At 39.1% G+C, this 144,179-nt stretch overlaps 10 protein-coding genes, 2 non-coding genes and 2 pseudogenes across 12 annotated transcripts; 9 read left to right on the top strand and 5 right to left on the bottom strand.

The window, feature by feature from the left end:
* Positions 1 to 3,727: 3,727 nt before the first annotated feature.
* LOC109554023 (olfactory receptor 10G9-like) lies at positions 3,728 to 4,690 on the bottom strand. The gene has a single exon (XM_019954333.2). The coding sequence runs from the start codon at positions 4,688 to 4,690 to the stop codon at positions 3,728 to 3,730; it is 963 nt and encodes a 320-aa protein (XP_019809892.2).
* A 13,946-nt stretch (positions 4,691 to 18,636) lies between these two features.
* Positions 18,637 to 19,605, top strand: OR10G6 (olfactory receptor family 10 subfamily G member 6). Its single transcript, XM_019954675.2, has one exon. The coding sequence runs from the start codon at positions 18,670 to 18,672 to the stop codon at positions 19,603 to 19,605; it is 936 nt and encodes a 311-aa protein (XP_019810234.2). The 5' UTR covers positions 18,637 to 18,669.
* A 14,319-nt stretch (positions 19,606 to 33,924) lies between these two features.
* Positions 33,925 to 34,893, top strand: OR10S1 (olfactory receptor family 10 subfamily S member 1). Its single transcript, XM_019954332.2, has one exon. The coding sequence runs from the start codon at positions 33,925 to 33,927 to the stop codon at positions 34,891 to 34,893; it is 969 nt and encodes a 322-aa protein (XP_019809891.2).
* An 11,903-nt stretch (positions 34,894 to 46,796) lies between these two features.
* LOC109554263 (olfactory receptor 8B3-like) lies at positions 46,797 to 47,729 on the bottom strand. The gene has a single exon (XM_019954580.2). It carries the CDS (start codon positions 47,727 to 47,729, stop codon positions 46,797 to 46,799), a length of 933 nt encoding a protein of 310 aa, XP_019810139.2.
* A 3,132-nt stretch (positions 47,730 to 50,861) lies between these two features.
* Positions 50,862 to 50,993, bottom strand: LOC139180807 (small nucleolar RNA SNORA71). Its single transcript, XR_011565058.1, has one exon. It is a non-coding gene; the product is annotated as a small nucleolar RNA SNORA71 (small nucleolar RNA).
* A 1,214-nt stretch (positions 50,994 to 52,207) lies between these two features.
* On the bottom strand, positions 52,208 to 53,152 carry LOC109554245 (olfactory receptor 8B3-like; annotated as a pseudogene).
* Positions 53,153 to 61,914: 8,762 nt separating this feature from the next.
* Positions 61,915 to 62,828, top strand: LOC109554021 (olfactory receptor 6T1-like; annotated as a pseudogene).
* A 7,368-nt stretch (positions 62,829 to 70,196) lies between these two features.
* OR4D5 (olfactory receptor family 4 subfamily D member 5) lies at positions 70,197 to 71,141 on the bottom strand. Its single transcript, XM_019954626.2, has one exon. The coding sequence runs from the start codon at positions 71,139 to 71,141 to the stop codon at positions 70,197 to 70,199; it is 945 nt and encodes a 314-aa protein (XP_019810185.2).
* Positions 71,142 to 74,163: 3,022 nt separating this feature from the next.
* LOC139180794 (U6 spliceosomal RNA) lies at positions 74,164 to 74,270 on the top strand. The gene has a single exon (XR_011565048.1). It is a non-coding gene; the product is annotated as a U6 spliceosomal RNA (small nuclear RNA).
* Positions 74,271 to 83,704: 9,434 nt separating this feature from the next.
* LOC109554292 (olfactory receptor 8D4) lies at positions 83,705 to 84,640 on the top strand. Its single transcript, XM_019954639.2, has one exon. The coding sequence runs from the start codon at positions 83,705 to 83,707 to the stop codon at positions 84,638 to 84,640; it is 936 nt and encodes a 311-aa protein (XP_019810198.2).
* A 10,123-nt stretch (positions 84,641 to 94,763) lies between these two features.
* LOC139180573 (olfactory receptor 6M1-like) lies at positions 94,764 to 95,711 on the top strand. The gene has a single exon (XM_070782438.1). It carries the CDS (start codon positions 94,764 to 94,766, stop codon positions 95,709 to 95,711), a length of 948 nt encoding a protein of 315 aa, XP_070638539.1.
* Positions 95,712 to 96,231: 520 nt separating this feature from the next.
* On the top strand, positions 96,232 to 107,697 carry LOC109554020 (olfactory receptor 6M1-like). Its single transcript, XM_070782437.1, is given in 3 exon segments — positions 96,232 to 96,303; positions 106,722 to 107,317; positions 107,319 to 107,697. Coding segments are annotated over 3 exon segments (1,047 nt in total).
* Positions 107,698 to 117,358: 9,661 nt separating this feature from the next.
* On the top strand, positions 117,359 to 118,306 carry LOC109554019 (olfactory receptor 6M1-like). Its single transcript, XM_019954329.2, has one exon. It carries the CDS (start codon positions 117,359 to 117,361, stop codon positions 118,304 to 118,306), a length of 948 nt encoding a protein of 315 aa, XP_019809888.2.
* Positions 118,307 to 135,507: 17,201 nt separating this feature from the next.
* Positions 135,508 to 136,455, top strand: LOC109554018 (olfactory receptor 6M1-like). Its single transcript, XM_019954328.2, has one exon. It carries the CDS (start codon positions 135,508 to 135,510, stop codon positions 136,453 to 136,455), a length of 948 nt encoding a protein of 315 aa, XP_019809887.2.
* The last annotated feature ends 7,724 nt before the right edge of the window (positions 136,456 to 144,179 follow it).

Genomic DNA, 144,179 nt, shown 5'->3' with positions numbered 1-144,179 from the left:
AAAGTGGAGAGTGAAAAAGTTGGCTTAAAGCTCAACATTCAGAAAACAAAGATCATGGCATCCGGTCCCATCACTTCATGGCAAATAGATGGGGAAACAGTGGAAACAGTGTCAGACTTTATTTTTCTGGGCTCCAAAATCACTGCAGATGGTGACTGCAGCCATGAAATTAAAAGATGCTTACTCCTTGGAAGGAAAGTTATGACCAACCTAGATAGCATATTCAAAAACAGAAACATTACTTTGCCAACAAAGGTTCGTCTAGTCAAGGCTATGGTTTTTCCTGTGGTCATGTATGGATGTGAGAGTTGGACTGTGAAGAAGGCTGAGTGCTGAAGAATTGATGCTTTTGAACTGTGGTGTTGGAGAAGACTCTTGAGAGTCCCTTGGACTGCAAGGAGATCCAACCAGTCCATTCTGAAGGAGATCAGCCCTGGGATTTCTTTGGAAGGAATGATGCTAAAGCTGAAACTCCAGTACTTTGGCCACCTGATGCGAAGAGTTGACTCATTGGAAAAGACTCTGATGCTGGGAGGGATTATGGGCAGGAGGAGAAGGGGACGACAGAGGATGAGATGGCTGGATGGCATCACTGACTCAATGGACGTGAGTCTGAGTGAACTCCGGGAGATGGTGATGGACAGGGAGGTCTAGTGCGGGGAGCGAGCTCCGCCCATGGCAAAGGTCATGAGGAAGGAGGCTTGGCATACGCAAAGGCGGGATCAAACCTCAGGAGTCTCCCTGGAAATTCTCGAGCATTTACCCCCAAAACCAGAGTCTGCCTACTTTCTGCTTTGTGCTTTCACCTACACCTCTGACTTTACGGGGGGCTGTCCCCCACTACCTCTCTGAAAAAAGAGTTAGCTTACAGCTCCAGTTAATAATTCCTGGATGTGACAGTGTTTCAACCTACAAACTCCTTTGGAAATCCTCTAGCCTGCCTGAATAGGTTTTTCCGGCCACATGTGATTGCTCAGAGCCTCCCAACTGTGAGAGGCATGAGATGTTCTAAACTGTCTAAACACAGATTCTTTTGAGTAGTTAAAAGATTGATTAGAAATTGTATTGGTGAAGGGTTTTTCACTTATTGGGCCAATGTTTGCTGCTAAGTCTCCATACTCCTTACCTACTGTGTCCTTGGCAGTGTATTGATTGATATAATGGGTGTATAGAAATGTAAGTAGTAGCCTCAATGTTTGTAACCTTGGACCCTTGAGTTAATTCTTTTCTTGATTGAGCCCACCTCACCTTTGCCCTATAGGAATGCAGCTTTGTCCAATGCTCTTTTGGAGGCTGGTGCCTGACTTTGGAATAATCACATTTAGAGAAAGATAAGTTTCTTAAAATGTTAACAGGCCTCCTGGCCAGAAGATGATGTAATTCACCTGAACTTTTGCATATGATAAGTTTGAAAGCCTGGCTTCGATTAGGACCAGGAACTGCTGTCCTTGCATGATTCCACCCCTTCCCCCATTATCCTCTATGCACAACTTAAGGTATAAAAACTACTTTGGAAAATAAAGTGCGGGCCTTGTTCACAGAAACTTCGTCTCCCCATGTCACTCTCTCTCCCAAATTCTGGCTGAGTCTCCATCTGGAGCGCGGAACCCGCCATGCTTACTAATTATGCCTGGGCCTCTAAGAGCCCACCAGGGAGGCCTCAGTGTCTCCTCTCCTTCGGGAGAATGGAAGGATGCCTGCGGCCTATGTAAGTGGTACAAACTTCTTGTCTTGAAGTTTTATTGGTCTCCTGCATAAACCAAGCTACTCAGCCTCTTTTCTCCACTGAATTTTCCTACTGAGCTATCCTCATTCTATTACTCTTTATATCTTTGATAAAATATTTAAATAAATAGGTCGCTGACGCCGTCCCCGCTTCGAATACCCTGGATCAGCCGGGGCTAGTCCCCGGCAGTCTAGCATGCTGCGATTCATGGGGTCGAAAAGAGTCGGACACGACTGAATGACTGATCTGATCTGATCTATAATGGTTAACTTATAAAATGTCCAGTATATCCCAAGCTCAAAAATGTTTATGCTTTTGTCTCTCAATTGTTCTGGAATAATTTAAGACCATATAACATTAGTGTTTCATGGATTTTATTATGGTTGAATTATGTGAAAACTAGTAAATATGGGAATATTTATCAAAATTTATCAAATTTATCAAAATAATTAGAAAAATTACATTGTAATCAGTAATGGTGTTAATCATGACAGTAATTTATTATCAGTGATTTAAGGAAAGTTATATTCATGCATTTTTCAAATATTATGTTAGTGGCTAAGGAATCATTGAAATAACTCAGAAATGATTCTGAAAATCATGCTATCTGGCTGGTAGTCCCAGGTTTGAATTTTAAAACTTTAAGAATTTATTGTGAATCAGTATCACTCAAAGCACTTTTACTTCTACTAACTCATTTAATCCTCCTGAAAGTATTGTGAGACAAGATCTTTCACAGATGAGAAACAGAGATACAGAGCATAAAATTATTTCTAAACTTATTTGAGCCAATACATGCTTTTGTCTGCATGCAGTTATAGCACTTCATGCATTACACATGGAAGTCCACTTGTATGGGCTGTGTAGCTATTCATTGAGTTTTTTAGGCTATTTTTTCTTTACCAGGCCTCATTTTTCTAACTTGTAAAAGAAATATGTTGAAATTCCATGCTACCAAGTGACTTAATTGCACTTTAATTTTTCTGCTTTCTAAGTAGGAAGCACCCTTGGCTCCCTGCAATGTAAGGTGTCCTTGTCCTAGAGAAGGTTGAGGTTTGATTAATCTGAATTTCCAAGACTCTAAAATATTGAGAGTAGGAGCTCTCTGAGCAACATGACCATCACCAACATCCATAGTAATGACCCAGCATAGAATGATTGTGCTGAATATGGGCACCTGGTCCATTAAAACAGGAAATCAAGGTCAGATTATGTGATGGAGACTGGAGATGTCTGACGGTAGCTTCCTCCGGATCACACTAACCAAACCTGAGAAACTCCAGGGCTCTTTGAAGGTGGTGATGGTTCCCAGTCTCTAAAACGAGCCTGTCAGAGCCACAGGTTGTCCTGGCAGACATACCTAGAGAGACAGCAAACTGCTCAGAAGTGTGGGACTCTCAATGTGGGAGCACTGACCAGGGTCAAATGTGCTGGGAAGAGGACTAGTTACTTTGGGACCTTCACGTACAACTCACACATATATATACAGACACACACACAGCCACAAAAAGAATTGAGGAAACAGGTACACAACTGCACCCATGAGGAAGTCACCTCCGATAATTCGTGCTATCCTTGAACTGTGTCCCCAAAATTCTATATCCCCAATTCGTTGCATAAGACATAAACAAAAAAGTATATTGTCAATGTAAGTATATATAAATAATTCATTCCTCTGCATCCAAGATCCAGGCTAAATATTTCCTTCTTAAAAAGGTAAAAATGATGTCATAATCAATTACAAGTCAACAAAACTAGGGGAAAAGTAAAAAAGAAACATGTTGCAGATAAATGAGTGAATGGCACGTTCACAGTAAATTTAAAAATTGCAATTTTTAAATTCCTTTTAAAAATCTGTGAAACAAATATTTCCAAGTATTTTGTTTATAGTTTAATATTGAGAACTATTGACAAAGTACATTTCACATTGAAAAAATTACATTACTATATTATACTATACTATATTTCTATGCTATATGATACTATTTAATACTATATTTTTTAATGAGCAAGTCTACATTGCAGAGACCATTTGCTCTGTGAATACATTACTTTGTCTTTAAGCTTGAGCAGAGCTTTCTTCACGTCCTTGTTCCTCAGGGTGTAGACCACAGGGTTCAGAAGGGGCGTCATCACAGTGTAGAAAACAGCCACAATCCTGTCCACAACCTCCTTGGAGCCTGGTCTCAGGTAAATGAAAACAAGGGGAACATAGAAACAAAGGACCACAATGCAGTGGGAGGCACAGGTCTGGAAGGCTCTCCATCTCCCCTCTGAGGTGCGGATCTTCAGGATGGAATGGACGATGGATACGTAGGACAGCACTATCAGGAGAAAACAGCCCAAGGCCACCACCCCAATGTTGACAAAGATCACCATCTCCACGGTGGATGTGTCTGCACAGGCCAGTTTGAGGACAGATGGTGCATCACAGATGTAATGCTGGATCTGGTTGGGTCCACAGAAGGGCAAACGGAATGTCGGTGTGGTCTGGGCAGCAGAGTGCAGAGAGCCACTGAGCCACGTGGTTGTGGCCAGGATGGCACAAGTCCTCCCACTCATCATGCTGGCATACCTGAGTGGGTAACTGATGGCCAGGAAGCGGTCATAGGACATGACGGTGTACAGGAAGCACTCGGTGCTGCCCAGGAAGTCAAAGGAGTAAAACTGGGCCACACAGCTATGAAAAGAGATAGGACTGCCTTCTGGGGACACCAGGGTCATCAGCATTTTGGGCACAGTGACCGTAGAGTACCACATGTCAATGAAGGACAGGTTGCTCAGGAAGTAGTACATGGGGGTGTGCAAGTGGGGATTCACTATAATCACCAGCAGGATGAGGAAGTTCCCCACCACGGTGAGGACATAGATCACCAGGAAGATTCCAAAGAGGAATGTGTCCAGCTCTGGTGCGTGGGGAAGGCCCGTGAGAATGAACGTTGTCACTAGGCTCATGTTCGTCATTTCTCCAGGCTTTTGGTTTCTCTCTCTCTCTCTCTGTATGGGAATATCAAGAGCACCCAGCATTTAGTCGAGAATTGACAACTCATTCTTTATATGAAATCTGCATCATACATCATACATAATTCTAGAGTTATATTCCACTTTGCTTATCATAAGTCTCCTTTGTAAAAGGAGAGAGAACATTTTCATCTTCTATCTCACTCTCAATGACATAGAGTCATACACAGATACATGCAAAAAAATTGGTAGAAATTCATTGTAAATTTCTCTTGGTGTATCATAAATATCACTAATGTAGCACCATAAAACAATGCGAGTTTTCTATTTGGTATTCTCCATAGGTCATGTCAGCTTGGTCCTCTGCTCCAGGCTTCACAATGTTGAAACCAAAGTTTCAGATTGTTCTCTAATCTCACCTGAAGCTCAGGATCACCTGTCTCAGTGAAGATGTCAGTACAAAATAAGATAATAAATACAAGGTATTTAGTAAAGTGCCTATGTTAGTAGGTACTCAATAAATGATAGCATACTATATGAAGCTGCTGCCTTATTTTTTTAATGTATAGATATAGATATATGGAGAGAGAGACAGACAGAGAGGTGAGTAGAGAGGAAAAGTAAATTCTCATTGTGCTATAGCGACTTCTCAATTTCACAGCTACAACTTTGAGGAAGATTTCACCATGGTACTCATGTCTCACTAACACCACTATCTGCTTTTATAGGAAATAGTCTCAGAGCAGGTTAAGAGTCTAAACTGCATATAGAATCCCTGCTGCTGCTGCTGCTGCTGCTGCTGCTAAGTTGCATCAGTCGTGTCCGACTCTGTGCGACCCCATAGACAGCAGCCCAACAGGCGCCACTGTCCCTGGGATTCTCCAGGCAAGAACACTGGAGTGGGTTGCCATTTCCTTCTCCAATGCATGCAAGTGAAAAGTGAAAGTGAAATCATTCAGTCGTGTCCGACTCTTAGCAACCCCATGGACTGCAGCCTACCAGGCTCCTCCATCCATGGGATTCTCCAGGCAAGAGTACTGGAGTGGGGTGCCATTGCCGTCTCCCTACCGCCTCCCATATGATCTAGGAAACAGCAACCCTCATAACACTGCTGGCCACATGCTTGTCTTATTTTAAATAGTCTTTCACGAGGCTCTAAGAACATAAACTTCACACGTTCTCCCAACTGCAATCCACTGGGTAGGGACTGGCTTCTAGTATATTGACACATATTGCTATCTTAAATATATAAGTATTTTATAGTATTGGCTTTGTTAGAGATGATATTCCTGCCCCCCACCTTCTACTCCTCATATTCATAAATCCAGGTGATGCCCTCATAAGGGAAGACAATTCCATCAAGTATCAGATTCTTACATAAAACCTACTACTTGTGACAAGAAATACAGAACCATTGTAAGAGAAAAGGACCTATGTTAGCATAACATCAAGAAACATTGGAATTGTGTACTATGGAAAGTAAGGCAGAAATGATGGTTTTAATTTAATCCAAAATATTGTCAAGGTCAAGACTGATAGTATATTTCAAGTGAAGACTCATCAACATGAAAGAAAGGAGGTTCTCTGCTCTTAGCAAAACCCATACACAACAGATCCTATCTCCACACAATGTGCCTTAAGCTACATTAAAGCTGTATTTCAAATGAAAGAGTAAATAACAGAGACACTTACCCTAACAACCTATGTGGATATCAAAATTCAAAACACAGAACAGATGTATCTCAAAAATTTCTACAGCACCAATGGGGTCCCATCATAAGGAAAAATCACATTTAGATTAAAGTATGAAAATTTTCTTCAGGTGAATTGCAAGGTAGCCTGAGACCTAAGGCAGAAGTATCAATGAAAGTTATCAGTGTTTGACTTGTCTTTTATGCCATAGCAACTTAGTAACTAATCATAGGTCCTTATTACTAACTGTATATACAGATATGCATATGTTGTGTGTATATATATATGTGTGTGTGTGTGTGTGAAATTTGTATATATACATACATACAAACAGAGAGAAAGAATAAATTAGAAACAGAGACAGAGTAAAAGACAGGCAGACAGGACTTGATAGCCACATTGAGAAGGAAATCTAACAATATCTTATCTCTGAATGGAAGCTTAAGAAGGAAAGCAAGTGGAAATGAGAGAAAGCTACGTTTGTAAGAACTCACCTGCACTATGTGATTCGTTACAATATAAAACTCATTTGTGTTTACCCTCAAGCCTGCCAAAATATTTAACTTTCTACATGCTACATCAAGGTACTTGTTTGCAAGTTAATACTCAAGGAGCTGGCATACCTGTGATTGCCTGTGGAGAAAGAGCGGTTCATTTCTGTTATAGGACCCAACTAGTTAAAGGGCAAAGAATGGAAACTAACATAGCTAGACAGGCAGGAGCTTAATTTGATTTACTTTCACAAGGAATTGGATTACCCTTGGGTTTCCTGAATGATCAGAAAAACAACAAAAAGAATCTAATTAAAAGTTTTTAAAAATCACACGTGTATCTCCCTGTATGTTTGTTATTTGAACACTCCTGAGAAGAGTTCATGTCTTTCTGGAGCTAGCAGTTTTACCCAAGGGGAAAGAAGGACTGTTACCCTATTCCCTCATCAATGATGCAGATAAACTCACAATGGTTTATTTTCAACTTAAAATTGCCCAGAACCGACAATTATCATCTCTTATTTCCGCGCTCCATCTCATATCTCACTCTTTCTTTCAGCATATTTTAAGGTGATTTAAATTTAGTTGTCTAAATTCCCAAACTGTTTTACAGCTGTTTTTAGATATCTGTGGTAGTCATTACTTCATTTGTTTAGGTAAAGACATTTTAAAGAAAATAAGCAAACAAGCCAACCATGAAAAATAATGCTCTAAACTAAATTGATTGCATTTTAAAATACAAATTTTGCGTCTCATTCTCTTTGATCATATGTTAGAAAGTTAAAGAGCTTTATAATCATACTATATTATAGAAAACAAAACAATTGGGAACTTAAACCAATTTTCTAAATACCACTTCAATTAATGAGATAATTACTGCTATAATTCTTAATTATTATAAAATAATGGCATCTTTATACCATATCTAAAATAAAACTAATCCCAGATGAAGTAAAGATTTAAATAAAGGGGGAAAACTCAAAAGCACTAACTAAGATAATACACAAATAAAACTTGAGAATCTAGAGGAAACCTTCATACTGACTTTTTAAAAATATTTTAATGTACTTATTTATTTATTTTTGGCTATGCCAAATCACATGTGGGATCTTAGTTCCCCAACCAGGGTTCAAACTCTGGTCCCCTGCAATGCAAGTCCAAGGTCTTAACCCACTCAACCCCCAGGGAAGTCCGCATGGTGATTTTTGATATCTGGTATTGTGAATCTATTAATTTTAACTTCTCTGGATTATCTTGGCCATTTTGGAATCTCTCTCCACTTGAATATACACTATAGGGTCCACATGTCTATAGAATAAAGTGCTGAGATTATATTTAGAACTGCATTGAATCTATTAACAATTTGAGAAGAATGTGTGTGCTCAGTGGCTCAACTGTGCCCAACTCTTTGCAACCCCATGGACTGTAGCCCATCAGGCTCCTCTGTCCATTGGATTTTCCAGGCAAGAATACTGGAGTGGGTTGCCATTTCCTCCTCCATGAGATCTTCCCCACCCAGGGATCAAACCCCAGGGATGGAGACATCTCTGGTGTCTCCTGCATTGGCAGGCAGATTCTTTAACACTGAGCCGTATGGGGAGCCCTTGAGGAGAAACAATTTTTAAAATCTTGTCTTTCAAGCTGTGAAAGTAAAAGTGTTAGTCACTCAGTCGTGTCCAACTCTTTGTGACACTATGGACCCACCAGGCTCCTCTATCCATAGGATTCTCCAGGCAAGAATACTGGAGTGGGTTGCCATTCCTATCTCTGGGGGATCTTCCTGACCCAGGGATCAAACCTGGGTCTCCTGCATTGCAGGTAGATTCTTTACCGTCTGAGCCACCAGCAAACACCAAGCCGTGAGCGTTTTATAATCCATCATTTCTTCAGCAACTTTTACATATCTCTCAAAAATGTTTTGCAGTTTCTATTATTGTGATCTTACACATCTTTGCTTACTTTTAGATCCAGATCAAGTTTTCTCAACCTCAGCACTATGGACATTGTGAGCAAAACAAGGCTTATGGGGAGCTATCTGGTGCATTCGGAGATATTTAGCAGCATCCATGACCACCAGACACAAACACAAGTACCAGAGACAATCAACAATTTCTACAGACATTTTCAAATCACAGTTGAGAGCTACTGATTTAAATATTTAATAAAGTTTGCTTTTTTAATTAAATTATTTTAATTGTAGGCTAATTACAATATTGTAGTGGTTTTTGCCATACATTGGCATGAATCAGCCAAGGGTATACATGTGTCCCCCGCATCCTAACCCCCCCCACCTCCCTCCCCATTCCATCCTTCTTGGTCATCCCAGTGCACCTGCTTTGAGTGCCCTGTTTCATGCATCAAACTTGGACTGATCATCTACTTCACATATGGTAATATACACATTTCAATATTTTGAACCTAATCATACATAAACAAATGGACACAAATCAAAAGTGCAGAAGCTGTTTATACATGAAGTTGCAGAGCATAGATTCTCTTTGATATATTAATATATGTTGTGTGAACATACTACAATTTATTTTTAATTCAACCATAGAAAGGCATTTGAATAGTTTCCAATTTTGCTTATTTAAAACAGTGCTAAACTATTAGAATATACATTCTGTGTGTATGTATATATGAAATTTTCTTTGGCAAAACTATATATAATGTATCGTGGTGGTAGTATAGTCACTAAGTCATGTCGGACTCTCACAATCCCATGGGCTGTAGTTCACCAGGTTCCTCTGTCCATGGGATTTCCCAGGTAAAAACACTGGAGTGGATTGCCATTGCCTTCTCCAGGGATCTTCCTATCCCAGGGAAGATCTCCTGCTTGGTAGGTGGTTTCCTGCATTGCAGGTAGATTCTTTACTGCTGATCCACCAGAGAAGCCCCCATGATGTATTACATATAATATTATATATTATATGTTATATACTGTAGGTTATATATAATATCTCTTCCTTTCAGATACACATTTGGAAATGTATAAACATATACACGTATTTCTTTTTTTATTTAAATTTATTTATTTTAAATGGAGGCAAACATATACACGTATTTCTATCAGATATATACCTAGGAGTGGAATGCTGAGTCACAGGGAATTTTTATCATCATTTTAGTAGATTCTGCCACAGAGTTTTACCAGTTTATCCTCCCAGTGTCAGTGCATGGAATTTCCAGTTGTTTCACATACGACCATCATTTGGCGTCATCAGTCTTTTTCACTTTGGTCCTGTTAATGATTGTGAAGTGATATTTTATTGTGGTATAATTTTTCTCTTTCTGATGAAAACTGAAGCTGAATATCTTTTAATTGTTTGACTTTTGGATGATATTGTGAAATTTCATTACTATCTCTCATTCTTAAATTTATTTCTTTTATTACAAAGTCTCATTACGAGAGTGAAAGACAAGTTGCAGGGTAGGAAATAGTATTTGTAATACAGATAATTGACAAAGAACTTAAATTCAAAATAAATTATGCCTGCAAATCAATAAAAATGGAAAGCCACCTCTCAAATTTGAAAACTGAGCAAGGAACATGGATCTGCAATTCACAGTTGATAACCCAAATGGCCTTAAAAATGATTAAATCATTACTAGTTAATGAAGAGACAAATACACTCTACTATACTAAAAATGGATAATTAAAAAGCACCTACTGTATAGCACAGGGAACTCTTCTCAATACTCTGTAATGCCCTGTAGCATAGAATCCTCTTAAGAGAGCATACTTGATCAGGAGTCAGGAAGGACTCCTTCCATCTCTGTGTGTTTTAATTTCATCATCTGTCAATTGAAGCTAATGCTGCCATATCCAGTTATCCTATAGAGGTACTAGGGTTGGAATTTGAATGAACTTTAAAGCCAAAGATGCTATGAATACATGGATGTCACGTACTAATTATTGTAAAAATGCCCTTTGAATTTAACTCAGATTGAAATAGAGGTGGCAAAAGTACATAGAAGAACTAAACAAAAAAGATCTTCATGACCCAGATAACCGCAATGGTTCGACCACTCACCCAGAGCCAGACATCCTGGAATGTAAAGTCAAGTGGGCCGTGGGAAACATCACTATGAACAAAGTTAGTGGAGGTGATGGAATTCCAGTTGAGCTATTTATAAATCTTAAAAGATGATGCTGTGAAAGTGATGCACTCAATATGCCAGCAAATTTGGAAAACTCAGCAGTGGCCATAGGACTGCAAAAGGTCAGTTCTCATTCCAATCCCAAAGAAAAGCAATGTCAATGAATGTTCAAACTACCATCCAATTGCACTCATCTCACATGCTAGCAAAGTAATGCTCAAAATTCTCCAAGCCAGGCTTCAACTGTATGTGAACTGTGAATTTCCAGATGCTCAAGCTGGATTTAGAAAAGGCAGAAGAACCAGAGATCAAATTGCCAACATCTGCTGGATCATCAAAAAAGCAAGAGAGTACCAGAAAAAAATCTACTTCTGCTTTATTGACTACACTAAAGCTTTTTACTATGTGGGTCACAACAAACTGTGGAAAATTCTTCAAGAAATGGGAATACCAAACCACCTTACCTATCTCCTGAAAAATCTGTATGCAGGTCGGGAAGCAACAGTTAGAACTGGACATGGAACAACAGACTGGTTCCAAATAGGAAAAGGAGTACGTCAAGGCTGTATATTGTCACCCTGCTTATTTAACTTATATGCAGAGTACATCATGAGAAACGCTGGGCTGGAAGAAGCACAAGCTGGAATCAAGATTGCCAGGAGAAATATCAATAACTTCAGATATGCAGATGACACCATCCTTATGGCAGAAAGTGAAGAGGAACTAAAGAGCCTCTTGATGAAAGTGAAAGAGGAGAGTGAAAAAGTTGGCTTAAAACTCAACATTCAGAAAACTAAGATCATGGCATCTGGTCCCATCACTTCATGGCAAACAGATGGGGAAATAATGGAAACAGGGAAAGACTTTATTTTGGGGGGATCCAAAATCACTGCAGATGGTGACTGCAGCCATGAAATTAAAAGACGCTTGCTCCTTGGAAGAAGAGCTATGACCAACCTAGACAGCATATTAAAAAGCAGAGACATGTTGATATATGGCAAAACCAATACAATATTGTAAAGCTAAAAAATAAAATAAAATAGAATTAAAAAATAATAATAAATAAACTTTCAAAAAAAAAAAAAAGCAGAGACATTACTTTTCAACAAAGGTCCATTTAGTCAAAGCTATGGTTTTCCCAGTAGTCATGTATGGATGTGAGAGTTGGACTACAAAGAAAGCTGAGTGTCAAAGAATTGATGCTTTTGAACTGTGGTGTTGGAAAAGACTCTTGAGAGTCCCTTGCACTGCAAGGAGATCCAACCAGTCCATCCTAAGGGAAATCGGTCCTAAATATTCACTGAAAGGACTGATGCTGAAGCTGAAACTCCAATACTCTGGCCACCTGATGCAAAGAACTAGAACAGACCCTGATGCTGGGAAAGATTGAAGGTGGGAGAAGAAGGGGATGAAAAGGGATGAGATGATTGGATGGCATCACTGACTCAATGGACGTGAGTTTGAGTAAGCTCCAGGAGCTGGTGATGGACAGGCAAGCCTGGCGTGCTGCAGTCCATGGGGTCACAAAAAGTAGGACATGACTGAGAGACTGAACTGAACTGAACTGAGGACACTACACTACTACAGGCAACACTATTTCAGGCAGCACTGTCTAGATCATCTAGTATGCAAAGAAGAGACTAAGCGAGATGGAATTTGAAAAACTTGGCAGTCCCTTAAAAACCAAACATATTTAGAGCTTGGACAGCCCTTTAGAGAAGTGACCTAGAGCACACCCCCATTTTACCCTTGAAAAAAAGCAACTTCTGTAGAGAACATGGACTTTTCCAAATACAAAAGGACATACTGCTTACTTAGTGGGTAAAAATCCCACATAAGGCTATGTAAATGCATTATATGGAATCCTCTAATTATGATAACAGAGGAATTTGTAGTTCTGAAATAACACTGGGCAATGAATAGATCAATAAATAATTGTTAAATATCTTTTTTAGTATGCTTTATTTACTTTAAATCATTGTTGGTATGCATTTTTTAAATAAGTCATTTTATTATTAATTTCTCCTTCAAGTTTTATTGAGATATGATTGCATATAGGACTGGGTAAGTTTAAAGTGTACAGCACTGGCAGATGGAGTTGGATCCTAAGGTGGCTGACTGGGTTTCTAGGGGGCAGGAACTGTGTAAGCCAGGGGGTTGGCAAGGCTGGGTCCCTTGTATTCTGTTGAACAGAACCAAGTCCTAGGGCAGCTTGGGGGCTCAGAGGGGTCTACTGAGGACTTGCAGGTGGTGGACCTGCATCCCCGTGAAACTGGATGGTTGGCCAGAAGTGGTATCAACTGGCTGATGAGATGGGTCAAGTCCCAGCCACTAATAAAATAGAGGAAGGACTACAAAAGGACACTCGCCAGCATCAGTGTCCTCAGGGTAGAGTGAGCTCCCCCAAATGGCTGCCACCAGCAAGTCCTCGGTAGCTGGGTGAGTCCCACTTGCCTCCCACCTCTCCGGGAGGCTCTCCAAGATCAGCATTTGGACCTGACCCAGGTTCCGTTCAAGTTTTTGCTTCTGCCCTGAGTCTTGGAGCATGTGAGATTTTGTGTATGCCCTTTAAGAGTGGACTCTCCATTTCCTACATCGCTCTAGCTCTCCGGAAAGCAAGTCCCATTGGCCTTCAAAGCCAGATGTTCTGGCAGCTCATCTTCCTGGTGCCAAGACCCCTGGTCTGCAGAGCTTGATGTGGAGCTTGAAGTTGTAGCTTCTTGGGGAGAACTTTTGCCATTTTGATTATGCTCCTTTTTATGTGTTGCTTATCTGGGGGTATGGGTCTACACCCCTCCTACACATTTCATTATGGTTCCTTTTTTACATCTTTAGTTGTAGAAAATCTCTTCTTCTAGTTGTCAGGTCACTCTGATCAATAATAGCTCTGTAGATAGAGGTAATTTTGGTATGCCAATGGGAGGAGATAAGCTCTGGGTCTTCCTATTCCACCATCTTGGCCACTCACCTTTTTTTACACTTTTTTGTTTTTTTTAATTTTGTATTGGAGTATAGTTGATTTACAATATTGTATTCATTTCAAGTATACAGCAAAGTGAATCAGTTTACATATATCCACATGCTCTTAGGAGGATTCTATGCTACAGGAACAGTACAAGCAAGTAAGTAAACTTCCTGAGTAGCCATAGTTCACGTTTCACTGCTAACAAAGACACTGAAGCTTATTTCTGGGCAAGTTAATAGCCTCTGGAGGGTGAAGCAGAAGTGACATCAGCCCCCTTCCTCCACCCCATGGGGACTATAGGAAGGAACAGCCTACTTGCCAGAAAGGGAGACCCCAGAGGAGTCTCCTAGGGAGATTGCTGCCAATGTCTTCAAAAAAGCTATAAAGAAGATCGTGAGCCAAGAAAGGTGCACCAAAAGAGCTCAGTGACAAAGCCAAGAAAGGGCATGTCATAGGAGGGGACCAGGGAACCTGCTGAGCTCAGAAAGGAGCCTCTACAAAGAACAGCAAAGAGCGTGAAAAAGCTGCGGCAAGCAATACACAGTATCCTCGGGGCAGAGTCACATCCAGGTAGTGGCCATCAGCAGAGAAGACTCGGAGATGGAGATGAGGGCTAGTAACAGAACTCGCTGGGAGACTTGCATTTATTAGAAGTATGTTAGAGACTTTGGAAACAGTGCAGACACCTGAGATCTCTTCCCAGCATTAGGCTTTACGAGGGAGGGAGGGGCCTCATACTCTGCTCATTGAAGGTCAACTTACCTCTCAGTTTTGGACCCTGGTAAGCTTCAAGATCTATTTCAAGCCTAGTCCAGTTCATACAGAGTACAAATGGCCAGATAAAGCTAGTATATGGGTACTCATGTCCTTTTCCCCAAGACTGCTTGTAGAAACTGCTTCCTTTCCCATTACACGGATGAATATATCATATGCTGATAATATAATGTGGTACTGACTAAAGTGTATACACCACAGGACTGGAGCAGTTTTAGCTATAAATAGGAAAACCATCAATAGGGTATTCTCTCTTTCCAGGGGGAAAACGATGATTATTGTGCAGTGAAAGTGAAAGCCACTCGGTCATGTCCGACTCTTTGCGACCCTATGAACTCTATAGTCCATGGAATTCTCCAGGCCAGAATACTGGAGTGGGTAACCTTTCCCTTCTCCAGGGGATCTTCCCAACCCAGGGATCAAACCCAGGTCTCCCACATTGCAGGAGGATTCTTTACCAGCTAAGCCATAAGGGAAGCCTAAGCACACACGCATGCGTGTACATTATGGGGAATCTGGGGTTGGGAGGAGGATCTGAGCTATGGTAAGCAAGAGCTGGTAGAGATGGTGTGTGTTTGATTCATGCAGAGACTAGTAGGATGTTTCACTATTCTTTCATGTGGCATACACTATTGTGCAGAGAGAACAATAAATTATAATAATGAATGAGGAGTGAGATGCCAAGGCAACCGGGAGACAAGAGAAAAATTTATAGTACAGAAGAGAACTAAAGCTAGGAGGAAAATTGATTTTCTGTATGTAGGAACAAAACAAAACTTACAGTGTGAACCCTTACTGATATAGAAAAGATAGCTATTTCTTTTTTTTTTTTTTTAATTTTTTTTTTTATTCTTCCAATTTTATTTTATTTTTAAACTTTACATAATTGTATTAGTTTTGCCAAATATCAAAATGAATCTGCCACAGGTATACATGTGTTCCCCATCCCGAACCCTCCTCCCTCCTCCCTCCCCATACCATCCCTCTGGGCCGTCCCAGTGCACCAGCCCCAAGCATCCAGCATCATGCATCGAACCTGGACTGGCAACTCGTTTCCTACATGATATTTTATATTTAGGTAAGAATCAGCACAAACGCCTCCTTTCTCTCTCTCTCTCTCTCTCTCTCTCTCTCTCTCTCTCTCTCTCTCTGTCCCTCTCTCTCTGTCTCTCTCTCTCTCCCTCCCCTTCTCTCTCTCTCTTACAAATGAGAAGCCAACACTAGGCATATTAAGAAATTTGCTCAAAACAATATAGTAAGTAGTGACAGTCTCAGTATTGGAATTCTTATGATTTGGGGTCCTAGATTATAAGACATAAGTGATTGTTATCCTAGATTAAGGGTCTAGATAATAGGGAATCCAGACAAGACAGAGGGGAATCCTTCTATTCAATAAAACATAAAAATCTTTCTGTGCAAGATATGCTATAAATTTGGGATCAAAAGAAAAATGAGACAAAGTCCCCGTAGGAATTCACAGCCTGATGGGGTAGATCAGGCACACAGAGGGCAAATTGCAACTTGCTTAGTAAACCTATGATAGAAATGTGAATGAAGTACTGTGGTGGCTACAAAGAATGAAAGGCCTTTTGGGGAAAAAGGAGGCAAGCCTTTACTTAGTACATCACACATGAATGAGATCTTGAAAGATTAGTAGAAATTTTTCAAGCATCAGTGGAACAGGGCCAGTACATATTAAAGGGACTAATGTATAGGGAAGGGGGGGGGTGTGGAATGTTTGACTACAGCACAGATTTGTGGGATGGAGCACAAAGAGAGGAGGCTAAGGAAGTATGTGGATATCAGGTTACGAGTGTCTCTGTTCCCATAGGGCATGCCAGTGTGTTTGAATTTTCGCCTGAGCACCATGATGCCAGTAAAGGTTGGTAATCAAGGAAATGCCCAGGAAACCTCTAAGAATTTCCTCTGAAGTTGCTTCAAAATAGATTCTGTAGCTACATGTGGAGAGATTATTTAGTTTCTATGTGATTTGAAAGAAAGTGAAAGTCATTTAGTCGTGTTCTACTCTTTGTGACCCCGTGGGCTGTAGACTACCAGGCTCCTTTGTCCATGGAACTCTCCAGGCAAGAATACTGGAGTGGGTTGCCATTTCCTTCCTTCCCCAGAGGATCTACCCAACCCAGGGATCAAACCCGGGTCTCCTGAATTGTGGGCAGATTCTTTGCTGTCTGAGTCTATGTTGTTTAGACTCTTACTTAAGGTACACACCTGTCTTGGTTTGACCTGGACTCTCTTAGGTTTAACAAGGAAAATCTCATGACCCGAGAAATTGCTCAGTCCCCAAAACACCTATCTTCACTGATGAGTCGTCTCTGTGGCACTGATGAAGACTGAAAGGAATAAAGGTTATGGATACACAGTGATTCGTGGTGTAGAAGAAGATGAAGAGGTCAGCCACAGCTGCCATCTTGGTCCTTTTGCCTGCTAGCTGTCCAGCTGGAAGCCAAATTTCATTCCACACTTTTCAAAGCCTTCTGAGTGATTCTGGGTGACTCCTGAATTCTCAAAAAGGTAACACACTATTTTGGATACTTGCTTCCAGTGGGTAAAAAGACTATTAGAGCTAATATCAGTGGGGAAAAGGGACACTTAAGAAGGATATATCTCCCATAACCCCTCGGTGTCTGAAAGAGCTCTAGCACCCTCTTAGCCACCTTCCTGATTTCTTCCTTTCACTGTGGTTGATGCCTGTCACCAGTAGTCCTGGGAGAAAAGCCTCTTTGTGATGATGCTGCAAATTCTGAGAACTCAAATCTACTATTTGACAACTCACTGGAAGTTACAGGTTCACTTCAGACCTGAGGCACAGATACAATGCCTGAATTTTTCTAATACAGAACCCTGACACATAATAGCTAAAGTCATTGAGGGTTAGTGTGAATTATGTAAATTTATTTAATCCTTACAAACGCCCCATAAAGTAGACACTACAGTTGTTCCCATTTCTAGAAATAGGCAAAGACAGGTGAAATGGCTTTTCCAAGATCGTTGTTCAGTCGTTCAGTCATGTCTGACTCTGTGTGACCCCATGCACTGTAGCTCACCAGGTTCCTCTATCCATAGGATTTCCAAGATTTCCAATGAGTCAAAGTGGAAGAGCTAGGATGTTTAAACAACGTCTGACTTCAGCATCCATGGTCTTAAGATACAGTATACAGTATATTACTGAATGGGCATATGAACAGACAGATGCATGCTGGATGGGTGGATGGATAGATGGATGGAAAGATGGATGGCACGCAGGCAGAAGCAGAGAGAATAGATTACAACAGGTATCCTGTTGTAATTTTGGATTTTGTGTTGCTTCACTAACCTGAATGATTTTAAAGGGCTTGTGTATGTTTGAAATAGAATTTATAAAAATAGATATTCCGCCCATAATTTCAAAGATTCTGAATATTTTATGTTTGATGTATAAACCAGAGAGTGCATTTTTAAAAATACACACATTTTTTATTTGGCAAACTTACATTAAGAAATATAATTCCAACTCTCAGTAAATAAATAAGCTGTAACCTAACTCTCTAGTATGCAGATCAGAGATCAAACTGAAGGAAAACAATAGAACAGTCATTTCTTCTTAGGCTGGTTTAGGCATTATATAATTGTTCTTCTTTCTGACATGACTATCTCTGTGTATGGTCTTTCCTTCACTCTCCGGAACTATATACACATAATCTGTTACACGGGTTTTAACCCTGGAGAGAAAAGCTGCTCTTTTCTGCTTGAATCTGCTCTGAGATTCAAGCAGAATCTCAGAATCAGGGGTTGAAGAGAAAGAACGATTATGAACAAGAGCTAGAGAAGACCTCTCTTTTGAAGATCCTTTTCGGTCCATATTTGGCAGTGACATAGAATATATATCCCGTGCCTACAGAATTTACAGCATCGCTTTTTCCCTTCTGCTGCTTCTTTTGGCAGATGTGAACAGCAAGAAGATGCAACGTGGAAATCACACTTCCGTGTCTCACTTCATCTTAGTGGGGCTGCACCACCCACCACAGCTGGGGACACCGCTCTTCCTAACCTTCCTTGTCATCTACACCCTCACCGTCTCTGGGAATGGGCTTATCATCCTCACGGTCTTGGTGGACACCCAGCTCCACCGCCCCATGTACTGGTTCCTATGTCACCTCTCCCTCTTGGACATGACCATTTCCTCTGCCATTGTCCCCAAGATGTTAGCTGGCTTTCTCTTGGACAGTAGGATTATCTCCTTTGGAGGCTGTGTCATCCAGCTTTTTTCATTCCATTTCCTGGGCTGCACTGAATGCTTCCTGTACACACTTATGGCTTATGATCGCTTCCTAGCCATTTGTAAGCCTTTACATTACGCCACCATCATGACCCGCAGTGTCTGTAACTATCTAGCCTTTGGCACCTGGCTGGGAGGCACCCTCCACTCACTTTTCCAAACAAGCTTCATATTCCGGCTGCCTTTCTGTGGTCCAAACCAGGTAGACTACTTCTTCTGTGACATTCCTGCCATGCTGCGTCTAGCCTGTGCTGACACCACCATCAACGAGCTGATCACCCTTGTGGACATTGGATTCCTGGCCCTCACCTGTTTTGTGCTTATCCTCACTTCCTATGGCTACATAGTGGCTGCTATCCTGCGAATCCGGTCCGCCGACGGGCGCCGCAACGCCTTCGCCACCTGTGCCGCCCACCTCACAGTCGTCATTGTCTACTATGTGCCCTGCACCTTCATTTACCTGCGCCCTGGCTCTCAGGAACCCCTGGATGGAGTGGTAGCTGTCTTCTACACAGCCATCACTCCCTTGCTTAATCCTATCATCTACACACTCCGCAACAAAGAAATGAAGGCAGCCTTACAAAGGCTGGGAGGTCGCAAGGTCGTGAAGCCTCACTGACTCCATGCATCACAGACATACGGGAAATGCTAAAATTTAGGGTATCAGATGAGACACCAGATAATTGGGGAGCTTTAAGATAGAAAGAGAATGAAGAATTCATACAAAGAGTTGATGACTTCTAGATATGGAGTGGGAACCTTGGAAAGTTCTACATTGTAACCTATTTTTGAACATGATTTTTCATGTTTCCTCCTTGAATAACAATGGAAATCAATTAAAACACTCAACAAGGATGATAACAGGCAGAAAACAATCTAAGATAAGTAAACTGTCCACATAAAAACTCTCACTGTGGCATCCATCTACATGTGTGTTACTGCTTCTAATCCCTGAGTTGATACCCACATAGCTTTTTACAGGTTACAAGTAACCTGCATGCAAACCATATAATTTGACCTTGACAACAATTATATGAGGTAAGCATTATTATTCCCATGTAACTGTGGGAAAACTGAAGTTCAAGGAAGTAAGTGGCTTTCCCATATTCACTCTCTGCCTTTTACTTTGATAAACAATGGTCTGTGAACTCTAACTTGAGAGGGCACTTCCACTGCAAAGTAAGGGAGCCATGAAATGTGCACTGCATCACGACCTGAGCTTGCACAGAACTCTACTTTGGTAAAATTGACATGGGTATATCAAGGATAAATTTCCTTATGACTAGATCTCCCTGTTGACTTCTTGGATATTAATTAAACAGACCATATGAGATGGTAGAAGAATGCATGCTACCATATCCTGGCATTTTCCACAACAATTGAGTATGAGTGAGGAGACACAAATGGGATGGCGCACATATACGTATTTGCAAGGAGATGAGGTCTGCTCTATTAGTCCTTTTTTGTGATAATGTTGCCAGGGTCCAAGGAGGGCCCCTCAATCCCAGAGTGCTCAAGATGTTTTGTTTTGATGTCTGAATTTTTGCTTTTGAATATACATGAGTAAGTATAGCCCATGAAATATGATGATATTCTATTCCAAAATCAACTCTACTTGTTAAATAGCTGGCAAAAGGAAGGAGAACTGATTTATGTGTACCAGATATTTTCTGAGCCTAGATGTGTGTGTTCAGTGATTTTTCTTGCTGTCTGCTCTAACAGCAGAGATGTAAGTTTGAATATCAAAATATGCATGAATAGGTAATTCCATTCAAATCAAGAAAAACATATTCAGTGTAACTCCAAAATTATAACATTGTTGTCTATTCTAAATGCATCTATGATCTTACAAGAAGAAAATACATTTATACATGAGCATGTAGATAAACTATCAATATATGACTAGAAAGGGCTTCCCAGGTGACACCAATGGTAAAGACTATGCTTGCCAATGCAGTAGATGCAAGAGGCACGGGTTCAATCCCTGGATCTGGAAGATCCCTGGAAAAGGAAATGGCAACCCACTCCAGTATTTTTGCCTGAGAAATCCCATGGACAAAGGAGACTGGCGGACTACAGTCCATGGGGTTAGAGCAGGACACGACAGAGCACTCATGCCATTCCATGACTAGAAACTGAAATTTAAAATGAGTTTATAATTCAGCATACAATAAGTACTGCAGTAGTTCAGGAAAAGGAGTTAGAGAAAGATAACTGGATCTGGAATTTATAAAGCTGGCACCCTGGAAAGTATAGGATGATCCACAGTTTGCAGGTCTTGTAAAATCTACTCAGAAAAAAAAAAAGAGTAAATAGATAGAATTTTTCATGTGATAGGAACAATATAAACCCTAAAGATAATCCTAAGAGAAACCCTTGCTGCTGCTGCTGCTGCTGCTGCTGCTGCTGCGTCGCTTCAGTCGTGTCCAAATCTGTGCGACCCCATAGACGGTAGCCCACCAGACTCCCCCGTCTCTGGGATTCTCCAGGCAAGAACACTGGAGTGGGTTGCCATTTCCTTCTCCAATGCATGAAAGTGAAAGTGAAAGTGAAGTCGCTCAGTCGTGTCCGACTCTTAGCGGCCCCATGGACTTCAGCCCACCATGCTCCTCCCCCCCATATGACTTTCCAGGCATAGTACTGGAGTGGGGTGCCATTGCCTTCTCCAGAGAAACCCCTAGAGACGTTTAATTAGCTATCTTGGGTGGAGTTGCCCTGGGGATGGGAAAAAGCAGTTAGTTACAAATTCTGTTTGACAAACATAAAACACCTCAGTGCTACAGGCACCTCAGCATCCCACCGCACAAACAGCAGCAGAACTCAGTTAATAAGCCTCCTGGGTCAGAACAGAGACCTGAAAGTTGGATTAAAGTAAACCTGGCATCTCTTTTCTCATCAAGACCAATGACACATCATGCAAAAATGAAGGGTTACATAAAAAATTTAATTTCTTGTTTAACTGGTAATCGAAAAACATAAAATATATCTCATCACTTTAAATTAAGAAACCTACCTCATAAAAACAGCAAGCAACAAATTTTACTTTATCCTATGTTTGTGTGTGTGTGTGTGTGTGTGTATTTTTCGACCCTGTGGACTGTAGCCCACCAGGCTCCTCTATGCATTGGATTCTCCAGACAAGAATACTGGAGTGGGTTGCCATCACCTCCTCCAGAGGATCTTTCCAAACCAGGGACTTTATCCTCTATTCACAGTTAAACAACTGCAGAGCCAATAAGTGAACTTAAGTCTGAGTCCAAAACTTGAAAGCCTCCTTTAGAAAGAACTATGTAGGTTAGTATATACTTTTTTTTTTTAATTTTATTTTATTTTTAAACTTTACATCATTGTATTAGTTTTGCCAAATATCAAAATGAATCCGCCACAGGTATACATGTGTTCCCCATCCTGAACCCTCCTCCCTCCTCCCTCCCCATACCGTCCCTCTGGGTCGTCGCAGTGCACTAGCCCCAAGCATCCAGTATGGATGGCGAACCTGGACTGGCAACTCGTTTCTTACATGTTATTTTACATGTTTCAATGTCATTCTCCCAAATCTTCCCACCCTCTCCCTCTCCCACAGAGTCCATAAGACTGTTCTATACATCAGTGTCTCTTTTGCTGTCTCGTATACAGGGTTATTGTTACCATCTTTCTAAATTCCATATATATGCGTTAGTATACTGTATTTATGTTTTTCCTTCTGGCTTACTTCACTCTGTATAATAGGCTCCAGTTTCATCCACCTCATTAGAACTGATTCAAATGTATTCTTTTTAATGGCTGAGTAATACTCCATTGTGTATATGTACCACTGCTTTCTTATCCATTCATCTGCTGATGGACATCTAGGTTGCTTCCATGTCCTGGCTATTATTAACAGTGCTGCGATGAACATTGGGGTACATGTGTCTCTTTCCCTTCTGGTTTCCTCAGTGTGTATGCCCAGCAGTGGGATTGCTGGGTCATATGGCAGTTCTATTTCCAGTTTTTTAAGGAATCTACACACTGTTCTCCATAGTGGCTGGACTAGTTTGCATTCCCACCAACAGTGTAAGAGGGTTCCCTTTTCTCCACACCCTCTCCAGCATTTATTATTTGTAGACTTTTGGATCGCAGCCATTCTGACTGGCGTGAAATGGTACCTCATAGTGGTTTTGATTTGCATTTCTCTGATAATGAGTGATGTTGAGCATCTTTTCATGTGTTTGTTAGCCATCTGTATGTCTTCTGTGGAGAAATGGCTATTTAGTTCTTTGGCCCATTTTTTCATTGGGTCGTTTATTTTTCTGGAGTTGAGCTGTAGGAGTTGCTTGTATATTTTTGAGATTAGTTGTTTGTCAGTTGCTTCATTTGCTATTATTTTCTCCCATTCTGAAGGCTGTCTTTTCACCTTGCTAATAGTTTCCTTTGATGTGCAGAAGCTTTTAATTTTAATTAGGTCCCATTTGTTTATTTTTGATTTTATTTCCAATATTCTGGGAGGTGGGTCATAGACTACCTTTTATGCAACTTCAACTCTTAAGAGGAAATTTCGTTTTCAAGTTCATTTTGAGGTTCTCTAGCCTTAAAAGTGAGAAAAAAAATACAGCAGAAGAGAAAAAGTGGCTAATCTGAATGTTCAACCAGTGTTGAAAACAGTAATTAAGAACAAGGTCCTGTTTCAGTTCAGCTCAGCTCGGTCACTCAGTCGTGTCTAACTCTTTGTGACCCCATGAATCGCAGCATGCCAGGCCTCCCTGTCCATCACCAACTCCCGGAGTTCACTCAGACTCACGTCCATTGAATCGGTGATGCCATCCAGCCATCTCATCTTCTGTCGTCCCCTTCTCCTCCTGCCCTCAATCCCTCCCAGCATCAGGGTCTTTTCCAATGAGTCAACTCTTCGTATGAGGTGGCCAAAGTATTTGAATAAAGTGTGTTTAATATTACTTTGGGGAAGTCACTTTTTTTTTTTACCAAGTTGGTGTTTAAAAATGGATGAAAATACATTTGACTTTTTTTTTTAAGGCCTTTTATTTTTTATTAATTTTTTTTTAACTTTACAATATTGTATTGGTTTTGCCATATATCAACATGAATCCGCCACAAGTATACACGAGTTCCCCATCCTGAACCCTCCTCCCTCCTCCCTCCCCATACCATCCCTCTGACTTTTTTTTTTTAATTTTAAAAAATGTGACCAGAGTCTAGTTTCAGAACTTTGTATGGGCTATGGTAGGAGTGCGCCCTCTAGTGACGTCAGCCATGACTTGCAAGTGAATAAGCACCTAAGTCTTACATCTTACTTGAGGAATTTCCAATTTTTCTCTAAAAGTGAGAAAACAATTGACCTATCTGATTTTAACCTTAAAAAAAAAAAACTGCCCTTCAAACGCTTATACCACCAAGTTCAGTTTATCTTTTTAAAATTAATTTATTTATTTTAATTAGAGGGTAATTACTTTATAGTATTGTGGTGGTTTTTGCCATACATTGACATGAATCAGCCATGGGTGTACATGTGTCCCACCATTCTGAATTCCCCTCCCACCTCCCTCCCCATCCCATCCCTCTGGGTCATCCCAGAGCACCAGCTTTGGGTGCTCTACTTCATGCATCAAATTTGCATTGGTCATCTATTTTAACATGGTAATATACTATTGGTAATGCTATTCTCTCATATCACCCCACCACTTTTAAAGAAGTTTTATTTACAGGAATTGGTGCAGTATTACTATTACTATAATTGTCAGTTAGCTCAAGTTAGTGGACAGCATTGTTTCAGTCTTCTATATTCTCCTGATTTATTTTTACATTTTTGATTAATAACTGACAAGGAAGTGTTAAATTTTTCAAATATAATTGTGGCCTAATGAAAATGGGATTTATGCTTTTGACTGAAAAAAATCTTTACTTCACCTTCTTTATATAAGATATTTTAGCGGAATACGGAATTCTAGGTTGATAGTAGGTTTTTTTCTTTTTTTTTTTTTTTTAGGTTTTTTTCTTTCATTGCTTTAGAGATGCTCCCTCTTCTGGCTGGCTTGACAGGTTTCTAAGGTTTCATGTCATTCCTATCTTTGTTCCTTCAGCATAATGAGTCTTCTTTGTGTCTGTCTTCCTTTTAATTTTCTCTTTTTCAGTAAATTCAGTAGTTTGTGTGGGGAGTGTGCCTTCGTGCTGCTTTATTTATGCTTATGTTACTTGTTGCTCATTGTGTTTCTCTTATCTGTGGGTCTATTGTTTTCATAAAATTTGGAAAATTTCAGGTATTATTTATTTTATTTTACTTCTACTTAACCTCTCTCCTCTTCTTCGACTCCAATTACATACAAATTAGATTGCTTGATACTATCCTACAGTTGACTGAGGCCCTGTTCTAACATTTAAAATTCACGAATTTTTCTCTTCTACAATATCTAAGCTACTGTTCATCTTACTCTGTGTCTTTTTACTTCAGTTGTTATACATTTCACCTCTCAGATTTTCATTTGGTTCTTTTTACGACTAGGTATGCAACAGCTTTTATTCTTGATCTCATAAGCCCTCATACTAAGGCACTAACCTTTGAGGATTTTAACCCATACTCTATGTATTATGGGTTTCTGAATTACAGAAACTGTCTGCAGGCATTAAGTTCAGGCACTCTCAGGACTTACTTCATTTGTTCCCCCTATTCCAGGAATCATAGTCCTATACTGCCTTTTGTCCAATGTCTAAAAAGAATTAATGTATAGATTTTTGTCTATTTTTCTAGACTTTTACAGTTGGAAGGCATTTCCTGCAGCAGTTAATTTTGTATTAACAGAGCAGACAGATGGTCTTGATTTTTGAATTGTTGGTTTCATACTCAAAATGGTTGCTGAACTATCTTATTTGCCATAATGAAAGAAAACCTAAGTGTTTTCTTTGATTTTCTTTTTAAATCTCATATCTGGAATAAAAAAGAAAAAATGGCAAGAAATATTTATAAATCTCTTTTTGCTCAGTCTTATTTTATTAAAAGGAACAATAATTATGAAATATGAAGCACAAGGAAAGAACTATCTCACTCAACTTGTGAATATTGGTTCACTCAGATACAGTGCTGTGATACGCAATGATAAATTGAAATTAAGCAAAATATTTTGCTTATCAGATTAAACAAGTCAAAGCAATATTCCATTGAAACTAAATTTAACTACTGCCTGTCCTATAACCTAAATACCATATTTTATTCTTCAGACTTTTCTTTCATTCACCTAAAGTGATAACTATTAGCCAACTGGTTCTATAATGTATAAGACTAAGAACCTGTAATGTATCTTTAGCCCCTAATGATGTAATTCATACAGCCTATAGTAATTTTCCCTTTTTCACAATAAATAATGAATTTGTCATATATTTATTTATTATTGCATTTGCATTATAAACACACAAAAATGTATTTAAACTGACCATTTCCTTTTTATTATTCAATGAATGCATGGAGTATTTATATTTCTGCAAAAAAACATAGTTCTAATTTTAGAAAGAAGCTTCTTGAAATTTTTCAAAGCAACTGCTGATTTTTAGAATCCAGATACTCTTGTTTGTTCCTAAATTAAAAACAAAGTTTATTTCTTTGGCACAATCTTTTCTCTTTTTCCTATTTGATCATGTTGACAAGGATACTTATAAAATGCTAAGTAGTAAAGGATACGGAGAAGGCAATGGCACCCCACTCCAGTACTCTTGCCTGGAAAATCCCATGGACAGAGGAGCCTGGTAGGCTGCAGTCCATGGGGTCGCTGAGGGTCAGACACAAGTGAGCAACGTCACTTTCACTTTTCACTTTCATGCATTGGAGAAGGAAATGGCAACACACTCCAGTGTTCTTGCCTGGAGAATCCCAGGGACGGCGGAGTCTGGTTGGGCTGCCGTGTCTGGGGTCACACAGAGTCGGACACAACTGAAGCTACTTAGCAGCAGCAGCAGCAGCAGTAAAGGATAAAAGAGATGTTCTTTATTTTACCTGACTTTGAGGGGAATATAAGTAAATTGTCACCATAAATGTGATTGTCCCTAAAATAATTATACCCATTATTTTGTTTTAAATTATTAATATACTAATAATATTCTTTTCATAATGACTATTGAGGTTTGTTTCCTAAATTTATTGGGTAATATTTTCTTCTCCTATAAATTTCTTAATGTGGTGAACTACAAAGGATTGTTTCCTGATACTAAAATATCCTTATGCTCTATGCAAATATTACTTTATTTGACATGTATTTGCTTCTATGTGATTATTTGCACTTATATTCATAAATGATATTAGTCTATAAGTTTATTTTGTTTGCTGTTTTTATTTGAAATTGATATCAAGGTTATGTTCATGTTATAAATAGATACATAATTTTTAAATCTAGTCTCTGTTATATTTTATAAAGTCAACTCTAAGATATCCTAAGCAAATCTAAGACACTACCAGATTTCAAATATGAAGATAAAACCATCAAGGACTTCAACCAAATGATTAAGTAATTTAAAAAGCAAAATAATTAACTAAGACATCAGACATTTAAAAAGCAAAATGCACAGCAAAGAATCTATGGCACAACATGTTTTTAAAAACTCAGTAAGAGAAAGTATAAACCAATGATTTCATATGCAGCACAACTGTCCCTTCAAAGATCAAGGCAATGAAAAAACACCATTCAACATATTAAGTACTTAAGGAATTCTGCATTCATCAACCCTTCCTAAGGAATCTACTAATGAAAGAACATCAACCAATCAAAAGATAATTGAGAAAACTTCAGCAAAAATACAGATGGTCAATATTTTAAATTATATAAATGTACACATAAGAATGAAGCAAAGGAGGAATGAAGGTGGAAGACTCAGGCACAAAGGTTATGTATTGTGATAAAGTTGAAATAATACAACTGAAATATGAGAGAAAAATGAAAGGAAAGCGAGAAATTAAAAAGCTTATTGTTGTACAGGCAATAGACGTACTTTAAAAGATACTGAAAATAACTAATAAGCCTGACAATAAAGAATAAAATAATAAAACAGAAAGCTAAACTAGATTTTTAACATCAGTATAAGAAATAAAACTGTAGAGAAATGAACTCATAAATGTCAATTCAAAAATCACTAAGTAAAACATTTGCAAACAGAATCCAATACCACATAAAAGAAAATAATACACCATAACCAAGTGGGATGTATTGGAAGAGGATGATGTTTTAATGTTAGCTAATCAATTAATATCATACTCCATATTAATAAGTGTGGGGGAAAGGTCATATGACTATATTAACAGATATTTAACAAAGTCTTTGACAAAATTCAACACCCATTATGATAAAAATACTCAAGAAAATTGACATGAGAAATACTTAACATGATAATATATAATAATATTTTATATGTATAATAAGAAATTCAGGCAGTTTCTTATTTAATTGGACAACACTAGAGGCATTTCCAATTAAAACAAGATCAAAGTAATGATACACATGCTCTTTTCTCATATTTGATGCTATATTAGAAGTGTTACGCTTCCCCTAGTGGTTCAGATGGTAAAGAATCTGCCTACAATTAGCTAATACAATTAAGCAAGAGAAATAAATTACAGAATATTAGGGCAATAAGAATGGGTAAAGAATAACTAGAACTATCTCCATATGCAAGATTGAGATTAACATGTACACACTACTATATAGGAAATAAATAATTAATAAGGACCTACTGTATAACACAGAAAACTTTTCTCAATACTCTGTAATGATCTTTATGAGAAAAGACTCTTTAAAAGAATGGATATATGTATACGTATAACTAATTCACTTTACTGTACAGTAGAAATTAGCACAACATTTTAAATCAACTGTACTCCAATAAATTTTTAAATATAAATAAAAACTGCATAAACAATAAAAAATAAGTATCTCCATATGCAAATAATAGATAGAACATCTGGAAAATCCCAGAGAATCAATAATAAAACTAACTCAATTTAAAAGACCAGTAATAAAAAGGAATTTAATATGCAAAAATCAAAGTCTTCATAAACACAAGCCATACAAAATTAGGTCCATATCTCTTCCACCACAGAAAAGAATAAACTGCAAACAGATTTGGAATCTAAATGTAAAGTGTGAAAGCTTATAAATAATAGAAGAAAACATGGGCGAATTATTCTTCAACCATGACATAAGGTAATAATTTTGTATTATGACTCAAAATCCAAAAGCAATTAAAGAAAAAAATCTAATATGGAACTGACAAATTTAGGTAATGAGAAGTAGGTTTCTCACTCTTGGAGAAAGAAACAACAAATAAAGAGAGCAAAAGTGGTGTTGGATTGGAATTTGGAAGTATCATTATAAATAAATAGCTTTTAAAATTATGATGATAAAATGATACAGAATAAGTATAGATGCATATGTTTGGATAGGTTAGTACTCATACATATATTTTTCTATTTGTTGAGGGTCCCTAGGAGTAAAGACATCTCAGTAGCAAGGAGTGCACTTAGAAATCAGATTTGGTTTCTAAATTTTAATGCAATTCTCCAATAGAAAGACTCTTTAGAGAAGTTGTGGCATCTAGGTTTGGAGAAGGGAAAATACAAGAGCAGCCTGGAACATCCTGTTGTGTCGGGAAACAAGGACATGTATGAAAAAGGTGAAGCATATCAATAAGATACTGGTGACAAACTGAAGGAGCCCCAAATGGTCAAAATAGAACAACTTGAATAACAAAATATATATTACACTGCATTATGTTTAATCACAGAATAAAATACATATTCATGAATCTCTGCTGATATAAATAATTGAATAAATAAACAGGAAGAAGAAACTGTTCTTCCATACAGAAGAATTCCTATTATTAATAATAATGTACAGAATTGATGGCATTATTTTTTAATCACCATTTGACAAACAACAAGGTAAGAATGTTCCCTGACAAAATGGATGATTCTAAAATTCTTGAGTGAAAATTTGAGGAGATACAAAATATAAGCATAGTCTCAAAGTATCTCTCCCACAAGACATTTACCATAACCAATAAGACATATTGACATCACATACACCTGAAATGATATATACCTGGAAAAGGATACAAGATCACTTCTATGGTATTATGCCAAAACTGCATAATCTCAATCTACTCAAGAAAAGACATCATACATATCTACCCTGGATCAGCCGGGGCTGGTCCCCGGCAATATGATAAGTTTGCAGGAAGAAAGCCTGGCTTACTGCACATATCCAAATTGAAATATGTTATATAAAATAATTAATTGGTACTCATCAAAAGGGTAAAAGTCATTAATTACAAGGAAAGAATGAGGGACTGTCACAGATTAAAGGAGACTAAGATCCTCTGCTGGGTTCTGGAAAAGAAAAGTGATATTGGAGAAGCACTGGTGAAATTTGAATGTGGTCTATATTTGAGTTTATGGTATGGTACTAATGCTAATTCCCTGATTCTTATAATTTTACAGTGTCAATTTTAGGAGAATTTAACTCAATATATGTCATCTTCTCTATTTTTTAATGTTCTATAAATTTAACATTTCAAAACAAAAACATTTTAAAAATTAGAAGGAATTTAAATACTTTATTATACTATCCTTCAGCAAACAGTATTTGTCCATTTATTTAAATCACGTTTGGCATCACTTGGCAAACTTTCTTCCTTTTGATTTACTTCTTCCTTTTTTAATAACTCATTTTTGTACACCATAAAATTCACCTGTTTAAGTATACAGTTCAAAAATTGTTAGTAAATTTACAAACTTGTGCAATGTAACAACAATCCAATTTTAGAACATTTCCTTCACTTCAGAAAGATTCCTCATGACAGTCTGTATTCATTCCCTGGTCTCACTCCAGTCTCATGTATCCACTAACTTTTCTCTTTTTACAGATTTGTCTTAACAGAATGTTTCCTAAAAAGCATACAACATGTGACCTTTTGTGTCTGGCTTCTTGCACTTAGCATCATGTTTTTGAGTACTATCCATTTTATAATCTGCATTAGCATTTTGTTTCTCTGTATTGCTGAGTGGTATTTCAGTGTACAGATATACTTAAAAAAAAAAATCTATTCACCAGTTGATGACCAACAAACGTGATTGTTTCCAGGCATTGACTGTTATGATTAATTCCATTATAAACATTTATGTTTATATGCACATGTTTTCACTTCTCTTGTGTATCCCTATAAATGGAAATTCTGGATCATATAGTATAACTCTTGTTTAAGAAACTTCCATGCTGTTTCCCCAAGTGGACTCTACCATTTTGCATTCTGAATGCCAGTGTGTAGAGGTTTCAGTTTCTCCACAACCAATAACACTTGTTACTGTTTGTCTACTTTAAAAATCATATCCATTCCAGTGAGTGAGAAGAGGACAAATCTAAACCTAATTGGTTGAAATATCAGGCATACATATATACAGTTGATGTAAAGGACATTACAATACATCAATCTGCCCAACACTGGAGTGAGCTCTCTTGTGAAATAGGGAATACTCCATTGCTGAATTTGTTCAAGCAGAATCTATGCAATTTTTCATCAGGAGCATTATAGGAAAACTGAATTAATGAATATGAATAAATTTAAGGTCATGTGCTATGTGTCCTACTCTATTCTAAGTAAATGAATAACTGTCACAAATAATAATATCCCCATTTAAAATTTGATGAATGGAGGAACCAAGAAATTTAGCACAATTATTGTTCTCTTTCAGCTAGTAAGTGATTGACCAGAGACTTAAGTTTGTCATCATCATTGTTGTTTAGTCACTCAGTTGTGTCTGACTCTTTTGTGACCCCATGGACTATAGCCCGACAGGCTCCTCTGTCCACGGGATTCTCCAGGGAAGAATACTGGAGTGAGTAGCCATTTCCTTCTCCAGGGGATCTTCCCGACCCAGAGATTGAACCTGAATCTTCTGCATTAACAGATGGATTCTTTACCACTGAGTCACCTGGGAAGCCCTTAAATGCTGTTCAGTTACTAAGTTGTGTCTGACTTTTGCAATCCCATGGACTGTAGCCCACGAGGCTCCTGTGTCCATAGGATTTCCCAGGCAAGAATACTGGAGTGAGTTGCCATTTCCTTCTAAACTTAAGCTTACAAGCATCCAAATAAACTTGGCTCCTTGCTATTTCTACTTCTCTACACCAAAAACATTAATCAGAAACTAGATAAGGAGCTGTGTAACACAGGGAGTTCAGCCCAGTGCTAACAACCTAGAGGGGCAGAATGAGGGGTAGGGGGAAGGAGGCTCAAGAAGGAGGGATTGTATATAATGCTCATGGCTGATTCACGTTGTCATACAGCAGAAACTAAACCCAACATTGTAAAGCAATTATACTCCAATTAAAAATAAATTTTTAAAAAAGAAACTAAATAAGGCATAAGATATTTTCTCTATGTTTCTCTTTGAAAGACATGACATATGCCCATGGAACACTAAGTCCAAAGAAGGCTAAGTTTGAACATTTATTCCTCTAGAAGCCCTTTATAAATATTCTATTTCACATAACTTTATTCATCCATGAAACATACTGTATTTAGGATAATTATTAATAATATATAAGCATGTACTTTGGTCTAATTATTATTAATAATTATCCTGAATACTACATATTTCATGAATGAATAAAGTAGTATGAGATAAAATATTATTTATAAAGGGCAACTAGAGGAATTAATGTTCAAAATTAGCCATAGAGAGTAGATTAGTGAAAGCAGAGACGAAAAGAATTCCATTTACTTTCTAAGATGGAATGCTGTGATGAGATCAGGGGGAGATTATGGCAAATTGTGAAAAGGTAGACAGCAACCCTAGATAAGAGACGTTTCTTCCTGGGACTGCAGGAGATAAAGATTTTGTGCTTATAATGGAATTAGCTTGCAGATAGTTTTGCATATTGAAAAGAGAGTCAATTTATGCCTTAGACAGAGAGGAACAGTAAAGAGGAGAGAGAAATTAAACATGGTGTTTTAAGAAAACTGACAAAGTGGAATACAGAACATTTGATATATTAGAGAATTGAGAGTTAAGACATAAAACACCTTTGTGTAAATTTAGGTATGAAATATGCAGAGGAAGTCTTAGGTAAAACCTATAGAACTGAAGATACAGCAGAAATAAGCAGTTTAAAGAAAATTTTCATATAATTTAACATCTAATTAGGTTTAAGAGTTAACAGATTGAAAGAATTAAAGAAAACTTAAATTTCATTTTAGGCTTAAAAACAAAGGAACAGGAAAACATTTCCCAAAAGGCTGAAATAAAGGTTTACAGGAAGAGAATGAAATGAAACTGAACAATCTGTTGTGGTAACTATTAACTCAATTCTCTAAGGCTTCATCTTCCTACACTTGAGAGTTGACTGTGAGTGGCTAAAGAACTCCCTCTGGATGAAGAATGCATGGGACTGCTGTGTTCCTGGCTGATGTAATAGCTCCCAGACTCTGGACAAGTCTCCCGGAAGATGAGATGTGACTCCCTGATGACTCAAAGCAATAAGAACCTGGTCATCCACATATGCAGTACAGCAGAGTAAATCAGGGGAGCAGAGGAACCACAGTTTCCAACTCTGCAAAAAAAAAATATATATATATATATGTATATATATATATATATATATATATATATATATATATATATATATAGGCTCCATGAGAGTAAGATTTATAATCTGTATTTTTCTTGCCATTTTTAGGGAGTGTACTTTTCCCAAATAATCCTTATAGTTCTTTGTGTGCCTCAAAAAGATAGTGTTTCCCATATTAAAAGACTCATTTTGAAAGGGCAGCAAGAAAACACCAGAACAGGCCAAAAGAGTTAACTGAACATGTATATCCATGACATGAACCAACTGGCTAATGACACTTCAGGGAAGGCAAATGGCTACTTATTCTGTCTGCTGATGTCAGTCCTCTCCTGCCTGAGAAGATGATCAGGGAGACAGAAGACCCCAACCAGACCGTGGTGGACTTCTTCTTCTTGGAGGGTCTGATGTACACAGCTGAACATCCTAGCCTCTTCTTTCTGCTCTTCCTCCTCATCTATAGCATCACCGTGACTGGGAATCTCCTCATTCTCATCACCGTGGGCTCTGACCCTCACCTCTGCTCCCCCATGTACCACTTCCTGGCGCACCTCTCCTTCCTAGATGCATGTCTGTCTACAGTGACAGTGCCCAAGGTCATGGCAGGCCTCCTCACTCCGGATGGAAAGGTGATCTCCTTTGAGGGCTGTGCTATCCAGCTTTACTGCTTCCACTTCCTGGCCAGCACCGAGTGCTTCCTGTACACGGTCATGGCCTACGACCGCTACCTGGCTATCTGCCGACCCCTGCACTACTCGGTGGCCATGAACAGGCGGATGTGCGCAGGGCTGGCTGGGATCACTTGGACCATGGGTGTGGTGCACTCCGCACTCCATACCTGCCTCACCTTCCGCTTGCTCTACTGTGGGCCTCGTCACATCGCCTACTTCTTCTGTGATATCCCGCCAGTGCTGAAGCTGGCCTGTGCAGACACCACCGTCAATGAGCTTGTCATGCTTGCCAACATTGGCATTGTGGCTGCAGGTTGCCTCATACTCATCGTCATCTCCTACGTCTTCATCACCGCAGCGGTGTTGCGCATCCGCACAGCGGAAGGCAGGAAGCGCACCTTCTCCACTTGCACCTCCCACCTCACGGTGGTGCTCCTGTACTACATGCCCCCGGTCTGCATCTACCTGCAGCCTCGCTCCAGTGGGGCAGGCGTTGGGGCCCCTGCCGTCTTCTACACCATAGTCACTCCCATGCTCAACCCTTTCATTTACACCCTGCGGAACACAGAGGTGAAGCAGGCTCTGCGAAGACTTCTGGGCCAAGGCTCCAGAGACTCTCCAGCAGGCAGCCTGCTCCGCTAACCTACACTGCGATTCTCTTCATTTGCCCGCCAAGAAAGCCTCTATTTCCGTGTCAAAATGTAAAGGAGCATCATTCAGGTGGAAATGAGAAAAACTGAGTTTCAGCTCAGCCAAGACCTTTTTTCCCCTCACTTCAGCCAACTGACTGGTGTCAATGTCTGTCACAAACTTTTCATCTTTAAAACCAAAGGGCTGGGAGATTTCCCTGGCAATCCAGCGGTTAAGACTCCACTTCCACTGAAAGGGATGCAGGTTCAGTCCCTGGTCGGGGAACGAAGATCTTGCCATGCCTCCTGGCATGCAGAAAACTAAAGGGCTGGATCGGGTGATCCCAGAAAATCTCTACCACCTAGGTTTTATGGCTCAGAGGTATGTGAAATGCTATTCACAGCCTCATTTATTTTAGCAAGTATATCTTTTTTTAACTATGAAATAATTGTGTTAAATATAACATTTTAAAATGCTGGTTACAAAAGTATAGTATAGACAATGTTTGTCTATGTATCTCCAGTTTAAAAGAAGAAGCGACAGTTTTTAGGATGATAAAATACAACTATTAGGAGAAAAACAACTTGCCCAAGGTCGCTTAGAAAGTGTCATTGTCTTTTTTTTCCCACTCCAGGTGGTTTATAACTAGTGATAGAAAGACATGGACCTTGACATCAGGTGGAACTACCAGTACTCGAATCCTGATTCCACTTGTCATTTGATATAAAATCTTGTGCATATTTTATAATAACTTGCTGTTTCAGTGTGTTCTTCTAATATAGTAAGATTAAAATTAACTACTTGGTAGAATTTTATGCAGGCTAAATAATATATTTATGTTAAGTGCTCGCTGAAAAATGGATATTCCCATTTCTTTCAAAGCAAAATGAAGAAGTCAAGAGTGCTTATTATACAAGCTAAGGTTTAAACTAAACAAAAAAATGCAACTTAACAAAATTTATGGGGTGCAGCAAAAACAAAAATCAAAATGAAATATTCAGCATTAAATGCATATGTTATTAATAGGAAAAGAAAAATATCTTACTAAGCTTCCAATTTAAGAAACTAGAGAAAGAAAAGTAATTGAAACCTAAAGGAAGCGCAAGAAAATAAACAGCAAAAGCTAGATCAGAAATGAATGAAGTTATAAGTAGTAGAGAAAAAAAATTTTAATCAAAAGTTTATTCTTTGCAAAAATCAATAAAATTGATAACTTTTTAGCCAGGATAACCAAAGGAAGACAGAAATAACCAATATCAAAAATTAAAGGGATATTGTCACTACTAATGATACATATATTAAAAGAAGATTATATATAACTCTTTCCCCACATATTTGATAATGTAAATGAAATGGACTACTTCATATAAAGACACAAAGTACCAAAACTCATGTAGGACAAATGGATAACCTGAAGAGTTCAATATATCTTTTTAAAATTGAATTCATAATTAATAACCCTTCCAAAAAAATCATACCTAGGTGGTCTAATTATTAATTCTATCAAAACAGTTAAGGAATAAATAGTATCAATTATCTTCAGTCTCTTACAGAAAAGTGGAAGCAGAGGAACTACTTCTTAAATAATCCAATGAGATCAGAATTATCCTAATTACTAAAGTCAGATACAGACATCAAAAAAAAGGAAAACCACAGACCAAATAACTCATGAATATAAGCATGAAAACTTCTGAACAAAATATAGGAAATCAAATCCAACATATATAAAAACATGTATATACCATGATCAAGTAGGATTTATTCCAGATATGCAAGACTAGTTCAACATGCAAAAATCAGTGTAACAGGATACAGAAGGAAAATCATATAAAATCATGTATCAAGTGACTAAAAAGGCATTTAACAACATTGAAAACTGATTCACCAAAAAAAAATTGATTCATGATTAAAACTCAGCAAACTAGGAATTAAGAGAGCCTACCTCTCTATATTTGATAAAGAACTTGATAAAGAACAGACACAGGAAAACTAAAAATAAAATGTCATAATTACTGGCGAAATAATGAGCTTTCCTGCTAATATCTGGTGGATCCATGACTGTATTTGTCAAACCCATAGTGATTTACAGTACAGAGTGAAACGATGTGTGCAAATATACAAACTAATTTAGGAAACTGGAGATTCTAGGAAGGAATGCACAACATCACAAACAACCTCTGTTACAGATATACACAGCAGCTCCACGGAAGGGGACAGTGACAAAAGATGCTGACCTAAGTAAAACAAATGTAAGCCGAAGGTTTAAAGCAAAAATTAAAGTTTCGTGAGCACTGTACTCTGGTTGACAAGGTGATTTCCCACAAGGGTCGAAGTTAACAATTCTGAAACCACTATAGAGGCATACTGAGATGGAACAAATCGGTAAACCAGTGGCTGATGGTGAGTCAGATGTCCCACCATGAGAATGGCAGAATAAACAAGCTAGGGGAGAAAGGATGTGGTAATGGATTATAGATGGAGTCATCAGTATGAAGTCATGTTTAACTTATTATAGCTAAAAATGATTACATATAAACATATTTACAGACAGGTATATACACATACATTTCCTTGTTCTCTCAGTTTAGAGGGCCTAAAAGCAAGAAGTACACCTAGTGCTCAGGTATGAAGTTTCTAGTAATGTTCTCCAATAATAGAAACCAGGAAAGGAACTGGAGAAAGAAAGGTATAAGAAGAGACAGGAGCATCTTTGCTAGAAAGCAAAGAATCACTGAAGTACACACATACACACACACACACACACAAAGATGGGGTATGACAGAGAAACAGGAGCCAGTTGAAAGGGTTCTCAGTGGTCAAAACTGGAATAACTTCCACCAATATATTAAATGAAGTGGTAATGGATTATTATTTAAAATATAAAATAGCCATGAGTCCATAGTGATATAAATATAATTGAATGACTAAATAAGAGAAAGAAAAACAGACAAATCCCTTTTGCAGAAGCGTAATGAAAATAGAAAAAAAGAAATAATAAAGATAAGAGCAAAAATATAAGTGAACAATATAAGAAAAAATAAATGAAAAATAAGTGAAAGGAACTCATCAGGCTCCTCTGTCCATGAAATTCTCCAGGAAAGAATACTGGAGTGGGTTGCCATTCCCTTCTCCAGGAAATCTTCCCAACCCAGGGATTGAACCTAGGTCTCCCACATTACAGGCAGATTCTTTACCATCTGAGCCACCAGGGAACCTCAATCAAAACTATACTGCAATATAAAAGAAAACAGCATACATATAGACAAAATTATATGCTACAACCAAGTAAGGTTTATTTCAGGGATTCAAAGATGTTCATATTTGAAAAAAATCAATAAATGTACTGTATCGTATGAATAGGCTAAAGAAGAAAAAATATATGATCATATCAGTTGAGACAAGAAATATCTAAAACCAACAGTAACTTATAATTTTTTTAAAAATTATCAAAAACTAGCAATAGAGGAAAATTTCCTCAACTTGAAAAATAATGTCTACAAAAACACTCCTGTGAACATTATACTTGATGGTGAAAGACTGAAAGCTTTCCCATTTTGACTGGGAATAAGACAAGGATATCCATTTATCACTTTTATTCATTATACAGAAAGCATTGTTTTTATGCATTCTACATAAAGCATTGCTCAAAGGAATAAAGCAAGAAAAGAAAATGGATTACATACAGGTCAGAAACAAAGAAATGATACTGTCCTTAATTTCAGGTACCATAATTTTCTGCAAAAGAAAATCCCAATGCATCTATTTTAAAACTCTTAGATTTTCCAAAGAAAACACTGATTTAAAATATATGTGTGTGTATATATATATATATATATATATATATATATATCCCTGTGTTTATTGCACTACTGTTTACAATTCTCAATATATGAAAATAACCTAAGTGTCCACTGACAGATGACTGGGTGAAGAAGATATGTATATACACATACATTCAATGGAATATTATTCAGTTATAAAAAACAAAATCTTGCCATCATGACAACATGGATAGATCTAGAAGGTATTATGCTAAGTGAAATAAGTCACACAGAGAAGAACAAATACTGTATGATCTCATTTATATGGGGAATCTAAAAAACAGGACAAATTAACAAAAAAACAAGAAACAGAGAGGTGGTTGCCAGAAGGGAAAAGAGTGGGAGGGTTGATGAAAATAGGTGAAGTGGATTAAGAGATACAAGCTTCCAGTTACAAAATAAATGTCATGCACATATGGGCTTCCAAGATGGCTCAGTGGTAAAGAATCTGCCTGTAGTAGAGCCTGAAGTCAGGCAGGTTGATTCCTCCAGTTCCATTCTTTCTCAAGATTGCTTTGGCTATTCGAGGTTTTTTGTATTTCCATACAAATTGTGAAATTATTTGTTCTAGCATACCAGAATATTGGAAATAAAAGCAAAAATAAACAAATGGGACCTAATTAAATTTAAAAGCTTCTGCACAACAAAGGAAACTATAAGCAAGGTGAAAAGACAGCCTTCAGAATGGGAGAAAATTATAGCAAATGAAGCAACGGACAAACAACTAATCTCAAAAATATACAAGCAACTCCTACACCTCAATTCCAGAAAAATAAATGACCCAATCAAAATGGACCAAAGAACTAAATAGACATTTCTCCAAAGAAGACATACAGATGGCTAACACATGAAAAGGTGCTCAACATCACTCATTATCAGAGAAATGCAAATCAAAACCACAATGAGGTACCATTTCACGCCAGTCAGAATGGCTGCAATCCAAAAGTCTACAAATAATAAATGCTGGAGAGGGTGTGAAGAAAAGGGAACCCTCTTACACTGTTGGTGGGAATGCAAACTAGTACAGCCACTATGGACAACAGTGTGGAGATTCCTTAAAAAACTGGAAATAGAACTGCCTTATGATCCAGCAATCCCACTGCTGGGCATACACACTGAGGAAACCAGAAGGGAAAGAGACACGTGTACCCCAATGTTCATCACAGCACTGTTTATAATAGCCAGGACATGGAAGCAACCTAGATGTCCATCTGCAGATGAATGGATAAGAAAGCAGTGGTACATATACACAACGGAGTATTACTCAGCCATTAAAAAGAATACATTTGAATCAGTTCTAATGAGGTGGATGAAACTGGAGCCTATTCTACAGAGTGAAGTAAGCCAGAAAGAAAAACACCAATACAGTATATTAACGCATATGTATGGTATTTAGAAAGATGGTAACGATAACCCTGTATATGAGACAGCAAAAGAGACACAGATGTATAGAACAGTCTTTTGGACTCTGTGGGAGAGGGAGGGCGGGGATGATTTGGGAGAATGGCATTGAAATATGTATAATATCATATATGAAACGAGTCGCCAGTCCAGGTTCAATGCACGATACTGGTTGCTTGGGGCTGGTGCACTGGGACAACCCAGAGGGATGGTATGGGGAGGGAGGAGGGAGGAGGGTTCAGGATGGGGAACACATGTATACCTATGGCAGACTCATTTCGGTATTTGGCAAAACCAGTACAATATTGTAAAGTTTAAAAACAAAATAAAATTTTAAAAAAATAAAAAATAAAAAAAAGAAACCTGTGGTACATATACACAATGGAGTATTACTCAGCCATTAAAAAGAATATATTTGAATCAGTTCTAATGAGGTGGATGAAACTGGAGCCTATTATACAGAGTGAAGTAAACCAGAAAGAAAAACACCAATACAGTACACTGACACATATATATGGAATTTAGAAAGATGGTAACAGTAACCCTGTATACGAGACAGCAAAAGAGACACTGATGTATGAAACAGTCTTGTGGACTCTGTGGGAGAGGGAGAGGGTGGGATGATTTGGGAGAATGGCATTTAAACATGTATAATATCATATATGAAACAAGTCGCCAGTCCAGGTTCGATGCATGATACTGGATGCTTGGGGCTGGTGCACTGGGACGACCCAGAGGGATGGTACGGGGAGGGAGGAGGAAGGAGGGTTCAGGATGGGGAACACGTGTATACCTGTGGTGGATTCATGTTGATGTATGGCAAAACCAATACAATATTGTAAAGTTAAAAAATTAAATTAAATTAAAAAAAAAAAAAAGAATCTGCCTGCCAATGCAGGAGATGCAGCTTCGATCCCTGGGTGGGGAATATCCCCTGGAGGGGAATATCCCCTGGAGGTGGGCATGGCAACCCACTCCAGTATTCTTGCCTGGGGAATCCCATGGACAGAGGAGCCTACTGAGCTACAGTCCATAGGATCGCAAAGAGTTGAACATGACTGAAGCAACTTAGCACGCATGGATGCAGGGAAGTATAAAATTTGTTCACGTACTCTAAATTAGGCAATAAACTGTGAAAGAAACGTGAAGATATTTTACATTTTTCTTAATTTAGAATTTTGCCTTTGTCTGTGTTCAGATGCCTTTTACTCACTAAAATCATTGTTCATGTGTCACTGATTTTTGAAAGTATATAGTAAATTCTGTATATTTTTTTAACTTTACATATTTAGAATCAAAAAAAAACACCCAAGTCCTAGTCTCAGCTCTACCACTTATAAATTGCAAGTTGGAACAAGCATGAACATCTCTGAGCCTCAGTTTCATCATCCCTGAGATGGGAACTAGGATCCCCTTCCCTAACTCCCTCACTGTCCTTCCCTGAGGAACACACAGCCTGACAGATGCAAAGGTGCAGAGAAAACTGCAACACGACCTCTAAGAACAATTGTGACACCCTGCAAGTTCTCTCTATTAATGTGTGAAGTGGGTCTACTGAACTTCATGGCATAGGGAGTCTTCAAACAACCCAGGTGATTCCACCAGCCTCCCACTCACTGAGCAAGAGGGTGTCTCTGCTTCAGAACACAAGACTTCTCCACTGAGTGAGCTTTAATGTTTAAAGGTGCTTATTTGGTACACCAGACCCAGCATGTAAAGCAACAACTTCAGCTGGTGCCAGGCTGACTACACAGGGAAATGTCCCAGAGCTTGAGAGAAAAACCAATTGTGCCAGCTTTGGGGAAACGCTGTGTCTGTCCTCAATATGTACGTCAATTTACCAGAATCAAATTTCAGTAAGAATTTTGAATACAAACAACTGATTTCACATTCAACCCATGGGTAGCCTGCAACTCCACTACATTTTAAAGAGAAAAACAGCCTCGATGACTTTCTCTCACTTGTGACATACAGCTCATTGTACATATCACCAACAATGGATATTAAACGCATGTTTTGTTCGTTGTAGTCACATAATCAAATGGGTGAATGAATCAACAGCCATTTCCTCTTGCTAGATGCAACAAGTAGTTCCTACTCAGCCTTGCCCCTCAGGCACTGGAGTAAAGAACCACTTACCTGAACGAGCTTGCAAAGATTAAAAGTGGGTGTGTATCATGAACTGATGTTAGGCAGTGATCTCATAAAATACAAGACTTAAAGACATTGTGTGTGTTGGGGGCAAGGCCGTATAAGGAGAAGTATATAATGGGGTTCAGTAAAGTTGGGGATTCAGGAATTATCAGAACCACTTTTACTTCTCGTTTCTTTAGCCCTTAATCACAGTGCACCCTCGTCATACTCATTCCAAACCTGATCCTAACAACAGTAGCCCACTTAGAGAAAGTTCACATTAAACACATTCATGATGTCGTCAGGGAACATTCTGGTCCCTAACTAGGAAGACCACTTTTGTTAAGCCTACAATATCAAAGCTTTTGGACTGACCTAAAAACAGCTCCATCCTAGTACACAGGCACAGAAGAATCCCATGACTTACCTGTTTGATTCTCAGCTGTGCCAACTTCAATAGAATCATACTTTCCCTCATAACCCCTTTTATCCCATTTCAAAATTCTATGCTATGTATATAGAATAACTGACTTGTTTCCTCACATGTATTCCTCCTTGTTAAAAGAAGTCCACATAGCTATATAGTACTTAAAGGCACTAACTAAAAGACTAAATTGCCTCTATTAAAACTTAGCCACCCTTAACTTTTACAATCAGTAGGTATATCTGTTTTTCTGATTAATCATTTACAAAATAATCTAAAGGAATGAGACAATTTTTTATTGAAGTATAATTACTGTAAAATGTCACGTTAAGTTTCTGCTATACAGTGAAGTGAATCAGCTATATGTATACATATTAATATATCTCCTCCTTCTTGAGCATCCCTGCCACCCCACCCCATCCCCCCCCACCCCTATCCCACCACTCTAAGTCATCACAGAGCCCCAAGCTGAGCTCCCTGTGCCACACAGCAGCCTTCCACTAGCTATCTGTTTTACACATGGGGTATATATGTCAGTGCTACTCTCCAAGTTTGTCCCACCCTCCCCATCCCCCACTGTGTCCACATGTTCACTCTACATTTGGATCTCTATTCCTGCCTAGCAAATAGGTTTCTCTGTACCATTTTTCTAGATTCTACATATATGTGTTAATATATGATAGTTGTTTTTCTTTTCTGACTTACTTTACTCTGTATGACAGACTCTAGGTCCATCGACATCTCTACAAATGACCCAATTTCATTTTTATGGCTGAGTAATATTCCATTGTATATATGTACCACATCTTCTTTATCCATTCCTCTGTCAATGAACATTTAGGTTGCTTTCATGTCCTGGCTATTGTAAATAGTGCTTCTGTGATCATTGAGGTGCTTAGATATGCAGTCATGTCCAACTCTGAGACCCATGGACTATAGCCTACCAGGCTCCTCTGTCCATGGGATTTCCCCAGCAAGAACACTGGAGTGGGCTTCCATTTCCTTCTCTAGAGCATCTTCCCAATCCAGGGATCAAATCAGTGTCTCTTGCATCTCTTGCATTGACATGTGACATTTACCACTAGTGCCACCTGGGAAGTTCAAACATTAGGGTACATGCATCTTTTTTAATTATTGAAACCTAATTTTAAAGATTTTTTTCTGAGAATGAAACGGGTTTCATTTGTATTTTGAGTCTCATCAAATGAAAGATCAACCATCAGTTTTAACCCACTCTTTGAGTCACCTCAAATGCTAGTAAAATATATAACATATTGAATACAATCTGCAATGTCTGCAAAGGCTCCCAAATAGCAAGATACTGTTTGCCTATTGAGACATATTTTCCCTTCAATATGGAAAGTAATTTTATCAGAACAGTTACTACAAGAAAAGCAAAATGAAAAAAAAAATCCAACCAAGATCAATTATTTCACATACATAGAACTAGTTAAGTGAAAATCAAACATACTAATATTGGATCAGGGGATGGGATATGAATGGTCAGTAAAACTATGTCAAGAATTTAGCAACATTGAACACCTAAAAACAAGCCAACAATCCAGCTATACTAAATTTCAAAATATCTAAATATTGTATGGAGACTGGAAAACAGTAAAGTAGTAAATGTTACTACAGTTATTTTAGGACATGTTTAAATTGTCTCAACACATCATATTTTTGAGTGGTTTTCTTTTTCCTAGTACCTTAAAAGAAAAAGACATCTTGTTCAAAATTTAGTTTATTCCCCAAATATTTCCTTCAAATAGTCATTGCTCTCACAGCTGAAATTTGAGGCTTTTGTACTTTAAAATCCACATAAGAGTAGCATGTGGAAGCCAAGAAACAGGAATGTGTGTTCAACATTTTATAAGTACTAAATAAGCTAAAGGGTTTCCAGAGAAATCCTGTGACCTCCATAATATTTCTAGAGCCTTCTAGAAAGAAGAAGAAAATCATAGAAAGAGCTTTCTTTTCTCATAATTTTATTTTCTATTCTTTCTTTCTAACTTGAGTTTTGATTACAAATCACTATGTTATCTCCTTAAGATACTGTCCTCTCTCTACCTGATTCCCAACAGATGTGGCCATAGCCATTGGTCTTCATCCTCCAAATTACTATTAATGTGTGGCCATTGTGTATTATAAGTTTTAATAAAAGCTTTATGGAGGAGAAGGAAATGGCAGCCCACTCCAATATTCTTGCCTGGAAAATCCCGTGGACAGAGGATCCTAACAGGCTACAGTCTATGGGGTCGCAAAAGAGTCAGACGCAACTTAGCGACAAAACAATAGCAAGTGATAGCTAGTACTCAATCCTGTTTAGCCAAGACTAGCTTCTGTCTCCAACCCTTAAATTAAAATTCTTTGCAGTGCCAACTTTCCTTCTTTACCTCTAAAAGCCTTTGATTTTACTCCTGAGCTGGGACACTGTTTGGGCTGCTACCAAAATCTATTTGCCCCAAATTGCAATTTTTTTATTCAAAATTAACTATTTTCGCTTTTTTTTTCTTTTTTAAAGCTTTATGGACAATGGAGGATAATTTAAGTACAGATAAGGAAACAAATTCAGGATGAAGTGTGACTTCTAAATCTCATTTTCCATTCCCTACTGAAGGACCTCTTATTTATTGGCCTTGTGTGAGGTACCTCTTATTTATTGGCCTTCTTTATTAGACCATGGACTAATGACACATTCCTAAGAAATGCTTTACTTATTTCTTAGGAATGCCTGTTCTCTGAATTATAAGATCCTGAAAATATTTTTTTTTTTTTTTGCAGAAAAAGTCAGTTTTCAAAACAAATGTTTTCTCATATCTTATGTTTGCTATGCTATGCTTAGTCTCTCAGTCATGTCCGACTCTTTGTGACCCCATGGACTGTAGCCTGCCAGGCTTCTCTGTTCATGGGGGTTCTCTAGGCAAGAATACTGGAGTGGGTTGCCATGCCCTTCTCCAGGGAATCTTCCCAACCCAGGGATCGAACCCAGGTCTCCTGCATTGCAGGTGGATTCTTTACTGTCTAAGCCACCTGGGAAGCCTTACCTTATGTTTACTAAAATACAAATAAAATGAAGTACACAGAATGTATACTAGAAAGAGTAGTACATTTGAAATCAAAAGGCTAATAGTTTATCCCAGATTTTTTCATAAAGAAATTGTGTGACTTTAAGTAAATCATTACACTTCTGAGTTTCAGTATTCAGTATTGTATTCATGAAATAAATACATATTGAAAATCTGATGTGCTACTTTGAATATAGAAAATAAATATGAAATACTGGAGATAAACATGAAAGTAGCTTAATGACTAGTGTTTACAGCTTCAAAGTGGAGTATCTTTGATAGTCTTTATGGAATCTCCTATAAGGGTGAAACAATGGCATTTGGAGAAATCACATGCCTGACCACTGTAAGGAGAAAGAAAAAGGTAGGACAGATTGTCTGATTCATGCTTCCAGTGGCATAAGTGTCATTTAAGAAAGTGTTACTTTATTGAACATTCAAAATCAATGACTTTAAAGACTTTAAAGTCACACTGCTGCTGCTGCTGCTGTGTCGCTTCAGTCGTGTCCGACTCTGTGCGACCCCATAGACTGCAGCCCACCAAGCTCCCCCGTCCCGGGGATTTTCCAGGCAAGAACAGTGGAGTGGGTTGCCATTTCCTTCTCTAATAAAGTCACACTAGTGTTACTTTATTGATCATTAGCAGAAACATTCATCTTTTTCCAAGTGAAAAAAAAGTCCATAATAACAATAAGGAAAATAAATAGAAGGGAATTCTCTGGTGGTCCAGTGGTTAGGACTCTGCACTTCCACTGCGGGGGGCAAGGGTTCAATCCCTGGTTGGGGAACTAAGACCCCAAAAGCCATGCTGGGTGGCAAAAAATATATATATATTAGTTTATTTATGTCATTTTTAAATGGGAAACATGAAGAAAAGGAAAGGATATTGCTAAAGTAGTAATAAAAGAAAGATGATCTACTCTAAGAAACTGGAAACAACTTGACGGAAGACTAAATTTTCTTCCCTATGATGAGAAATAAATATGGTAAGAAGGTTGCCACTACAAATATTGTGAATAAACACACAAAATCTCTCCCATCCTATGACCTGGACACAGAAACTGATTCTAATCAATACTTTCTTCTCCTCAGGGTTTTTCTCAGAGCACTTTTAACATCTTTGTTCCTCAGACTGTAAATTAAGGGGTTCATCATGGGAACCACATTGGTATAAAAGACAGAAGAGATTTTTCCCTCATCCAAAGATCCAGTAGAAGATGATTTGAGATACACAAATGCCCCAGATCCAAAGAACAGAGAAACAGCAATGATGTGGGAACTGCAGGTGCCGAAGGCTCTGGACCTGCCCTCCGTGGACTTGATGTGGAGGATGCTGGACAGGATGAGACCATAAGAGACAAAGATGGTGAGACTGGGCACAATGATGTTGATGCACGCCATGATGAAAACTACCAGCTCAGTGACATAGGTACTTGTGCAGGAGAGCTGAAGCAGAGGGTGGATGTCACAGAAATAATGGTTGATGGTGTTTGCATCACAGAAGGTCAGTCTCAGCATGCATCCAGTGTGAGCCATGGCACCAGAAAATGCCATCAAGTAGGAACCAAGCATAAGGCTGAAACACACTTTAGGGGACATGGCAGTATTATATAATAATGGCTTACAGATGGCCACATAGCGGTCATAGGACATTGATGTCAGCACATAGCATTCAGAAACAACAAAAAAACAGAAGAAGTAGAACTGAGTCATGCACCCCATGTAAGAGATAATATTCTCCTTCGATAAGAAATCTATCAGCATTTTGGGTGTAAATACTGAAGAGTAACAGAGGTCTGTGAAGGACAAGTTAAGGAGGAAAAAGTACATGGGGGTGTGTAGATGTGAATGTATCCCAATTAAGATTATCAGGCTCAAATTTCCTATCACAGTGACCATATACATTAATAGAAACAGGAAAAACAAGGGAACTTGGAGATCCAGTTGATCTGTTAACCCCACCAGGATGAATGCAGTCACGAAAGACCCATTCCCAGGAGCCATTCCTCCCTAAGAAAATCTGTGGACACAGGAGAGAATATTTACCTTGGGGAACAGCTCAGTCCTTCTGACAATATCTCATCCTACAAGAGAATGTACATACTGAGCATGTCTGACACTAGGCCAACCTGGGCCCATAGAATCTGCCTTTACCATGGGCTTTCCCTTTCTAGAGTCTTGATAAGCTAAATAAAACAAAGATCATAACAAACAGCCTACAGAGAGAAGGCAATGCTGCCATACAGATACATGCCTGCTGGAAAAACGAAGAGATAAGAGAGAGGGATCAAGTTAGAAAGTCCTTCTCTAACTTCACCTTTTCTTCATTCACTTGAGCCTTCTCCTCATCAGCAAAATTGTAGGCAGAGACCCCAGCTACATGGTGCTGGCTTCTGGTGCAGATTGGATCTGGTGTGAGTTGGAACCAAGAAGATTGTCTCTAACCAAAGACTAAGGGACCGAATGCTAGAGGAGGTTTAGTTATTGCCCAAGTAGAAGAGTGAGAGTCTGTCCATAGAAAAGGAGCTTACTGACTGAGATACTTCTGCACCTCCTAACCTCTGAACACTCTCTGATCCCCTTCGATATAGTCTCCTAAGAGTTTCACTTGAATCTCATGACTGCACAATATGGTGGGGAGAGGGGGAGACAGGAAAGTGGCAGGTCTGATGTCAACCGAATTCAGAAACTCACCCTTATGTGGCCAGAAACCTTAGAGCTCTCCCTTGGTGTTTGTCCTTGAAAGGCAGTGGAGGCTCTGGTTCATTTGATTCTAAAATGAAAAGTCTGAGCAGCCCAGACTTAATTTCAGATTATGCCCTGGAAATCTTTCTGAACTACAAATATTAATTTCTAATTATGACTTTGAGTCTTCTCACTCAGTAAGGAAAATTTCACAGCGTTGTTATCAGGTTTGCCACTTGATAATAAACAGAAGACTGACTGTGAGTTTAATGATGTAGCACACTTGGTTATAAACAGGGTGGAAGCTTGATCAGTCTCTCCCCAGTGAATAGATTCTATATGTAAAAAAGAAGTAAGGGATTTACATTTACAATGTTCTCTATCTAGGTCCTTAGAGACTCAATATTTTAATCCAGTTTACACATCACTCCAGGGATTGTACATCCCCCAAGGAAGAGGCAAAAGTAAGCTCCCATCTTCTTCATCACTTTAGAAAAATCTATTGTACAGGTTCTTTCTCTGTGTCTTCCCAGATCCTAAGAGGAAATTTTCCAGAGTCTACCTAGGGGTTTCTTCACATCTTTACTTGAAATTTTACAAAGCCTCTAGTAATTCACTTCACTTATTGTCTCTCATGGATTATCTCAAAAAGAAAATGCTAAATGCCTTTCTCCCTACTAAATTTTTTACATTTTAAACACCTACTGGAAATATCTACCTAAGGTTCCAGCTGGGTCCTTAAATATATTATTTAATTAACTGAGTCATCAATCATTTCTCATAGTAGAAAAGAGTGGGGGCTATAGAGTTAGAGGGTATGAGTTTGAGGCCTACCCCCATGCTTACTAACTTGGACACAGTGATTAACTCTCCATACCTCAGGATCTAGTCAAGGCTATGGTTTTTCCTGTGGTCATGTATGGATGTGAGAGTTGGACTGTGAAGAAGGCTGAGCGCCAAAGAATTGATGCTTTTGAACTGTGGTGTTGGAGAAGACTCTTGAGAGTCCCTTGGACTGCAAGGAGATCCAACTAGTCCATTCTGAAGGAGATCAGCCCTGGGATTTATTTGGAGGGAATGATGCTGAAGCTGAAACTCCAGTACTTTGGCCACCTGATGCGAAGAGTTGACTCATTGGAAAAGACTCTGATGCTGGGAGGGATTGGGGGCAGGAGGAGAAGGGGACGACAGAGGATGAGATGGTGGACGTGAGTCTGAGTGAACTCCGGGAGTTGGTGATGGACAGGGAAGCCTGGTGTGCTGCAATTCATGGGGTAGCAAAGAGTCGGACATGACTGAGTGACTGAACTGAACTGAAAATATTGATGATAATAATAGCATCTCCTTCATTGGGTTATCTTGATGATTAAATGAAAAAAATACCAAAAAATGGTTAGAACAGTACCTGGCATGTAGTATACAGTCAAATAATGCCAGCTGTCTTCATATATGTTCTCCAAACTTTCTGTAAATCCTCCATCATACCACTCACCATTTTTCTCTCTAATTCCTGTGTCTCCTTATAAATTATAAATGAGGACTAACATCTCTTCTGTCTTATTTACCACTTCTCTTGTACTGCTGTGAATAGTGCAGGGACTTTCCTTGTGGCTCAGCTGGTAAAGAATCCTCCTGCAATGTGGGAGACCTGGGTTCGATCCCTGGGTTGGGAAGATCCCCTGGAGAAGGGAATGGCTACCCACTCCGGTATTCTGGCCTGGAAAATTCCATGGACTGTGTAGTCCATGGGGGTGACAAAGAGTTGGACACGACTGAGTGACTTTAACTCACACAGTAGGCACTGCATAAATAACTCTGTAAGTTACATTGTTCTCTGGTGAAAGCCTTCCGAGTGTTTCTCACGTTTCTCACATGCTCAGCATTAGGGTCAACAGCCACACTGACTTCCATCCTTTTCCCCTAGCCACCACACAAGTTCAGGTACTTTTGAGGTTTTTATTGAACTAAATGCTGAAATGTAATGATTCCAGTAACAATTCTAGCTTTTCTCACATACTCCCTCTTATTTGGCCATATACACAACTGGAGGATAAGTTCTGGAAGCACACAACTCTCCCTTCCTTCTTTTTTTTTTTTTTAATTTTTTTTTTCAAAAGGCAGGTCATCAGCCCTCTGCTGATGGCAGGCCTGGTGACTCTGTCAGCCACACCAACAAGCATGTCAGTCACAGGCTGTCTTGAATAATACATTACAGGTTGTCCTCCACTCCTGTTAAGTCCACAGAGCAGAAGCCACGGTTTACAGCCCTTCCTCCCCACCCCATGCTCTTTCGCACTACATGAACTTATTCCAGTGTGAAGACCAAGAATAAATGTGTTGACTGGTTTCTGCCAAGAGGCCCCTGAACTTCAAAGACAAAGTGAACCCCTGCAAGTCCAGGGACCAGACGAGGTCTAAGCTCTGAAGGGAATGGCAGGAGAAAAAAACTAGTGTGTGAAAGCTCCAGGGTTTGGAAGGGATGGCTGGGTTCTTCAAACACGGGGACAGGTCTTTCAGAGACTCCTCTCCCTGCAGTATCGATGACCAGGGCACGGGCAGCCCACAATCACTTTCGATGCAGGAGTCCCTTCCTCCTTTAAAAGTTTCAGTGACCTTCAGTTACCCCAGGACACCTGAATCATTGTAATAAAACTATATGGCAGCATTGTAGTAAAAATATAAGTAACTATGAATACTGGGCATATACCCTTTGAAAATCTAACTGAAAGAGACACATGTACCCCAATGTTCATGACAGCACTTTTTACAGTAGCTAGGACGTGGAAGTAACCTAGATGTCCATCGACAGATGAATGGATACAGAAATAGTTGTACGTTTATATACAATAGAATATTACTCAGCTATAAAAAAAAGAATGCATTTGAGTCAGTCTTAATGAAGTGGATGAACCTAGAGCCTGTTATACAGAGTGAAGTAAGTTAGAAAGAGAAAGACAAATATTGTGCATTAACACATCATACGGAATCTAGAAAGATGGTACTGACGAACCTCTTTTCAGGGCAGCAGTGGAGATGCAGACATGAGAACAGCCTTGTTGACACAGTAGGGGAAGGAGAGGGTGGGACAAATTGAGAGAAACATGGAAATATACACATTACCGTATGCAGAATAGATATATTTTACATAAAATAAAACATTACCTTTTTCATTCCTGACTGCTATAAATGGTTATCTGAGTTTTTTTGTCCTTGAACTGAGATCGAAAAACAATCTCCCTTTACCATGTTTTCTTAAGACTAAATTGAGAAGATAGAGACAATAGTGAGAAGTATTTTCCTCATCTTCTTTTCTGAGAAACAAAGGAATCTACCAGACAAAATCCTCTCCAGCAATTTCAATAGAGGTTTATTAAATAAATTAGTAACTTACTGAATCTGAAGTCCACAAAGTCCAAATGTCCTTGACAAAGCTTCACAGGAGTTCTGGACATACCTTAGTCAAAAATCTCAAAATCTTAGTGTTTCTGGATTCATCACCATTCACTTTTTTCTATTTAAAACCTTATAATCTCTGAAAATAAGCTGGAGCATGACAGAATGAATTATAGGGTTGGACTTTTTGTCCAACCCAGTACTTTCCTACTTTCTATGAAAGGATGAATGGCTGATTCTCCTCTTCTTTATACTATCTTTTCTTATAAAGTGGTTTTCATAAAAAACTTTGCTTCTCTTTTTATTTAAATCACCTGCTTTTTTATTTTAATTCTTTTCTCCATATCATCATACATTGTGTGCCCTTACTAAAATTTGACATCAACAGCTAACACAATTTCTATTCAGAACACCCTTTTCCTAATAGTCTTACTCAGTGCAACATGGACATCTTTGTTCCTCAGACTGTAGATGAAAGGATTCACCATTGGCCCCACAATGGTGTAAAAAACAGTGGACACTTTATCTTCATCCAGAGACCCAGCAGGAAAAGGCTTGAGATACATGAATGTTGCTGATCCAAAGAAAAGAGAAACTGCAATTATGTGGGAGCTGCAGGTACTGAAGGCTTTGGACCTGCCCTCTGCAGAATGGATGCGAAGGATGTTCAAGAGGATCAAGGTGTAAGAAACGAAGATGGTGACACTGGGCACTATGACATTGACACCCACCACGATGAAAATCTCCAACTCATTGATGGAGGTGCTTGTGCAGGAGAGCTGGAGGAGAGGAGGAATGTCACACATGTAGTGATTGATGATGTTTCCATCACAGAAGGAGAGTCGCAGCATGCACCCAGTGTGGGCCATGGCACCCACAAGCCCCATCGCATATACACCCACTGTCAGCATGAGGCAGACCTGATGGGACATGGAGACCTTGTAGAGCAGGGGCTTACAGATGGCCACGTATCGGTCATAGGCCATTGATGTCAAAATAAAGCACTCATCAATAACAAAGAAGGAGAAGAAGCAGAGCTGAGTCATGCACTCTGCATAAGAGATGATGTTCTGGCTTACGAAACTCATCAGCATTTTAGGGGTAATGACAGAGGAGTTGCAGAGATCAATGAAGGAAAGGTTGAAGAGAAAGTAGTACATGGGAGTGTGCAGGTGAGGGTTCAGACCAATAAGAATAATCAAGCCAACGTTCCCCACCACAGTGACCACATAAACTGCTAAGAAAATGAAAAAGAGAGGCAGCTGGAGTCCTGGCTGCTGTGTTAAACCCAGCAGGATAAACTCAGTCACTGAAGATTCATTCCCTGGGGCCATTCTTCCCTAGGACATACCTGTGGGAACAGGACAGAGGGTAACATTAAAATGAGTACCCCACTCTCTCCACCCAATCCCACTCTAATGAGGCTGAGACCAAGAATGTGAGAAGGAACCCCAGCCCAACCCTCTGTATCTTTTTTTTTTCTTCTTCTTTACAAAAAGGCTGAGGGAATTTTTAAAGATGTGTATTAAAAACACTAACGGGCAAGTTCTACAGGGTAAGATTCAGTGACCTTAGCCTCATGACAACAGCATCTCTGCTCTACTTCTGCTCTGACAGTTTACCAGACCCAATGATCAGTGGTCATCTCAGCAGAGGGAAAGCTGTCATTTCAGGGAGTCCTTGGCTTCCACAGATGAGGTTTGGAAGATGAGTAACTGGACAGATAAGATTCAACACTCACCCTTCTGCACAGAGACTTCAGTGTTGGGACTTGCTAACTCTGCTTCCTTATTCTCAAGTGGTTCTGATGAATTTTAGAGATGAACAGCCCAGAACAGAGATTCTTCTTCTTTGCTGTTGTTTTTGTTTTGAGTGCGTTTCGGACTGAGAGAGTCAGAGCACAGACCTCAGTACACCAGGCTCTAAGGTGACATGAGTTACAGGTCACGATTTCTGATGGTGGCTCTGCCAGAGTGTCCTCTCCAGTCTAGGGGGTGGAAATAGCATCTGCTGGTGCCCAGGGAGCCACCTGCTAATATGACCCAGGGGTTATTGTGAATTGGGAAATCCTAGGGACCTGATTAAGAAGTCTTAGGTTTTCATTGTGTTTTCCCCAGAGATATGATTTGTAAGAAAGAAAAATTACCCACTCTGCATTTAAGAGGAGTTCACTAGAATAACAGTGTGTATTGGAAGTAACCCATTTTGCATACATTTTGGTTTGTTGCCAAATGGACCACATCCTCAAATGGAAAAGCAGTGACTTTTCCTGCATCCACAGCTCTTAAGAAACACTAGTCACTTATTTGTTTATTTGCTGTGTCTTCTCACAACACAAACACATATATTCACATGCATTTGAACCTAAGTTCCATAAGGGCAAAGATTTTGTCTGTTTTGTTCAGTACTGTTTTTGTAGCAACTTAGAGTAAAACCACACATATACAGTAGGTATTATATAAATACTCATTTAATAAAAATGAATGAATGAGAACCCCTTTTCCTCATTTCCCTGGGGACCAAAACTGGATACCACAACAGAAGTACTGCCCCATGGGCAAAGGCTTATATAGTATCAGTGATTTTCCTCGTAGGCCTGAGTGTGGGACTGGACAAACACCAGTGAGGTAGTGAAGGTCATGGGTAAAGTCTTAATGGCCATCTATAAGCCTTGTAGATCAAAGTTACTAAACTCAGAGAAAACACAAGTTTCTGTCCTCCCTGAAGGTCACACAGACGACTTCCACGGCTCTTACAGAGGCCCCAGTGCCTCTTCTCAGAAGTCTGCAGCATAGACTCAGATCAGAAGGCAGTTTTGGATCAACACAGGAAGCTTCCAAATGCTCAAATCAAGGTCAGCTCATTAGGGAGATCATTAGGAACCATTCAAAATCATTTCTTTTTTGACACAGGTTTGAAATAATCAAAATGCCAACTTAGAAAGTAATAATATGGGCACTGGCAGGAACAGACTAGAGTAAGGAAGACTGGAGGCAGGTCAGGAATAGGAACCTATTACAACTGTAAATCAGTTCAGTTCAGTTGCTCAGTCGTGTCCGAATCTTTTTGACCCCATGAATCAGCACACCAGGCCTCCCTGTCCATCACCAACTCCCAGAGTTTACTCAAACTCATGTCCATTGAGTCGGTGATGACATCCAACCATCTCATCCTCTGTCATCCCCTTTTCCTCCTGCCTTCAATCTTTCCCAACATCAGGGTCTTTTCAAATGAGTCAGCTCTTCAGAAAAAGTGGCCAAAATATTGGAGTTTCAGCTTCAACATCAATCCTTCCAATGAACACCCAGGACTGATTGCCTTTAGGATGGACTGGTTGGATCTCCTTGCAGTCCAAGGGACTCTCAAGAGTCTTCTACAACACCACAGTTCAAAAGCATCAATTCTTCGGTGCTCAGCTTTCTTTATAGTCCAACTCTCACATCCATACATGACTACTGGAAAAACCATAGCCTTTGACTATATTGACCTTTGTTGGCAAAGTAATGTCTCTGCTTTTTAATATGCTGTCTAGGTTGATCATAACTTTCCTTCCAAGGAGTAGGCATCTTTTTATTTCATGGCTGTAGTCACCATCTGCAGTGACATTGGAGCCCAAGAAAATAAAATCTGTCAGTGTTTCCACTGTTTCTCCATGTATTTGCCATGATGTGATGGGACCAGATGCCATGATCTTAGTTTTCTGAATGTTGAGTTTTAACCCAACTTTTTCACTCTCCTCTTTCACTTTCATCAAGAGGCTCTTTAGTTCTTCTTCACATTCTGCAATAAGGGTGGTGTCATCTGTGTATCTGAGGTTATTGATATTTCTCCCTGCAATCTTGATTCCAGCTTGTACTTCATCCAGCCCAGCGTTTCTTGTGATGTACTCTGCATATACATTAAATAAGCACAGTGACAATATACAGCCTTGACTTACTCTTTTTCCTATTTGGAACCAGTCTGTTGTTCCATGTCCAGTTCTAACTGTTGTTTCCTGACCTGTATACAGATTTCTCAAGAGGCAGGTCAGGTGGTCTGGTATTCCCATCTCTTTCAGATGGACTAACATGTCCATGCAATTCTCTGGGCCAGAATACTGGAGTGGGTAGCCTTTTCCTTCTCCAGGGGATCTTCCCAACCCAGGGATAGAACTCAGGTCTCCCGCATTGCAGGCAGATTCTTTACCAGCTGAGCCACCAGGGGACATCCAAGAAAAAGTGTACAATTGGGCAAATGCCTAACTAAAGCTAAAGCACTTTGTTGGATGGCATCATCGACTCAATGGACATGAGTTTGAGCAAACTCTGGGAGATAGTTCAACACAGGGAAGCCTGGTGTGCTGCAGTCCATGGGGTGGTAAAGAGTCTGACATGACTTAGTGGCTGAACAACAAAGGCTAAAAGTAAGAAGAAAGGTCAGAACATGAGAAGGTTTGAGGATTGTTTCCATAGAGATTAAAGCCATGGGGTTAAGTAAACTAAATAAGAGAAAGTAAAGAGAAAAAGGGCAGAGGGTAGAAGAATACTTGGGAAATTCCCCAAATTGTGAGTATTATACTTAGGATAATCTCTTAAACCCAATCATCACTAAAATGAGTCCCAATCATTTTTCTCAGACCCTTCACAATTACTAGGGGACCAAAAATTCCTCAAGCCAAAGTTGAACTCTATCCCACAAGGTAGACATTCCTTGACCTCAGCAATGATAAAGAACTTGGAACTTTATTAAAATGTGTTTTCTATGGAAAGTTAAAAAATCTTATTTAGGCAATACAGTAGACAGAAATACTTCCTCTAATTTTATAGTATATCAAATCACATTGCAAGAAGTATTATATGCCAGGGTTCTGCACTAGAGTTGAAAAATCATTCTTTCATCTTTGCCACTGTAAATATAAGCAAACATGGAATTAATATAGAGCAATTCTGAGCTTATACTTACACAGCAAAATTCTCATTCCCTTTCTTTCTTCTCTCTCCATAACCATCAGGTTAGCCTAATTCAGGTGTAACTCTCAAATGGTCACCCTCTCACTGAGATATATTCCAAGGAAAGATTCATCAAGACTTCTAACAAAGATGATAGAAGACCAAAAAATTCCAAAAAATAGTAGCCTAGATGTTTGGATAAACTATAGTGTTACTACAAGCAGAAGAAAAATTCAGAAAATAGTGGAAATATTCATAAAAATTATACATTCAGTTTTATTCATTCTTGACTCCTTTTTAAGTATCTCAACCCCAATATGTTCTAACTTGTCAAAGTCAGTGGTAATAAAAAATTTATACTATACCATAAAGATGCATAAAACATAAAGATGTATTTTAACTAAATGGATTTTTAATTGGCAGGATTATGTGACACTAAGCTAACAAGCTACAATCACCCAGAAATATTAACTAATATATTTTCAAAATTAAATGTATAACTGAGGTTATATTATAATTTTAAGCAAAATAAAGCAAGTTATCAGATACTAATTTTATACAGATGACTGCTGCTAGTTTTTTTTAAATATCACAGCTATGTCATTGATATTGATTCAGTCAAAATACTGACTGTTTCTACCATTGCCACAAGGCTTCTTCATGTTCCCTTCAACACCCACTTTTTCCCTCCTCAGTTGCTCAGTCGTGTCCGACTCTTTGCAACCCCATGGACTGCAGCACACCAGGCCTCCCTGTCCATCACCAACTCCCAAAGTTTACTCAAACTCATGCCCACTGAGTCAGTGATGCCATCCAACCATCACACCCATTTTTCCTTTCAAAGCCACACCCACTTTCTTTCTATCCTATTCTTCTCTAAACCTTTGGCAACCATGACCAACCAGGTTCTCCATTTCTATAAATTTATCATTTCAAGATTTATGTTATATTATTTAATAGAAGCATACACAGTATAACATTATATCTTCTATTTAAAAATTTGTTTCACGTGCTTGTAATTGCTCAGTGAAGAATTTCTACAATGGCTGCTTTGAAATCTTTGTCAAATAATTCTAACATCTCTGTAATGTAACATGTATTTCTTGTCCTTTTTGCACTGAATTTGAGATCTTCTTTATTCTTCATATAAAAAGTGATTTTTTTTTGAAACCTGGGCACTTTGCAAATTATATTATGAGACTTTAGATTTTATTTAAACCTTTTGTTTAGCTACTTTTCTTTGATATTGCTCTGCCTGGAGGAACAAGTCCTCTCACTGCTGAGTGAGGGTTGTTATTTTGCTTCCCCTCATGGTCTCATCTGACAGGCAAGGGTGTGTGGATTAGTCACTCAGTCGTGTCCAACTTTTTGCAACCCCATGGACTGTAGCCTGCCAGACTCCACTGTCTGTGGGATTATCCATGCAAGAATGCTGGAGTGGGTTGTCATTCCCTTATTCAGGGTATATTCCCTACCCAAGGATTGAACCTGGGTCTCCTGAATTGCAGGCAAATGCTTTACCATCTAAGCCAACAGGCAATAGGGTGTCAGTCATTGCAAGCGGACAATGATAAGAGGCTTGATTCCCCTTAAGTCCTCCTCTGACATGACCTCATGGAGGACAAGGACTCCCTCATTACTGACGGGTATTGATGGAAGTTCAGGCTCCCTCAATGGCCTCCGCTCACACCATGTAGGGAGCTCTTGTCACCCAGCAAGAATCAAAGCCCTGACTACATAGCATTCTCTGATTCTACCACCAGAGAAAGTATTGGGGCAATCATCACACCCTGTGAGGGAGGCAGTCTATGGATTTTTATTTGAACTTTGCTGTCATGGAGGGGGAGCTACAGGTTTTCCCTGGGGTTGGTCTATGGTATGGTGGTTATTGTACTAAAATTTTCTATCTTACTTGGCTGCCCCTTTCCTGGTCCTTGGGCTAAAAAAAAGTAGACTTGTTTTTCCAGCTTTATTGGAGCATGCACAAGTGCATGTTCAGTCACTCAGTCATGTCTGACTCTTTGCAACCCCATGGCCTGTAGCCCACCAGGCTCCTCTGTCCATGGAATTCTCTAGGCAAGAATACTGGATTGGGTTGCCATTTCCTTCTCTGAGGGATCTTCCTGACTCAGGGACTGAACCCACATCTCTTAAATCTCCTGCACTGACAGATGGATTCTTTACCACTGAGCCAACTTTTGTTGTTGTTGTTGTTGATTTTTTTTTTTAACAAAGTCTTCCCTCTTTAGGTTAGGAAGAGGGATTATTTTTAACCTAAAGAGGGAAGTCTTGGTTAAAAAAAAAAAACTTATGACAGGACAGGGGCTCTGAACAGTCCAATCCAATGTGGCTCTCTGGCTGATTAAGAAAAATAAAATCTGGAGTTGAGCTGTAGGGGTTGCTTGTATATTTTTGAGATTAGTTGTTTGTCAGTTGCTTCATTTGCTATTATTTTCTCCCATTCTGAAGGCTGTCTTTTCACCTTGCTAATAGTTTCCTTTGATGTGCAGAAGCTTTTAAGGTTAATTAGGTCCCATTTGTTTATTTTTGTTTTTATTTCCAATATTCTGGGAGGTGGGTCATAGAGGATCCTGCTGTGATGTATGTTGGAGAGTGTTTTGCCTATGTTCTCCTCTAGGAGTTTTATAGTTTCTGGTCTTACGTTTAGATCTTTAATCCATTTTGAGTTTATTTTTGTGTATGGTGTTAGAAAGTGTTCTAGTTTCATTCTTTTACAAGTGGTTGACCAGATTTCCCAGCACCACTTGTTAAAAAGATTGTCTTTAATCCATTGTATATTCTTGCTTCCTTTGTCAAAGATAAGGTGTCAATATGTGCGTGGATTTATCTCTGGGCTTTCTATTTTGTTCCATTGATCAATATTTCTGTCTTTGTGCCAGTACCATACTGTCTTGATAACTGTGGCTTTGTAGTAGAGCCCGAAATCAGGTAGGTTGATTCCTCCAGTTCCATTCTTCTTTCTCAAGATCGCTTTGGCTATACGAGGTTTTTTGTATTTCCATACAAATTGTGAAATTATTTGTTCTAGCTCTGTGAAGAATACTGTTGGTAGCTTGATAGGGATTGCATTGAATCTATAGATTGCTTTGGGTAGTATACTCATTTTCACTATATTGATTCTTCTGATCCATGAACATGGTATATTTCTCCATCTATTAGTGTCCTCTTTGATTTCTTTCACCAGTGTTTTATAGTTTTCTATATATAGGTCTTTAGTTTCTTTAGGTAGATATATTCCTAAGTATTTTATTCTTTCCGTTGCAATGGTGAATGGAATTGTTTCCTTAATTTCTCTTTCTGTTTTCCCATTATTAGTGTATAGGAATGCAAGGGATTTCTGTGTGTTGATTTTATATCCTGCAACTTTACTATAGTCATTGATTAGTTCTAGTAATTTTCTGGTGGAGTCTTTAGGGTTTTCTATGTAGAGGATCATGTCATCTGCAAATAGTGAGAGTTTTACTTCTTCTTTTCCAATTTGGATTCCTTTTATTTCTTTTTCTACTCTGATTGCTGTGGCCAAAATTCCAGAAAAATAATGACCCAATCAAAAAATGGGCCAAAGAACTAAATAGACATTTCTCCAAAGAAGACATACAGATGGCTAACAAACACATGAAAAGATGCTCAACATCACTCATTATCAGAGAAATGCAAATCAAAACCACTATGAGGTACCATTTCACACCAGTCAGAATGGCTGTGATCCAAAAGTCTACAAGTAATAAATGCTGGAGAGGGTGTGGAGAAAAGGGAACCCCCTTGCACTGTTGGTGGGAATGCAAACTAGTCCAGCCACTATGGAGAACAGTGTGGAGATTCCTTAAAAAACTGGAAATAGAACTGCCTTATGATCCAGCAATCCCACTGCTGGGCATACACACTGAGGAAACCAGACGGGAAAGAGACACATGTACCCCAATGTTCATTGCAGCACTGTTTATAATAGCCAGGACATGGAAGCAACCTAGATGCCCATCTGCAGATGAATGGATAAGAAAGCTGTGGTACATATACACAATGGAGTATTACTCAGCCATTAAAAAGAATACATTTGAATCAGTTCTAATGAGGTGGATGAAACTGGAACCTATTCTACAGAGTGAGGTAAGCCAGAAAGAAAAACATCAATACAGTATACTAATGCATATATATGGAATTTAGAAAGATGGTAACAATAACCCTGTGTACGAGACAGCAAAAGAGACACTGATGTATAGAACAGTCTTATGGACTCTGTGGGAGAGGGAGAGGGTGGGAAGATTTGGGAGAATGGCATTGAAACATGTAAAATATCATGTATGAAACGAGTTACCAGTCCAGGTTCAATGCATGATACTGGATGCTTGGGGCTAGTGCACTGGGATGACCCAGAGGGATGGTATGGGGAGGGAGGAGGGAGGAGGGTTCAGGATGGGGAACACATGTATACCTGTGGCGGATTCATTTTGATATTTGGCAAAACTAATACAATATTGTAAAGTTTAAAAATAAAATAAAATTGTAGTTGAAAAAAATAAAAATAAATTTTTTAATTAAAAATAAAATCTGTAAAGACACTGAAAACCCAAACTTTTATTCTATTATTTTTATATTAAGCCAAGACACAGAAGGACTGCAAACACTAAAATAAGAGTTCTTAATACCAATAAGATTTTGTTCGAGGTGCATTTATTCTGTAAGGTGTTCTCTGACCCCTCTACTCTTCTGGATTCCCCTAAACCCACAGTACTCATGTTGTCCCTGGCCTCAGTGAAATAGGTCCAGTAGTATGTGTACTGGAGCCAGAGACTTGGCATGAAATCATGCCTCTGACTCTGAGTGATCATAAAAGAGCTCCTTAAACTTCAGTCATCCTTTCCTTATCTGCAAGATGAGCACAGCACTACCTGTCTTTAAGGGCAGATGAGAGAGGAGATACTGGCTGTAAATTTCCTAATAAGTAATTGGTGCTCAATATCATCTGTGTTATTACTGGTATTCTGGTTGCTATCACAATCTGTTTCTCTTTTTGTAAGTAACCCACAGGCAGAAATACAGATTAAGTGTCAGAATGTAAGAAATTGCTAAGCATGAGGTATTATCTCATTGATTGATTGAAGGATTGGTAGCTGTGGACCAGTTATGAATTTCTGTTCCATTTACCATGCAGATGACTGAAAATGAGCCCTAAAAACTGGAATCAGGTAACAGGGTTTGTCCCCCTGGGTTTCCCCAGAAACAATATTCTGCAGTTCCTGTTTTCCTAAGACCGCCGGTGGTCTACATTATAACTACCACAGGCAACCTACTCATCACTGGATTCAGCTGGATGGACCAATGCCTGCACACACAGGTGTCCTCCTTCCTGTGGAACCTGTCCTTCCTGGAGTTGCTGCTCATGTCTGTTGTGGTTTCCAAGATGCTTGTCATCCTCCCAGGGGACCGCTCCATCTCATTCGCCAGCTGCATCATCCAGTCCTACCTCTACTTCCTCCTAGGCACCACCGACTTCTTCCTCTCAGCTGTCACGTCTCTGGATCATTTCCTGGCAATCTGTAGACCCGTTCTGCTATGAGACCCTGATGAGTGGTCATGTCGGTTCCCAACTTGGCCTCCTGGCTAGCTGGGTTTCTCTGTGTCCGTTGCCACTCCGTCCTCACGGTCAGCCTACCACTCTGTGGCCCCAGAGGTATTGTCCACTTCTCTTGTGACGGTGAGCCCTTACTGAGGCTCTCTTGTGGAGACACTTGCCTACTGGGGCTGCTGGCCTTCGTGCTATCCACGTCAGTGTTGCTGGACTCGCTGACACTGCCCTCAGTTCCCTACACCTGCATTCTTTCCACTGTTCTCAGGGACCACTGCTGAGTGAAAGAAAGCGTTCTTCATTTGTGCTTCACACCTTACAGTGGTGATCATCTCTTACAGCAGCTCCATTTTTCTCGACATCTATCTGCCAGAGACTCAGTCCATGCTGTTCAACAAAGGGGTCTCGGTCCTGAACTATATCATCATGCCCCTCCTGAAACCGTTCATCTTCAGCCTCTGCAATGAGAAGGTGAAGTGAGCTCTGAGAGATGCCCTCAGGTGGAACTGACCCATGGCTGCGAGACACCATGAGGGTCATGTGTAAAAGGAAATATTCCTACTAGAGTGGGCAAATATTTGAAGTTCAGGTCACATAGGCAATACCTTGTACGTTTCTCAGATAATGAAATAGGTCTTCATAAATATGCAATGTGGAGATCAGCCTTCGCTTTCCTCCCTTGAATCTTCACACAGAGAAAACTGATCCATTTGGTCAAGTTTCAAACTTCTGGCGATGACATGTTTCTTTTGAGGTGCTTAAACATGTAGCCTCCATTCACAGAGGCTGCTCCTCTTTTTCTTCACACATGTGTGCTTAAGCACACCTATTACTGCTTCAAGATGGTAGGTCATAAAGCCAAACAGAAATGCTAAAATATGGAGATTCAGATTTGCAGCTTAGAGGGGAGTAAGAGACCCTCTGAGGCCTTGCATCTAGACTGGATATGACAAATAAGATTACCCAGGATCCCCGTATCAGAAAATCAAATTCTGGCTGTGATAACAAATGTTTATGAGCTGTTTGATTCTCTTGTGTTATACTCTTTATGTGACTAGCAGGTCCTAAAACAATCTCACATAGGAAAAATGCTGAGACCAAAAAACTATTTATTGTTGTTGTTCAGTCACTCAATTATGTCTGACTCTTTCCGATCCCATGGACCACAGCACACAAGGCTTCCCTGTCCTTCACCATATCCCAGAGCTTGCTCAAATTCATGTCCATCGAGTCAGTGATGCCATCCAACCATCTCATCCTCTGTCATCCCCTTTTCCTTCTGCCTTCAATCTTTCCCAGCATCAGGGTCTTTTCCAGTGAGTCAGCTCTTTGTATCAGGTGGCCAAAGGACTGGAGCTTCAGCTTCAGCATCAGTACTTCCAGTGAATATTCAGGGTTGACTTCCATTGGATTGACTGGTTTGATCTCCTTGCTGTCCAGGTGACTCTCAAGAAATATTTAGCTATTTCTAATTCCCAAGTCAAATTCTACCTAATAGACTCCAAATATGGGGATAACCATTTATTTAAGAAATATTATTAAATAATATGTTTTAGGCACTGAATTAGGTAGGGATAGGACTAAGGTGAGCCAAGGGAGATGTCTAGGGCACACATTTTAAAGACACACTTGCCCACATGACTGGGCAAGGTTAGGGTCAGGCTGTGCACAAAGCTGAGACTAAATGACTCGTCACTGCTGCACCAGAGCCACCTCTGCTGCTGCTCCCTGATCTAGGCTCTGCACGAAGCCTTGGGGGATACTGTAGAAAACAAGGAAGACATAGCTTCACTTTGGTAGAATTTATAGTATCATCGGGGTAGTTGACAAAAAAACATCTTAAATGCATAAGTCAATATGTAGTTGTAAGTTGTGAGGAATGCTTTTGAGGAAAGCGCTGAGTTTTGTAAGAGAGTAATAAGGACAAATAATTTGGATTAAAGATCAAGGAACACCACATCTCTGAAGAAGTGGTCTTTAAACTGAGGCCTGAGATTGAGAAGAGGTTAACCAGGAAAAATTAATAGAGGAGCGTTCAGAAAAAGTGAGCAGTATTTGCAAAGAAAGAAGTGGCTGAGAGAAACAAATGTTGTAAAGGAGTGGAACTGGGGAGGTGGGTTAAGGTCAATGCAGACAAGATCTTATCAATAAAATTTATACGCATCTTTCTTTCTTTTTAAAGGACATGTAAAGCCTTTGAAGAGTTTTAAACAAGGGACTGCTCACATCATATTTTAAAAGATCAATCTGCGTTGTAGGAACCATTGATTAGAGGTAGGCAAACGTGGATTTTCAAGAATTAACTAGGTAACGACAACAGATGGACTAGGTAAGACTTTAGATTTGACAATGGAGGTTGAGAGAAATGAACAGTACACATGTAATTTAGAAGAGAGTTGATAAATACTCTTCCTGCCCACAGATCTTGCAGTCTATAGTAGAACCAGGGTAGTAAAAGGAAACCACAGCAGTTATAAGCATTACAATGTGAAAGGCAAGGGTTCTATGGGAAAAAGAAGAGAAGTGCACTTAACGCAGAGGGAAAGGGACAGTGAACACTTCCTGAGGTGTTATCTCACCTTAGATCACAGAGAAGTACGCCAGGTTAAGAGGGGTGTTGGGTGGTCCCTATAACACTTCTGCAGGTACAGAGTCCCAGAGGTGCTCCAAGCATATTCAGGAAAATGAAAGATACACAACATTATAGACTTGGGGCAAAGAGAAGGAAGACCGGAGAATGGAAAGGTAAGTAGGAGCCAATCAATGCAGCTCTCTTCTTACTATTTTCAAGAAGTGCCATTGTTGGGGGCGGGGGGAGTTTAGAACCAGAAAGCAGATCAGTGTTCCTGTTGTCCCAACTTACTTGCCCAGTGCACTTGAACAAATGATTTTCTCATTTTCCTTATTTTCCTCATGTGTAAAATAAAAGAACTGAATCAGATGGTTTTTACTATTTGGAGGAATCATGCATCTGTTTGAGAATCTCTTTTTAAATCTATATACCCTCTTCACTCCAAATAATTTATACAGACATAAAATCTAGTATATAATTTCAGATTGTTTATGGAGCACTTAAGCCCATCTCTGGAACCATAAATTAGATAATTTTTAATATTTTTTCAGCTCTAGAAATCTATGACTCTGTATGACTCTGAAAGAACCTCAATTACATCTAGGTCTATTCAAACACACTTTTACTAACACATTATGATAGCAAGTATCATTGTTAGCATCATATTTTGGTAATAATATTGATAGATAAAAATACATGATAGATAAATAGAAAGAAATAGATGAGAGACAAATTGATGTCGTGTCTGACACTATGTATAAATACGTGTAAGTAGACACTGGGGGAAGACTCCTGCATATTACAGGAAAGACCAGAAATATTCTTGTCTCAGGCAACTCATCTGAAAAACCAGCAGGCACTCTGGACATGGTAGGCTCTTAAGTTGCATACGCTGAATGGCATAGACATTTAGTCTGTTTCAAGAACAACTCACTGTTCTAAGTTCCAAATACTATCACTACCCTTTGGGCAACTTCAGCCATAACAATCTATTATGGGAACAAGGGTTATTGAGGATTTTTGTAGGAACAGTAAGAGGAAGGTGTCAACATGTTGCTTATTGCTTTCCCAATTGTGCTATACTAATTATTTCAGCTAACCCTAGAAAATACATCCCCCAACACTCCCCTCCTAGAAGAAAGAAATGATAGACATACCACATCTGTCAAGTATCTTTAAAACACTAATTTTATTATTAATATTAAAATCTCTTTAGTTTTCTCAGCCCCCCAAATTTAAGTGCAAGTCATTGTGTGCTAAATCGCTTCAGGCATGTTCGACTCTTTGCATCCCTATGGACTGTAGCCCACCAGTCTCCTCTGGCCAACCAAGAATATTAGAGTGGGATGCCATGCCCTCCTACAGGGGATCTACCCAACCCAGGGATCAAACCCAGGTCATTTATGTCTCCTGTATTTGCAGGCGGGTTCCTTACCACTGGCACTGCCTGGGAAGCCAATGCAAGTACATTCCACCTGAACTCTTGGCATATGCCGATAGACATGCTAACACTGAGTAAGTCGTTTGCTTCCCATATTATCTCTGTACTCTTCCAGAACTTCCGCCATTCTACTCACAAAAAGAAGAACCCATCAGTAGTGCAAAGGGAAAATAGTCCATGAACAATAAGCTGAAGCATTTAGATTCCCTCCTTAAACCACGGTTTCATTAATATTTCTAATCCAAAGGCTTCCCAGCAAGACTCATAGATAGATACATAGAGAAAACACAGAAACAAAGAAGACACCTATTAGTTTTGATTCTTTTGATCTTTTATCAAGATAATAGTCATGAAACTTGAGTTTGGCAGAGTGAAAAGGATTTTCTGTTTTTCTTTAATGTCTCTTTGAGACACTGGGATCTAGGCCTGATTAGTTACCAGAACATAGAGTTTCACCTATGAAGGTTCTGGTCAGAAAGAGAAAGAGCAAAATATTGAAAGGAAACAAAAGAATACAAAGGTAGAGGAGGCAGAGGGTCAGAGGGGTGTCTCCATATTCCTTCATTGCATTGTCTCTGACAACAGACTAAGGGGAATGCCGAGGACAGAAGCCCTCTTCCTGCTCACGTTTAGGGCATTGAATGAGCTGGTCCCACAGGCTGTCCACAAACCAAGTTGGTATGTGGTCACATTAAAGTCAGCTGAGAGAACCAGGGTAGTAAGGCAAAGGATGGGCTGGCAATATAGCTTTTCAAGCACCCTCAATTTCCTTGTGATAATGGATGGACCCCAAGATCCCATATTCTGCCGAGGAGGGATTCAGTTGGGGTCTGAGCTGACAGCAAGTGAATGTGTCCTGGCTTCACAGTGGCTAGGGGTCACATGATTAAGCTCTAGTGGGATGAAAAAATTGGCCTAGGAATGGATGGAAAAAGAGCAACAGATTCAATGGGATCTATGACTCAAACCAGAGATTAGGTGAGACTAAGCTCCAATGGGAGCATCACCCAGCCTGACCAAACAGAGAAACCAAATGTCAGCCTGTTAGTCACAGACTTCAGCATTGGGGTAACAAGAACATTCAGACGTGGAGTTACTCCGGTGTCCAGTCACAAGCCCAGAAAGCAGTCCAGGTTCAGCCACTCTGTAGCAGAGGACAGCGTGTGCATGCGAGGCCTGTCTCGCTTCATCACCATGGGATCAAGTAAACTGCACACCTCCTTTGTGCACTTTGATGTCACTTTACAAAATGAAAGGGCTTCCCCGGTGGCTAAGTGGTAAAGAATCCAGCTGCCAACCAAGAGACACGGGTTGGATCCCTGGTCTGGGAAGCTCCCACAGTGGTGGAGTAGCTAAACCCATGCACCACAGCTACTGAACCCATGCTCTAGAGCCTGAGCACAGCAACTACTAAAGCCTGCGTGCCCTGCAGCCTGTGCTCCGCAATAAGAGAAGCCACTGCCATGAGAAGCCTGCGGGCTGCAACTAGAGAATAGCCCATGCAGCAGTGAAGAAGCAGCGCAGCCATAAATAAAGAAGTTTTTTTAAAGGGACAAAATTGGAAAGAAGGAAAGGCCACAATTCTAAAGGACTGAGTTATTTTCTGGGAAAAAAAAAGACCACTTCTTTTACGGAACTATTTGACTTTATACATAAAAGTAAGTGTACTAAACTTGCCTAAATTTTAGCTATTTTTCCCTACTCTTGGCTAGAGGACACTTTTAGGAAAATTACATTGATTGTTGAGAAGCTACAATCTATTTGCACATATAACTTGTATAATTAAAGTTTGCTACAAGTTCAGAATATAATAAAAAGACAGTTAGATTTTTGCTACTAAATTAAGGTGCATTGAAAGAGGACTCTGACTTAACATCTCCTGATTCTGAAATTCTCTTTCCATTGAAATACACACTCTATAAACCGTTTGTTTGCTCTATGTTGTCATGACTTGTCTTACAATATCCCAGCTTCCTCTTTTCTAATCCTTTGCCTTTCCTCTTTCAAGTCTGACCCATGATCTAGGCCCTGTTTGCCTATTACTGTGGAGGGAAACTACACTTACAGTAATTTACTTACTAATTTAATTTAATCAACTTACTTAGTAAGTTAATCTGTCAGTTAATTTAATTAATTTACTTACTAAGCAACGGATAATGACTTAATGCTAAGATCACAGACACATGTCATCCTCATCTCATCCCGCATCCATGGAGAGTATCACTGATGGATTAAATACATTCAAGAAGTTAAACAAGCATTGCTTTGCTTTGTTTTCAAATTGATTCTTAGATATGGAAGTGAGTTTAAAAATGCACAGGTCTTCTGACATAGATGAGAAGCCAATTGTTACCTTGGTGACAGAAAATGCAGGAACCTGGATCAAGGAGATAGGGTACTGGGGGGAAACAGAGATGATGAAGGAGAAGGCCATAATAATTTCTCCACACCTTCTTAATTTGAAGTAGAGCTAGTAGGGGTGCTTATGTATTATTTTATACCACTCTTTATTTAGTGACCAGAGGATAATCTCTCTTCCCACTTTATATCCCAATTTTGCATTCTTTCCTGGGTTTCAGATATTTTCGCTCAGTCGTGTCCGACTCTCTGTGACCCCATGGACTGTAGCCCACCAGGCTCCTCTGTCCATGGAATTCTCCAGGCAAGAATACTAGAGTGGTTGCCATTCATATGCTCTCATATCTGAGAGTCTTAGATATTATCAAGAACTTGGGCTCAAAAGTTAAATAAACAGAAACATTTCAGAAACGAGCTCTGGGGCTTTAAGTAAATTATTTTATGTCTCTAACCTGCAACTGATTCACTTTTGAAATGCAGAAGGTACCAATCTCATAAGAATGTTGAATGAATGAAAGTAAACGATAAAACTAAATCATTTGGAGCAATGCCCAGCACGCAGTAAGCTCTTAACAGATACTACTTAATGATGGAGATGACATGAGATGACAATGACTTTAAGAAACTGTGAGGAAGAAAGAACTTTGCCCAAGATGATTCCTTTTCTCTTCATCAACATTAAATTCAATCAGCCTCCTGAAATCATGATTTGACTTCTGACATTTATTTTAACCTACAGATCCCTGCTGTCTTCTGGAAGTTTAGAATCATTTTGAGCTCCTCAAATGTATTTTGTGTCCAAGAAGCAAAATCAGAAAAGAAAACACAGATGCACCACCTCCATGCATACTGCAGTTTGAACGTTCTCAGCAGGGCCAACATTGTAAAGGAAAGTGCCATCGGAGCTTAACATCATTTCTGAATAGCTCTGGAGGCTTTTTCTCTAGGGGAAACTTGGAAGAACTTCTCAATTCCACTTCCTTTTTTACTTCCAATAAAAATGTTTATTTATTTGTTTGTTTGTTTGGTTTTGGCTGTGCTGGGTCTTCGTTGCCACACAGGCTTTTCTCTAGTTGTGAAGAATGGGGGTTATTCTCTCTTTGCGGAGCATGAGCTTCTGTTTGCAGTGGCTTCTCTTGTTGGCACTCGGGCTTCCATAGTTATGGCACATGTGCTGAGTAGTTGTAGCTCCAAGGCTCTGGAGCACAGGCTCAATAATTGTGATACATGGGCTTAGTTGCTCCATAGCATGCGGGATCTTCACAGATCAGGGATCTAACCCATGTCTCCTACACTGGCAGGCAGATTCTTTACCACCAAGGAAGCTCTTGATTCCATTTTCTAGCTTTGTTAAAAGCTCAGGTCAGCAGAACTTAGCTGAGGTTAAAGCAGTAAAGAAGCAGCAGACGTACTCGTAGCTCTGGCTACTTTATGGGTCTTCGCGGGCAGGTTGCTACACTGAAGCATAGCTCAGATTCTTAGCTCCCTGCTTCTGCTCATCTGGACATCAGTGCTCCAGGGGACCCAGAAGGTCCTTTTGCCTCCTCCACAGCTTGTTCATGGCCATGATCACTTCTTTGTTTCTCAGGGTATAGATGGCAGGATTCAGCATGGGAGTGACCATTGTGTACAGCACAGAGACCACCTTGTCCATGGGGAATGTCCGAAATGGCCGTGCATAGATATAGAGACAAGGCACGAAGATTAAGGTGACCACAGCAATATGGGAGGCACAGGTAGACAGGGCTTTGCTACGGCCCTCCCGCGAGTGGCTTCGGAGCATGACTAGCAGTGCTGTGTAGGATCCCAAGAGCACCAGAAAACACATCAAGGTCACCAGACCATTGTTAGACACCATCAGAAGCTCTAAGACAAAGGTGTCTGTGCAGGCCAACTTGATCAGCTGAGGCACATCACAGTAAAAGTTGTCCAGCTTGTCAGGCCCACAAAATGGCAACTGGGCAGTCAGTCCAACCTGTGCAATGGAGTGGATGAAGCCCCCCACCCAGGAGGCCGCCACGAGGAGCCCACAGACTGTCCGATTCATGATAAGCATATAGCGCAGGGGCTGGGAAATGGCAACATAGCGGTCATATGCCATGACCGTCAGCAGGAAGATCTTGATGCCTCCGATGAAGTGGAAGAAGAAGAGCTGAGTCAGGCAGCCACCAAAGGAAATGACAGGCTTCCGCGAGAGCAAGTCAGCCAGCATCCTCGGTGCCGTGATGGACGAGTAGCAAAAGTCCAGGAAAGAAAGATTGCCTAAGAGAAAGTACATGGTTGTATGCAGGCGTGGGTCAGAGGTCACTACGGCCACAATCAGGAGATTACCAGTCACAGTCATAAGATACACAACTGAGAAGACAATAAAGAAGAAAAGCCGGAGCTCCCATACCTGAGAGAGCCCCAGGAGGACAAAACCTGCCACCTGGGAATGGTTCGCTGTGGTCATCTGCTTGGTGTGGCCTGGCAAGTGAGCCTGCTGAGGAAAACGGGCATGTTCACTGTGGGCTCCACAAGCTTCTCTGGGACAATATCTTCTGGCTTCCCTGGGGAATAGAGTTTTTGCCTGTCACTTAATACAAGAAGAAGATTGTAAGTGGTTCTACGGGACACCCAGCATTTGAACATCAAGTACTGGTATAATCAAACACCAAGACCATAAAACACAGCATAGCACTGGTATTTATAGTTCACGAGAATCACAAATCATCAGTCCTCAAAAATGACAAACTGGGACTAGAGACAATATTGCCAAACTGGGAGTGAATTTTTATTCTTTCAGTTACTAACTGTATAAACAATATCAATCTTCAGAAATTCTCTAAACCTCACTTCCCACATCTATGATATAAAGTAGCCATAATGTATGCAAAATATTCTATAGTTTATAATTATATGTGGCATTTATGTAGGAAACCCATGGCAGATATTTAGAGTTTCCATGGTGTGACAGATTGCTCATTTATATCCCCAAACAAAAAAAACGTACAAGTTCCCATCATATCCCTGGAAAAATACTCAGTTTCCTTTTGAGTTAGCTGTAACTTGGACATATATTTCCTGCTTTAGGATTTTCATCCTAGAAGGATGTTAAATTATGGGCAAGGGACCAAATAGAAAACACTGTTCCTCAGACTCACAGACTTAAGAGAACGAACTTAAGCTTACTAGAGGGGAAGGATGGGGGAAAGGAGAGTTAAGGAGCTTGTGATGGGCATGTACACACTGCTATGTTTAAATGTACACACAACGGTGTCTTGCTGTTTAGCACACGGAACTCTGCTCAGTGTTATGTGGCAACCTGGATGGGACGGCAGTTTGGGGGAGAACGGATACATGTACATGTCCAGCTGAGCCCCTTTGCTTTTCGCTTGAAACTATCACAACATTGTTAATTGACACACTCTATATACAAAATTTAAAGTTAAAAAAAAACCACTGTTCCTGCACAGTATAAAGATAATGACCTACTGTTTTTCTAACATCTGATTAGAAAACATGTGGAATAAAAGCTTTCTATCATATGTCTCTGGGAAACCCAGAGAAATGATAGTCCCCTGGGGAAACAAAAAGAAGGGTGAGTGTGATTATCAATATTAATCTCAGGGTACTTATCTAAAGTATAATTTCTTATACATATGAAAAGTTTCAAGAGAAGATCACAAATACTGATTTGAGTTTTAAAATCACTATCAAAATACAGAGCTGCCTCAACATTTGAAAACCTTGGAAATAAAAGAGATGTTTCATATATTTAAGCATTTTAAAAGATACTTAAAAAAGCTAGCCATTTACAAGACACCTGGAATGCATCTCTTCACATCCCATAACAGAATGGTCACTTATCAATTCAAGTTTAACTTAACTAGTTTTGCACTAGGACATGTGATCTGGGGAAAGTTACTTAACCTCTCTCAACTTTAATTTTCCAGCCAGTAAAATGAAAATGATGACAATATACCCAGTTTGCCTCACTGAGATATTTTAAGCATAATATGTAAATTAATATATGCTGCTGCTAAGTCGCTTCAGTCGTGTCCGACTCTGTGCGACCCCATAGACAGCAGCCCACCAGGCTCCCCCATCCCTGGGATTCTCCAGGCAAGAACACTGGAGTTGGGTTGCCATTTCCTTCTCCAATGAATGAAAGTGAAAAGTGAAAGTGAAGTCGCTCAGTTGTGTCTGACTCCTAGTGACCCCATGGACTGCAGCCTACCAGCCTTCTCCGTACATGGGATTTTCCAGGCAAGAGTATGGAGTGGGTTGCCATATAGGTATGACTTTTTCCCAGCCTTTGTATGATTCTAAGCAGATTCTGTTGCCAATGAGCCTAAGATAGGAAAGAGTTTACTCTTCATTTGTCATACCTGAAACGTTTCTAAATGGGAAATTCACTGTAATATATCTTATATCTAGCATTGTAAATGTAAATATTAGATTTTTAACTGACATAGTGGATTGTTCTTCAGCATACATTTTTAGGTATTTTTAAGTATAATTCTAGGCATACATGCAATACAGGGGAACTGGGTTCCATTCCTGGGTCAGGAAGATCCCCTGGAGAAGGAAATGGCAACCTGCTCCAGTCTTCTTGCCTGGGAAATCTCCTGGACAGAGGAGACTGGCAGGCTACAGTCCATGGGGTCACAAGAGTCAGACACAACCGAGCGACTAAACCACCACACCACCACTAGGCATACATTTGTGAATTTTCCATTCACTCCAATTCAGTGATCATTTATTCTCAGAATATTTTATGTAAACAAAGAGTACTAGCAACTACAAAAATAGTGAAGAAGTAATACGTAATATCTCTACCTTCTTGTATCTTATTTTAGATGGAAAGATAAGAAAATCATTTTGTAAATTAAGAACAAAATAAAAATTTTAAATAAATTTAAAATGTGATACCTGTCTCTAAAATGCTATAAATATAGTGCTATTGGGAGAGAAAAAATCCCTTCCCCTTAAAGGAATGAGTAACTGTGAGACCTCCAGGAGAGAAGTCTATTTCACTCATTTTAGGATCTCTACTTCCAGATACCTATGGTGCTCAATAGCCATAACTTTTGCCAACACTATAAAAACCGGCTTGGATAGAGAGGAAAGCGTGTTCCCAGCATCACCAGTAGACCTTGGGTTTTGAACTCATAAACTGTGATCTCCTGGTTAAAGAATCTGAATTGTTCTGAATCTAGTCTGTATGATGTGGGCAATGGTGCCTACATCGCAGTTTTCAGTATTGCAAAATGAGGACAGCAGCACTTCCCCTGGAGGGTTGATTTAAGCATGAAATTAGACAATGTATAGAAAGCTTTTAGCCTAATGCCTAGAAGAATACTAGATAACAGTATCTTGAATGTAAATAAATAGTAGCTGTATCTTGAAATTTAGAAAGTATTCTTAACTCAGAAACAGGGAAGGATAGAAATGCTGCATTTCTGAAGGAAGAAACATTAAGAAAATACAGAGTGCTCGCTTTGGCAGCACATATACTAAAATTGGAACGATACAGAGAAGATTAGCATGGGCCCTGCACAAGGATGACATGCAAATTCATGAAGCGTTCCATATTTTTATAGAATACATTTTGTATAATAACTGTGTAACTGTTTTTGTTTGGCTTTTTATATTTTTGTAAGAAGCTAACTAGAGAAATAATTTTGGAAAATCTACTCTAGGACTTCCTCTGGGGTCCAGTGGCTAAGACTCCTTGCACCCAATGCAGGGGACCCCTGATCAGGGAAGTAGATCCCACTTGCCACAACTAAGGGTTCCCATGCTGCAACTAAGACCCGGTGCAGCCAAAATAAATAAATATTTTTAAAACAAAAATCTAGTCTAAAGATTTATATAATGTTGTCAAATACAAAGATGGTAAATGGAAAACCACACAAAAAAGAAAGAAATAAAAAATACACAGAGATGCAACAGTAGAGGGAATGTCTGAATAGAGTCAGAATGTCTTTCTTGAAATAGAAATAGTGGTAAGCGATAATGTAGGAAAAGTAGACAGAGGACTCAGATCATAACTTCAGCTTTAGGTAAATGTCAGGTTAAGAAGTTCCTGTTTTAGATAGAGTTTACAAGCAGGGGAGTAAGGAAATCAAAAAGGCATTACTACTGCTTAGCTGTGCCATTTGAACACCCTATTTAAGTAAACATTTAAAATTTGTGAATTCTCTTTGGTCAGTGGAATTATAGATATTTAAACCTCTTGTTTACTCACTCCATTTAAGTGAACCTCCAAGAAGGAAGGAATATATGTATTCATATAGCTGATTCACTTTGTTATACAGTAGAAACTAATACAACATTGTAAAGCAATTATATTCCAACTAAAAAATAATAAAACCTACCAAAAAAAAGGAAATAGTCTAATTTTAAATCTTATTTCTCATCCTAAAAGTAGAGTGACCACAGCATGAAAAATGGTCTTAGACTTTAATGCAAAGTCACTCCAGCAGAGTTGAGTCTCAGAGAACAAAAATGACTTGCTAAATTCTCAAAGTTCATTAGTAGCACAGACTAGACCGTGCTCTACATCATATCCTTTCAATGGAAATTTCAGGATCTACATCTCCAAATGGATGAGAAAAAGCCAAAGAACACATGAAATAGCAGTGGTTCACTTACCTGCAGCTTCCCATTTAAGATATACCAATAGCAAATATAGATTTATAAATATGGGGAAAAATATTTGAGTGTAAAGATTCTGCTGAGCCTTTGAAAGGGCTTTGGGGAATGGAATTTGGCTAATTTTAGTGCAGAGGGATTATTGGCACAACAGGAGGCAAATTCCAGGTATGGGGCAGGCAAACCTGCCCGGTGCTCTCCAAAGTCAAATGTCACTGGAGACCACACCAAGAACCACAGCATGGAGGGGCAATGGCTTGAGTAAACCATCCCTGTGGGATAAATGAACTGCTTTCCCTCTGGCTTGAAAGATTTTTCTGCATTACCATATCATGGCACCATAATTCAAAAATTAAATTTGCAATTATTTGTCTCCAGTTATCTGTTTTCCTATCTTTCTCCTACCCTATTTTATAATGTTTATTAATTACCATACAGATCAAAGATTTAAATGCATAAAATAAACCAATGTGAGTGTTCACTGAGAAAGTAAGAGTTCAGCCAACTACCACAAACCTGCTGCTCCTCAATCTGACTTTATTGTTCCCAACCAATTGCTTTTTGTATCATTGTCTTTGTTAAAGATTTTTGAGGTCATCTGTGTATTGGACAATATTTTATGCATATCAATAAGGCAAAGTATATACTTCATAAAATCCTCAAATTTGTAGATGTTTTAGAACTCTCAGATATGAAAATTTTACTGAATGCTTGTTATATGTTTATTTTCAAAAAATTTATTACAATTTATATATGTGAGACACATATTCTCATATGAACATTTTATTAAATGTTTGTTATATATATGTTATATACTTATTGTTTATATTTATTTATGTTATTTATTTTCAGAAAATTTATTCCAATTGATGTATGTGAGATGTTCAATCTCACCATATTTTTGCCAACAATAATTATCAATCTTTGCATCATTTTCAATTGAATTTTCTAAAAGTCTGATTTTAACATGCACTTTTAAAATTATTGAAGATAGTTATTTTTTTGTCTTAAAAATTCTTCCATGACATTCATATTGATAGTGGTGTTTCTTTATTCTTTTCCCAGATGTTCCATGCATTATCATTTTTGTAGTTTTGTTTATCTTATTTGTGAACTATTTATTAAGAATAGAAATTCTACCTTTTACACTGTTGGTCGGAATGTAAATTGGTACAGCCACTATCGAGAACAGTATGAAGGTTCCCTAAAATCACTAAAAATAGAGTTACAATATGACCCAGCAGTCCCACTCCTGAACATATATTCAGAGAAAATCATACTTCAAAAAGATACATACACCTCAATATTTATAGCGGCACTATTTACAGTAGCCAAGACATGGAAGCAACCTAAATGTCCATTAACAGATGAATGGAGAAAGTAGTGGAACACATATAGGATGGAACATTAGTCAGCCATAAAAAATGAAATAATGCCATTTGCAGCAACATGAATGGACCTAGAGATTATCAATCAAAGTGAAGTAAGTCAGATAGAGAAAGATAAGTATCATATAATATGATTTATACCTTGAATCTAAAAAATATTATACAAGTCAACCTATTTACAAAACAGACATAGAAAACAGCTTATGGTTACCAAAGGAGAGGAAGGGAAAAATTAAAAGTTTGAGATTAACAGATACCTACTACTACATATGACTTCCCTGGTGGCTTAGATTGTAAAGCGTCTGCCTACAATGCAGGAGACCCAGGTTTGATCCCTGGGTTGGGACGATCCTCTGAAGAAGGAAATGGCAACCCACTCCAGTATTCTTGCCTGGGAAATCCCATGGATGGAGGAGCGTGGTAGGCTACAGTCCATAGGGTCGCAAAGAGTTGGACACGACTGACGACTTCACTTCACTCCCTACTACATATAAACAACAAGGAACTACTGTATAGCACAAGGAACTATATTCGATATTATGAAATAACTTACAATTGAAAAGAATCTGAAAAAGAATATATTTGTATATACATATAATAACTAAATAACTACAGTACACTTGAACCTAATACAGTACTGTAAGCCCACTATATTTCAATAAAAGAATTTTAAGAAAAAAAAAAAGTAGCTTCAAATATCTTGGAGTAGGAATCAGAACAGATCAGATCAGTCGCTCAGTCGTGTCCGACTCTTTGCGACCCCATGAATCACAACACGCCAGGCCTCCCTGTCCATCACCAACTCCCAGAGTTCACTCAGACTCACGTCCATTGAGTCAGTGATGCCATCCAGCCATCTCATCCTCTGTCGTCCCCTTCTCCTCCTGCCCCCAACCCCTCCCAGCATCAGAGTCTTTTCCAATGAGTCAACTCTTCGCATCAGGTGGCCAAAGTACTGGAGTTTCAGCTTTAGCATCATTCCTTCCAAAGAAATCCCAGGGCTGATCTCCTTCAGAATGGACTGGTTGGATCTCCTTGCAGTCCAAGGGACTCTCAAGAGTCTTCTCCAACACCACAGTTCAAAAGCATCAATTCTTCGGCGCTCAGCCTTCTTCACAGTCCAACTCTCACATCCATACATGACCACAGGAAAAACCATAGCCTTGACTAGATGAACCTTTGTTGGCAAAGTAATGTCTCTGCTTTTGAATATGCTATCTAGGTTGGACATAACTTTCCTTCCAAGGAGTAAACGTCTTTTAATTTCATGGCTGCAGTCACCATCTGCAGTGATTTTGGAGCCCAGAAAAATAAAGTCTGACACTGTTTCCACTGTTTCCCCATCTATTTCCCATGAAGTGATGGGACCGAATGCCATGACCTTCGTTTTCTGAATGTTGAGCTTTAAGCCAACTTTTTCACTCTCCACTTTCACTTTCATCAAGAGGCTTTTGAGTTCCTCTTCACTTTCTGCCATAAGGGTGGTGTCATCTGCATGTCTGAGGTGATTGATATTTCTCCCGGCAATCTTGATTCCAGCTTGTGTTTCTTCCAGCCCAGCATTTCTCATGATGTATTCTGCATATAAGTTAAATAAGCAGGGTGACAATATACAGCCTTGACATACTCCTTTTCCTATTTGGAACCAGTCTGGTGTTCCATGTCCAGTTCTAACTGCTGCTTCCTGCCCTGCATACAAATTTCTCAAGAGGCAGATCAGGTGGTCTGGTCTCCCATCTCTTTCAGAATTTTCTACAGTTTATTGTGATCCACACAGTCAAAGGCTTTGGCATAGTCAATAAAGCAGAAATAGATGTTTTTCTGGAACTCTCTTGCTTTTTCCATGATCCAGTAGATGTTGGCAATTTGATCTCTGGTTCCTCTGCCTTTTCTAAAACCAGTTTGAACATCAGGAAGTTCACGGTTCACATATTGCTGAAGCCTGGCTTGGAGAATTTTGAGCATTACTTTACTAGCGTGTGAGATGAGTGCAATTGTGCGGTTGTTTGAGTATTCTTTGGCATTGCCTTTCTTTGGGATTGGAATGAAAACTGACCTTTTCCAGTCCTGTAGCCACTAATTTATGTAATATTTGAATTATTATTTTTTTTAATTTTATTTTATTTAACTTTACAATATTGTATTGGTTTTGCCATATACCAAAATGAATCTGCCACAGGTATACATGTGTTCCCCATCCTGAACCCTCCTTCCTCCTCCCTCCCCATACCATCCCTCTGGGTCATCCCAGTGCACCAGCCCCAAGCATCCAGTATCATGCATCAAACCTGGACTGGCGACTCGTTTCATATATGATATTATACATATTTCAATGCCATTCTCCCAAATCATCCCACCCTCTCCCTCTCCCACAGAGTCCAAAAGACTGTTCTATACATACCTTTTAAATTAAAATTTTATCCATGACTTTAAAAAATATGACTGGAAATCTATCACTACAGTTTAAAATACTTCTTATGAGAGTATTACATTCCTTTCCTCATACATTCTATTTCTTCATTACGTGCTGTAAATATATTTCTGATTTTGAGCTACACTAATTACAATGTTCTGGAAATGTGATATTACACGGCTAGGTTTTCTTATGTAAAAAGAATATGATAGGATATATTCTTACCAATATACCAGCCACTAAACTCCAGAGATCAGAATCCCTTGGGGGACGCTTGTTTTTTATATCTCTAGGCATAAAATAATTGAACTGAGAACAGAAGTCACACTCACTTAGATCTGCTTCTGCTTCATGCCAAGATAAAAAGGTACAACTGACTCATTTTTATTCTTAAAGTGATAAGAACAAGGAGGAAGGTGAGTTTCACAATTACAATGCTCATGTTGTATAGGTATTAAAATAAACAGGTTTTAAATTACCTCCTGATTTTCCCAAAAGCTGGAGGTTCAGGCCACCAAGACACAGGAAGGGAGAGAAGAGCCTGTGGACACCTATCTCAGACTCAGATTCCTTATCTGAGTAGCCTAGTGAATTAACCTATGGAATCATCAGCCTCTAAAGTAGGAATTACAATACTAGAAATATTTTTACACACAATAGACAATGCAAAAAATGTCTTATTTAATTTGCATGGCCATCTTTATAAGTATTTATTATTTTTTATAGACTAAAACATAAAACTCAGAGATTCTCTGCTGAGTCAAACGTTACACTGTGTTAGAGTTAGTACTGAAACAAAATGTATTTGACTCATGATTCAGTGTTCTTTCTGCCACTCTGTGTTAATGGTTTCCTTCTTTAAAGGAAGCAATTTTTGAAAATCAAATCCAATTTTTTAAATTATGTTCTAGACCTGAGCTGTCCAATGCTATAGCCTCTAGCTGCATGTGGCCACTGAGCATTTGAAATGTAGTGTGATTTGAAGTGTATTGTTAAGTCAATCAGTGTTAGTCACTCATGGACTTTGCGACCCCATGGACTATAGCCTACCAGGCTCCTCTGTCCATAGAATTCTCCAGGCAAGAATGCTGGAGTGAGTTGCCATTCCCATCTCCAGCGGATCTTGCCAACTCAGGAAATCAAACCCAGGTCTGCTGCATTGCAGGCAGATTCCTTAGCATCTGAGCCACATTATAAATTTCAAAGATTTATACAAAAAAATATAAAATACCTCATAAGAATTTTTATATCATTACATTAAGTGTAATTTTTTGTATATACTAAATTAAATATAGTAGTAAATTGACTTTAGCTATTTGCTTTTGCTTTGTAAAAAAAAAAGAGGGGGGCTTCTAGGACATTATATTAATAAATCACCCTTGTGACTGCATTATCTTTCTATCAAGCAATGCTGATCAAGTTAACAATTGTCATAGTTTTAATAGCACTGTATGGTACATGGAAATGTTTATAAACTTACCTTTTGAGTTGCTAAACTGAAAAAAAAGATAAATTGTTAAATCGCTTTTGAATCCAAAATTTACATAAGGCCTGAATCAGCTGAGTCAGTGTAGTAGATCATTTCAAGGGAGGTCAAACATACAACATAAAAAACTTTAACCCAGGCCTAGTAGAATCTACTGCTTAGTAATGGTTAAATAAAGTCAATACTGGTTAGCATTATTCATTTTTATGTGGATTAAGATGTAATCTGTATAAAAATTCTTCCTATAAACAAAACATCGCAATTCTATGTGTTGTAATAAGCCATTGGAATGCGTATTACACTCCCATGGAATCTCTGAGACTATGTAAAGGTGGAAAAACACCAAAATGTAAAATGGTGCAGCTCTATCCTCCATTCAAAAGGCCCTTCTTGAGAGGATGTTTTCAAGAATGGGCTTTAAATGATCCTATAATGCTTTCTGGCACAGAAAAGAAGCAGAGAGAGGTTCTGGGGAGAAATTATGAACAAAGAGAAATGGTTCCAGTTCTAGGAGACAGAAACCTAGAATAGCACCTCTCCAACTTACATGTGCACACGCATCACGTGGGGATCTTGCTAAAATGCAGATCCCGACTCAGCTGGTATGGCTTAGGACCTGAGACGGTGCAACAAATCCCGAGTGGTGTTAGTGATGTTCCATGTTGAGTAATAAGGACCCACAGCACAGAAATGTTTGGGAAAGAGCAAAGACAGGACAGAGAAGTGAGCTGGCTTGAGTGGAAGGAATACAGGTGCAGAGCCCTGGAACAGAACAAGGAACGTGGGCAGAATGGCAAACATTTCACTGTGATCGAGAGCCCAGTAAAAATCAGAGGGCATGTGGGAGAATTAGACACATGAGGAGAGAGGTTAGTGAGTTTGTGACATTCAGGGCATTCTGAAGGCATGCTTGAAAAGACCTTATAGGCAAAAAGCTGAGTATTGGCTCTTCTTTAACATTCCTTTTCTATTTCTGTGTGTGGTCTCTAGGACTAGACTACACCTGTGTGTTAGTTGGCAAGAGTTGAAGGGAAAGGAGGACTCACGGGTGTTTTAGCAACAGACTCAGGGCAACTGGACAATCTCTCTTCTGCACGTGGTTCCCCTGTCTCCATCCCTCAGGACAGGAAAAGAAGAGCAGATGCAAAAGTCACGTGTTCTGTAAAATCTGGCCACCTTGCTCAGAGGACAGCTGTTCAGTGTTGGGAAGCTCCTTTGTTTTAAACAGACTTGGGGATGCATGTGACCAAAGGAAGTGTGCTCTGTCCTAATATGGCAGGAATGGATGGAGGTAAGAGGCACAAGAGTTTCTTTAAGAGCCAGTAGGGAAGAAAGAGCAAGGCGGAAAAGTAGATCTGTGGCAGGTTGAGAAGATGATAGACCAGATGTCTGAGCATTGCCATGTATAACTTCTAGGTAGATAGAAGACTGCAGACTGTGACCAGCCCAACACCAAAAGGAAACTGGTCTGATTTTTCAGAGATAAGGACTTTGTTGACCCCAGGACAGGCATCTGCAAGTCGAGTGCCCTCTTTGCCTCCTTCTAGGGGAAGTGTGTGGAGAAGGCTACGGCACCCCACTCCAGTACTCTTGCCTGGAAAATCCCATGGATGGAGGAGCCTGGTAGGCTGCAGTCCATGGGGTCGCTGAGAGTCAGACATGACTGAGTGACTTCACTTTCACTTTTCACTTTCATGCCTTGGAGAAGGAAATGGCAACCCACTCCAATGTTCTTGCCTGGAGAATCCCAGGGACGGGGGAGCCTGGTGGGCTGCTGTCTATGGGGTCACACAGAGTCGGACACGACTGAAATGACTTAGCAGCAGCAGTAGCAGGGGAAGTGTGAGTGAAAGACAGGAACCACTACTTAAAAGCCTCCAACGAAAACTGAAATCCCCAAGTGGCAGCACTAGCAGAAGTGCATTGTCTTGCTCAGTAGCCTTGGTGATATAGGTAGGCTTAGCTCAGAGGATTGACAGAGGTTCACAAGGCAGAAATATTTGTGGGAGTGCTGCCATTCCACCATCATCGAGCTTTACTGAGGTATTAGAAGAATATGCTTTCTACCTGGAAATCAGCTTGTGATTAGATTACAATAAAATAGCAGAAATGAAAATACAGTTTCCTGAAACATGTTCTGAGCCACACTGGAGCTACAACATGATTGTTTTAAAGTGGAAGGGGGATTCTATCATCAATTTAGTTTGGAAAAAATTGTTTGTTGTAGAGCTGTCTTGGAGAATCTGAAATAGTCTTAGTTACAAAACGTGTTTAACTTTATGTAATTCTGCATGTCTGAAACCAGTATGATCCTAACATACTTATTTCATGTACACCCTGGAATTAATACTCTTAAACACCCTTGAAAACCTTGATGTGGACATTATAATTAATTTTAACAATAAATACCTTCTCTATAGGAAATCCTGGAGGCAGTTTCAGCCCTAGGCCACTATGTTATTAGCATAAGTATTTTCTAAGCACATAGGTCTTCTTTATGTGCCTTTTCAACTGATTTGCTTTAGAAAAACTCTCCAATGTTCTTTAGCATTAGACTTATTTTTAATGCTGAAGTTAAGGGTTTTATACTTTGCTAAAAGAATTTGAGACAGTAAAGAGGATGTGAAAATTTATATATGGTTCCTAAAATCTATGGGGGCTTCCGCAGTGATTCAGCAGGTATAGAACCCGCCTGCAATGCAGGAGATGCAGGTTTGATCCTTGGGTCAGGACAATCCCCTGGAGGAGAGCATGGCAACCCACTCCAGTATTCTTGTTGGCAAAATCACACGGACAGAGGAGCATGGGAGGCTACGGTCCATGGGGTCGCATGGGGTCATACACAACTGAAGCTACTGAGCACACAAAATCTACAGGGAGAGGATACTTACTCTGTTTTATCTGGGACCTGACTTTTGATGGGTCCCTACCCATCAGTAAAAGCACAGGCTTAGTGCCAAAGGGTAAGAAAACCGGGGTTCAGTGTTTTCACAGAGAGAATATCTGAATTGTAAAGAACTGGAGAGGAACTGGGACTGCCTGTCTAATTTGACTCTTTCTCCTTATCTCCACAGAGTTCTCAGGGGAGAATGGGTGTAAGAAATCAATCCACAGTGACTGAGTTTCTTTTTGCAGGATTAACTGACCAACCAGAGCTTCAGCTGCCTCTCTTCTGCCTCTTCTTCGGGATTTATGTAGTCACGGCAGTGGGAAACCTCGGCATGATCTTGATAATCAGGTTGAGTTCTCAACTCCACAAGCCCATGTACTATTTCCTTAGTAGTTTGTCTTTTATAGATTTCTGCTATTCTTCTGTCATTACCCCCAAAATGCTGGCAGGGTTTTTATGCAGAGATAAAGCTATATCCTATTCTGGATGTATGACCCAGCTGTTTTTCTTCTGTATTTTCATCATTTCTGAGTGCTACATGCTGGCAGCAATGGCCTATGACCGCTATGTCGCCATCTGCAGCCCCCTGTTCTACAATGTCATCATGTCCCCCAGGGTCTGTTCCCTGCTGGTGGCTGCTGTCTTCTCAGTAGGTTTTACTGATGCTATGATGCATGGTGGCTTTATGTTAAGGTTGACTTTCTGCAAATCAAACATCATTAAACATTATTTCTGTGACATCGTTCCTCTCATTAAACTCTCCTGTTCCAGCACTTATACTGATGAGCTTTTGATTTTTGTCATTGGAGGATTTAACATGGTAGCCACCAGCATGACCATCATCACTTCATATGCTTTTATCCTCTCCAGCATCTTCCACATCCATTCTAAAGAAGGTCGGTCCAAAGCCTTCAGCACCTGCAGCTCCCACTTTACAGCTGTCCTTGTATTTTATGGATCTCTCATGTCCATGTATCTCAAACCTGCTTCCAGCAGTTCACTCACCCAGGAGAAAGTGTCCTCAGTATTTTATACCAATGTGATTCCCATGTTGAATCCCCTGATATATAGTCTGAGGAACAAGGAAGTAAAAAACTCATTGATGAAACTCTTAAGAAGAAAAATATCTTCATAATGAAAATGTTTTTTAAAAATTTATTGGGGTATAGTTGTTTTACCATATTGTATTGATTTCAGCTGCACAAAGTGAATCAGCTGTATGTTTACATGTACCTCCCATACCACCCATATTAAGATTTATTTATGTATTAATCATCACATAATCATATGTGCTTGCTTGTATTTATGTCCTGAGTCTTTAAAAATAATTTGAAAGGAGTTAAAGTGGTTTTTCCAGTAGTCATGTATGGATGTGAGAGTTGGACCATAAAGAAGTTCAGTTCAGTCGCTCAGACATGTCCGATTCTTTGCAACCCCATGAATCGCAGCACGCCAGGCCTCCCTGTCCATCACCCGCTCCCAGAGTTTACTCAAACTCATGTCCATTGAGTCAGTGATGACATTCAACCATCTCATCCTCTGTCATCCCCTTCTCCTCCCACCTTCAATCTTTCCCAGCATCAGGGTCTTTTCAAATGAGTCAGTTCTTCGCATCAGGTGGCCAGAGTATTGGAGTTTCAGCTTTAACATCGGTCCTTCCAGTGAATATTCAGGACTGATTTCCTTTAGGATGGACTGGTTGGATCTCCTTGCAGTCCAAGGAACTCTCAAGAGTCTTCTCCAACACCACAGTTCAAAAGCATCAATTCTTCAGCAGCTGCACAGCACTGGAGTGGTCAAGAAGAGATACCCCACGTCCAAGGTCAAAGAAACCCCAGTAAGACAGTAGGCGCTGGAGCAGCTGTGAGGAGATACCCCACTTCCAAGGGCAAAGGAGAAGCCCCAGCAAGATGGTAGGGGGGGGAATTCGCGTTTAGAATCAAGCCCCATTCCAGCCAGAGACGCTCAGAGGGCTCAAATAAGCCTTGTGTGCACCAGGACCCAGGGACCCCACAAAGACTGATACAGACTGTGTTTGAGCATCTCCTGTGGAGGTACAGGTCGGCGGTGGTCTGCTGCAGGGACAGGGGCTCTGGGAGCAGCAGATTTGGGTATGGCATGAGCTCTTTTGGAGGAGGTCACCATTAACCCCACCATAGAGCTGCTAGAACTTAAACAGAACTGGGAAATAGACTCTTGGAGGGCACAACAGAACCTTGTGCACCAGGACCCAGGAGAAAAGAACAGTGACCCCACAGGATACTGTCCGGGACTGTAAAGAAGGCTGAATGCCAAAGAACTGATGCTTTTGAACTGTGGTGTTGGAGAAGACTCTTGAGTAGAGTCCCTTGGACAGCAAGGAGATCAATCCTAAAGAAAATCAGTCCTGAATATTCATTGGAAGGACTGGTGGTGAAGATGAAGCTCCAATCCTTTGGCCATCTGATGCAAAGAGCCAACTCATTGGAAAAGACCCTGATGCTGGCAAAGATTGAAGGCAGGAGGAAAAGGGGATGACAGAGAATGAGATGGTTGGATGGCATCACCAATTCAATGGACATGAGACTGAGCAACCTCTGGGAGATTGTGAAGGACAGGGAAGCCTGGTGTGCTGCAGTTCATGGGGTTGAAAAGAGTCGGTCACTAAGTTGTGACTGAACAACAAAGATTGTGTTTGTATATATATATATATATATATATATATATATATATATATATATGATATTATTTTCATTCAGGTTACTAAATATATTTACACACAAGACTAATAAAAGGTAAAATAAGTATAAAAGTAAGAAGTAGCAAATATTTTCAACTTAAAATTTAATATCATTCCTGTGATTTAAACTCAATTTCTATCCTTTAGAAATTCAGTTCCCTGAATCTAAGCAAAAATAAAACAAAATCTTGAAATACTGTATAGTTATATCAGAAACAAAAACACACTCAATTCTTTTAGTATGACAAAGTCTTTCCCCTTATTTATTTTACTCAAAAGTGATATTTTAATAGAAATCTGCACAGGAAACATTGAACAGTATGGTAAAAATCATTACAACAACTTTGTAATAAATGAGGAAGAACTTTAATTTTAATAATTGGCTTATAAAAGGCCAATATTAAATCAAAATGCAATTTAACGAAGAAGACTGACCAAAGGAAAAACTAATACAGTCCCAATATTTGGTCTCTGGTGATCAAAGGATAAAACTTAGAATATCTAGATTAGGAGATTATACCTTTACAGACTTATCTAAACATCCTGCTTTTTCCTGTGTGACCAGTACATATGCAATATTTTACAACTTTATTTGAGTTGTTTTTTTCTTTCTAGGCTGTAAACCAGATGCCTTTAATTTCTTCCTTAGAAAATGTTTTGAATTAAACATAATGAAAAAGTTTATGGTTTTCACTAATAAACTCTTATACACTGTATAACTCATAATGCACTGTATGGGGAAAACATGTAGAATTTCTGATCATTTAAACTTGCTAAGGTGTGTTTTATGGTCCAGAATGTAGTCTGTCTTGAAGAAAGTTCTATGTGAGCCTCAGAAGAATGTGTATTTTTCTGTTTGGGGTTGAAATAGTCTGTAGATGTAAATTATACCTGGTTGATTAGTGCTGCTATTGAGTTCAACTATATGCTTTTTCCTGGCTTGTTGGATTTCTTCATTTCTCATAGAGGGTTTTTTAATTCTTCAACTATAATAGTCAACTTGTCTATATCTCCTTGCAGTCATATTGGTTTCTGCCTCACATATTTTGACACTCTGCTGTTGTAGATAGGCACATACACAATAACAATTGTTGTGTACTCTTTAGGTTTGAGCCCTTTATCATTACGTAAAGCTCCTCTTTATCTTGTCCCTCTTGGTTGAAATACCCTGTATATTAGTTGAATCAAACTATTAATTGTATTATTCAAATCTTATTTATTGTTACTATTTGTTTTGTCTGCTTTCTATTGCTTAAGAAGCCATCTTATCTCTTAAGTATTATTAAACTTCCATCTACAAATATGAATTTGTCTGTTTCTCCTACAAGCACCGTCAGCATTTGCTTTGTATATTCTGATGTCATAGTTTTGGTAGGTACAGATTTAGAATTCTTATGTTTCATAATATTCCAGTATAGCTCTAGTAACTTCTTGTCATAATATCTAGTTTAACATTAATATAGCTACACTTGCTTTTTTTCTTAGAGTTTGCATTATATATCTTTTTCAGTTCTTTCAATTTCAACAAGCCTGTGCCTCATATTTAAGGTCTCTTGTAGCTGTGTATAGTTGGGATTTGTATCCAATCTGAAAATTTAGATTTTTAATTAGAAAATCAAATATATTTACATGTAATATCATCACATATTGACATATGTATGTCTTTAATTTCATTTCACATTATTATTATGATGAGTTTTTATTATAAATATATTTAAAATTTTATGAAACCACTATAATTATTTTGTAAAGTCTAAATTAATTCACATTGCTCATATATTTAATTTCTATGTTGTTCTTAATTTCTTTCTGCATATCTAAATTTCTATTCTTCGATGTTAATAATAATCTGTAGTTCTTTTATGTAGATGTGCTGACAATAAACACGTTCAGGTTACTTTTTATTTGAAAATATTAATATCTCTATTTCATTTTTTGATGAATTTTTTTGGGGGGGCTTGGCCTCTAAGTTGGCAGTTGCTTTTCAAAAGCATAGGAGTCAATTTGATTATGTTATGATACATTAATAAACAACCCCCCAGATTTCATTGGCTAACAAAAAATAAGATTTAGAGACTTCTCTGGTGGTCCAGTGGTTAAGGCTCCAAGCTTCCAATTTCAGGGGCATGGGTTCCATTTTCATCTGGGGAGTAAGATCCCACATGCCTCACAGTGCAGCCAAAAGAGAGACAAAGAAAGAAAGCAGACGTGTTGCTCGACCACACTGCATGTTCCTGGCTCCCTATGTGCTTTGTCTCTGCCCCACATATGTCCTTATTCTGGATTCAGGAGAAAGCAGCAGCCCCTGCCTGGGACATGCCAATCTGTGACAGAGGGAACAGAGCAATAGCTCAAACTTTAGCTCAAGCCTTGAGCACTGCAGGTCCATTCAGCTGCCATTGTCTAAAGCATGTCACAAGGCCAGTGTGAGAATGGGATGTGTAAGTGGAGACATGTAATCATCTTATAAAGAAAAGGGGTACAAAATGGCTGAGAACAATAATGCAATCTACCAAAGTTGGTCTGTGTTGTCTTGTGTATCCCTTTTCTTTCCCTTTATTTTTCAATCACAATTTCTATTTTAGATGTGTCTCCAGTAATTAAAATGTAGTTGCATTTTTTTAACTAATCCAACAATTTCTGACTTTTAATAGGTAGAAATGTCAAAGTGTCTAGGCTTTGACAGAGGAAAATGGATGAGTCCCAGAAACTAAGCTTTTGATGTGAGCTAAATGGAGTATACAAGAGATACAATACAAAAAAAAAAAACACATGTAAGGGTCCACTGGCTGAGAGTAATGCTGCATGGCACCTCTCTATTCCAAGCCTGGCCTCTTTGGAGGGTTTCTACCCACTTTTAGAAATTACATTTGATCAATCTAGAAAATGCCTGTGCTCACTTAATGGCACCTAAACTTACTCCAAGTCACAACCTAAGGATTTTTAGGCTAATTTAAGGATGAAGTATACACAATGATGCTTCACAGGTGGCTCAGTGGTAAAGAATCAGCCTGTTAATGCAGGCGATGCAAGAGACACATGTTCAATCTCTGGGTTGGCAAGATCCCCTGGGGTAGGAAATGATAACACACTCAAGCATCCTTGCCTGGAGTATTCCATGAACAGGAAAACCTGTAAGGCTGTACAGTCCATGAGGTCACAAAGAATTAGACATGACTGAATATGTGTGCATAGTCGAAAATAATAAATGAAGACAAAGTCACCCTTTACAGGTCTTGGCAAGAACAAAAAAGTTTTCTTCTATTTTAACAGAGAAAGAAGGGCACACTTACAATTTTCAGAGCATTGGAAATACCATTATTGCGCCATTCCTGGGAAAGGAAAATCTGGCATAATTTTGTCAACTATTTGAGAACATCATAAATTACTCAACCTTTAAACAGAATGAAATAATGCCATTTGCAGCAACATGGATGGACCCAGAGATAGTCATACTAAGTGAAGTAAGCCAGACAGAGATGGAGAAATACATATGTCATTCCTTTTAAGTAGAATCTAAAAAGAAATGATGCAAATGAACTTACCAAACAGAAAGAGACTCACAGACTTAGAGAGCGAACTTATGGTTGCCAAGGGGAAGGATGAGGGGAAGGAACAGTTAGGGATTTGGGGATGGACATGTATACACCGCTGTATTTAAAGTGGATGACCAACAAGGACCTCCTGTATAGCACAAAGAACTCTGCTCAACAGTTATGTGGCAGCCTGGATGGGAGGGGAGTTTGGAGTAGAATGGATACATGTATATGTATGGCTGAGGCCTTTCCCTGTTCACTTAAAACCGTCACAACATTGTTAATTGGGATTCAGTTCAGTTCAGTTCAGCCACTCAAGTCGTGTCCGACTCTTTGCGACCCCATGAATCACAGCACGCCAGGTCTCCCTGTCCATCACCATCTCCCGGAGTTCACTCAGACTCACGTCCATCGAGTCCGTGATGCCATCCAGTTACCTCATCCTCTGTCGTCCCCTTCTTCTCCTGCCCTCAATCCCTCCCAGCATCAGAGTCTTTTCCAATGAGTCAACTCTTCACATGAGGTGGCCAAAGTACTGGAGTTTCACCTTCAGCATCATTCCCTCCAAAGAAATCCCAGGGCTGATCTCCTTCAGAATGGACTGGTTGGATCTCCTTGCAGTCCAAGGAACTCTCAAGAGCCTTCTCCAACACCACAGTTCAAAAGCATCAATTCTTCAGAGCTCAGCCTTCTTCACAGTCCAACTCTCACATCCATACATGACCACAGGAAAAACCATAGCCTTGACTAGACGGACTTTTGTTGGCAAAGTAATGTCTCTACTTTTGACTATGCTATCTAGGTTGGTCATAACTTTCCTTCCAAGGAGTAAGTGTCTTTTAATTTCATGGTTGCAGTTACCCCAATACAAAATAGAAAGTTTAAAAAAAAAATTTTTTTTAATATCTCTGTGTGGCTTGTGGGATCTCAGTTCCCCAACAAGGGACAGAATCCAGGCCATGGCAGTGAAAATTTGGAATCCTAACCACTAAGCCACTAGGGGACTCCCTCAAAAGTTTTGTGTTTCAGTTTCTCTGAAACTCTAAAGCAGGCCACCAAACTTTTATTAACTGAATAAAGCAAAAACATGGTGTAATTCCCCTAGAGGCCTCAACATGTGTATTTGGCATCTCCAACTAAATTTGTAGTTGTGATTAATTTTCAGGGTTAAAAGTCTTTGATTATCATAATAGTAATTAACCTCTTTTACCTCATATTCCCAAGAGTCATTCTCAATTAAATTCTTAGGAGCAAGCAAGAGTTTCAAATATCACAGCTTATTCATGGCCTATTTTCATAGAGAAAAGGACACATCACATCTTAGATGCAAGAAAAAAAAATGTTCAAAGTTCCATTTATCTTATAAAGGATTCGGAGTTTCAGAATAAACACATGAAAACAACTGGTAAGCAGATTTCAAGTCAAAGTAATGATGGATTTTGTGACAGAGTTTAACAAAGATGTAATAGGCAATCCACAGTAGGTCTCAGGCTAGAAAAATAGTTGAAAAGAATGTTTATATTTAGCCGTTGGTAGAACTGTGTGTGTGTGCTCAGTCATGTCCAACTTTTTGTAACCCCGTAGACTACAGCCCACCAGGCTCCCCTGTCCATGGAGTTCTCCGGGTAAGAACTGAAGTGGGTAGCCATTCCCTTCTCCAGGACATCTTCTTGATCGGGATCGAACCCAGGTCTCCTGCATTGCAGGTAGATTCTTTATCGTCTGAGCCACCAGAGGTTGCTTTGGTAGAACTACCTCATCCTAAATATCCCTTCCAATGCTAAGACTTTTCTGAATCTAAAATGTTCCAGTTACTCAATTATTCAAAATAGTAATAAAAGAGGAAACAGACAAAGCAGGCTCCAGCTTGAAAGCAGGACTCCATCTTCGGCTAGACTGTGGACTTTGAGCTATATACCCAGTATCTATGGAAATGACCTACCAACTGGAAAACCAGGCCCCAGGAAGGAAGAGACTCTCCATTGCCTAAAAGAATACCCTGATTATCTGTGTAACCAAATAGAATCATACATTCTATTATGCTTATTGAGGTATGAGGTATGAGGCATATGAATCATGGGTTAACTTTGATTGTATCTTTCTTTTCCTTTGTTCAGACTAGTTTCAGGGAATTTGGGGAGGTGGGTTTGGGCACTTACACTTATGGTATATAAGGTTTTCACAAAAACTGGTCTGGGTCCTTGGCTAAGAGGAAACTCTGCCTTGGGCCCGCTGGTGTAATAAACTGCACTCCACTATCTGCATGGTCCATCTGAGTGAGTTTGTTTCCCAGAACACGAGGCTACAACAGTAAGAACAACATTCCTAAATACGGAACATAGCAATGAGAGTGACATTTTTGCATTAACTAAACTAGGGAATTGAGTCTTGATCCAGGCTTATGTAACATATAATTTAGACCATAACTAGGGCCTCTCTGACCTCTTTTCCCTCTCTACAAAAGTGGGAATAAGAATCCAGATTGTGACTTTTACTAAAGAATGCATCTTTGGATCAGATAGAACTGGAACTGAATCTGGCTTTGTCACACACTAGCTATGTGACAAGAAAATTATTTTTTTTAATTTATTTATTTTAATTAGAGGCTAATTACTTTACAATATTGTATTGGTTTTGCCATACACCAACATGAATCTGCCACGGGTGTACACATGTTCCCAATCCTGAACCCCCCTCCTGCCTCCCTCCCCTATAAATTCTATAAATTTCAAGTTTTACATGTGCAAAATGTAAATCACAATATCTACTCCCTACTTCAAAAGGTTGCCAAACATACATGTATAAAATAGCAAAACCTTGAAACAGATTAAAACAGCTACTGACAAAATGCAAGAAAAATATGACACATTCAACATCAATTATAGGGATGATTTAATAGTCACCTATCAGAAATTAATAGATCAAAACAAAAGATGATGTGGAAACAAACACTGCCAACCTAAAAATCAGCAAGAAAATTTTGTGTCTAAGTAGGCGATACACTTTTCGTTTTGTTGCTGTTGCTGTTGTTGTTCAGTCAGGTCCAACTCCTTGCAAACCCAAGGATTGCAGCACACAGGCTCCTCTGTCCTCCACTGTCTCCCAGAGTTTGCTCAAGTTCATGTCTATTGAGTCAAGTGATGCTATCTAACCATCTCATCCCCTGCCACTCCCTTCTCACATTCTTTTTTAATAGTACCTAAATTTTTCAAGCACTTAGCATATAATGACCAGGAACTCAGTGTATGTTAAGTAGTATCACAGCTACCCCTCGTGGCTCAGAGGCAAAGAATCCACCTGCACTGCAGGAGATGAGGGTTTGATTCCTGGATCAGGAAGATCCCCTGGAGAAGGAAATTGCAACCCACTCCAGTATTCTTGCCTGAGAACTCCCTTGGACAGAGGAGTCTGGTGGGCTACAGTCCATGGGGTCGCAAAGAGTCAGACACAATCTAGCGACTGCTGCTGCTGCTGCTAAGTCGCTTCAGTCATGTCCAACTCTGTGCGACCCCAGAGACGGCAGCCAACCAGGCTCCGCCGTCCCTGGGATTCTCCAGGCAAGAACACTGGAGTGGGTTGCCATTTCCTTCTCCAACCTAGCGACTAAACAACAAAAATCACGGCTATTACCTAAAACCTAAAAATAGAAACGAAGGCCTTTTGAGGAGAATGACTTCATCTGAATAACACTAATTATACAGTACTGAGACCAACTGATGAAAGTTCCTGGGGAAAAAGGTTTTACCTCAAGTTAATAAAGAATTTCTAAGAGTTAGAGATGATCAAATATGAAACAAGATGCACGAATAAGCAACTTGCATGTTTTCCACAAATGAAGGATTCTAAGCATAGATAGTTTGACTTTTTGGAGAGGAAGATACAGCAGGTTTGGACAAGTAGCCCCTGGACTGTGAAGCTTTCCAAGAAAATCAGAGCAAGAAAATAGTGCATCATACAGCATTGAGAAGGAATCAAACAAATACAATTCTGAAAAGTTAAGGTTCTTTCTATGTCTAAATATACAAAACACGTGCCAAGAATTATGGGGTCAGTTTTGAATTGCCCACAGGGTATACAAATGTGTGTGTTTATCTTCCATTTATTGTGTGGTAGAAGCATATGCTGGAAGAAACATGACTTACAAGGCCAAATAGCTTTAGGGTCTTTATCAAAAATTTTATTGTAGACAGAAGTCAGGCAGATGCAGTACAAATCTGAGTTTTCACATCTCCACTTCATATTAATATTTTCACATTTTTATTACTCATGGAAGGGCTTCCCTGGTGGCTCAGTCAGTAAAAAAAAAAAAATCGCCTGCCAATGCAGGAGACGTGGGCTCGATCCCTGGGTCAGGAAGATCCCCTGGAGAAGGAAATGGCAATCCACTCCAGTATTCTTGCCTGGGAAATTCCATGAACATGAACAGAGAAGCCTGCCAGGCTACAGTTCGTGGGGGTCACAAAAGAGTTGGACATGACTTAGCAACTAAACAGCAACAATATATTTGGTTGTGCCAGGTTTTAGTTGTGACATGTGGGATCTAGTTCCCTGAACAGAGATGAACCTGGGCCCCCTCCAATGGGAGCAAGGGAGTCTCAGCCACTGGACCACCAGGGAAATCCCTATTTTTTTATTCTTGAATTGTATGATCAAAATAAGTTGAGTGATTTTCAGTTAATTATATATTTCAGCTAGTTTGAATAGATTTGGGTTTAAGGAAGGAAATAAGGAGAAAAGAAATATATCAAATAAAAATCAAAGAGTTAAAGTTTAAAGAATTCACAGAGTTGCTATTTGGGGGGGCTTTTTCCCCTAGCGCATCAATTACATAGATGAAAACTGAGGCCAAGTGATTTCCCCAGAGCCACATAATTGAGTCCCACACAGGACTAGAACCCACCCCCTCTTGAACATTCTCTTTTACATCTAGCAAAATCATAAAACATTTGAAAGACATCTTAAACTGTTCTAACCTCCTTTGTTTCTTCTCCTTCCACACAGAAATGGCCACAAAAAACCAGACCACCATCACTGAATTTACGCTTATCTCTTTTCCTGCTATCCAGGGGCTTCAGACATTGCTTTTTGTCATTCTCCTGCTAGTTTACACGCTCACCATAACAGGAAACATTGTCATCATTTCCTTAATATGGACCGATAATCGTCTCCAAACACCAATGTACTTCTTCCTCAGTAATCTGTCATTTTTGGACACTTTATTCACAACTACTATTACTCCAAAGTTACTAGCTTGCCTCTTAGAGGAGGAGAAAACCATATCTTTTGCAGGCTGCATCAGCCAAACATATTTCTACTTCTTCCTGGGGACCGTGGAGTTCATCCTGCTGGTGGTGATGTCCTTTGACCGCTATGTGGCCATCTGTAAGCCCCTGCGCTACACCATCATCATGAACAGCAGGGCGTGTCTCCTGCTGGTTCTGGGCTGCTGGGTGGGGGCCTTTCTGTCCGTGCTCTGCCCAACTATTGTGGTGTCCAGGCTGCCATACTGTACTGCAGAAATTAGTCACTTCTTCTGCGACATCGCCCCTTTACTGCAGGCGGCCTGCATAGACACTCATTTCATTGAAATGATAAGCTTCCTCTTGTCTTCTCTCATCCTCCTGACCTCGCTGGTGCTCACCACTGTGTCCTATATCTACATCATCTCTACCATCCTGCGCATCCCCTCGGCCCAAGGACGTCAGAAAGCCTTTTCCACCTGTGCTTCTCACATCACTGTCGTCTCCATTGCCTACGGGAGCAACATCTTTGTGTATGTGAGACCCAATCAGAACCACTCCCTGGAATTTGACAAGATAGCCACTGTCCTCATTACCATAGTGACTCCTCTTCTGAACCCCTTCATTTATAGCTTGAGGAACAAAAAGGTAAAGGAAGTCTTGAGAGAGTCAGTTAGCAGGATAGTTCTACCACATTCCAAAGGAACATGACACTCAGCAGTTTCAGGACATCTAAGACTTGCTTCCTCTATATGTCACTTTGCTCTGCGTAAAGAATGACACAGAATCGTGACTGAAGTCTCACAGTCTACAGGCAGGATGAGAAAGCATCACATATCACCAAGACTCAAGCGTTATGATCTTGCTATGGAAAACCAGGAATAAATAAGGACTCTTTGGCTCCCTAGTCCTTGAAGTATTTTGCATAAATTAATGTAGAAAGGCAGAAACATTCCAGACTGAGTTCTAAGAGCTGATGTCTAACATTTGTTCAGGCACTAATTTCTTTTTTTTTTTTTAACACAATACTTTTTTTTTTTTCAATGGACTTCAGTAAGTTACTTCTTTAAGCTGCCACTTGCTCATCTGTAAAATAGAGCCAAGAACTTCTGCTCTGTTTATCTTACTGGGCACTTGTGGCTACAAAATGAGATGATTTTCATAAAAGTAACATTGATTTCACATGGAGAGATTGTTGAGATAGAAAAAGGAAGCTTTCATCAGCCCTGAGATGGTGGAAGTTCTGACCCTGTTGCTGAGTATCTTAGAAGATAAGAACCCCAAAGGGGCTCAACAAATAAATGTAATCTTATGAATCAAAGCAGATTTGTCCTAGAGAAGGGAGCCTCACACTGCCACTGTCAGGAGGATTATATGAATAATAACATTTAAGAAAAAAATCATTACCTGACCCAGAACTCATCTGACGTTCACAAATAGGTCTCAGTGAACTGCAAACTGATAACAATGCTTACATATCATCATGCTTTTCACTTGTTGGACAAAAGTTGACAAAATGTCTATTTTACACAAGGTCACTGTGCAACACAAAATACTAAACCTCCTCCTTTGTTGCCAAATGGAATGACCGCTACCTCTTTACCAATTACATCTTTTACATACCAATTACATCTCACTCTGTCTACCCTCACTGCAGAAAAGATTTACTGAGCTACCCAATCCTAGAATTGCCACATCTTTCTGATAACACCCAATCCAGAACAAGCCCCCATTTCCTTAGGTTCATTGTTTCACTGAGATATTCCACATTCTCCAAAGTGTGAGTTCTTTCTCATCAGATCAGATCAGATCAGATCAGTCGCTCAGTCGTGTCCGACTCTTTGCAACCCCATGAATCGCAGCACGCCAGGCCTCCCTGTCCATCACCAACTCCTGGAGTTCACCCAGACTCATGTCCATCGAGTCAGTGATGCCATCCAGCCATCTCATCCTCTGTCGTCCCCTTCTCCTCCTGCCCCCAATCCCTCCCAGCATCAGAGTCTTTTCCAATGAGTCAACTCTTCGCATGAGGTGGCCAAAGTACTGGAGTTTCAGCTTTAGCATCATTCCTTCTAAAGAAATCCCAGGGCTGATCTCCTTCAGAATGGACTGGTTGGATCTCCTTGCAGTCCAAGGGACTCTCAGGAGTCTTCTCCAACACCACAGTTCAAAAGCATCAATTCTTTGGCGCTCAGCCTTCTTCACAGTCCAACTCTTACATCCATACATGACCACAGGAAAAACCATAGCCTTGACTAGACGAACCTTTGTTGGCAAAGTAATGTCTCTGCTTTTGAATATGCTATCTAGGTTGGTTATAACTTTCCTTCCAAGGAATAAGCGTTTTTTAATTCCATGGCTGCAGTCACCATCTGTAGTGATTTTGGAGCCCAGAATAATAAAGTCTGACACTGTTTCCACTGTTTGCCCATCTATTTCCCATGAAGTGGTGGGACCGGATGCCATGATCTTCGTTTTCTGAATGTTGAGCTTTAAGCCAACTTTTTCACTCTCCACTTGCACTTTTATCAAGAGGCTTTTGAGTTCTTTAAGCCAACTTTTTCACTCTCCACTTTCCCTTTCATTAAGAGGCTTTTGAGTTCTTTAAGCCAACTTTTTCACTCTCCACTTTCACTTTCATCAAGAGGCTTTTGAGTTCCTCTTCACTTTCTGCCATAAGGGTGGTGTCATCTGCATATCTGAGGTTATTGATATTTCTCCCGGCAATCTGGATTCCAGTTTGTGTTTCTTCCAGTCCAGCATTTCTCATGATGTACTCTGCATAGAAGTTAAATAAACAGGGTGACAATATACAGCCTTGACGAACTCCTTTTCCTATTTGGAACCAGTCTGGTGTTCCATGTCCAGTTCTAACTGCTGCTTCCTGACCTGCATACAAATTTCTCAAGAGGCAGATCAGGTGGTCTGGTATTCCCATCTCTTTCAGAATTTTCCACAGTTTATTGTGATCCACACAGTCAAAGGTTTGGGCATAGTCAATAATGCAGAAATACATGTTTTTCTGGAACTCTCTTGCTTTTTCCATGATCCAGCATATGTTGGCAATTTGATCTCTGGTTCCTCTGCCTTTTCTAAAACCAGCTTGAACATCAGGAAGTTCACGGTTCACATATTGCTTAAGCCCTGGCTTGGAGAATTTTGAGCATTACTTTACTAGCGTGTGAGATGAGTGCAATTGTGTGGTAGGCAGTGAATAATAAACCCAATTTTTCAACTATAGATGTGTGCCTGGCAGTCTTTTTTTCATTTTTATTGGAGTAGAGTTGATTTACAATGTGTTAGTTTCAGGTGTACAGCAAAATGACTTCATTATACGTGTACATATTGTTGTTGTTTAGTCACTCAGTCGTGTCCAAGTCTTTACAGCCCCACAGACTGTAGCCCGCCAGGATCCCTTGTCCATGGGATTTTCCAGGCAAGAATACTGGAGTGGGTTTCCATGGGAGGGGGGTTCAGGATGGGAAACACATGTATACCCGTGGCAGATTCATGTTGATGATTGGCAAAACCAATACAATATTGTAAAGTAATTAACCTCCAATTAAAATAAATAAATTTATATTAAATAAATAAATAAAGGAAATTTTAAAAAAAAGAAAAGCCCTATTTTTATTACTTCTTCCTCAAATCTTATTTAGATTTTTATTTCTGCTTTGGAGCTGCTCACTTTTTAAATCCTATTATATTTTGCTTGCACTCTATACCCAAAGAGATCCAGTGGAATTCATTACAAATTTACTAAACAGCTCCCATTTACTAGATTTTCTCATGCAATTTTGTGATAATTGGAAATATTAAGTTATCTAAGGCCTTGCCAGTTATAAAATCAATCATTTTTAAATGTCTTTTATTTCTATGTTTCCCTCCATATTTTCAACATTTCATTTGTCTAAGAAAGCTGTTAGACAATTACCCCAAATTTCTTAGAGATCAGTTCTCGAAACACAAGCTTCTATCCTGTACACTAAAAGCCTGAGTTGAAATTATTTAGTTGTTGTTGTTGTTGTTGTTCAGTCGCTAAGTCATGTCCAACTCTTTATGTCCCCATGGACTGCAGCACACCAGGCTTCCCTGTCCTTCACCATCTCCCAGAGTTTGCTCAAACTCATGTCCATTGAGTCAGTGATACCATCCAACCATCTCATCCCCTGTCACCCCCTTCTCCTCCTGCCCTCAATCTTTCCCAGCATCAGGGTCTTTTCCAGTGAGTCAGCTCTTCACATCAGGTTGCCAAAATATTGGAGCTTCAGCTTCAGCTTCAGTCCTTCCAATGAATATACAGGGTAGATTTCCTTTAGGATTTACTGGTTTGATCTCCTTGCAGACCAAGGGACTCTCAAGAGTCTTCCCAAGCACCACAGTTCAAAAGCATCAATTTTTTGGCTCTCAGCTTTCTTTATGGTCCAACTCTCACATCCATATATGACTACTGAAAAATACAATAGCTTTGACTACATGGACCTTTGTCGGCAAAGTAATGTCTCTGCTTTGTAATACACTGTCTAGGTCTGTCATACCTTTTCTTCCAAGGAGCTAACGTCTTTTAATTTGCTGGCTGCAGACACCATCCACAATGATTTTGGAGCCCAAGAAAATAAAATACTGCCACTGTTTCCACTTCTTCCCCGTCTATTTGCCATAAAGTGATAGGACCAGAGTTCATGATCTTTGCTTTTTGAATGTTGAGTTTTAAGCCAGCTTTTTCACTCTCCTCTTTCACCCTCATCAAAAGGCTCTTTATTTATGGTGACAGTTTTTTTTTTTTTTCCTATTTATGGTTTTGACATCCTAGTAATAATTGAATTCATGTAGCAGTATCTAATTTCACTCATGCATTTAAAAATGTCCAGGATGGTCTTCCTTACTTTAAAAAGACTTACATCCCATTTAGTTTATACAGTGGAAGCCTGGAGGAGGGGCTGTGTTCAAATGGAAAGAGGAAGGTGCTTACACTTTCACTAGAAAAAGCATATGAGTAAATATGAAACTAAATAGTTAGAATAGAAAGTTTCAAAACTCTTTTATTCATTCATAGTTATCTCACACATGAAAATTTTTTAAAGTTTGAACGAAAATATTCCAAATAATCAATGCTGATTAATTTGAGTGATGCTTTAGGTGACATTTTTAAACACTCTACTGTTCTACATTTTCTATGCCTGGAATGCATATGTTTTAATTTTAAAATATTGGAATGGGAATTTTTCTGAAGAGGCTAAAGTTATCTCTATACTAATGTACTGGAACCTAAGAAGTGAATCCCATATTTGGTATTTGGTATATAAATAGGAAATTATTTTATTCAGTCTGTTAAACTCAGGTCATATTCTTAAAGTTGATGTCCATTTTAGAAGAAGGAACAAAAATACCTAAAACTTTCTTTTAAAATCCCAATTATTTTCTGCCTTATTATTATAGTTAAACACTCTAAAGAATTCCATTTTTCCCTTAAGTTTGAAAATTAATCCTGAGGGAAATGTATTAAGACAAACCAAACTGATTGCAACCTTTACTATTTTCAGACTGTCTCCAACTGAAGTTAGCAATGAAGTTCTGAAATGACCATAGTAACTAAAAGTGAAGCTTGCTCAGTTGTGTCCAATCCTTTGGGACCCCATGAATTACACAGTCCGTGGAATTCTCCAGGCCAGAATACTGGAGTGGGTAGCTGTTCCCTTCTCCCAACCCAGGGATCGAACACAGATGTCACACATTGCAGGCAGATTCTTTACCAGCTGAGCCATCAGGGAAGCCCAAGAATACTGGAGTGGGTAGCCTATCCCTTCTCCAGCAGATCTTCCTGACCCAGGAATCAAACCAGAGCCTCCTACATTGCAGGCAGATTTTTTACCAGCTGAGCTACTAAAGAATACAGTAATTTATCCAGTACTCTAGACCCCATATCTAATATTAATAAATCATAGCTACAAAGTAGAATTGAAATTAATATAAAAGTCATCAACAAAGAATGATTATCATGATATGCAGAGTTCTACCTCAAGTGGCAATTCTGTAAACTTCTGAAAGTATGGTATTTTTTGTGCTTATTTATGAAGCACAATCTGATATACTGGAGTTCAATGTGCAAAGCAGCACACCAAGAGAGAATCTAAAGGGACTTCCCTGGTGGTTCAGTGGTTAAGAATCCACCTGCCAATGCAGGAGACATGAGTTCAATCCCTTGCCTGGGAAGATGGAGTAACTACACCCATGCACTACAACTACTGAGCCTGTGCACCCTAGAGCACATGCTCTGCAACAAGAGAAGCCACTGCAACCAGAAGTCTGGCACACAGCAACTAGAAAGTAGCCCCTGCTTGCTGCAACTGAGAAAACCCAAGCACAGCAGCAAAGACCCGGCACAGCCAAAAATAAAAATAAATGAAAGAATACACCTGAAGATAGCCTCCGGTGATTTCATGGTCCAAATTACCTCTATGTGACATCACAGGACTTTATAAAGATTTAGTCTGCCTGAGTGTGCCCTGCTGAAGTCACTAATATCATTTGAGAATCACAACATACACTACCTTGATAAGGATGTGGAAGAAAGGGAAGCTTTGTGCATTGGTGGTGGGAATGTAAATGGATGCATGTACTATAGAAAACAATGTGAAGCATCCTGAAAAAAATTAAAAATAGAACAATCATAAGATCAGCAATTCCACTCCTGGGTATATACCCTATGGAAATGAAATCAGCATCTTGAAGAGATATCTGGACTCCCATATCCATGGTATCAATATTCAAAATAGTAAAGATAAGGAAACAGCTAAGAGTCCAATGATGAATGAACAGAGAAAGAAGATGAAACATACGTGTATGCAATGGTATATTATTTACTCACCCTTAAAAAAGAAAATCTTGACATTTGCTACAACATAGATGAAACTAGAGGACATGCTAAGTGCTAAGTGAAATTTGCCAGAAAGAGAAAAATAAAAAAACTGCATGATCTCAGTTTTATACAGGATTTTAAAAATCTAGCTCACGTAAGCAAAGAGTAGAATGGTGGTAAACAGTACCTGAGGGAAAAAGGGAGATGGAGAGATGCTGGTCAAAGGCTAGAAACCTTCAGTTACAAGACAAATAAGCTCCAGTTATCTAATGTACAGCATGGTGACTATAGTTAATAACACTGTATTGCATGCTTGAAATTTACTAAGAAGGGAGATATTAAGCACTCTTGCCAAAAAAAAAAAATAACAATAATAGTGGTCATGTATGGATGTGAGAGTTGGACTGTCAAGAAAACTGAGCCCGAAGAATTGATGCTTTTGAACTGTGGTGTTGGAGAAGACTCTTGAGAGTCCCTTGGACTGCAAGGAGATCCAACCAGTCCATTCTGAAGGAGATCAGCCCTGGGATTTCTTTGGAAGGAATGATGCTAAAGCTGAAACTCCAGTACTTTGGCCACCTCATGGGAAGAGTTGACTCATTGGAAAAGACTCTGATGCTGGGAGGGATTGGGGGCAAGAGGAGAAGGGGATGACAGAGGATGAGATGGCTAGATGGCATCACCGACTCAACGGACATGAGTCTGGGTGAACTCCGGGAGTTGGTGATAGACAGGGAGGCCTGGTGTACTGCAGTTCATGGGGTCGCAAAGAGTCAGACATGACTGAGCAACAGAACTGAACTGATGTAAGGTGAAGGAGGTATCTTCCCAGGTGGCACTAGTGGTAAAGAACCCGCCTGCCAACGCAGGAGACTTAAGAGACAAGGATTCGATCCCTAGGTCAGAAGATCCCCTGAAGGAGGGCATGGCAACCCACTCCAGTATTCTTGCCTGGAGAATCCCATGGGCAGAGGAGCCTGATGGGCTATGGTTCTTGTGGTCACACAGAGTCAGACATGACTGAAGCAATAAAGCACACACACAAGGTGAAGGATGTGTTAATACTTAACCTCTTTGATGGTCTTTTCACAAATACTCGTATGTCATATCATCAAATAGCACACTTTATATACAATTTTGTCAAGTATTCCTCAATAAAGCTAATGCAAAAATTAATTAGATGATTCCACTATATATGATCTAATGGCTAAAAATAAAGATTTACAACACCAAGTATTAGCAAGGATGTGGAACTATGGTACTCACACGCATGGCTAGTAGAAAGGAAAACAATACATCAACTCTGGAAAACACTTTGTCAGCTTCTGGTACAATTAAACATATGCTTACCAAACAATAGAGTAATTCTACTCCTAGGAACATGTCCAAGAGAAATGAAAACAAATATTCACCAAAAGCATGAACTCAAATGTTCAGAGAAGCTTAATTCATAATTAATAATTGAAGACAGTTCAGGTATCTATCATGTGGTGAATATACAAGCTCATATAGCTACACAATCTGTAGAGTAGATAAATCTTCAAATACCACAAAGGAAGAAACTACTCATGCCTGAAACACTCAAATTAATTTCAAAGCATCAGATTAAGTGGAACAAATCAAAGCTATATGTTGTAATATAGAATGTATACATTAGCCTAGAAATTCAAACTTACATTGACAGAAAGCAAATCCATGGTTGTCAGGGGATAAGGAGGGGAGAGGACAGCAATTTACTTCAAAAAAATGTTAAATACTTCACACCATTGATATACTGGTGGTGGTGGCTACATGAATGCATACATTTATCAAAACTCAAAAAGTTATATGTTTATCTATTGTCTATAAATAATAGCTCAATAAAATATTTTCCCCAATGGATACTGTTTTTTATTGAAGTATAGTCGATCTACAGGTTTTTTTGAATATGTACATAGACATATATCTATGTAAATAGTTTCAGTTTGAAAAACAATTTATTTTAATATATGATGAACTTTTTTTTAATTTAATTTATCCAAATTTTTAGTTTCCAGAGGCTTTAAGCAGAGCTATAAGTTTTTCTTTAAATAAATAAAATAAACACCCAGGAGAGTCTCCCAGGGGACCTTAACTTTCTGTGACTAGTTACTTCACTTCTAACATCCTGGGACTGCACTACTTATAATTAAACTTTTTTATGCTAGAATCCCAAGAGCCATTCTAAAGCAAACTTTCAAAAGTGAATTAAAGAATCATTAAATATCACATTCATCCAGTCGTAACCACATTAATATGCACAAGGTAGTTATTACTTCCAGGAGAAATTAAATTAAGTAGATATATCTGAAGTCAAGTTACAATACAGGTGAAGAATGAACAGGAGTGACAAAAATAAAAGATGAAACTTCAGAGAGATAGTTCAGTCAATACAAATATGAAATTTTCTAACAATCAGGACCAGTAAAGTAGAATGAGATCCTTTAAGAAACAGTGAGTTTCACGTGATTAGACAACAGAGACATTACAGATTATTTTAGCACCAGACTATCTCATATGCCCTTTAGTTCTCATCTAATCTAAAAGTTTATCATTCTGAATAGCTCCAAGTTTCTGAATGGATGCACAAAAGACAGAAATTATCAGAACAAACATAAACTTACATATCTATAAGTGAAAAAAAAAGGATCTGAAACTTGGAAAGATTTCAGTCAGAAAGGCTTTCAGGGTTCTTGCCAGAGATCTAAACTAGAAGTTGGAGGACCTGCTCTTAATTCTTTGGGTTTGATTTCTTGAGTTATCACCAAACTCACCATTCTGGCTTTTTCTTTCTTTCTTTTTTTTTTTTTTTTTTTGTGGAAAAATGTGATCCAAAATACATACTACTTAAAACCTAGAGAAACAGTCTAAAATTAAGGTTCGCTGAATGTATAAAATATAAGATTAAATGATAATATACCACTTGGAATTAATCTTAGTGTAAGTCGAGACAGATTTTTTTCTGCAGGAATAAGAAAAAGAATTGGGAAAAGTAATCAGAGTTTATCAAAAGACAGGTTATGTTTTATTGGTTTGTTTCTGTTTTTCATTCAAGTGAAGAAGATGAAATACTTCAGCAAAAACTGAAAAACCATTTGATGTGGTTTCGTAAAAGAGGATGTGTTATATGGGAAAGAGTTTCAGAGTAAAACTAAGAGTTACATGGAATTCAAATAGAAGCAGTAAGAGAATTTAAAGAAAATGAACAGAAAGCAGTAGGAATAGCCAAAGTTCATGGTTCTTAACATATTTGAGTGAAGAAAATCCCACCTGCTCTACAATCAGTATGATGTAAGTATATCTATTGCACAGTCATCTATGCGTGAGTGCATGCCCTGTAACTTCAGTAGTGTCAGACTCATTGCAACCTCCTGGACTGTAGCCCATCAGGCTCATCTGTCCGTAGATTTCCCAGGCAAGAATACTGGAGTGGGTTGCCATTTCCTCCTCCAGGGGATCTTCCCGACCCAGAGATCGAATCCATGTCTCTGGCGTCTCCTTCATTGGCAGGTGGATTCTTTTACTGATTCTTTTACTGAGCCACTATAAAGTACCCAGCACTGGTTTATATTTGCTTTGCTTTAACTTAAAACTAAAGGATTAGCCATTAAATTATACACCAAAGGAGTGGGTCAAAATGTATTTTAGACATGCTATATATGCTCAGCAAAGCTGAACAGTATCCAAAGATTAAGTTGAGGGCTTCAAACACCATCCATCTGCATCCACTTTTCCCACTACTATTAATAACCTGATCTACAAATGGCTGAGAAGAATATAAGGTATCAGAGTCCTCTCTGAGAGAACCCACAAGAATTAGTTGGAAAATGGGAGGTGAAAGCTACTCTACTGGATGCTGCCATAGATATAGAATTGCAAAGAATAAAAAGACACACATTGATCATTTTCAAGAAAACGTGTTTCAAAATATATAAATGTTTTGCAAATAATGGAATATGTATAACTGACCTCCTTGTTCTATAAAAGTGTAGACATAAAACTTTCTATCATTATAGAAAAAACAAAGAAAAATTATACACCTTGATGGAGAACTCAGCTACTATTCTATCAAAAAAACTTGAGTACCATCAGATACTCAATATCAATAACAAAAGTGAGGACAGATGTTGCAGATTTCCTTTCATTTGACTGTCCCAGTTAGTTTCGATTTTTCTGCTCTTTGATTTGGATAACACCTGAAAATCTGAAATAACTTTGAGAAAAATAACTCAACTTTTATTAACATTCTCTCCATTTTCCAAACTGACTGAAATCTCAGTGAAGTAGATTTCTCTTTAAAGGCACAGAACTTAGCTAAGAAAATAGAAGTTTAGGAGGAGTGAAATAGAAAAGGGAAGGACTGTTGTATAAAAAAAAAAATCATTAAGACTAGAGTTTTTATGGAACCATGAAAACAACTTAATACAAAGAAAAATTTTAAACGTGAGAATACTGAGCTTAGAAGAAGTCATGTAATTTATCTAAGATGCTACACTTATAAGGGTAAGAGGCAGAATGAAAATAAATCACTCAATTCTACTCAGATGTTTTTCTACTGCATTTTATGAATGGTATTTTGTGCGTGTTAAGTCACTTCAGTTGTGTCTGACTCTTTGCGACCCCATGGACTGTAGCCCGCCAGGCTCCTCTGTTCATGGGATTCTCCAGGCAAGAATACTAGAGTGTGTTGCCACGCCCTTCTCCAGGGGATCTTCCCAACCCAGGGATCAGACCGCGTCTTCTGTGGCTCCTACACCACTGGGCCACCAGGGAAGTCTTATCAATGATATTGACAGTTGAAAGTTTAAGTTGAATTTGATCTTTTTACTTTATTATTTTCTCAGAGACATGCTGCCCACCTTGCACCGCACTCAGTGGATGTGCAGAATCAGACCACAGTGACTGAATTTATCCTGACTGCCTTCCCTGCTCTCCAGAAACTTCAGATTTTCCTCTTCATGATCCTCTTGTTTACTTACTTGCTCACTCTAACTGGAAATGGTGTCATCATTTCCCTAATATGGGCTGATTATCGCCTCCAAACCCCAATGTACTTCTTCCTTGGTAACTTAGCCTTTTTGGACATTTTATATACTACATCAGTTACACCAAAACTGTTAGCCTGTCTCCTAGAAAACAGGAAAATCATTTCTTTTGCAGGCTGCATCAGCCAAACATACTTCTTCTTCTTCCTGGGGACAGTGGAGTTCATCCTGCTGGTGGTGATGTCCTTTGACCGCTACGTGGCCATCTGTAACCCCCTGCGCTACACCATCATCATGAACAGCAGGGCATGTCTCCTGCTGGTTCTGGGCTGCTGGGTGGGGGCCTTCCTGTCTGTGCTCTGCCCAACTATTGTGGTGTCCAGACTGCCCTTCTGCCATAAAGAGATTAATCACTTCTTCTGTGACATCGCCCCTTTGCTGCAAGTGGCCTGCATACACACATTTTATTGAGATGATAAACTTCCTCTTGTCTTCTCTCATCCTCCTGACCTCGCTGGTGCTCACCACCGTGTCCTACACCTACATCATCTCTACCATCCTGCACATCCCCTCCGCCCAAGGGCGTCAGAAAGCCTTTTCCACCTGCGCTTCTCACATCACTGTCGTTTCTATTGCCTATGGGAGCAACATCTTCATGTATGTGAGACCCAGCCAGAGTCATTCCCTGGAATTTGACAAAGTGACTGCTGTCCTCACCACAATGATGATCCCTCTTCTGAATCCCTTTATTTATAGTCTAAGGAATGAAAAAGTAAAGGAAGTTTTGAGAGATGCAATCAACAAAATTATATCCTTATTGCCCAGGAAAGCTTGAAACATAATTCCACAGGAATCCTTGAAAGTTTGTTTGCTAAGAATGGCATTTTCACATCTTAGACACAATGTGGAGTAAAGTATGCTTGAAGACCATAAAATCGAAGATGTGTGCAAAGAGATGGAAGAACTATGTGCCACAACAGCTGCAAAGTATTGTGGTCAGAGTCCAGAGGAGGCAGTTCAGCCACAGAGGAAATAACATGCTCTGAACTCTATTACTGGACCTTCTCACACACAGAACTTCATGGATTAACGAAAAACACTGAAGTCAGAGATTTAAAGCCCTCTCTATCACTTTTTTATCAGGTGACACTTAGCCTATCTGAACCTAATATATTATCTGTAAAGTGGGGAATATAGTCTGTGGGTCTTCTTTTTCTTTCTGTTAATGTAGGCTCAACCACGATGGTCTAGGAAATGAAACCACATGTAATTAAAAATAAGTACTTTCTACAGGTCTTTGCAGACTATTCAAGACGATTAGCTCCATCCCTGACAGCCAGATACTATGGATAATAATAATAACAACAAACTAAGGAAAGGAATACAATATCCCGGTGTTTATACAGTATGGTCCAGTATGTACATATATACGTCTCATTTAGTCCTCTTAACCTTGACAATGTGACATTTTTCCCATTTTACAGCTGAGAAAACTTGGAATTCATTGAGATTAAGCATCTTACATCACTAGTTTTGAATATACATATATATATATATGTGTGTGTGTGTGTGTATGTGTGTGCAGATATATATGAACTCTAGCCTACTCAAGCATGTCACTGTGTCATGAAGTGTGGAATGGGAAGAAACTTAAGGGAAACAGAGTTAACATGAGAACTTATCTATGTTTTCTGAGATAAGAGCATTCCCTGCCAGTTCTAATTATCTAGAAAATCTGCAGACCAAGGAGTTTCAGATGAGTGAGAACAGATTGTGAGAGGCAATGTGTTGAAAGGAAAACCAGTTATTCAGAGGCAGTAACTGACAATGAGTCCAGACTGATCATCTGTGGCAACTGGCCAAAGTGGTCATCATCTATAGAAGAATAAATGTCCTAGGATGCATTTCGTTGGGGAAAATAAAAGCAGAAAAGTAATCAAGCTAGCTTAAGTGACATTGATATTTATCATAATAATAATCAAGAATAGCACATAAAACCTCAGAAGGTAAGAAACCGCAAGACCTGCTAAGGACAAATATTAGTAGCTAGAACTCCTTAAAAATGCAAGGCAGACACCCACTTCCCTCAGAATCTCTGATCTCTCTCTAGCTTTCTCAGGAGTCATTTGGTTTCTATGTTACTGTTTTTTTCCAAATATCTTGTAGCAGGCTGAATGTCGGCCCTGAAAGACATCCAGACCTAATTGCTGATCCTGTGAATCTAAGTAACATATAAAATGTATATGGCAAAGGGATTCTGGAGGAGGGATTCAAATTAAAGATCTTGAGATAGGGTGATGATCTTGAATTACACAGGTACTAATTGTCGTCACAAGTGTCATTATATGAGAGAGGAGAGGGGAGATTTTACCACACAAAAGAAGGTAATGTGATCATAGAAGCAGAGATTTGAAGTTGCTGTGCTGCTAGCCTTGAAGATGGATGAAGGAGCCAAAGGCCAAGGAATGTACATCTCAAAGCTGAAAAAGCAAAGCAAAGGATTCTTTCTCCCATGGAGCCCTTGGCATGGCCCAGCCAACGCCCAGGTTTAGGCCCAGTGAAACTGACTTTGGATTTCTGTCTCCAGAGCTGTAACAGAACGCATTAGTATTGTTGAAGCCACCATGTAGTAATTCGCTGTAGCATCACATCAAACTAGTACATACCAGTTTCATGTTTCTTTCTCTGCAGACTATTTATTTCCCTTTCTCTGTGCATACGGAAGATAATGGCTGCTTCAGTCATTTGCAAATATATATTTCAGGGAATTCCTTGGTAGTCCAGTGGTGAGGACTCCATACTTCCACTGCAGTGGGCATGGGTTTGATCCCTGGTCAGGGAACTAAGATTCCCACATCCTGTATGGCATGGCTAAAAAAAATCCATTGTAGGTATATTCAATATATATGCATGTATACTGAAAACATTTAAATATATTGAGACATATATACAATTTACATGGATTTTTTTTTTTTTTTTTTTTTTTTACCGTGCTGCACAATTTGCAGGATCTTACTTTCTGGACTGGGGATTGAACCTGGGCCCACAACAATGAAAGTGCCGGATCTTAACCACTGGACTGCCAAGGAATTCTCTATTTTATTTTAGTATATGTATTTTAAATTACCTGTATTTTAAACCCAAATTCCTTGAAAGGTTCACTGAAGTGAATGGTCTGATTGGTCTCACTGAAGTGAGATGATGTCTTCCCCACTTCTCTTTTTGTAAGAGGAAGGTTATGGCAAGAGGTAAATTGCCCTCTGTCCACACAGCCACTGAGCAGGTGCAATGGGGACAGCATCTAAAAAGGGAGCTTGGGAACAGGGAGAAAACAAGAGGCATCTTGAAGATCAAAATAGGTCATTACCAGTTTGGTCATGGGTCATCTAGCTTTGTAGACAAAGATGAAGACCTTAAGAATTGGCAGGAAACCCTCATGGGAGAGCAAGCAGAGAAAGTGCTATCTTCAGAATGGATTCAAATACTATAATATGTTATAAAATAACATAGGCCATCAAAAAATAAACCAGTGGACAAATGTTTAAAGATCAAAAGAAAGTAAAACAATATCACCAGGAATGAAGCATCCACATAATTTTCTGCTCTGTACTCATAATCAGACATTCATTAAGAAGAATTTTGAAAGTTACTTAGTGTCCAAATACTTCCACAACAAAATTAGCAGTTCAAAAGAATACAAATTTATTATCTTATAGTTCTGAAGTCAGAAGCCCAACACAAGTCATTACCAAGGCTATCATCCCAGAATTATACACCGGGTCCCTCCCTCAAGTGGAAACCAACTATTCTTACCTAAATTTCAAGAGGAAGCTGCAAAGAGGAAAATAATGGTTAGAACTAACTAGGCCCAAGCTGGTGGAAGTTTTGATCTTGACCCTCATCATATGGTCATTATAATTCATTAGCATGCTAAATGACACTCCCACCAACACAATGACAGTTAACAATTGCTAAGACAACAACTGGGAGGGATTGGGGACAACAGAGGATGAGATGGCTGGATGGCATCACTGACTCGAAGGACGTGAGTCTGGATGAACTCCGGGAGTTGGTGATGGACAGGGAGGCCTGGCATGCTGCGATTCATGGGGTCGCAAAGAGTTGGACGCGACTGAGCGACTGAACTGAACTGAACTGAACTGAAGACAACAACCCAAAAAGCCCATGGGAGGACCATCAATCAACAAAGTGAAAAGCCGTCTATGCAACAGGAGAAATATTTATGAACCATGTATCTTAATAAGATGTTAACATCCAAAACTCATGAGGAACTTATGTATTGCAATAGCAAATACATATATATAGTTATATTACTTATTTAGCAAATAATACATATATAAATAATATTTATTTAGCAAATATATATATATATACTTGCTATTGCAATACATAAGTTCCTCAAATGTTTTGGATATTAACATATTATCAAGATATATGGTTCATAAATAATATAAGATTGCATTTATATAACATTCTAGAAAATTCAAATTATGCTGACAGAAAACATCAGTGGTTGTCAGGTGCTGAGGTATGGAGGGAGAAGCATTTACTTGCAAAAGGTCACAAAAAATGTTTAAGGTAATGTTAAACCAATGTTGTACTGGTAATGGTGGCTATGTAACTGTGTACATTTGTCAAAGTTCAACAAATTATATACTTAAACATGTTGACTGTCTATAAATCTTAACTCAATAAATTTTTAAATATGTACATACACCTTCATCTATATAATTAATCTCATTTTGACAAGCATCTTAAAACTTATTAAACACATTATATTTTTTAAGTTTTCCAAGTATCTAGTTCACTGAAAATTTAAATCAGATGTCTAAGTTTTTCTTTAGATAAATAAAATAAGACAGTCTCTCAAGAGACTTTAACTTTCTGTGATTAGTAACTTCAGTTCTAATATCCCAAGACTGCAATAATAATAATTAACCTTTTTTAATGCCAGAATCCCAAGAGCCATTCTAAACCAAACCTCTAATGGTAAATTTTAAAAAATCTTTAAATATCATAGTTCTTCTAGTTGTAATCACTTTACAAGTCACAAGACAACATCATTTCCTAAGGAAAGCAAATAAGGTGGATATGTCTAAAATCAAGTCGCAATATGCCAGCTGAAGAACAGGAGTGACTAAACAAAGTGATGAAAATTTAGAAAGGTAGTTCAGTGAATGCAAATATAAGTTTCTTCTAACAACCAAAACCAGTAAAGCAGAATGAGAAATAGAGGAAATAGAGAGTTTCACATCACTAGACGACAGAGGCAGTGTGGGAGGTTTTAGCACCAGACTGTCTCATATGCCCTTTAGTTCTCTTCTAACCTGACAGTCTGTGGTTTTGAATAGTTCCAAGTTTCTGAATAGATCCACAGAACATACAGAAATTAACCAAATTGTCAGGTTATTACCTTTCTATATTGAAAAACAAGATCTGAAATTTGGGAGATTTGGGAAGAAATACTTCCAGTCTTTTTGTCAGAAGTATAAACCAGAAGTCAGAAGACCTGCTCTTAATTCACTGGGTCTAACTTTCTGAGTCATCATCAAAGTCATCATTTTGCCATTTTGGCAAAAATGTGATACCAAATACGTGTATTAAAAAAGATTAAGTGATAACATAATGCTTGGACTTAGTACAAGTCAAAACTTAGACTTTTCTATAACAATTAAAAAAAACTGAAGAAAGTAATCAGAGCTTATAAAAGGACACTTTTTCATTCAAATGAAGCAGATGATGTACTTTAGCAAAAACTGAATAACCATTCGGTGTGTTTTTGAGAAAAGGGATGTGTATGATATGGGGAAGAGTTTCAGAGTAAGACAGAGAGATTTATATGGAATTCAAAATCAAAGCAATATAAAAATTTAAAGAATAATGGATGGAAGGCATAAGAATAAAGACAAAATTTTTGATAATTGAATGAAGAAAATGCCACAAGTTCTACATTCAGGAAGATGTAAGTATATTTTATTATGCATTTATCCATATTTGTATTTTAAACATATAGGTCTTAGTAAATTTGTTTATATGTGTATTTTATGAGTTAAATTCCAATTACTGCTTTGCCAAAAAATTACTTATGACAGAAGTCAAAGGTGATAGCTTTCCCATAATTATGTAAATTCATGTGTTTAATGTCCCTCAGCTACAATTAAACTTTTTCATATTTTCCTGATAGCAGCACAGATCTCCCCATCCCCCCTCACATGTTAGTCCTTTTCTGCATCCTTCCCCAGCACAGATCTCCCCATCCCCCCACACACATCTTAGTCCTTTTCTGACATACTTCCCCATCACTGTCTTCTTAAATATCTGTTGAACACAAAGTATGTATAAATCGCTGTGATATATCCTGTGTTAGGACTATCAATCTGCCATTAGGACTATAACTCATTCTAGAGAGGAGGAAAATAAGACTCAGATTGCTTATGAAAGAGTCTTATGAAAGATCTCAAAGCTGTCCATGGCCAAATAAAAAATATAACACAGGTTCTCCAATTTTGATACCTACTAGTCCCTGACTGAATTGGATTCTTGAAATGTGCAATTTTATGCAGTTTTGCAACAATCCACGGAAATGGTAATGAGAAAAATGGTCCCCAAAAGAAAATCCTCATTTGGCAAGGTTGTAACTAAATTGTTATACCCAGGCTGTCATGGTCCAGAACCTTTCCTCCTGGATATGATGGGATCCTGAGGGCAGAGAGATCATTGAGACAAAGCTAACACAAACCCAGGTTTTCTTCACCATCGTGAACTTGAGAGACTCCAAAAATGAGAGCAATGCTATATCTTTAGTTCTTCTCATAGAAGTTTATTTGACCAAAATACAAAAGAATATAAAGATCTGTTTTTCCATAGTAATCCTATGGCAATCATGGCAAATATCAACTCTGTGTTTGAACATCTCATAATGCTTTAAAGATACCAAGTTATTCACATTTTACAATAAAAGGGGATTCAAGCTCATATCAGGGTCATCAAGGACTATATAGGCAACTGGAAAACATTATGGCAGTGGTGAAATAGACAAATGGAAGAAACAGTAGAATAGATGAGAGGTAACTTCATGAGAACCCACAGTATTCTGTTATGATACTTATCAATATCCAGTGTTGTTGGTGATGAAGATGGTGACCTAGAAATTAAAGGTACTATAAAGCATGTCTACTTCTCTACAAAGTGTGCTCAATTCTACTACTGTACTAAACCTCAATAACATTAACACCAGTTCAGTTCAATTCGGTTCAGTTCAGTCGCTCAGTCATGTCTGACTCTTTGCGACCCCATGAATCGCAGCACGCCAGGCCTCCCTGTCCATCACCAACTCCCAGAGTTCACTCAAACTCACATCCATCAAGTCAGTGATGCCATCCAGCCATCTCATCCTCTGTCGTCCCCTTCTCCTCCTGCTCCCAATCCTTCCCAGCATCATGGTCTTTTCCAATGAGTCAACTCTTTGCATCAGGTGGCCAAAGTATTGGAGTTTCAGCTTCAGCATCAGTCCTTCCAATGAACACCCAGGACTGATCTCCTTTAGGATGGACTGGTTGGGTCTCCTTGCAGTCCAAGGGACTCTCAAGAGTCTTCTCCAACACCACAGTTCAAAAGCATTAATTCTTCGGCACTCAGCTTTCTTCACAGTCCAACTCTCACATCCATACATGACCACTGGAAAAACCATAGCCTTGACTAGATGGACCTTGGTTGGCAAAGTAATGTCTCTGCTTTTGAATATGCTATCTAGATTGTTCATAACTTTCCTTCCAAGGAGTAAGCGTCTTTTAATTTCATGGCTGCAATCACCATCTGCAGTGATTTTGGAGCCCCCAAAAATAAAGCCTGACACTGTCTCCACTGTTTCCCCATCTATTTCCCATGAAGTGATGGGACACTGGTTCACCCAGAAACTATTTCTCACTTTAGTAAATAGTTTGGAAGTTTATCATCTGGGTGCAGGAGCAGTAGGGGAGGAGTGAATATTAGAATATTTTGTGGTAGAAAGAGTTCCTTCTGGTACCAAGACCCTGCGTCAATGGATGAGACCCTTTGAAGACTTCTGATAGCCTAAAAGAAGGTGAAACAAACTGCCTTATGACAATTTGGAAGGTTATTCGAAGAAATGGAATAATGGATTTTGCAATTGTAAACTGCTCTCTTTTATCCTAGGCTGTTACCTTCTTGCGATGCTCCCTGCCTCTAAACCCTGAAAGGTCAGATCTATCAGACTCATTGGTTTTGGGTCCCTTCCCCACATCCAGCATTAATGTGGCAGCAATCAGTTTTCTAGAACTACAAGGATCCCACACTTACAACTAGAGAAAAGGTGACACACACCAGGAAGGTATAGATTATGGTGAAATCTGTATTTGGTACATGAAAATGCACTGAGTTTAATCTCGAACAGCTGCACCCTCATACTTAAGCAGGGAGCTCCACCATGCTGTTTTATTTATTGAATAAATAAATGAATGGGGCTTGTACCCAAAGAATGGGGCTTAAATAGAGACTGTGACTGCCTTTATGGAAAACAAAAGATGTTATTTAGACTGGAAGGAAAATGTAGATGATCAATACTCCTTTTTATAGATGTGGAAATTGGAGCCCGGGATTAAGAGAAAGTAAATGAGCTCTCCTATTAGTTCAACAGCAAGTCAAGTTGTTCAAATCCTCTTACATTCAAAAATTAATCTGAGATGAACAGAAACAAGTATGCATTTGTAAAGGAGTTTATTCACCAACCTAGAAAAGTTAAAAAGTCTAAGAAACCAATATTTCCTGGCTAGAACAGAGAAGGTGAAGACAAAACACTTGCTATTAAAATAAGAAGGATGCATAGATGTGTGGGATAAGTGAGAGTTGAATAGAAATAAAGAGGTTCCTACAGGACGACAAAGTCAATGAAATTTGTTCACACACACACACACACACACACACACACACACAAAAACCTGTCTTTAAGTCAAAAGGCAGTTACTAGAAGTTACTTACCCCAGATAGAGTCTGAGGAAACTGACCTCCTTTAAAGAGGAACCAGGTGGGCTCCAAACCCAGAAATAATCTAGCCCAGCGTTCATGAGTATCTTGTGTTAACTTAATACTTAAGGAATAGTCACAAAATAATACAACAAATGACAGCAGGCAACTGCATTCTATACAGTAGTTATTCACCAAAGTTGAGCAGTCTCCAGAGATAAAAGTGAGTGATTCAAATACTGTCTGTATCCGTACTTGAACTACCATTAATAACAAACATGATATTCAAATGGCTGAAAAGAATATGAGATGAGTGAGAGAACCTATAAGAATCAATTGGAGGCAAGGGGGCTTCCCTAGTGGCTCAGTGGTAAAGAATCCACCTGCCAATGCAGGAGACGTGGGTTCAGTCCCTGACAGGGATCGAACTGCAGATCAATCACAGATCTCGCTGCAGAGCAATAAGCCCCTGCAGCACAATTGCTGAAGCCCATACAACCCAGAGCCTGTGCTCCACAACAGAAGTCACCACACACCACACTAGAGAGCAGCCCCCACTCGCTGTGAGTAGAGAAAAGTCCACACAGCAACCAGGACCCCATGCAGCCAAAAAACGAACAGATAAATTTTAATTAAAAAAAAAAGAATCGGTTGGGAAATGGGAGGGGAAATTTTGTTATTCTTCTGGATGCTGCCATGGATACGACATTGCAGGGAACAAAAAAGAACCACATTGGCCATTTTCCCAAAAACAATTTTTCAAAATATATGAAATCACTTGCAAATTATGAAACACAGACCATTGACCTACTTGTTGCATAACAGTGTAAACATAAAAATTTATATCATTATAGAAAATAAAAACAAAGAAAACCTATACAGCCTGATGGAGACATCAACTACTATTACAGCAAAGTAAATTGGGTACAACTTGATACCCAACAAAATATTGATAATGAACGCAAGGAGAGACAGAAACAAGTCCCTTTTCATTGACTGTCTGGTTTTCATTGTCTCTGCTCTTTGATTTAAACAATGCCTAAAACATTGAAATAACTTTGATAAAAGCAACTCAGTTTTATTAACATTTCCTTTTTCAATTTTTCAAGTTGATTGGTTGGATTCTCAGTTAAGGAGGCACAGAATTTAGCTGGGAAAATAGCATTAGGAAAAATGAAAATGAAAAATGGAAGATTTGTATAAAAAAATAAAGTCATGAAGACTAGATTTTTATGGAATCACAAAGATAATTCTATTAAACCAAAATTTTTACTATGAGAATACTGAGTTTAGGGAACTCAAGGTATTGATCCAAGGTCCTCCCTTTAATGGGGTTACAGAGAGAAGGAAAACAAATCACCCTCGACTCTGCATTCAGATCTTCTTGTACTGCATCTTAGCAATGATATTGACAGTTGAAAGTTTAAGCTGAATTTCATCTTTATATTTTATTATTTTTTCAGAGACATGCTGCCCACTTTGCTCTGCACTCAATGGATGTGCAGAATCAGACGACAGTGACCGAATTTATCCTGACTGCCTTCCCTACTGTCCAGAAGCTTCAGATTTTCCTCTTCGTGGTCCTCTTGTTTACTTACATGCTCACTCTAACTGGAAATGGTGTCATCATTTCCCTAATATGGGCTGATAATCGCCTCCAAACCCCAATGTACTTCTTCCTCAGTAATTTGTCACTGCTGGATATTTCATACACTAGTTCAGTTACCCCAAAACTGTTATCCTTTCTCCTCAAGGACAGGAAGACCATATCTCTTGCAGGCTGCATCACCCAAACATACTTCTTCTTCTTCCTGGGGACCGTGGAGTTCATCCTGCTGGCGGTGATGTCCTTTGACCGCTATGTGGCCATCTGTAAGCCCCTGCGCTACACCATCATCATGAACAGCAGGGCGTGTCTCCTGCTGGTTCTGGACTGCTGGGTGGGGGCCTTCCTGTCTGTGCTCTGCCCGGTTATTCTGCTGTCCAGGCTGCCCTTCTGCCACAAGGAGATTAATCACTTCTTCTGTGACATCGCCCCTTTGCTGCAGGTGGCCTGCATAGACACTCATTTCCTTGAGATGATAAGCTTCCTCTTGTCTTCTCTCATCCTCCTGACCTCGCTGGTGCTCACCACCGTGTCCTACACCTACATCATCTCTACCATCCTGCGCATCCCCTCGGCCCAAGGGCGTCAGAAAGCCTTTTCCACCTGCGCTTCTCACATCACTGTCGTTTCTATTGCCTACGGAAGCAACATCTTCATGTATGTGAGACCCAGCCAGAGTCATTCCCTGCAATTTGACAAAGTGACTGCTGTCTTCACTATAATGGTGACCCCTCTCTTGAACCCCTTCATTTATAGTCTAAGGAATAAAACTGTAAAAGATGTTTTGAGAGATGCAGTCAACAAAATTATATCCTCATTGCACAGGAAACCTTGAAAGTTTGTTTCCTAAAAATGACACTTTCAGGACTTGCCTCCTGGTCCAGTGGCTAAAACTCTGTGCTCCCAATGCAGGGGGCCCAGGTTGGATCTCTGGTCAGAGAACTAGATCCCACATGCTGTAACTAAATATCCTACATGCCTAACGCCTAATAAATAAATAAATATTTAAAAAAAAAAAAAGCAAAATGACACTTTAAAATCTTGGACACAATGTGGAGTAAAGTATTCTTGAAGACCATAAAATCAAAGATGTGTAAGAAGAAATGAAAAACTTCCTGCCACATCGGAGGCAAAGTCAAGGTCTAAAGGAGGTAATTGAGCCACAGAGAAAAATAAACATGCTCTGAACTCGATTACTGGACTGTCTCACACACAGAATATCAAAACACTAACCAGGGTCAGAAAACCTGAATTTTAAGCCTGATCCTAACGTGTTTGATACAGCCTCTCTGACCTTCATTTCCTTCTGTAAAGTGGAGAATACAGCTTGTGCTTTTCCTTTTTGTTAAAATAAGCTTAACTGAAATAGTCTAAGACATGAAACCACATGTAATCAAAAGTGAACTCATAACTGGGCATTTCATCATTCACAAGACTATTGGCTTCATCTCTCTCAGCCAAATACTGCAGATAATAATTTTGAAAAACAACAACAAAACAAGGAAGAAGAATAACATATCTCAGTGTTATACAGTGTACTTAAATGTATATATATTTATATATATATATATCATTTAATCCTCTTAACAACCTTGAAAATCAGATATTTTTATCCCCATTTTACAGATGAGAAAACTGAAGTTCACTGAGCATCTTGCCCCAAACTACATCACTGGTTTTGACTATGTATGTGCAGATGTATGTGAACTCCAGGCTACTTCAGCACTTCCTTATATCATGAAATATTAAATGGGAAGAAAGTTAAGACAGGAAACAAGTTAACATGGAAGTTATCCACTTTTTCTGAGATAAGAGCATTCCTTGCCAGTCCTCATTATCTAGAAAACCTGCAGACCAAGAAGTATCAGGATGAGTGAGAACAGATTTTGAGAAGCGACGGACTGAAAGGAAAACCAATTATTCAGGGGCAGTAACTGACAGTCTAGACTGATCGTCTGTGGCAACTGGCCAATATGGTCATATCTATAGAGGAATTAATATCCTAGATTTCACGTGGTTGGGGGAAAACAAATGGGGAAAAGTAACCAAGTGAGCTTAAGTAAAATGGGTATTTATTACAATAAGAATACCTAATAAAATCTTAGGAGGTAAAAAATAGCAAGGTCTACAAAGGAGCTAGAATCAGGATCTAAAAATCCTTTAAAAAACACAAGGCAGATACTCTCTTTCCTTTAAATCTCTCTCCAGCTTGGGGGCGGGGATGGGGGGGGGCTTAATTGATCTCTGTATTATGGGATTTTTCCCCAAATATCTTGTGGTAGGCTGAATGAATGATGAACCCCAAAGAACCCCTAATACCTGATACCTGCAAATGTAACACACAGAGCACATAAGTAAAAGGGACTTTGCACTTTGTAAAAGTGAATAAGAACTTGAAATAGGGAGAGGATACTGGATTGCCCAGATGGATACTAACTATAATCACAAGCATTGTTATATGAGAGAGCAGAGAGGAGATTTTACCACACAAAAGAAGGTAATGTGATCGTGGAAGCAGAGATTGGAAGATGCTGTGCTGATGGCGTTGAAGATGGAGGAAGGAGCCACAAGTCAAGGAATGCACCTTCAAAAGCTGAAAAAAAGCCAGGAAATGAATTCTTTCTCCCCTAAAGCCTCTGGTAGGGCATAACTGACAACCAGGTTTAGGCCCAGTGGAACTGACTTTGGATTTCTGTCCTCCAGAACTGTAACAGAACACATTAGTGCTGTTTTAAGCCACCAAGTCTGTGGTAATTTGTTATGGCATCACAGCAAACTAGTACATTCCTGATTCATGTTTCTTTCTCTACAGAATATTTACTTCCATTTCTCTCTGCACATAGAAAGTAATGGCTGCTTCAGTTGTTCACAAATATATGTATATTTTAATCATAAATATATTCAACAAATATATAACTATATATAACTGTATATATATATATAGTACATTCAAACATTTGAGATATAAGGTAATGGCACCCCACTCCAGTACCCTTGCCTGGAAAATCCCATGGACGGAGGAGCCTGGTGGGCTGCAGTCCGTGGGGTCGCTAAGAGTCAGACATGACTGAGCGACTTCACTTTCACTTTTCACTTTCATGCATTGGAGAAGGAAATGGCAACCCACTCCAGTGTTCTTGCCTGGAGAATCCCAGGGACGGGGGAGCCTGGTGGGCTGCCGTCTATGGGGTCGCACAGAGTCGGACACGACTGAAGCGACTTAGCGGCGGCAGCAGCATCTGTTGTTTTTTACTCACTAAGTCGTGTCCGACTCTGTGCAACCCCATAGACTTTAACCCACAGGCTCCTCTGTCCATGGGATTCTCCAGGCCAGAATATTGGAGTGGGTTGCCATTTCTTTCTCCAGGCGATTTTCCCACCCAGGGATCAAACCTGCATCTCCTCCATTGGCAGGCGGATTCTTTACCACTGAGCCACCTGGGAAGCCCCATACATTATTTATATCAACATTCACTTTAAATTATCTGAGTTCTAAATCAAAAGTTCTGAAAAGAGGATCAGATTGGTCTAATTGAGGTTCATGATGTCCTCGCCTGATTCACCTATTTGTAAGAGGAAGGAGTTGGCAAGGGGCAAACTGTCCTCTGTCCACACAGTCACTGAGCAGGTGCAATGGGTACAAGCATCCAAAAGAGAGCTTAGGAACAGGGAGAAAACAAGAGGCATCAGAAGACAAAACAGGCCACTACCAGTGTGGTCCTGGGTCATCTAGCTTCATAGATAAAGATGAAGACCTTAAGAATTAGCAGGAAATCCGTCATGGGAGAGCAGGTAGAGAAAGTGCTGTCTTCAGAATGGATTCAGAATATTATAAAAGAATGTTGTCCATCAAAATGTGGAGCAGTGGACAAATGTGTAAAGATCAAAAGAAGGTAAAAAAGATCACCAGGAATGAAGCATTCATATAATTTTCTGATCCATACTCATAATCAAACAGTAATTAAGATGGAATTTTAAACAATACTATTTTAGTGTCCTAAGCTACCATAACAAAATTAGTAGCTTAAAACAATACAGATTCATTATCTTATGTTCTGTAGGTCAACAGTCTAATACAGATCTCACTCAGCTAACATCCACAAGGTGTATTCCTTTCTAGGGGCTTTAGGGGAAAATTCATTTTCTTCTCATTTGGGTTGTTAACAGAATTCATTTCCTTGAAGTTTAGGACTAAGGCCCTATTATGTTGCTGACTATCAGCCAAGGACCAGTCCCAGTTTCTAGAAGGCACTGCAGTCCTTGGCTCATTCCCCCACTTCCTCCACCTTCAAAGCCAACAACAGAGTGGCAAGGCTCTCTCTGATGTGTCAGATCTCTGCTCCTTCTTCTTCCATCTCCACTCTGACTCAGCTGGAAAAAGTTCTTCCTTTTTAAAGACTCATTTGATTGGACTGAGCCCAAGCAAATAACCCACAATAACATCACCAATTCAAGGTCTACATCCTGAGTTACTTCTGTAAAGTCCCTTTTGCAACTAAAGTGTATAGAGCTGACCCTCCACATCCTTGAGTTCCACATCCATTGATTCAACCAACTGTCAATCAAAAGCACTGGAAAAATTAAATTCCAGAAATTCCCATAAAGCAAAATTTAAATTTGCCTCAAGCTGACAACTATTTGCATAACATTTACATTATTAGGTTTTATAGGTAATTTAGAAATGATGCAAAGTTTCAAGAGTATTGTGCACAGGTTTGCTGCTGCTGCTGCTAAGTCACTTCAGTCGTGTCTGACTCTGTGCAACCCCATAGACAGCAGCCCACCAGGCTCCCCCGTTCCTGGGATTCTCCAGGCAAGAGTACTGGAGTGGGGTGCCATTGCCTTCTCTGGTGCACAGGTTTAGAAGCAAATTAAAAAAAAAAACTGAAAGTTGCTCAGCCGTGTCCGACTCTTTTTGTTCCCCATGGACTATACAGTTTGTGGAATTTTCCAGGCCAGAATACTGGAGTGGGTAGCTGTTCCCTTCTCTAGGGGATCTTTCCAACCCAGGTATCAAACCCAGGTCTTCTGCTTTGCAGGTGGATTTCTTTACCAGCTGAGCCACAGAGGGAGCCCAAGAATACTGGAGTGGGTAGCTTATCCCTTCTCCAGCAGATCTTCCCAACCCAGGAATCAAACCAGGGCCTCCTGCATTGCAGGCAGATTCTTTACCAACTGAGCTATCAGGGAAGCCCTTACTATGCCATTTTATATAATGGTCTAGAGCATCAAGAAATTTTAGTATGGGGATCCTGGACCTAATCCCCTTTGGATACCAAAGGGATGAGTGTATTCACAGTTCATGGGTATATTATATTCACAGGACAAAGATACCTTTAGGTGCCATTTTTCTGCTTACTAGTGTTAAATTGCTAGTCATAATGATGCAGAATGTAAGAGTAAACAAGAGGACACAGTATGCTTTTTTTTTAAGCAAATACTGAACCTTAAACTGTCTTTTATCACTTGCAACCAGAAGAATTTACAAGCCCCAGAGGATGAAGAAAGACTGGAAAGCAGCAAAATTATTGAGAAGTTCCTATTTTAATTGTTTGCTTTTATTTAAATTATTGTCCAGTAAAGATAACTACAGTTGGCCCTTTGTGCTATTTTAACTTTTCATTAATTCCATTAATTCCAAAAACCCATTCTGGTATCATTTAAACAAAAAAGAAAATCCTGAACAAATGAGGTCATTTAAATATGATGTAGGTACCCAAATAGAGCGAGTCTCCAGTTGGACAGTCTTGAAACTGAAAGCACACGAAGACTTCATAAGCTCTGAGAAATCATATAAATATACTGTTTTTTTTATGTTGTTTGATATTATTCTTAAGATCAATACTTATAATACCAGGTAATGATATTTATTTCTACAGTGATTCTAATTAGATTAACTTGGAAAATGAAACTGCTTGTCCCAAATTTTAAGACAACTAGAAAATTCTTCCCTCTTCCTATACTCACCTGTGGCTAAATGCTTCAAACTACTGTTTTTCAATATGGGAAATGGAGGCAGAAAATATACCAAACTAACTTGTAGACATTTTAGACAGTATCCACCTGCTAGAAAATGTATATCCGTTTAACTATGGAGAGGGGCTTCCCAGGTGGCATTAGTGGTAAAGAACTCACCTGCCAACGCAGGAGATGCAAGAGAGGCTAGTTCCATCCCTGGATCAGGAAGATCCCCTGGAAAAGGAAGTGACAACCCACTCCATTATTCTTGCTTGGAGAATTCCATGGACCAGACGTCAGAGGAGCCTCGAAGGCTAGTCCATGGGGTCTCAAAGTGTCCAACAGGACTGAGTATGCAAACACAGGCAACTATGAATAAAGGCCATCTTAACCAGAGAACCACTGTGTTATGTAAGGAACTCATCTATCCATTTATCAGCTAATTCTTATGCATTCTTTCCTCCAGACTCAGCTGTAACAGATTTTTCAGTAAGAAGAACTGTGAGCATACATCCCAATCAAATCACAAAAATTCTCAAAGGTGTCAGTGAACTGTATCAAGCCATTTATTTGGGGTGTGTCCAAAGTTTAGCTAAGCACTAGGCCCTCTGGGCACGCATGACTCACTTCTATGGTCTCCGCTCCCTGCCCTGCAGTCCCACCCAGAGCCATGCCCCAGAAGATGCACTGCGCAGGGGGTCCCACCTACTCCGCTGCCCCCCTGGAGCAACCAGGCTCCTCCCTGCCGGCCGCCCATCCTCTTCCTCAGAGACCTGCTCCTGTACCTGGATGAGCAGTCACTGGGCCGCATGATGCTGGAGCTGAAGGCAGCCATCCTCCCAGAGATAGAGAACTTCAGAGCCATGTATACTGGGCAGAAGAGCTTCAGTTACAAATGCTTAGCCTTTCCAAGAGCAATTCTGTCCTTCCTGCACCAGGCTGGCGACCTCATCCACAACAAGGGCACAGGCAAGAGACATCCATGCTTGGAAGCCACTTTTCTGCAGAGAGCTGCAAACTGAAGCACCTCTGGGTTCAGGTGTCCTGTCCACGGTGCCTGCAGGCCCCACCACCAGTGGGCTCCCAGGTCTTCATTTGTACCCTTAAGGTAAACTGACTGGAAAGCAAACTTTGTGTTGTCAAGGAGGACATGAAGAAGATAGAATCTCAGCTCCAACAATGGGAATGAGGTAGGAGACAGAGGGGCCTCTGGGCCAGACACCTGGTGTTTTTCAAGTGGAGTAAAATTCAAACTTTGTCCTCACCCAGACAGTCCAAGGACAAGCTAGTGGCAAAAGCTGAGCTCAGTTAACGTAAAGAGATAAGATGTCTGCCCCTAGAGGTCAAGGAAGACTTCCCTGTCTGCACATGCGCAGGAAGCCTTCTGGCGGGTCAAAAAGGGAAGCGGCCCCACCCCATAATAAGTGTGGATAGGAACCCACAGGCCTCTGCAGTGGGATCCATCTTAGAGAAAAGTTGTTCATATATATTGAGGAGGGTTCACAGACCAGTCAGGTGTGACGAAAGAAACAAGATAATTGGTCAAATATAAATGAAGACCCAGAAGGACTGTCGTATGTAGGTGATTTAAGTCACCTTACTGGGATCCTCATTCAGGTCCCCCGCACTCCATCACAGACTGCAGCCACTTGAGCTAATCCACCACCTCTGGAAAGGGCTCTCAGAATCACTGGACCTCACCGGACCTGTTATAGCCAAGAACATAATCTGACTGCAGGTAGGTTTTTTTTGGTTTTATTTTAACCTTTGCTTCCCGCTGGTTTTGTTTATCAAAAGGATACTGTCCATACGTAATGGCCTGCCTGAGGAACCCTACCTCTCTGCCTGAAGGTTAAACCAAAGTGCCTTTGCTCAGGACCCTGTCCACCTGTAGGTGGCTGCAAGAGAGAAGAAAATTAACAGCTCACCCCCAACCCTTGCCTCAAAGCTGGCCATTCCAGGAGATATTTGCAAGATTAACAGTCTTTTTACTTTACTTCCTCACCTCCTCCTGGGTTCAATAAAAGAAACTGGCATCCAGACCCCGGTAAGGTGGCTAATTTGCGACACTAGTCAACTATCTTCTTGGTCAGCTGGCTTTCCAAACAAAGTCGTATTCCTTTTCTCAACACCTCATCTCCTGACTTACTGGACTGTTGTGCCACCAGCTGACAGAGTGAGCTTGGACTCAGTAACAGACCTACCGGGCTACTTTCCCAGAACCCCGTTTCTGGACACCCTTGTGGACCCTGTCACCACTCTTGTCAGGCACCACCTATGATCACCTGACCCAAATTCATCTGTGCCTTGGACGCCGAGGTGGTGGTGGGTTAACTTAGAAGGCAATTTCTAACTTTTCTTTGGCAGGGGGAAGGCCAGTTGCTGCAAAGGGCTGTAATATCTATTTAATGTTGTCTTCCTAAATTAGAGTAATTTAACAAGACTGCCTGGAGGACTTCCCTGGTTGTCCAGTGGTTAACATTCTGTGCTTCTACTGCAGGGCATATGGATTCTATCCCTGCTCTAGGAACTAAGATCCTACATGCCATGCAATATGGCAAAAAAAAAAAAAGTTAACTGAAGCTGTGGCATTAACTGCTCCATGCTTTGGTCTGACCTGAGTTGATGAAATAGAACAGATCCCCAAAACTTGGCCTTTGGAGCACAAAGTGAAGTGAAGTCACACAGTCGTGTCCGACACTTTGCAACACCATGGACTGTAGCCTACCAGGCTCCTCTGTCCATGGAATTTTCCAGGCAAGAGTACTGGAGTGGGTTGCCATTTCCATCCCCAGGGGATCCTCCCCACCCAGGGATTAAACCCAGGTCTCCCGCATTGCAGGTAGACACTTTACCTTTTGAGCAACCAGGGAAGCCCTTTGGGTCACATGGCTGAATCCTTTTATCCCAGCACCATGAATCCTGGTGGTTTGGAGTGAGTCTTTGGGGGTAGAAGCAGCTGAAACCTGGGAACAGACCCACTGCAAGCTGTGCATGGTCAACATGAGTTCCCAAGTTGAGAACAGAAATGGCCTCTAAGTGCCTGGTACTCTGGAAGGAAGACTATAATCTGCCTGCAATGCAGGAGACCTGGGTCTGATCCCTGGGTTGGGAAGAACCCTGGGGAAGGGAACGGCTACCCACTTCAGTATTCTTGCCTGGAGAGTCCCCACGGACAGAGGAACCTGACAGGCTACAGTCCATGGGATCACAGAGAGTCAGACACAACTGAGCAGCTTTCACTTTCACTCTGGAAGGAACTCAGTGTATATTTTCTGGTGGGCTTTGATTTTGTGTGTGTGTGAGTTTAATACATTCAATCTTCTGATTATATACACAATATACTTAATTTAGTTTTTCTCTGAACACCTCTCTCGGGTTCCATTTTCAAATTCATAACTAAACTAAGTATTCTTTGACTTCTTAAATTTTTCATTGAAGTACACCTGATGTACAATGAGTTCCACATATACAACATAGTGATTCACAATTTTTACAGCTTATAGTTAACTTATTTTTTTATAAAATATTGGCTATATTTCTTGTGTTGTACAATATATTCTCATAGATTATTCATTTTGTATATAATAATTTGTACTTCTGAATTCTCTACCCCAATATTCCTTCTCTCCCAATCCCTCTCCCCACTGGTAACCACTAGATTGATTTCTATGAGTATATTGCTTTTTTCTTAAATTCACTTTGTTGTACTTTTTAGATTTCACACATAAGTGAAATCATACAATATTTGTCTCTGTCTGACTTATCTCACTTAGCATAATGTCCTCCAGGTTCCTCCATGGTGTTGCAAATGGTAAAATTTCTTTCTTTTTTAAGGCTGAGTAGTATTCTAGTGTGTGTGTGTGTGTGTGTGTGTGTGTGTGTGTGCGTGTGTGTGTGTGTGCATGTGTGCATATCACATCTTCCATCTGTTGATGGGCACTTAGGGTGATTCCATATCTTGGCAACTGTAAATAATGCTACTCTGAACCGTGAACACGGGGTGCATGAGGTTTCCTCAAACACCACAGTGAAAGCTATTCACTCCTATAAGGAAGGCTGAGAGTGACCTAGGGGGTTCAAGATTGTCAGTTTCACCTAGATATACCATATGTCTCCACATCAAGTTGCCATAAAGGAAAAATTCTTTATGATCCTGATCCATTATCACAGATCAGATGATAACAGGTAGAGATGGAGCCCAGTTCAGTTCAGCCGCTCAGTCATGTCCAACTCTTTGCGACCCCCTGGACTGCAGCACATCAGGCTTCCCTGTCCATCACCAACTCCCGAAGCTTACTCAAACTCATGTCCATTGAGTCACTGATGCCATCCAACCATCTCATCCTCTGTCATCCCCTTCTCCTCCCACCTTCAATCTTTCCAACATCAAGGTCTTTTCCATTGAGTCAGTTCTTTGCATCAGGTGGCCAAAGTATTGGAGTTTCAGCTTCAGCATCAGTCCTTGCAATGAGTATTCAGGATTGATTTCCTTTAGGATTGACTGGTTGGATCTCCTTGCAGTCCAAGGGACTCTCAAGAGTCTTCTCTAACACCAGTTCAAAAGCATCAATTCTTCAGCTCTCAGCTTTCTTTATAGTCCAACTCTCACATCCATACATGACTACTGGAAAAACCATAGCCTTGACTAGACGGACCTTTGTTGGCAAAGTAATGTCTCTGCTTTTTAATATGCTGTCTAGGTTGGTCATAGCTTTTCTTCCAAGGAGCAAGTGTCTTTTAATTTCATGGCTGCAGTCACCATCTGCAGTGATTCTGGAGCCCAAGAAAATAGCTGAGAAGTATAAATAGATAACTGGCAGACATGTAATTAGAAATTCATAAAGAGAGATGATAGAAGGGGAAAAAAAGGTAAGTGCAATACTTTAAAGTGATAATGGCCAAGGACTGAAACTGCTCCAAAGAGTTAGGGGTAGAGTCCAGTATATACATGATTTTGGCTATGTACAATCCAGCATATATTATAGTAGAAGGTGGCTAGTGACTTAATCCTTGTAGAACTGGATGACAAGTGACACTTCTTGCTTTACTTAAATAGCTAAGGAAGGCATACAAATAACCAACAAGTACATGAGAAGGTGCTTGACATCACTAACCAACAGGGAAAGCAAGTCAAAGCCACAGTGAAATAACACCTCTTAGGATGGCTGTCATCAAGAAAGACAACAGATAACAAATGCTGACAAGCATGAGGAAAAAAGGGAACCCTTATGTATTGTTGGTGGAAATGTAAGTTGATATAGGTACTATACAACATAATATGGCGGTTCCTCAAATTTTTTAATAGAATAATCATAAGATCCAGTAATTCAATTCCTGAGTATATATTCAGAGGACAAAATCGGTATTTCAAAGAGATAGCTGTAATTTCATATTCACTAGCCAAGATATGTAAACAACGTAAGTGTCCACTTATGGATGAATGGATAAAGAAGATGAGATAGATGATATGTAGATAGATAATATTATTTATTAGTTATTCAAAATTTCAAAGAAGAAAATTCTGACTTTTGCCATAGCAGGGATGAAACTAGAGGACATTATGCTAACTGAAATTAGCCAGAAAAAGAAAGAGAAAAACTGTATGATCTCACTTACTACATGGAATAAAAATAAATCAAGTTCATAAAAACAAGAGAGTAGAATGGTGGTTACTAGTGTCTGGGAAATGGAGAGATAAGGAGATGCTGGTCAAAAGGCATAAACTTTCCATTATAAGATGAATAACCTCCGGGCATTCATAGATCATAGTGACAGTAGTTAATAATACTGTACTGTGTGCTTGATACATGGTAAGATGGTAGACTTTAAGATCTCACACACAAAAAAATCATAACTATGTGAGGGGAAGGATCTGTTCAATAACCCAACTGTGATATTCATTTCACAGAAGATGTGTGTGCTAAATCATCACATTGTACCCTGTAAACATGTCCAATTTACTGTGAAATATACCTCAACAAAGATGAAAAATGAAGATAAATTAGGTGATCCCACCATCTATGCACTTAAAAAAGAATCAACTGAAAAGACCAAGTATTTGCAATGGTGTGGAACAATGAGACTCTCACAGTGGCTGATACAAAGAAAAATAACAGAACAACTCTGGAAAACACCTTAACAGTTTCTTATAGCGTTAAACATATTTACCATGTGACTCGGTAATTGAACTCCCAGGAACGAGTCCAAAAGAAAGAACAACAAATATTCATATAGAAGCAAGAACTCAAATGTTCATAGAAGCTTAATTCATTATAAACAAAAATTGAAAATAACTCAGGTGCCCATTTTCTGGTGAACAAATAAAGAAACTGTGATGAAGAAACTACTGATGCCTAAAACACTCAGATTAAGCCCGGAGCCCAGGTTACATGAAAACTGTATTCTGCAGGTTGAGTTTATGTTTAGAAAGCTGAAAAATCAAAATTATATGTACAGAAAACACATCAGTGGTTGTCCAGTGCTTAGGTAGGGACATGACCGCATTGACCTGCAAAAGGCCACATGAAATATTTGAGGTAAAATAGATATTTTAAGCCACTGCTGTAATGGTGGTGGTGGCTATGTGACTATAAATTTGTCAAAAATCAACAAATTTATATCCTTAAACATGCCTGTTGTGTATAGATCACATCTCAATCAAATACTTTTTAAAAATATGTATATAGACATATAGCATATAAATAATCTCAGTTTGAAAAGCATCTTAATATGTTTTCAACATATTGCAAACATTTCTTATGTAAGTGTTCCAAGTTTTTAGTTCATTAACACTTTAAGCTTATCTCTAAGTTTTACTTTAAATAAACACCCAAGAGAGTCACTTAGGAGACCTTAACTTTCTAACTGTGATTAGTAACTTCAGTTCTAACATCCCAGGATTGCAATAATAATAATTAACCTTTTTTTTAATCCTAGAATCCCAAGAGCCATTCTAGACCAAACCTCTAAATATGACTGTAAAATCTGTAATACTGGAACCACTTCAATATCCAGAAACTAATATTATTTCCAGGGGAAAGAAAATAAAGTAGATATGTCTAAAATCAAGTCACAATATGCCTGATGAATGAACAGGAGTGACTAAACAAAATGAAGGAAGTTTTTAGACAGTTTGAATGAAAATATGAGTTTTTTGACGATCAAGATCATTGAAGTGAAATGATGTGCCTTTAGAAATAGTTTCACATCACTAGACAACAGAGACAGTACAGAATATTTTAGCACCAGACTATCTCATATGCCCTTTAGTTCTCTTCTAACCTAAGAGTCTGTGGTTTTGAGGAGTTCCACGTTTCTGGATGGAGCCACTGAAGATATAAAAATTAACTGAGTAGACAGGAAATTACACCCCTACAAGTGAGAAAAAAAATCTAAGATTTAGGAAGATTTCAGGCAGAAAGTCTTTGAGTCTTTTTGTCAGAGATAGAAACTGGAAGTCAGAGAACTTACTCTTAATGCACTGGGTCTGACTTTATCACTAAACTCCCTGGGTCTGACTTTATCAATAAACTCACCATTCTGCTTTGTTGGCAAAAATGTGATCCAGACAACATACTGCTTGAAACTCAGGAAAACATTCTGGATTAAGATTCACCAAATGTGTAAAATAGATGATTAAATAATACAATAACACTTGGAATTTAGTATTAGTCAAAACTTAGACTTTTTTCCTAGGAATAAGAAAAAACTGAAAAAAATCATCAGAGGTTATAGAAGGACAGATTTTCATTCAGTGGAGGTGGATGAAGTACTTCAGCAAAAACTGAATAACCGCTGGGTGTGATTTTGAAGAAAGAGATGTATATTATATGGAAAAGAGTCTCAGAGTAAGACTGAGAGAAACTTATATGGAATTCAAAGTTGAAGCAATAAAAGAATGTAAAGAATAATGGATGGAAGCCTTGAGAAGAAAATACCACAATTTTGAGGTTCTTAACATATTTGAATGAAGAAAATATCAGCTGTTCTACAATCAGTATAATGTAAGTACATTTTATTTTGCATGTATCTATATTTATATTTTACACAGTCTGAGTCTTAATACATGGGTTTGCATGTGTATTTTGTAAGTTAAAGTCCAATTACTGCCCTGCCAAAAAAATTAGTGATGGCAAAGTCAAATGTAATACCTTTACTATAACTATGTAAATTCATGTGTTTAATGTACCTCAATTACAATTGAACTTTTTCACATTTTCCTGATAGCATCTCAGATATACCCATCTCCACATCTTAGTCCTTCTCTCTTCATCCTTCCTCAGCCCTATGTTCTTAAAGACATATTGAACATCAAGGTTAGGACCATCAATCTGACATGACAGCCATCCTCATTTTAGAGATGAGGAAGACAAGACCCAGGCTGCTTTAGAGTCTTATTAAAGATCTTGACCTTCTAAATGGCCAAACAAGAAATACAACACAAGTTCTCTGATTCCAAGACCTGCTATACTCCCCATCTTTTTCCTATGGCCAAATTCTTGAAATGTGCAATTTTATGCAAATTTTCAGGATCCACAGAAAAAATGGTAGTGAGGAAAATGACCAGAAAAAGAAAGCCTACGTTTGTCAAGGTTATAATTAAATTGTAATACACAGGTTGTCAAGGTCCAGAACCTTTCGTGCTGGACATGATGGGACCCTGAGATCTAATACAGACCATTTGTAATAGAAAAGGCTAACACAAACTTGGGGGGGGCGGTTTACTATCATGAATTTGAGAGACTCTACAGAGGAGAGCATTTTTAATTTTTCTCAGAGAAGTGTATTTTACCTAAATAAGGCCAAATAGAAAGTTCCCAATCTCATTTTTTCCCAAAAGTATATGATCCTGTGACAACCATGGCAAAGAGCAACTCTGAGTTCAAACATCCCATATTTTTATTGTTAAAAAATGGCATAATACTTTGAAGATATCAAATTATTCAAATTTTACAATATCAGAGTGAAATTAGGTTCCTATCAGGGCCATCAAAGACTATATAGGCTAGAAGAAAAATAGAGGATATTATAGAGGAGGTTTACTAGATAAATGGAAGAATAAATAGAATAGATGAGATGTAGATTCGTGAACACCTACTGTATTCTGTTAAGATACCTGTCAGTCTCCTGCTCAGTGATGAAGGTGTGGAGGGCTAAAGAAAGGGAAGGTTAAAATGTTTCTACTTCTCTATAAAGTGTGTTCTATGTTATTATTAGACTAAACCTCAATATGAACAACTTCCCTATAGCTCAAATGGTAAAGAATCTACCTGCAATGAAGGAGCCCAGGGTTTGATCCCTGGGTCAGAAAGATCCTCTAGAGAAGGGAACGGCAATCCACTCCAGTAAACTTGCCTGAATCCCATGGACAGAGAAGCCTGGCGGGCTACAGTCCGTGGGGTCGCAAAGAGTCAGACTCAAGTGAGCAACTAATATACACACACACACACACACAAACCTCAATAACATTAAGACTTTTTCACCGATACAATTATGACTTTCCTGCAGTAGTAAACAGCTGAGAGATTTATTATCTGGGTGCAGGAGCAGTAGGGGAGGAGTGAATATTAGAATATTTGTGATGGAAAGAGTTCCTACTGGTATCAAGACCTTATTTCAGTTGGTGAGACTCTTCAGAGAACTTTGATAACATGAAAATGAAACAAATTTCCTTGAAACAATTTGGAAGATTATGAGAGAAATGTAATAATGCATCTTGCAATTGTACACTGTTCTCTTTCATACTAGATTTTTTCCTTCCTGAGACCCTGTCTCTAAACCCTGAAAGATCAATTAGTCACCTTGGTGTTTGGGTTCCTTTCTCATGCCTAGCTTTAACATTTTAGCAATCAGTTATTTATTAATAGAACTACATGGATGCCACATTATCAGCAAAAGAAAAGATGACATTCACCAGGAGGGTACAGTTATAATACAATCTGTATTTGATACATGAAATGCAGGCTCCTGAGTTTACCTTTGCTGAGCAGCTGCAACCTTTTGCATGGGGGGGAGTGCATCAATTCTGATCTATTTATTTAATAAAATATGAGTGCTGTTTGTGCCCAAAGAATAGTCGCTTGAGTAGAAAGGATGCTGACCCTCACTGGAAGTAAAAGATGTATTTAGACTGGAAAGGAATATGTAGGTGATCAATACTCATTTATAGATGTAGGGCCAAGGATTAAAAAGAACATAAAAAGAGCTCTCCTACAAGTCAAGTTGTTCAGATCCAATTATGTTCAAAATTTACTCTTTTATTTTTTTACATTTATTGTGCACTTTATTTCTTTTTTTTAAATGTGTAGTAATTTTATTTTTTTTACTCTTAAATGGATGGAAGCTATTATGCATTTTGTAAAGGAATTTACTTACTCAGAAATGTCAAATAATTCTACAAAACCAATGTTTCCTAATTTAAAACAGGGAAGATGAGTACTAAACTCTTACTATTAAAATAATACAGATTGTTTGATTTGTACAATAAATAAGTATTGAACAGAAATGAAGAAGCAAATGAAGGGGCAGAAAAAGTCACAGCCAAATTTTCAGATGGAAATTTGCTCAGAAAAGCATGTCTTTAAAGCAAAGACAGCGGCTAGGAGTTATGTATCCCAACTAGAGCCTGAGGAAAATGCTTTCCTTTAAAGAGGAACCAGGTGGGCTCTAAGCTTAGAAAGAACCCAGCTCAGGGTTCATAATTTTCTTCTTTTAACTTGAAACTAAAAGATTATTCACAAAATATTACAACAAAGGACAGTGGGTTGACTGCATTCTATAGGCATGCAATAGATATTCAGCAAATTTGAGCAGTATCCAGAGATTAAGCTGAATGCTTCAAACACTATCTGCAGCCTTTATATTTATTTTTTATTTTTTGGCTGCAATGTGAAGCCATGTGGGATCTTAGTTCCCAGACCACTGGACCATCAGGGAAGGCTCTCTGTGGCCATTTTTGAACTACTATTAATAATGTGATCATCCAGTGGCTGAAAAGAATATATGGTATGGAAGTCTTATTTGCAGAAACCTGTTTAGAATCATTTGGAGAATGGGAGGGTAAAGTCTATTCTCCACGTAGCCATAGACATAACATTGCAAAGAACAAAAGAGAAGAACATGGACCATTTGCCCAAAGATGTTTTTCAAAATATATAAAATTGGTTTCACAAATTATGATACATATATTATTGACCTTGTATATTATACATACATATGATACATATATTATTAGTTCCATAACAGTGTAGATATTTTAAAACATATATGATTATAGCAAATTTTTAAAAATAAAAACCATAGGGAATTCCCTGGCAGTCCAGTGGTTAGGACCCAGTGCTCTCACTGCCAGGTTCAGTCCCTGGTTGAGGAACTAAGATATTGCAAGGCTCGAAGCAAGGCCAAAAAAATTAAATAAATAAATACCGCAGAACTTTATGGAGAATTCAATTACTACTAAATTAAAATAATATGTGCCCAACCTGATATTATATTAACTCAACACATAATACCAATAACAAATGTAAGTATCAATAGAAACAAAGATATATTTCCTCTCATTTGACTGTACAATTTTCATTTCTCTGCTCTTTGATTTAAGCAATACCTGAAAAGTTGAAAAAAATCCTCAAGGAAGCTAACTCGGCTTTATTAACTTTCCGTTTTCTCCATTTTCCAAATTGATTGACTGGATTCTCAAGTAGGTTTCTCCTCTTATGCTCAGAACTTAGCTTGGAAAACAGTAGGTCAGAAAGAGGAAAGTAGAAAATAAGCATTGTATAAAAAAGAATAAAAAAGTCACCAAGCTTTAGGGAACTATGAAGATAGTTTCCATCAACCAAAAATTTTAAATATGGGAAGACTGTTTGGAGAACGAGTGTCATTTATCCAAGATCCTACATTTACTAGGGTCAGAGACAGGATGGAAACAAATAACTCTTTACTCTCCATTCAGAGCTCTTTCTACTGCATCTTTTCGATGCTATTGGGAGTTTAAAACCTATTTATTCTGACTCTCATCTTTATATTCAGTTATTTTTTTTTCAGAGGCATGCTGCCCACCTTGCTCTGCACTCAATGGATGTGCAGAATCAGACCACGGTGACCGAATTTATCCTGACCGCCTTCCCTGCTCTCCAGAAGCTTCAGATTTTCCTCTTCGTGGTCCTCTTGTTTACTTACATGCTCACTCTAACTGGAAATGGAGTCATCATTTCCCTAATATGGGCTGATAATCGCCTCCAAACCCCAATGTACTTCTTCCTCAGTAATTTGTCATTTTTGGACATTTTATTCACTAGCTCAGTTACCCCAAAACTGTTATCCTTTCTCCTCAACGACAGGAAGACCATATCTCTTGCAGGCTGCATCAGCCAAACATACTTCTTCTTCTTCCTGGGGACCGTGGAGTTCATCCTGCTGGTGGTGATGTCCTTTGACCGCTATGTGGCCATCTGTAAGCCCCTGCGCTACACCATCATCATGAACAGCAGGGCGTGTCTCCTGCTGGTTCTGGGCTGCTGGGTGGGGGCCTTCCTGTCCGTGCTCTGCCCAGTCATTCTGCTGTCCAGGCTGCCCTTCTGCCATACGGAGATTAATCACTTCTTCTGTGACATCGCCCCTCTGCTGCAGGTGGCCTGCATAGACACTCATTTCCTTGAGATGATGAGCTTCCTCTTGTCTTCTCTCATCCTCCTGACCTCACTGCTCATCACCACCGTGTCCTACACCTACATCATCTCTACCATCCTGAGCATCCCCTCGGCCCAAGGGCGTCAGAAAGCCTTTTCCACCTGTGCTTCTCACATCACTGTCGTTTCTATTGCCTATGGGAGCAACATCTTCATGTATGTGAGACCCAGCCAGAGTCATTCCCTGCAATTTGATAAAGTGACTGCTGTCCTCACCATAATGGTGACCCCTCTCTTGAACCCCTTCATTTATAGTCTAAGGAATGAAAAGGTAAAGGAAGTTTTGAGAGATGCAGTCAACAAAATTGTGTCCTTATTGCACAGGAAACCTTGAAAGGTTGCTTGCTAAGAATGGCTTTTCCAACTCTTGGACACAATATGGAGTAAGGCATGCTTGAAGACCATAAAATCAAAAATATGTAAGAAGAAATGAAAAAGTTTCGTGCCTCATCTGATGCAAAGTATTATAGTCAAGGTCCAGAGCAGACAAGTCAGACATCAAGAAAATAATATGGTCTGAACCTTAATTGGGCCGTCTCACACACAGAACTGAATGAATTAAAGAAAAATATTGAACTAGAGTCAGAAAACCTTAATTTTAAGCCTGACTCTATCACTTTTTTATCAGGTAACAAGTAACCTCTCTGATCTTAGTTTCTCATCTGTGGAATGGGGAATATGGTTTGTGCTTTTCCTTTTTCTTTTTTTTAGTTAAAGTAGGGTTAACAGAGATAGTCTAAGTCATGTAACTACATGTAACTAAAAGTGAATCTTCTGAGTGTTTTAAGAATTTACAAGATAATGGGAAGCATCCCTAACAGCCAAATACTGTAAATAATAATAATACAAAAACAGGGAAGAAGAGTAACATAAACTTGTGTTTGTACATGTAATTAAGCATGTACATTTAACCCTCTTAACCTTGAAAGCAGATTTTTCTTTTCTTTTCTTTCTTTCTTTTTTTTTTTTTTTTTTTTTCCATGCACCACCTCAGCTTGAGGGCTCTTGGTTCCACAACCAGGGATTGAACTCTTGACAGTGAAAGCATGGAGTCCTAACTACTGGACTGCCAGGGAATTCCTAAGAAGCTGATGTTTTTATCTCCATTTTACAGAGGAGAAAACTGAGGTTCACTGAGATTAAGTGTCTTTCCCCAACTACATCACTAGTTTTTAAAATATATATATAATTATATGCATATATACAGGTACAATGGGGACAAGCATCTAAAAAGAGAGCCTAAGAGACTTTCTGAGCAATCCAGTGGTTAAAACTCTGTGCTCCCAAAGCAGGGGACAAGGGTTCAATCCCTGGTCAGGGAACTAAGATCCTGCATCCTGCATGGGATGGCCAAAAAGATAAAAAAATAAATTTAAAAAAAGAGAGAGTTTAGGAAAAGGGAGAAGACAATAGGCATCTCAGAGATCAAAATTAAGTCATTACCAGCGTGGTCATGAATCTTCCAGCTAGACAAACAAAGATGAAAACCTTAAGAATTGGCAGAGAATCTGTCATGCAAGATCAGGAAGAGAAAGTACTGTCTTCAAAATGGATTCAGCATATTATAAAAGAACAATATCCAAAAAGAAAGAATATTGTCTGTCAAAAGGTAGAGCAGTGGACAAATGTTTACAGATCACAGGAAGGTAGAAGGGGACATTTCCTGGTGGTCCAGTGGTTAGGAATCTGCACTTTCACTGCCGAGAGTCTGGGTTCAGTCCCACAAAAGTAGAACAGAATCATCAGGAATGAAGCATTCACATAATTTTCTGCTCTGTATTCATACTCAGACATTAATTAAGATGGGGTCTTGAGATCTACTACATTTGTGTCCTATTGATGCCATAACAAAATTAGCACCTAAAAAAGTACAAATTGACTATCTTAGAGTTCTGTAGCTCAGAAGTCCAATACAGGTCTCACCAAACTAACATCTGCAGACTGCATTCCTATTTAGAGGCCCTAGAGGAAAATCCATTTCCTTCTTATTTTGGGTTGTTCTTGAAATTTAGGACCAAGGTCCTAGTATGCTGCTGCTGCCAGCTATCAGCCAAGGACCAGTCCTAGTTTCTAGAAGGTACTGCAGTCCTTGACTCATGACCCCCTCTCCCTTCACCTTAAAGCTAACAACAGGGGAGGGGCAAGCCTTTCTCTGATGTGTCAGATCTCTGCTCCTTCCTTTTCCATCTCCTCTCTGACTCAGCTGGAAAAGGTTCTTCCTTTTTAAGGACTCATTTCCCTGGACTGAGTCCAGGCAAATAATCCACAATAATGTCACCAACACAAAGTCTACATCCTGAGTTACTTCTGTAAAATCCATTTTGCAACTAAAGTAGCATACAAGTGACCCTCCACATCCATGGGTTCCATACTTACTGATTCAACCCACCATCAATCAAAAGTATTCTAAAAATAATTAAATTCCAGAAACTACCAAAAAGCAAAATTTAAACTTACCACGTGCTGGCAACTATTTAAATACCATTTACATTATTAGCTTTTATAGGTAATTTAGACATGATGTAAAGCTTCAGGAGAATGTGCACAGGTTTTTTAGGCAAACATTGGAGAAGGAAATGGCAACCCACTCCAGTGTTCTTGCCTGGAGAATCCCAGGGATGGGGGAGCCTGGTGGGCTGCTGTCTATGGGGTTGCACAGAGTCAGACGTGACTGAAGCGACTTAGCAGCAGCAGCAGCAAGCCATTTTATATATGGTGGCTTCCCTGTAGGCTCAGCAGTAGAGAATCTGCCTGCCAACGCAGGAGACAAAAGAGACACAGGTTCGATTCCTCGGGGGGCGGGGGGGGGGGAGATCCCCTGGAGAAGAAAATGGCAACCCACTCCAGTATTCTTGACTGAGAAACCCCATGAACAGAGAGCCTGGTGGGCTACAGTCAATGGGGGTCACAAAAGAGTCAGATGACAATAAAAACAACTATGCTATTTTATACAAGGGTCCTGGACCCGACCCCCTTCAAATACCAAGGGACAAGTGTACTCATAGATTCTGAAGATTGAACAAGAATTACCTTTAGGTGCCATTATTCTACTTACCAGGGCTTCTCTGGTGGCTCAGATGGTAAAGAATCTCCCTGCAATGCAGTAGACACAGATTCAATCCCTTTATTGGGAAGATTCCCTGGAAAAGGGAATGGCTACCCACTCCACCAATGTTAAATCGCTAGTGCTAATAATGCAAGGATGTAAAAGTAAAGAACAGGATGTTTTCTTAAAGCCAATAGTAACTTCTAAACTCTGTATTTCATCACTTGAAACCAGAAGAATTTACAAGCCCCAGGAAATGAAAGATTAGTGAAAAGCAGCAAAATATCTGGAAAATCCTTATTATAATGGTTATGTTTGTTTCTACTTAAATCATGGTTACATAAAATTTTATAAATTCATATTGACCAATATTTGAGAGAAACTTTATCTGTAAATTTTTGATCACCCTCTAATTGATTTGTCATTTCCAATGGCCTATATTTATACTTTTGAAAAAGTTAATTTATATGCAAAATGAAAATTAATTTTATATAATGCTATTTTAACTGAAGTGTTAAATCAGAAAAACCAAAGATAAATACAAGTAAAAGACAGCTGAATGAAGGTTGGAGACCAATTCTTGTAACTCTGCTTATATCCTAATTCATTAGTAAATCCATTTCAGTTATTTAACCTGAATTGTTATTAAAATGCAGTGATTTTGCGACAAAAAAAAATCATTGTTAGGTGAAAATAAATACAGTTGGCATTTTTCACTGTTTTAACTTTTTAATGAATTCCCATGTTACTCAAAAGTCCCATACTGAGATCATTAACATAGCAAAGAAAGTCTTCAGCAAATAAGGTAGTTTAAACATAATTCAGTGAGGCTGGCCCAGGGTTGAACCAGCCTTGAAACTGAAAGTACAAAGACTTCATAAACTCTTAAAAATAGTGTAAATATTTCTGATTACAGTTTCAATTTCCATGCTGGTGATGAATCTGTTAAGATTTTCTATTTCTTAGGGCTGAAATTAATGCAAAAGAAACAAAAGAGACCATAGCAAAAATCAACAAAGCCAAAAGCTGGTTCTTTGAAAGGATAAATAAGATTGACAAACCATTAGCCAGACTCATCAAGAAACAAAGGGAGAAAAATCAAATCAATAAAATTAGAAATGAAAATGGAGAGATCACCACAGACAACACAGAAATACAAAGGATCATAAGAGACTACTATCAACAATTATATGCCAATAAAATGGACAACGTGGAAGAAATGGACAAACTCTTAGAAAAGTACAACTTTCCAAAACTGGACCAGGAAGAAATAGAAAATCTTAACAGACCCATCACAAGCATGGAAATTGAAGCTGTAATCAAAAATCTTCCAGCAAACAAAAGCCCAGGTCCAGACGGCTTCACAGCTGAATTCTACCAAAAACTTAGAGATGACCTAACACCTATCCTGCTCAAACTCTTCCAGAAAATTTCAGAGGAAGGTAAACTTCCAAACTCAATCTATGAGGCCACCATCACCCTAATACCAAAACCTGACAAAGATCCCACAAAAAAAGAAAACTACAGGCCAATATCACTGATGAACATAGATGCAAAAATCCTTAACAAAATTCTAGCAATCAGAATCCAACAACACATTAAAAAGATCATACATCATGACCAAGTGGGCTTTATCCCAGGGATGCAAGGATTCTTCAATATCCACAAATCAGTCAATGTTATACACCACATTAACAAATTGAAAAATAAAAACCATATGATTATCTCAATAGATGCAGAGAAAGCCTTTGACAAAATTCAACATCCATTTATGATAAGAAGTCTCCAGAAAGCAGGAATAGAAGGAACATACCTCAACATAATAAAAGCTATATATGACAAACCCTCAGCAAACATTATCCTCAATGGTGAAAAATTGAAAGCATTTCCTCTAAAGTCAGGAACAAGACAAGGGTGCCCACTTTCACCATTACTATTCAACATAGTTTTGGAAGTTTTGGCCACAGCAATCAGAGCAGAAAAAGAAATAAAAGGAATCCAAATTGGAAAAGAAGAAGTAAAACTCTCACTGTTTGCAGATGACAGGATCCTCTACATAGAAAACCCTAAAGACTCCACCAGAAAATTATTAGAACTAATCAATGATTATAGTAAAGTTGCAGGATATAAAATCAACACACAGAAATCCCTTACATTCCTATACACTAATAATGAGAAAACTGAAAGAGAAATTAAGGAAACAATTCCATTCACCATTGCAACGGAAAGAATAAAATACTTAGGAATATATCTACCTAAAGAAACTAAAGACCTATATATAGAAAACTATAAAACACTGGTGAAAGAAATCAAAGAGGACACTAATAGATGGAGAAATATACCATGTTCATGGATTGGAAGAATCAATATAGTGAAAATGAGTGTACTACCCAAAGTAATTTATAGATTCAATGCAATCCCTATTAAGCTACCAACGGTATTCTTCACAGAGCTAGAACAAATAATTTCACAATTTGTATGGAAATACAAAAAACCTCGAATAGCCAAAGCTATCTTGAGAAAGAAGAATGGAACTGGAGGAATCAACCTACCTGAATTCAGGCTCTATTACAAAGCCACAGTCATCAAGACAGTATGGTACTGGTTCAAAGACAGAAATATTGATCAATGGAACAAAATAGAAAGCCCAGAGATAAATCCACACACATATGGACACCTTATCTTTGACAAAGGAGGCAAGAATATACAATGGATTAAAGACAATCTCTTTAACAAGTGGTGCTGGGAAAACTGGTCAACCACTTGTAAAAGAATGAAACTAGAACACTTTCTAACACCCTACACAAAAATAAACTCAAAATGGATTAAAGATCTCAACGTAAGACCAGAAACTATAAAACTCCTAGAGGAGAACATAGGCAAAACACTCTCCGACATAAACCACAGCAGGATCCTCTATGACCCACCTCCCAGAATATTGGAAATAAAAGCAAAAATAAACAAATGGGACCTAATTAAACTTAAAAGCTTCTGCGCAACAAAGGAAATTATTAGCAAGGTGAAAAGACAGCCTTCAGAATGGGAGAAAATAATAGCAAATGAAGCAACCGACAAACAACTAATCTCAAAAATATACAAGCAACTCCTACAGCTCAATTCCAGAAAAATAAATGACCCAATCAAAAAATGGGCCAAAGAACTAAATAGACATTTCTCCAAAGAAGACATACAGATGGCTAACAAACACATGAAAAGATGCTCAACATCACTCATTATCAGAGAAATGCAAATCAAAACCACTATGAGGTACCATTTCACGCCAGTCAGAATGGCTGCAATCCAAAAGTCTACAAGCAATAAATGCTGGAGAGGGTGTGGAGAAAAGGGAACCCTCTTACACTGTTGGTGGGAATGCAAACTAGTACAGCCACTATGGAGAACAGTGTGGAGATTCCTTAAAAAACTGGAAATAGAACTGCCTTATGATCCAGCAATCCCACTGCTGGGCATACACACTGAGGAAACCAGAAGGGAAAGAGACACGTGTACCCCAATGTTCATCGCAGCACTGTTTATAATAACCAGCACATGGAAGCAACCTAGATGCCCATCAGCAGATGAATAGATAAGAAAGCTGTGGTACATATACACAATGGAGTATTACTCAGCCATTAAAAAGAATACATTAGAATCAGTTCTAATGAGATGGATGAAACTGGAACCTATTATACAGAGTGAAGTAAGCCAGAAAGAAAAACACCAATACAGTATACTAATGCATATATATGGAATTTAGAAAGATGGTAACAATAACCCTGTGTACAAGACAGCAAAAGAGACATTGATGTATAGATCAGTCTTATGGACTCTGTGGGAGAGGGAGAGGGTGGGGAGATTTGGGAGAATAGCATTGAAACATGTATAATATCATGTATGAAATGAGTCGCCAGTCCAAGTTCGATGCACGATACTGGATGCTTGGTGCTGGTGCACTGGGACGACCCAGAGGGAGGGTATGGGGAGGGAGGAGGGAGGAGGGAGGAGGGTTCAGGATGGGGAACACAGGTATACCTGTGGCGGATTCATTTCAATATTTGGCAAAACTAATACAATATTGTAAAGTTTAAAAATAAAATAAAATAAAAAGATTTTCTATTTCTTCCTGGTTCAATTTTGGAAAGTTGTACTTTTCTAAAAATTTGTCCATTTCTTCCAAGTTGTCTGTTTTATTTGCATATAGTTGCTGTAATAGTCTCTTGTGATCCTTTGTATTTCTGTGTTGTCTGTTGTGATCTCTCCATTTTCATTTCTAATTTTGTTGATTTGATTTTTCTCCTTTTGTTTCTTGATGAGTCTGGCTAATGGTTTGTCTATGTTATTTATCTTCTCAAAGAACCAGTTTTTGGTTTTGTTGATTATTGCTATGTTCTCTTTTGTTTCTTTTGCATTTATTTCTGTCCTAATTTTTAAGATTTCTTTCCTTCAACTAACCCTGGGGTTCACAATTTTTTCCTTTTCAAGGTGCTTTAGAGTAGAGTTAAGTTATTTATTTGACTTTTTTCTTGTTTCTTGAGGTAAGCCTGTATTTGAAACTGTAATCAGAAATCTTCAAACAAACAAAACCCCAGGACCAGATGGCTCCACAGCTGAATTTTACCAAAAATTTAGAGAAGACCTAACACCTATCCTACTCAAACTCTTCTAGAAAATTTCAGAGGAAGGTAAACTTTCAAACTCATTCTATGAGGCCACTATCACCCTAAATACCAAAACCTGACAAAAGTGCCACAAAAAAAAGAAAACTACAGGCCAATATCACTGATGAACATAGATGCAAAAATCATTAACAAAGTTCTAGCAAACAGAATCCAACAACACATTAAAAAGATCATACATCATGACCAAGTGGGCTTTATTCCAGGGATGCAAGGATTCTTCAATATCCCCAAATCAATCAATGTAATACACCACATTAACAAATTGAAAAATAAAAACCATATGATTACCTCAATAGATGCAGAAAAGGCCTTTGACAAAATTCAACATCCATT

The sequence above is a fragment of the Bos indicus genome, chromosome 29, assembly GCF_029378745.1.
Source record: "Bos indicus isolate NIAB-ARS_2022 breed Sahiwal x Tharparkar chromosome 29, NIAB-ARS_B.indTharparkar_mat_pri_1.0, whole genome shotgun sequence".
NCBI classification, from domain to species: domain Eukaryota; kingdom Metazoa; phylum Chordata; class Mammalia; order Artiodactyla; family Bovidae; genus Bos; species Bos indicus.
This window is presented reverse-complemented; position numbering and strand designations above follow the sequence as displayed.

Coding starts and splice junctions, on each gene's coding strand:
- LOC109554023 (XM_019954333.2), bottom strand. CDS start 4,690: ATGACGAACATGAGCCTAGTGACAACGTTCATTCTCACGGGCCTTCCC.
- OR4D5 (XM_019954626.2), bottom strand. CDS start 71,141: ATGACCACAGCGAACCATTCCCAGGTGGCAGGTTTTGTCCTCCTGGGG.
- OR10S1 (XM_019954332.2), top strand. CDS start 33,925: ATGATCAGGGAGACAGAAGACCCCAACCAGACCGTGGTGGACTTCTTC.
- LOC139180573 (XM_070782438.1), top strand. CDS start 94,764: ATGGCCACAAAAAACCAGACCACCATCACTGAATTTACGCTTATCTCT.
- OR10G6 (XM_019954675.2), top strand. CDS start 18,670: ATGCAACGTGGAAATCACACTTCCGTGTCTCACTTCATCTTAGTGGGG.
- LOC109554018 (XM_019954328.2), top strand. CDS start 135,508: ATGGATGTGCAGAATCAGACCACGGTGACCGAATTTATCCTGACCGCC.
- LOC109554292 (XM_019954639.2), top strand. CDS start 83,705: ATGGGTGTAAGAAATCAATCCACAGTGACTGAGTTTCTTTTTGCAGGA.
- LOC109554019 (XM_019954329.2), top strand. CDS start 117,359: ATGGATGTGCAGAATCAGACGACAGTGACCGAATTTATCCTGACTGCC.
- LOC109554263 (XM_019954580.2), bottom strand. CDS start 47,729: ATGGCTCCTGGGAATGGGTCTTTCGTGACTGCATTCATCCTGGTGGGG.